Source organism: Xenopus tropicalis, chromosome 9, assembly GCF_000004195.4.
Source record: "Xenopus tropicalis strain Nigerian chromosome 9, UCB_Xtro_10.0, whole genome shotgun sequence".
NCBI lineage: Eukaryota > Metazoa > Chordata > Amphibia > Anura > Pipidae > Xenopus > Xenopus tropicalis.
Window position 1 is genome coordinate 65,106,114 of NC_030685.2, and position 144,179 is coordinate 65,250,292.

The 144,179-nt window shown below is 40.1% G+C and overlaps 2 protein-coding genes across 3 annotated transcripts; both read left to right on the forward strand.

Moving 5' to 3' along the window:
* Window positions 1-27,777: 27,777 nt before the first annotated feature.
* Window positions 27,778-29,852, forward strand: hoxd1 (homeobox D1). Its single transcript, NM_001016678.2, is given in 2 exon segments — window positions 27,778-28,408; window positions 28,892-29,852. Coding segments are annotated over 2 exon segments (906 nt in total). The 5' UTR covers window positions 27,778-27,834; the 3' UTR covers window positions 29,224-29,852.
* Window positions 29,853-43,574: 13,722 nt separating this feature from the next.
* On the forward strand, window positions 43,575-85,172 carry mtx2 (metaxin 2). 2 transcript variants are annotated; one of them, NM_001004770.1, is given in 10 exon segments: window positions 43,575-43,649; window positions 54,614-54,661; window positions 56,272-56,318; window positions 65,833-65,905; window positions 75,003-75,079; window positions 76,817-76,909; window positions 79,417-79,455; window positions 79,819-79,944; window positions 81,508-81,584; window positions 84,782-85,166. In NM_001004770.1, coding segments are annotated over 10 exon segments (825 nt in total). In that variant the 5' UTR covers window positions 43,575-43,609; the 3' UTR covers window positions 84,987-85,166.
* The last annotated feature ends 59,007 nt before the right edge of the window (window positions 85,173-144,179 follow it).

The following is a 144,179-nucleotide window of genomic DNA, read 5'->3' on the forward strand; positions in this document are numbered from 1 at the left end:
TTCTCACAACTCAACTGGAGATACAAAAGAAAAAAAAATCAATGCGATGAAATCCACTGCAGAAAATAATAGGAACGTAAATCCCCCTCCCCACACACAGACCCCATTGGCTTAATCCGCACAACCAGACTTTCTGTAGCGGTTCTGTTCCAACACTCACAGAGATTGCGCATCTTGGCCAAGAATCTGCACCAAATTATGGCCCTTCTCCCCCGGTCAGTGTCCCATAGTTGCTTGTTATTTAGCCCGACTCTGTAACTTAGAGATATAAGGTCACATTTAGTGATGATTCATTGTAGCATATATTTAGAGCCAGTAATAGAAAATAGCAACAATATTACTAATCGGAACCAGTAATAGAGGCCCTTCCCACAGCGGTCGTACCGAGGCATTGGCTATGGTTTAGGGATATATATATATATATATAAGCAATAAAAGATATTAAGCAATAGGCCGAACACTAGGCAGGTTGTTGTGCTCAGGAGATAAGCAGATCTGATTTACTGCTCCTGGCTGGAAAGTATTACAGAGAATTACACAGCAGGCAAAGCAGAGTTCAGTAAGGAGTGAGCCCCTTTATTATTGCTGGATACACATAAATCAGAAGGGTAAGTACACTAAATAACAGCCCTTTTGATGGGATTGGGATGGAACTGCACAAGATGTGGGGATGTGCGTGTGTGTGATGCAGCCGGAATGATTTTATGTCTTAAGGAAGGTACCGTCTGGTGCCACAATATGTAAACACAATGATCCAGTAGAGCCAATTCTGAATGGCTGCTTTATTCTACTGACTCACTTTCTGTAGGATTTCCCTTCATTTATCACCAATGAGCATGTGCTAGTCAGGCAGAGTGAGTGTGTGCCTTCTCCCCAGCCATTGCAATGTAAACGTCTTGTACATCGTACTGCTTTTGATAAAATCACAAAATATGATATTTCAATGTACTGTGCATATTTATTTTCTTTACTAATAGTTCATTTCCTAGCCATTTTATTTTCAAAGAAGTCTCTAGTGGGGTCCAGGTGGTATGGATACCATGGCTCTGAAGAAGTGTTGCCCTATAACAGGCTCTGAGAAGAGTCTGCATCTGTAAGACAGCAGGTATAGTAGGGAGAGATGGTGCCTATAGTAGCAGTGGGGGTAATAGCCTCTGGGAAGGGACTGGGGCTGTGGGATAGCAGGTATAGTAGGGAGAGATGGTGCCTATAGTAGCAGTGGGATAATAGCCTCTGGGAAGGGACTGGGGCTGTGGGATAGCAGGTATAGTAGGGAGAGATGGTGCCTATAGTAGCAGCGGGATAATAGCCTCTGGGAAGGGACTGTGGCTGTGGGATAGCAGGTATATTAGGGAGAGATGGTGCCTATAGTAGCAGTGTGGGGATAATAGCCTCTGGGAAGGGACTGGGGCTGTGGGATAGCAGGTATAGTAGGGAGAGATGGTGCCTATAGTAGCAGTGGGGATAATAGCCTCTGGGAACGGACTGTGGCTGTGGGATAGCAGGTATAGTAGGGAGAGATGGTGCCTATAGTAGCAGTGGGGGGATAATAGCCTCTGGGAAGGGACTGGGGCTGTGGGATAGCAGGTATAGTAGGGAGAGATGGTGCCTATAGTAGCAGTGGGGGTAATAGCCTCTGGGAAGGGACTGTGGGATAGCAGGTATAGTAGGGAGAGATGGTGCCTATAATAGCTGTGGGGAAAATACCATTTGGGAATGGGCTGTGGAATAGCAGGTATGGTATTGTGAAATGGTGCTTATAGTAGCAGTGGGAATAAGATGGGGCAATTGTTTTGTTAAAAAATATATAACATATACAAACACAAATCAACACAAAGGAGTAAAGGGATAGGTTCCTGACCCATGGTGGTGAATTGTTGAAGAAGCTTTATAGTCAGTTATTATGTTAATGTAAAGGGAGCCAGTGTAGGGTTCAACAGTGAAGCAGAGTTGAGGAGAAAAAGCAGGTAAGGTAGATGACTCTGGTAGCAGCTTTTCACTACATTAATTGGACAAGAGATCAAGATTGGACAAGTGTCAAGATCAACAGGGAGAAGGTTGCAATAATATTATCAGCTGATAATAAAAAGACCAGTCATTTGGTAGTTCCCTGAGTTTGTAAGAAGAAAATTCTTTTAAAATATTTGAGATTAACTTTTTACATTTTGTGAGTAATTAGAAGTAATCAAATGTCAGTTAAGGCAAGGAATGCACATACTAAAATGAACAATAGTTTAATTTGCAGTCATTGATGTAGTGGAAGTAAGAGATGCATTTGTGGGTAGAAATATGTTCACTCTCTTTTGCCTATGTTAAATTCATGGTATCTATCTATCTATCTATCTATCTATCTATCTATCTATCTATCTATCTATCTATCTATCTATCATCTATCTATCTATCTATTGGGCAAATAGGGCATTGGTGATCAAAATGTCCTATGCCCATCATAGTTCTCAACATATTATGATCCAGAAATTCATATTGATAGGGTAGGACTGGGCCCAGACCCGACCCTTGCTGGCGCTCCCCCTGCCCGACCGTTCCTCCCCGACGCGTTTAACTAACGCGTGCTCAGGGAGGACGTTGGGCGGGAGCCCCGGAGGGCCCCACACCCCCCAGTCCTACTCTGCACATTGGTACAGTCTGGGCAATAATCACAGGTCTAGTGTGACCTTGTTGGATTTTTGGCTGGACTGGCAATCTATGGATTCTGCCAAATGCCAGAGGGGCTGCTGTAAGATACCATAGGTATTCACTATTTATTGGGCTAGTGGGGATTTATATATAAAGGCCTGTCCCAGTCTGGGCCTGCTGGGGTATGTCTCAGAATTGGACAGGCAGCGTTGGTGTCAGATGAGGACAGACAGCCTCAGCCACTGCTGTAGTCTGAGAGGGAAGTAATGGTGCAGAATCAGGACCTCTTTAGCCCATGTCCATGGCAGGTAACCTCTGCTTCCCCCATGGGGCAGTCATAACTCCATATCACTTGAGTCCAAATGGCATGGACAAATAAATGCATGTGTTTTATCAGTCATGCAAGTAAGCAGGAATGGCAATGAGTGGAGATCCTGCAATAAATTACCAGAAGAATGAAGTTCCCTTAAGTATTACAGATGTTCCAGGAGCCATAATAAATCTATTTTAGTGGCCATTTCTGGTTTCTGAGTCTGCTAAAAATATCAGGTTCTATTGTTTATTTATGTTGTTTATTTCTTAACTGGTTCCTAAGCTTAGGCACCCTACAGTCCAGAGCACATGGCATGGGGATCTAGTGGGCACACAGGCGCAAATCTTTGCTGCTTACGGGCCTTGTCCTCTTGGGCTAGTAAAGTAGCCTAAAACATAATAGACATAATTAACTATGACCAGGATGCACTGTGCACCTTGTGCTTGATATAAAAAATTCTGGGCAAGGTGCAGACCTCAACACCAGTGGGAGCAGGCCAGTTCTGTTAGGGCCAGCATCCATCACTATTCCCTAACTTATGTGTCTGAACGATGTGCTTTTTGGGGATTGGAGGGTGGATGTCTGCATGCCTCCCCTTATGTGCCCCTCAAAAATGCAGGCAGCGCTGTATCCATAGGGCCAGCTGCATGTTTCTGCACTATGAAACAGCCCCCAGACCTGCAGCAATTCACTTGGATTAAGACTGTTTTTTGCACATTGCACCTTGCCTTTCCAGGGCCAAAGCTAAGGGTAGGCAGAAGAGGCAGCAGGTTGTGCGGCAGGAGAATTATGTTACAACACAGCCCTTTAGCAGGGAAGATCTGTGCCTCCAAAGTTGCCCCCAGTAGTCCCCCATTTTTTTTCTGCTGATTCACTGCACATGCTCTGTGCTGCTGTCACTTACTGAGTTTAGGGACCAACTAACAATATACTGTATATACAGAATATAAATGTCACAATATAAGGCTAATTAATACAGATAATTACTACATGGCAGCTCAGACACCCATCAACATTTAATAATCAGTCCTGTTGCATCAGCTTATATGCCAGGCCAACGTAATTTTCTACTGGATAATTTGCGACGACCCCTAAGCTCAGCTTCTCAACAGCCGCTCAGAGCACACTGAGCATGTGAGTGTCACTGACACTTTCCAAGATGGTGACCCCCGTGACAAGTTTGAATTTGTGGATCATTACTGCTACTGAGATGCTGAAACTTTATGCTGGTGCAGTAAGAACAGTATATAAAATATGGTGTTTTTAGCCATATTCAATTTTATGGTTTAGTTCTCCTTTTATGTGTAGTATTTCTAGTCTATTTCTTTAATTATGTTTTAAGCTTGATTTATAAAATGAATCTCATTATTTTAGTTAACCTTTATTTTTCTTTCAAAATCTAAGAAGAATCTAATTTAAAATTTTGATTGCTATTTATTTGTTGGATGATTTAAAGGGAATTATGTCAGAGATATGTTCATATATCCCAATTGTATGCTACAGTAATTATTTACTTCCCCTTTAAAATTGTCTAATTTCTCTCAAAAAGAACAAAAGCTTTGCTGATCTGTTGCTTGGATTTCATCCAATGAGAATTCCTGGGATTTTTTAAGAGGATGTTTCCCAATGTGTTAGTTATTAGCTTGATCCAAGTACGTATGACACGAAATGTATAAGCCTTGTGTTTTCTATACTGTTAGTGAAGTCCTTTCCAGCGCATGAAAGTCTGCCCCTTATACCTCTTGCATAACCATTAAATGAAGATTGATTTTTGAACTTTTCATCAAGAGGAAACATGCTTTGGGACTGATATAGTGTTGCAGAGGGAAGTGATTCTTTCCTGCCCAGATTATGAGTACGTACAACCTGCTTGAGGGAAGCAGACACAGTAACTCAACAATTACAAATGACAAAATACAAAAAGTCAGTGAAGTTCAACTTTTTAAAAATGCTGCACACTAATCTAGAGAACACTGATTAGATAATGCTACAAATATAATAATTCAAAGCCTTTTTCATCAAAGCTGCTTAATAAAATGTGTAATATGTTCCCTTTTCATTTCCCAGTCACACAAACAGACTTACAGAGGCAAGACTCCAATAAGAATCCTGCATTCCAGAGCTACATTAGTAATCACACTGCTATTTAACATATGGAGATTAGTGTAAACTTTCACTTTGCCAATTATTATATTATGTTACAGGGGTTATATTACCTTTAAATTAACTTTAAGTGGAGTGTGCTATTCTGAGACAGTTTGCACAGTATTTAGCTTTTTGTTAAGAAACTTTCTAGTTTGGAATTTGACTAATCAGCCTTGAACGTCAGTGGAGGGTGGGAACGATCTTTCGTGTGACCAATGGTCGCACGAAAGATCAGAATTGCTACGTGTATGGCCAGCTTAAGTTTACATGTTGGCTAGTGGGACAATGCGCAATGGCTGGGTGGCGCTGCCTGAAGGTAAATAGCTGTTTGCTGTCCTTGATATTCCTGGAAGCCCAACTTGAAGGTGGATTAGGAAGAGATATGGGTAAACACTGTCCTTGATAAACAGCCCATTGACTGATACAATGTGTTTATATACCAGCAACCTTGCTATGAACTAAGGGGCTCATGTTCCAAGTTAGAACTAAAAGGAAGGCTTCAGTCCAAAAAACTACTACTTTAACAAAGCATGTAACCGGCAGCACACTGGTATACATAAAAGGTGCGTGTATGGAGGCTTGACGAGACAACCGATAGGCAAAGGCTGTGGATATCGGTCGTCTCGTCGATAGGGCAGGTTAAAAGATTTTGAAGGCACCCGAGCAATATCTACGTTTAGGGCTGAATCGGCAGGTGGAGATAGAATTTCGATTGTTTCTACGATCAGCCCTGTATCTGACAATTCAGCCCTGAACATCAATGGAGGGTGGGAACGATCGTTATTGCTACATGTATGGCCACCTCTAGAAACCAAGCAGTGGCTTGAAAGAAAGGCAGGAATATGAATAGAGGAGGGCCTAAATAATAGTAAGTAATTAAAAGTAACAATAAAATTGTAGCCTCATGCTGCTGGGGGTCATATACTCCTAACTGAAAACTGAAATAAGTCTGAAAAGGAAGGCAAATTGAAGAACAATTGAAAAGTTGCAAAGGTGTGTTTAAAATTAAAGATTAGGAGGAGCATCTAACTTCCGAAATATAATAAAAGGCATAAGGCTAATGCCACACAAAGGGGCTGATTTACTTACCCACGAATGGGTCGAAATGAGTCCGATTGCGTTTTTTTCGTAATGATCGGTATTTTGCGATTTTTTCGTATGTTTTGCGATTTTTTCGGATTCTTTACGAATTTTTCGTTACCAATACGATTTTTGCGTAAAAACGCGAGTTTTTCGTAGCCATTACGAAAGTTGCGTAAAATCTGGCGATTTTTCGTAGCGTTAAAACTTGCGCAAAAAGTTGCGCTTTTTTCGTAGCGTTAAAACTTACGCGAAACTTTGCACCTTTTAAGTTTTAACGCTACGAAAAATGCGCAACTTTTCGCGTAAGTTTTAACGCTACGAAAAATGCGCAACTTTTTACGCAACTTTCGTAATGGATACGAAAAACTCGCGTTTTTACGCAAAAATCGTATTGGTAACGAAAAATTCGTAAAGAATCCAAAAAAATCGCAAAACATACGAAAAAGTCGCAAAATGTTCGTTTTCAAGTCGGAACTTTTCCAATTCGGGTCGGATTCGTGGGTTAGTAAATCAGCCCCAAAGTGTATGGCCCATATTTTTGGCAAGGCACAGTTAGAGGGAGTTTTGAGCGTATGGAGCGTATTCTCGGCAAGCATTTTTCAGCTTGCCGAAAATATGCGCCGTACGCTTTGTGTGGCATTAGCCTTATGTCTGCCCATGTGTAGTAATCCATAGCAACCAATAAGAGATTTGCTTTTAAAAAGTGTCAAGTAAATGCTGCCTGTTGATGGGTTGCACCTGGGCAAACCTAATGACTTTTACTACACAAACCCAATTGTTTTAGCTCTCTGAAAGTTTTCATTACACAGGGCAGGCAGGATGCTTATTGAATAAGCTTCTTGCATTAAATAGCTTTATATTAAAAATCCATCCTTAATGTATTTGGGCTACAACTTCCTTCCAGCATGCTATTACCCTTCATATGTTGTGAATTGTACATCAGCAATATTTGGACAACCCATGTAGGGGTATCTCCATACTTTACCAGCTAGATCCTGCATACATTTATAAGGAGGTTTGGCAAAACATCTATCCATGGTGGTTTTCATATTAGTAATAGAGATAGTCAGAAGCCCCCATAAAATCCAAAAACATTTTTACAGATATACAATAGCTACAAAAGATACAGGTTGGGCATCACTGCATTTTTTCTAATTTATAGTTTAATTTATAATAGTTTAATTTAACAGTTTAATTTATAGTTTGGGGCCCCTATCCTTCCCACACCACTGGAGCTCTCTGCCCCATGCGGCTCTATAATGAAGGAGCTATCTGTTGAAGTCAGACATAGCAATTGCTGATCTGACAAAACATGATTCACAACGGCAGGAAGGAAAATAAACCTAAATGGTAAAAATATCTGCTTCTATGTGATTAAAGCTTTAGAGACTTTAAATAAAATTGTCAGTGAATTTATCTCAGTTTTGACCATGATACAGGATTAAAACAAACACTGTCACCCAATCATTCAGTCAGGATGGTAAGGAGAGCTATGAAATGCATTTTAAAGTATATGTAAAAATTGCCAGACAGCACTGTATATCATAGTGACTGACAAGAAAATAACTGATTTTCAGAAAAACAAAATGAAACCACTTATATCAGGAATGTCATCAAAGGGGATCACTGCCGCTCCTTCATGCTCATCTATATATCACCTGGAATGGTTGCAAAATTCCATTGGTTAAGGATTGCATTGGACTATGGCTCTTTGTGCCAACCTAATAGCTTCACAAAAATACTTGTGATTCAGTCATTGGTCCAGGGGCCACCTGATCAGATTAGACCACCAACAAGGTGGTTACTAGGCTACAAGGGCAAGCATTGTGGCCCTATCTGATGGGGGCAGTAGGGATGAGCCCACAAAGGTTTACAGTGCTATGTGTCTGCTGTACAGCAAGAGAAACCTTTCTGGGCGCCAGCATTTATGTACATTGACAGTGCAAATGGTTCTTCTGGCCATATGAGATTATTATTTGCAGTTTGTGGTACATTGGAGCTCTACCAATATTTTTCATATAGATCTGTGGATTTTACTTGTCATCCTTTTATGTATACCAGTGTGCTGCCAGTTGCATGATTTGCAGTTTTTGGGACTGAAGCCTTCCCTTTAGTTCTAACTTGGAACATGGGCCCCTTAGTTCATAGCAAGGTTGCTGGTATACAAAACAGATTGTATCAGTCAATGGGCTGTATATCAAGGACAGTGTTTACCCATATCTCATCCTAATCCACCTTCAAGTTGGGCTTCCATGAATATCATGGACAGCAAACAGCCATTTACCTTCAGGCAGCGCCACCCAGCCATTGCATATAGTCCCACTAGCCAACATGTAAACTTACATGAAATCTTCAGATGTCACCCTGATTTGTACCCTCCCTATCTGGTTACCTGCAATTATAGCCAAAGCACCCACTCCCAGTTAACAGCATCTAAAACCTAACCCCTTTCCTTTGCTTTTTTTTTGTTTTTGCCAACTGGTAACTGGCTGCTTACTGCTGCCTCAGGCAGATCAGTCCTGGGCTGGTTCATGGTCAGGGTATGAAACCCCAGAGCATAACTCCTCAAGGTTGGTTTCTCTGCAGAAATGGGGCCAGTCCCACAGCCTGGGAACCAGGTCCACACTGAGGATTTAAAGTAGACCCTGGCATTTCAAGCACAAAGAGGCTCAAATAACCCAGCTAGCAGCCCAATAAATAGTGGATGTATGTGGAATCTAATAGCAGCCCCTTCTGCACTTGCCAGAATCCACAAATTGCCGGTCTAAGCCTGCTGGGAACCACTACCTACACTCATCATGCTGTATATGCAGATGTAGAAGAGAACAGATAATTACAGGGTATGTTTGAAACTGCCACAGAAATATCTAATTGTGGTATTGTCACTGAGCAAAACATTTCTGTTGTGTGAAAAGTCAATTATTCCTTCCATATCCATATCAATGACTTACAAATGGACTATTTTAACTGTTTCTGGAGACTCAGAAATGTTCATCGGGCCCCATTTCTACAGAATAAAAATAGAATATGATATTCTTCTTCCAATGTGATACTAGTGCTATATATATATCTAAAAAAAAGAACATTTTGTCACAGAGCATTATAGCTCTTGCTCCCAATAACTGAATGCGGTATTATAAGTGCATTTTGGAGAACTATACCTTATCAATTAAAGGAGAAGGAAAGGCTGATAAAGAGTTAATCTCAAGCTGCAGGAATACCTTCAGTTATCTCAATAGTGCCCTTAAGTCTCCCCATATTTCACCTGTTCAGAAGATCTGAAGCCCAACAGGAAGAAAAAATGCTGAGCTATGTAAAGAAAGTTCCCATAATGCCTCACTCCTGCACAGACATGCAGACCAAGTGAACATGCTCAGTTAGTAAGACTTTGGGGCTGATTTACTAAGACACGAATTCGAATCCGAATTGGAAAAATTCAGATTGGAAAACGAACATTTTGCGACTTTTTCGTATTTTTTGCGATTTTTTCATTGCCTTTACGACTTTTCGGAAATTGTCGAGACTTTTTCGTAACCATTACGATTCGCTCGTATCTTGTCGCGACTTTTCGTATTGAGCGCTCGTAAGCGGCGGGCGAAACTTTCAGACTTGATTTTGGAAGCCTCCCATAGGACTCAATGGCACCCTGCAGCTCCAACCAGGCCCAAGAAAAGTCACCATACTGAAGCTTGAATGAATCCAAAACTTTCGTACTCGGCGCGAAAGCTGCGAAAAAGTTGCGACTTTTCGCGCAATTCGTACCGGCTACGAAAAAGTTGCGACATTTTGCGAAACATTCGGAATGGCTACGAAAAAGTCGCGAAAATTTTGCGAAAAATCGCAAAATACCGATCATTACGACAAAAACGCATTCGGACGCCGTTGGAACATTCATGGGTAAGTAAATGTGCCCCTATGAGTCAGCTTCCTGCTGACTGGCTCAGATCCACATTCCTAAGGGGGGGGGGGGAGTGAGTTCTTAGCATTCTTGAGGAAGGGGGGAGCAGGAAAGAGCAGAGAGCAGAGAGCTGCGTGTCTCTGGCACAGGAATTACAGACACAAGAAATCTTTTTTCAAAGAAGTCAGTGCAGCGTTTCTGTGAGTGCTTATGCCTGTATTTACATAGACCTTTCTGATAAAACTTACTTGGTTTTTACCTTTCTTTCTTCTTTAAAACAGAAAATGAATATTCTAATAGGTAAGTATATTATCAAATTGGCATCTGCCGTATATCTTTTACCTTAAGCCTCAATTTTATGCTGTGCTGTGTCTCTCTGATCATGTGACGGGAAATATTGCAGATACTAACTGCAACAGAAAGAAGTGTGGGAGTAAAAGGCACAGCCCGTTCATTCACTGGCTGATGTAATTTGACAAAATCTAGGCTCCATTCAGGGTCGGACTGGGGGGGGGGGTGCAGGGCCCCAGGTCCCCTAACCCCCCCCCAAGAGCCCCACTAACCCTCCACACGGTCCCCCACCTGATGTCCTCCCTGAGTGCGCATAAATTTAACGTGTCATGGGAGGAATGGTCAGACAGGGGGAGCGCCGGCATGGGTCGGGTCTGAGCCGCCGGGCCCACTAGGATTTTTCCCGGTGTCCCGGTGGCCCAGTCTGACCCTGGCTCCATTTTGGACAGTATTGACACTGCCATGCATGCATGTTCCTTTCCTTGATACTAAATCCCTATTATATCCTTTCTAACCTATGATTCCCAAGCAATTTGTCTGGTACAGATGCTCATAAGCACCACTGATTTCAGCAAAGTTTTCTAGGTATTGTGCCATAAGGAGGGGCTCTTGCCTGCTGAAGGACATTAGAAACTATTTTTTTTACTTACAAATGGGCAGCACAGTGGTTCAGTGAGTATAACTTCGGCCTTGCAGTGGTGTGGTGTCTAGGGTTGCCACCTGGCCAGTATTTCACCAGCCCAGTCAGTAAAATACTAGCCAGGTCTGGGGCCACTATTACAAATTTACTAGCAATATATTCCCTACCTCGTGGACCCATCTCTGCTCTGGCTGGTAAAAAGACTAAGGAAAGGTGGCAACCCTACTGGTATCAAACAGGCAGGTTAATTGGCTCTTGATAAAACTGACCATAGTGTGTGTGAATTTAATAGAGACCTTAGATTGAAAGCTCCACTGGGGCAGAGCCTGAAGGAAATAATGTGTTAATGTGTTGATGCTATATACTGTAAGTACCAATAGAAGACTGTTCAAAGGAAAAGTTCACTTTAGAAAGTCCCTTTTGATGATCCAATCGCAGTTCCTCAAAGCTGATCCTCAAATTTTTATCAACACAGATCAGCGCCATAGGCTACAAAGGAATAAGAAAAAACAACCAGCGTATTAAAAACAAATTATTTTGACACCCTTGTGTTTTATTTATAATTTAAGCAGAGATGAGAAAAAAGTGCCAGTGCTTTCTTCAAATTATATATTGTGCTCTGTGTTTCTTTATACACAATTGTGCCAATTTCCCATTAACATACTAGAAGTAGGTTTATATATACATGTAACAGAATGGCTCCTCATATAACCTTCAGTTTTCTTTTCTGTAATTAAGAAACAGGGGCAGAGCCCAGAGTGTAATACAATTTATTAAAATAAGTTTTAAAAGTAATGCACTTACATAAGTTCTTCTGATCAGTGCATATAATAAAATACAAGTCTCCTGGAGTCCTTCAGTGTGCAAGTCAAGGGTGGAGATTTACTAATCCACGAACGGACCAAAAGCGTCTGAATGCGTTTATTTCGTTTTTTGCAACTTTTTCGTTGCCATTGCGAATTTGTCGTATATTTTCCGCGACTTTTTCGTCGCCGCCGCGGAAAAATCGTATTGTCGAAACGAGTACGAAAGTTTCAGATTCATTCAAGCTTCGGTATCGTGACTTTCCTTGCGCCAGGTTGGAGCTGCACAGTGCCATTTATTCCTATGGAAGGCTTCCAAAATAATGCAAAGTCGGAAAGGTTTTTCCTAAAAAGTCGCAAAATTTTCTTTTCCAATCCGAATTTTTCCCATTCGGTATTCGGATTCGTGGATTAGTAAATCTCCTCCAAGGAGTAAGTTAGGGAGCATTGGCGGCTTCTGCTCTCCCTCCTACGTTCCACATTGTGTTCCACCACGTTCCACCACGATGCTATATAAGTACCAGGAAATAATAATAAAATGTAATACGTGGGCCCCCCTGTACCATAAGTTACAGCACTACAGTACTTACAGTACAGAGATATGTTACCAGGGCTCCAGTAATGACCCATTAGGGAATGGCTGCCCTTCTAAAGGGAGGGTAAGGTAAGGAAGTCTAAGGTAGTTATCTGTCATGGCGCCCCCATGAGGTAAGCTATGTGCATACACATGCCTAAAGGTTCTGTGTGGCACAACTAGCTCAATAAACAAAGGATTACACCAGCAAGAAGTGGTGAGTGTTGTGACTTATTTTTTTCAGCCAAGTACATAGCCCAAAAAGAATAATTTTACTGCTCAATTATTTGGAATATTTTTTATACTTTTATAGCTTTTCTTGTTGAAGAGAATCATGGTATTCCCCCACCTGAAAAATTCTTAGTAAAACCAAACTAGAATTATTTTACACTACTACATTAGACTACATTATATTATTAAAATGTGGTTATGCCCACAATCTATCATTAGATGCTATGGATGATATTTAATTTTAACTCATAAATTATGACTGCTCCACCTCATATTAATAAATAAAAATGCCTTCATGTATTAATACATACTTTACATCATACCTAAGTACACGTTCTATGCCACTATGTGTTACTGATGTCAATGAATATATTTAAGAAGTGAAATGAATCCCTACTTATAAACATGGCAGGATATAAAAATCCATCTTTTTATGTGTGTGTGTGTCAGAATGCTGATCTGTGTGTGTGGCAGCGTGACTCTGTCAGTATATTTTTCTATGTGAGAGTGTGCTGTGTGGGCATGAATAAATACATGTAAATGGCCAGAGCTGGATCCTGGGCTTGGGGATCTCAGTGTGCTACTATTCAATCAGAAATACTGACTCATACTGGTGAGTATCCAGGCACAAACAGCTCCGACTGTCAATCATTCACAAGGATTAGTATTCTGATACTCTCCCACTCTCACAGACATGCTAACATGAGCAGGCCCCATATTTACACCTTGACATGTACTGACACATGGATCAATATACTACAAATGCACAGACATGCTGATCAGCACACTGGTACACACTCAGATCAGTATACTGCCACACACACATACACACAAACAGATGTTATGCACAGTGCCATAAAGACAAAAAAGCAGGCTACATGCATGACAGCCCCTCCTTCATTCCATTGCTCCACTGGTCACATGGAGGCCTCTTGATCTATGCACCTCCAGGGCCCCCTGAACACAAGTTAATTAATCACTGTGTATAGCTGACAATTGGGCCATTCAGCTGTTAGCAAATCAGAAAAGCAAAGATATGTCACACATACTCAAATAATGGAAAGGGTATTTTTTATAATTTCAGCTTCAACCATGCAAGACACCCATGCAAGTCAGGGCAAAATGGTAAAGTATATGCAGACAAATATTCTCATCTAAAAGAATGCTGCAACTTTTCTGTGTACCACAGAGTTTAATACTGTGAGAAGTCATCCTTAATCAAAAGTATATGGATCCTTTATCAGTGATGTACCGTGAACAGTTGAAAGAAAATTCCAAGAATCCATAATGACATCTCGATTGTGCAGGCATACAAAGTTCCCGCCTAAGAATAGTTTCTTCTTCTAATATACAGTTAGAACAGTTGGTAACACCACATTTCTAACAAATACACATGAATGATTCAGAGCACAAAACAAGAGAGCTTATTTACAAAAGCAAATACAGTTTGCAATTTCAGATGCAAGCTGCCATGTATTTTACCCAAAACACATGTGTTTTCCCCTTTTTTGCATTAAAACAAGTGCAGTTATGAGTGTTATACAATGGGACAAATCAGCAATTGTATGTGTTCTTTAGTGGAATTGTGCTCACATTTTCTGAAGATGAGATTGCATCCTTTACAGTGCTCAGTGTCAAAATGATGTCTGCTTTCAGCACAAGTAAAAAGTTAAGGTGGCAGTTGATCCATTGGTGAACTTGTGTATGTTTGAGAGCTGGGGGCATGACATACTGGTGCTGAGCGCAGCTATGCAGAAAGGCAAGGTGTGTTTTTAATGAATGGCTTCAATCAGGTCTGGACTGGGATACAAAATAGGCCCTGGCATTTTAAGTACACAAATGCCCAAACAGCCCTCCACAGGGCCTTAAATAGTGACTGTCATCTTACAGCAGCCCCTCTGGCTTTTGCCAGCATCCACAGATTGCCAGTCTGGGCCTGGCATCAATTCATGCAATGACTGTGTCCATATTTGCACGGCTGTGGCTATAAATAAGCCCTAAGGAGATGGGGACAGACTTTTCATTTGTCCACCGCTCCAGGGTGCTGGCACCAACAAGCACACCACTGGCACAAATAAATAGATCTTTTGTCAGAGAGAAAAAAAATTTAGAATTAAAGAGATACTAGGGCTCATGTTTAAATGCAACTGCTAGTGTTCTGCAACACAATTGTGTACATTTTGACACAATTTACAAAAGGTACATACACTGTGATAAATTTTGCAAAAGGAACAAGTCCTTGTACCGATGCTAGGGAACCTGGAATTACCCCCACCCTTGACATGGAGGGAATTCCAAGGTTTTAACAGCAGGTTGTGGCAATAGCTGCTACTGGCTTGCTCCAAGGGAACTGTGTGCTAATGCTTGTGCTAATGCTTTCATTAATGTGGTGACTGGCATCTCAGAAGTAACACCATCCCAACTCTGCAAAGGAAGAGTGCACAATGATGCTACAATGTGGGGACACACATGGTTATTTGCACTATACAGTGTATTCACAAATGAGCCTTACTGTTGTAGGAAAGTTTTACCTGAAAATTATGCAAAGAATTATGTAAAGCTGTGTAGTTTTGTAATCTAATTTTTTACTTGACAGCTTTGGAAGTTATTGGTACTTTTCAGGCATGCAACTAACAATGTATATTTCTGCAAACAACGGAAGTCTGCCTTGCTTTATGGTAGAAATTCTAGATATCTACTGATGATCAGAGTCTGCATCCCACAGGACAAAGCAAGATCAAGCATTTACTGCACTGCTGCTTGGGCAAGAGTATAGCTTAAAGAGATAAGGAGGCTTAGTTGAGGCAAAGGAAACTGAAGCAAAGTACTTATACACAATATAAATACATGACAGCTAAACAAAAAATAAACAGAATTATTATTTGATGGCAGTATCCATTTCAATATAGGGTTATCCAATCTTTATTTACATGAATCTGCATTTTAATTATTAACTGTTGAATGTGATTTATAGAGGCCTGCAATGTGTAACGTGTATAATGTATAGCAACCTTCTGTCTCCCTATCTGATCTGTTCTTGTCTGTCCTATCTGAACTGTTAGTATGATGTAGAGCAGTGCCGTCCAACTTCTGTGGTACCGAGGTCTGGTTAACCTGAAGGTGAACCACCCCTTCAAACCTTCTTTTCCATAAACCATCTTATAAAAATCCTACCTTTTTCTGTTTCTCCTCTTATGGTAATTAAACACCCACCCACCTGATTTTATTTGTGGCATTACCCTGTGAACATCATGTGTTATTTCCCCCAATTTCCCAGGAGTCTCTGACTGCAGAAGAGCACAACCAATCTGTCCAGAATCAGCAGAGACTTAAAGAACTGCTACTACAGGTATGGGATCAGTTATCCGGAAACCTGTTACCCAGAAATTTCTGAATTACGGAAAGGCCGTCTCCTATAGACTCCATTTTAAACAAATGATTCTAATTTTTAGAAATTATTTCCTTTTTCTCTGTAATAATAAAACAGTACCTTGTACTTGATCTAAACTAAGATATAATTAATCCTTATTGGAGGCAAAACAATCCTATTGGGTTTATTTAATGTTTAAATGATTTTTTAGTAAACTTAAAGCATGGAGATCCAAACTACCGAAAGATCCCTTATCCGGAAGACCCCATGTCCCGAGCATTCTGGATGACAGATCCTATACCTGTACTAAAATATACAGTATAAATAAGTAAGTCTGTGCAGCCATGTGTGCAGTCGAAACTAGGCTATAGGGCCCACAAGGTAACATCACATAGCGTTTCTCGACCAAGTGTATTAGTGACCAAGAAAAAGTTTCCTACATTGATAGGGTTTGGACTTGGTAATGAGAAAGCAAATCAAGAAAGTAACTCTTGAGAATTCTGAATTCTCAAGTAAGGGAAGAGATGAGAAGGGACAAAGTCTGATAAAAAAATGTAAAGTAATATTTTTCTGTGTAAATTTAATAAAATTTGCATCTTGACCTGAGTGCATTTTTTAGTAAAACACTAGATTTAAAAAAGAATAGTATATATATTTACTGTATGGTTTTATTGGATTATTAGTCACACATCTCCATAGGTTACTCAGTGACTGGTAACTAAATAGATTTTAACAACTTTCTTGCTTGTTTATACAACACAAGTACATCGGTCACTGACGCAAGGTAAGAACCTGGTTTCAGCCAGCAACAGGTGGCATGGGGCTCTAAAAACACTCCTGTAATTGGGTCTGGTACAAGGGCAGTTGCTTGTTGAGAAAAAGAAAGGAGCATTAACACTTCCTGTATGCAAAGCAGAAGGGGATCATTAGTTTTTCAAAATGTAAAGTCTCTTTTTTCATCTCTAGTGTTTTACAAAAATTAGCACATAAGGGCCATTTCAGATTTTTAAAAACAAGCCAATGGGGCAGCAGTCTTGCTCCAAAAGAATCACACCCTAATGCTGCAGTGCTTCCAGTGACATAAGGGCAGTGACACACGGGGAGATTAGTCGCTACAAATAGAAAGTGAATCGCTGGTGGGATGGCATACACGGCGCTGCGATTTGCCGAAGTCGCCAGAAGTTTCCTCTCAAGTCAACTTCGGCAACTTCGGCAAATTGTGGCACCGCACATGCTGTTCCACCGGCGATTTACATTCTAGCCGGTGGGATGGCATTGCGGGGAGATTAGTCGCCTACGACAACGAAGATTTGTCGTGCGGTGACTAATCTCCCCCTATGTCACTGCACTAAATGCCACACTCTGAAAATGGGGCTGGTTAGGGGTGGTTGTGCATGCCAAGCCCCTCCACAGATTTTTTTGCGGGGGGCCCAGCCTCCACTGCAGAGTTGTGTTCATCATGGCCACTGGAGGTGGGTGCAAATCCTTGTAGCCTGCAATTATGCTGAAATTCTGCATTTGTAAATAACCCTTAAAATGTATGTTATTATTATTATTATTATTATTAACATTTATTTATAAAGCGCCAACATATTCCGCAGCGCTGTACAATAAGTGGGTTACATACATAGGACATACAGAGTAACATATAAAGCAATCAATAACCGATACAAGAGGTGAAGAGAGCCCTGCCCAAGAGCTTACAATCTACAAGGAGAAAGGGTTGAAACACAAGGTGTGGAATAAAGCAATATTCATTCATTCGTAGGTAGTTAACAAGGAAACTCCCAAAGAAACTACAGGAAAGGAGGTGTAAACATCAGCATAAAATGTGTTTCTTTACAGCCAATAAAATATTGGTGGAGTTTACTAATTGATCAAATTCCAAAGCATAATTAATCTGTTATTATTAATCAATTCTATCTATTTGGGGCTATACATCAAATCCTTTTCAGGCACAGTACATCTCTTTCTGAACTTACAATCTTACTTTGGTACCTGATTTGCAAGAAGATAAACTGACTTGCTAAAGGGCATATAGAGATTACACAGGAGCCGTCACAGAAATGTAACTCATATATTCTATCATATGGGTAACATCTTTCTTACATTCATATAGCTGTCACAGAATCATCGGTGCTTATTTATGGAGGGTTCCAAGAATATAAAGCCAACACACTGCTGCACCACTTTCATTATTTGCAAGAAAGTTCCTAAGCATGGACATTAATTATACAAAATTAAGTAACCTGCTAGCAGTTCACTACAAGCTACCAGAAGCCCCATATCTACCATCTGATAGCCCAGGTTTATATAACCAAAAACAGGCCAAGGAGACATTACTCAGCCTTAGAATCACCTGGTGCTGCTACTTCAATGTACCTTCAAGTCCAAAAAATGCTGGGGATGCTGGAAGCATTCATATGCATTCTGTGGAGCTTTTCCGGCTTCAGCTGACCTACAGCCCACAGCAAATGACATTCATTACTCTTATATTTGACATAAGTCTTTCTGTTAATATATTAACAAATGGAGAAATCTAAAGCATTGAATTACTTTATTTAGTTAACAAAAAATCATATTTACAACTTTTCATGATGTTCCTCTGCTTTGCAACACAGACTTTACCCTTTAATGTAAGAAATAAGTACCAGTGTTATCATAATTATCATTATTTTTTATTATAAAGTATGTATAATTAAATTTATTAATTTAGAATTATGGATAATTATGCAGTTATAGATGTTAGTTTCTATAAATCTGCAATATCTGGGATCTTAAAATCAAAGATAAATCTGAAAGGCAAGGGTAAACACATAGGGAATAAAGGGGTGTCAGACAAGATATATATATATATATAGAACATATATCATGAAAATGTCTAGGGTAATTTGTGACCTAAGCCAGCAAAGCAGCATAGCATCAAAAGACTTATATAGAGATAAGCATATAGAGAGTAGGTGTGCTGAATGGCAGGGAACTGGCTCTCCATCTGTTCTTGTATGTAAATCTTAGTAGCCCCAGCAACTACTGACTGGGAGTCATGGCAGCAGTGCTTTGGGGTAAAATCAAAAGGAAATTGTGGCTTAATAGCAGCTGTGGAAAATACAGTTTTAAAATCTCTGCTGCACAGATTGGAAAGAAGCAACTATACTTGCTTTTCTATTCAGGAGTGGTCCCTGTTATTCTGCTGCTCAAAGATGAATAGACCACCCAAACCTATTCATGTCTGAAGTTCACTGAGTCACTGAATGGAGAATAGCAGAGTGAAAAGACAGTGTATATGGAGAAGCCCCCTCTACTGTCCCCTGTAACATACAGCAGGCGAGGCTGCAGGGGTTACTTTGTAAACTCATCTGCAGTTTTCTAGGAGTCCAATCTGGATTTTGTCCAATGCCATTATTCTTTTGCATTTTTAAATATCACTGGATGGTAGTAGTTATCTGTAAATCAGATATTGTAGAGGGTAGCAAACCCAGATATGCTTGATAGCTCTGGCTGGTGGTGGGACTTGTAGTGGGACAACATCTGGAAAACTTCACGTTGCCAGATTTGAGGGAATACCAATGCTTCATATAAGAATGATATGTTTTAATCCTGAACCAACAATTTTGCTTTTATAGGCCTCAAACTGGCCATGCAAGGTCCATACTGCAGCAAATATAAACAATCTTCCCATGGTATGAGTAAATGTTAAATATTACAATTATTTGGCTACATATATGATGAAAATAGTGTTGGTTGCCATTTTAGGGGCATAACCCTAAACCTGTTTTTCAACAGAGAATCAGTTGTGCATCTCTCTTAGCAAATAAGCCCTAGTGAGTGATGTAGTAAGCAGTGCTGTATAAGAGTTACTCATTTGAATGCATCTTAGCCATTAGAATGTCTGCAGATCCTAAGCAGCAGAATGAGGGCACTTTACAAACTAAACGCTCAAGCATTTCCCATTAAATGAGCCGCTGAAGTAACCGTATTGCAGTCCTGCCGCTGAGCAGACTATCAGTGGGGTTCTGCTGAAGGTTCATCAATCATGCAATGCACTCTCTATTCTCAACAACAATAACTCCTACTCCAGAGCAATCCTAGGCCAGCTGGGAATCTGCGTCAGGAGAGACCAATACTGGAGAGATTTCATTTCAATATACCATGGATAATACCCGCCTTTAATTTATTAAAGATCGGCGAGTTTGCAATTAGTTATCTGTGTCACCAGAACCAAATAAAGGCAATTCTTTATACAGAATTATTTTAACAGACACAGGGAAGCTAGAGACATTAACTATTTCAATTCTAGTGATTTATAAAAGTCACTAGCGGCAGAGGGAGCAAATATATTTTTCTTAATTAGATATACATATACATGCACTACCCCCTGGGGCCAAAGATTGTATGTTTAACAAATTACAATGTGAACATGATTTAAACGGATGGAATCGCCAAAATATTTATATATTTTGTATGCAATAAACATACAAATGTAAAAGCGCAGTCTTATAGCTTTGCCAGAAACAGCTTAGTAAGTGGCTGCTTAAAGGCAACATACCCTGGCTTTCTAAGCCTGGTAATACATTTTTAGCCTGTCCTTTTGAAAAATTTGCATTATTCCTGGAAAGAAGGATATTTTTATGTAAACATACTTTTAAATTTATAGCACAGCTTTGAAAACTCTGGGCTGCCCCCTACGAACTGGGCCAAGGAATGGCATGCAAGGCAAGGGTGGTGGTCCCTATTGTCCCACCATACCATTTTCCCTTGTATAAAACAGTTAGTGGGGTACACAGACCAGCTGACATGACAAAGATGAGGAGAAACCAGGAGCTGGTCTCATGAGGAAATGCTGATATATTTTAAAATACTGGTACCCAAAGCAGGTGCCTCTGCTGCTTACCCCTAGTTGTGGCCTTCATGCGCCACCCCACTGGGGCACCCAAAGCAGCGAATTAAGGAAACCAGTGTGAATGTCAGTTAAGGTAAAGTCTAGGGTTAACTTAATGTCCAGGGGGTTCCAGCAAGCCCCTTTATGGCCTTTATCTCTTTGGTGTTGTAGCATGTTTGTGGGGCCATTGTTAGTTCTCTGCACTACATTGTAGAAGAGCTAAATGTATATGTTATATGTTATATTACTTTAAAGCTTTGGTAAACAATGCAACAATGTACTGTTCACTGATTATGCTGTTTTTAAAATTGCAAATTTGCAAATTAGGGTTCCGATTTGGATTGCTCTTTGAACAAATACAAATATTATGGATTTAGTGCAGTGCATCTCTACTGCTGTGCTATTTATATTGATTCTTAGGCTAATGCAGAACCCATTTGTTTTGATGGGAAGTTCCAAGCAAAATGGAGCAAAAAAACATTTGGGCCAAATGCACAGCCTGGTGCTTTACATTCAAGTGAATGGGACCCACAGATGGTGATTGTAGCAGCTTTTGGGCAGCTGAACAGTGGCATAATATATATACAGCAGACCTCAGGCAGCTTGGGGGACCTGTCATTATATAGAAATAAAGAAAAGCAAGGACTCTTGAAATCTATTAAAGATAACACATGGAAGATAACACACGTTAAGGTTTCTTTTGAAATTATTTTGATATTATTAAATATGCTAATAAGATGTGCATGGGTAGTAAGTGTACTTAGTCATGTTGTGCTAATAGCAACTTTGGCTGAATTAGTTAGCCTGTATAGTTTGGCACAGGGCCACTACCAGTAATCATGGGCCCCTTTACTGCTAAGCAGAGTTCCCCTGCAGTCAGCACTATATTCCTTGGGACTAAGCTGCAGGTCTCTGTGCTCCATAACTGAATGCAGGGGTCTGTGCCAATTCTGCAAAGCATTACTTATGTTTTTTGCACTTTGCACACTGCCCAGGAGGCCCCTTTAATGTCCTTAATGATTGGGACGAGTTCAAAGGATTTCTTGCAATTGTCTGTATAAATATTGTGGTCACGCTTCTTTTATCCCTGGATAATCATTTAAAATTGTTCAGTAATGAGCACAACTTTCTCTTTTGCTATAGTTTATACAGGAGCAGTAGCTACCTCCATGTTGTAGCACCCATATTTCCAATTTCAGGTGATCCCTGTGGTGTTTAATAAAAAGCACAACCACTTGGAAAGGGAGTTGCAGGTGGCAGACTCTAGGGGGCTGATTTACTAAGACACGAATTCGAATCCAAATTGGAAAAATTCCGATTGGAAAATGAACATTTTGCGTCTTTTTCGTATTTTTTGCAATTTTTTCAGCGCCTTTACGACTTTTCGGAAATTGTCGCGACTTTTTCGTTACCAATACGATTTTCGCGAAAGAACGTGACTTTTTCGTAGCCATTACGATTCGCTAGTATCTTGTCGCGACTTTTTCGTATTGAGCGCTTGTAAGCGGCGGCCGAAACTTTCAGACTTAGCATGATTTTGGAAGCCTCCCATAGGACTCAATGGCACCCTGCAGCTCCAACCTGGCCCAAGAAAAGTCACCATACTGAAGCTTGAATGAATCCGAACGCTACGAAAAAAATCGCAACATTTTGCGCAACTTTCGGAATGGCTACGAAAAAGGCGCGACTTTTCGCGCAAGTTTTAACACTACGAAAAAATCACCAGATTTTACGCAACATTCGGATGGCAACGAAAAAGTCGCGATAATTTTTCCGAAAAAATCGCCAAATACCGATCATTAGGAAAAAAACGCAATCAGACGCATTCGGACGGTTCGTGAGTAAGTAAATGGGCCCCTAGGCATCAGACCTCCCCATCCTGCAACCTGTGTATGTGCAGATAGGCTTGCTGTATTGCATTGAAGAGGAAAAGGTACCCCCATCTCTGCAGCCATGCCACTGGATTTCCGTATTTACTCAAGTATTAGTACCAAGGCAGTGAGCTTGGTTTTTTTTTTCTTACAAATTTAATATGCCTTATAGGCACCCCAGGGCTGCTTCCCTAAATCTGCTGCCCCAGGCACAGACCCACTGGTGCCTATATATGGCAAATATGGCCCTGAGTAAACCAAAGCCACTATGAAAAATGAAATAGGAGAATTATATTTGAGAGAGAAGCTGAGGAACAGGTCAGTAGAGGAGCGTAACAAGTGGGTTGGATGGTACCTAGAGATAAGTTCAGAGATGGGTGTTATGGGAGTTATGAACTGCTTTAAATGCGAGTGTCATACGTTTACATTTTATTCTGGATGGTAGGGGAAGCCAGTGCAGGGACTGGCAGAGGATGACCGTTTGCAGAGGTGTATCAGCCTGGCAGCAGTATTCAATATGGACTGGAGAGGGGACAGTTTTGAAGGGGAAGGCCAATTGATAGAGAGTTAAGATGGCCATACACGGGTCGATTGTAGCTGCCGATATTGGTCCCTTATACTGATTCGGCAGATTATCGGCCCGTGTAGGGGCAGGAACGAAGGGGCCTGCCCGACTGATATCTGGCCTGAAATTTGCCAGATATCGATCGGGCAGGTTAAAAGATTTAGTGGGATCGGGGACCGCATCGGCTCGTTGATGCGGTCCCCAAACTGATTGCCCCATTGCCATCATTATAATTCAATAGTTTGGCCCCAGGGCCAAACGATCGAATTAGCCTACATTTTTTCCCGATATCACCTAGCCGTAGGTGGGGATATCGGGAGAAGATCTCCTTGCTTGGCGACCTCGCCAAGCGAGCAAATCTTCACGTGTATGGGCACTTTTACAGTAGCCCAGGCGTGATATGATGAGAGAGTGAATAAGAATGTTGGCAGATAAATGATTGCATTATGGAAATATTTCCTAGGTGAAAGTGACACTATTTGATAAGTGACTGGATATGAGGACTGAAGGACAAGGCAGAATCGAGTATAACCCCAAAGCACCTGGCCTGGGAAGATGGGGGGATAGAGAATTGTTAACTGTGATATATACCTCAGGAACAATGTGGGTGTTGGATAACAGATAAGTTCTGTAGAATATAATGGTGTTTTATCTGTTATCTGCTAAGTAACCTGTGCCTTTTCTCCTTTAATGGCTGCCCCCATGGCTAAACAGCAGATTTCTTTATTTAAACTTTAGTAGTGTTTCTGAAGCAAACACACAACTTTCGCCAGTGCAGGGCAATGGTACGTTATATTGTAATTACTTTTATACACTTTTGTTTTTTGGTCTTACTGTTCCTTTAAGGCAGTGATCCCCAACCAGTGGCTTGTGAGCAACATGTTGCTCACCAACCCCTTGGATGTTGCTCTCAGTGTCCCCAAACCAGGTTAGTTAGGAGAAAACTGCACCAGCCTGGGGTAGATGTGAGTGATCCTCTTCCTTCTTCTGTCTTCACGTCGCTTTCGCAGTAGAGTGAAAAGCTGAACTTTTACAAAAAAAAACGACTTTTTCACTCTACTGCTCATGCATCGACCCGGGATCCCATAGTAAAAAACAGGACAAAGAGGATCACTTGCTCGCCAAGACCCCAAGCTGTTGCAGTTTTCTGCTGACAGAAGGTAGTGATTACAATCACTGGGGGGTTGCCTAACATTTGGCACCCTCCAGTGATTGTACCTTTCCTTCCCCTTTAAAGGAGCTTTATAATGAATATGACCAGAAATGCTATATTTGAATCACTGAACTTACTGTATCAGCATATACGTTTCACACCTTAACAACGATGATCTGGTTAGGCCCTCTTTTGAAAGTCAGTGACATCGCACATGCTCAGTGTACTCTAGGGTGTGGTTGAGAAGCTAGGGATTATCAGAAATCATTATAAAGAACATTAAGTGTTTTTGTTATAGAAGCTGGCGCTACAGGGCTCATCAAATGATACCTAAATTTTACATCCCCTGATTTGAAGTTCTCCTGCATTTTACACATTGTTGTAGTCCTACCTGGTTATATGCACAATGTAGAATTCAATTCTGATGAATACACTAGTTTGACATACCATGTAATGAGAATCTGTATGGCTAATTTGCCTTGTATTGTGGCTTTTATATTCTATCCCCCATATGCAATAAAAGGCACCAGTAGCAGTAACCCATAGCAACCAACAAGATGTGTGCTTTTAAACAGGTGACCAGTAAATTCTACCTGCTGATTGTTGGCCCCTAAGGTGAGGCATGTGACAGCAGCCTAGAGCAACTGGTAGCATCTTTGGAGGCACAGATCTTCCCTGCTAAAGGGCTTTGGCCATCTTGGGAAGGTACAGAAATTCAACAACTTGTGTAGCATTTCTATCCTACTTCTTTGTTAAGCTTTAGTTCTGTGATAAGGATATGGCTCAAAAAGTATTTTGATTGCAGCTACAAGCAATGTCGATCCCATTTATGATTGTCAGGAAAGGATTTAGGGTAGGGCAGGCGTCTGCAGCAGAAAATACCAGTGTCCAAATGCAGCCTAAATAATTCATAGCTGACAATTACAAGGGGATATTCTGCATTCTCCTATAATTTCTAAGCATACTTGGTGCATTAACGTAAAGAACATTCTCATGTGTTCTAACCACTCCTTGTATTTGTACAACACTGGGTCTGATTTACTATGGCTACACATTTGCTGTAGAATCAACACCAAAAAAAGCATTTGGGACACGACACTGTAGTTTTTAGCATCAATAGTGAAGGGATTACTGTACATATAGCTTGGCACCTGTTGAGGCTAATGCAGTGCACTACAGTACCAGTACCACAACTAAACAGCACAAATCAAGGGCATGTAAGAGATTACACAAGCTATATCTCTCTCATATTGACACCGATGCAATGTGCACACAAGTAAATAAGGGATCATGTAAAACTGTTGAAGTAATACATGGCTGGCACTTATTTAAATAGTTAATGATATATTTATCTATTCTGTACATGGGAGAATAATAATCCTAATGCTTGGTCGCTGGGTGAGTAATGCAATAAATGTAGATCATTCTGAAAACTTTCTGAATTTCCCTGAGAAATGAGATCAGTGGGCCCCCAAGTAAATCCTGACAGACACCCACATAATCCCCTATCACAGCTGATGACTGCTTAACTAGGTGATACATTATGCACCCTCATGACTTACAGCACAGGCTGGAAATACCACTCAGTACCCAGAGGAAACAATGTTAGCCCTTTGGATTATCTAGTTTCATGGTGGAAGCAGATGTGCCTGTGATCATATAACAAATATGTGTTCTGTATTATTACAATGTTATAGCACTGATTTACTAAATACAACTCTGCTGAAAGGTCTGGAGAGTGATAAATTACCACAATCATGCAATAAATAGGAAAGGAGGAGGAAAGAGTAGCCACACCAGCTGTTACTGAACTACACCTCCCAGAATCCCCTGTAGGGACAAAGTTAGAAAATATAAGGACTATGATAAGTCAATCAGACCCTATTTGAGGAGGTTATACTTAGAATAATTTGAACCCGCCAGCTGATAAACCATAGTTCCATGTTTCAATCTCCATACAGCTGTTATCTGTGGGTGGATCCTGGTAGATGCAGTTTAATAACAACTAACTAAGTTTTTATATATTTTATATATTATAAATTTTATGCAGTTAACTTTTAAAAATAAAACTTTTATGTAACTTTGCCCCAAGTGCCTCTGTTATGCTGTTGGCCCATGGCAAATACATTTTACTCTACCCTAAAACCAGCAACAATGGGTATATGTAAAAAAAATGTGTATTTATACGAAACACATATAAAAACATATACAAAATATAAATGCCCAAGTTTTGGTGAAGTTGTTGCAAGTTGTGCAGGATATTACAATCAATAAACAAACAAACAAACAAGGAATACATAATGAATCAATGGGTCCTGCTCACAAGAGCTTACATTCTGTAAAATAAACTTTCTCTGACGTTAATGAGAGACCTATAAGGTAGAAGAGACTCTTTGGGGTTTAGATATAACTGACTATATAACCGTTCCACTAGAGCAAAACATTGGCTCATAACTAATCTCCAAACCATACATATTATGTGTAAGGTATATAGACAATTCCTGATGTGAACCCCTGGTGCTAAGTGAGACAACACTAGTACTCTGGCAGTGAAGGTCCCAGAGGCAGGTCCCAGGGTGTATATCTAAACAAAAGCAAAACTATCATGGGACTGCGCCAGAGCTATTAGCTTGCTGAACCCTGGGTTCCAGGCACTTAGCGCTCCCTTTCTGCATCCATTAACTGCAGCCGGTGGTAAAGAGGGGGCAGCAAAACATTTAACCGAGACAGCATCATAAAAACATTAAAAGGGTAGACATTCCCACTGAGCATCCTAGGAAGTCCAGCGCAGGGTTAAAGCGGACACTTAATAACAGGCATAACTATAGCTCTCTGCAGCCCGGTGTAAGTACAGTTTGTATAGCACTGGTTGATAAATCTATACAAAAAAAGAGATGATGTACCCTTGTTTTCCACTACAATGCACCATACAAGGAACATAGATCGGAGTGACCTTCCGCACCAAATGCAAGGAAAGTGCAATGTTCAGGGGCTGCTATCCAGCTGATGAGCCCAGCGCCACTGCCAGCACTCTCACGCACATTTATCTTCCAAGGAGGTATTTCTGGGCTGTGAGTAAATTCCATGTACTTAGCATGAACTGGTTACCCTCCAGGACTTGCTGCTGACGGGTCTGGCACTGGGCATCTGGCTGCTGGAGTTTTCCCGACTCGGAAAGTTTAAAGAGCAGCCGCTCCACCACCAGCTGTGAGCTCCACCTGGAACTCTAGCAGGGAGCGCTCCTGATTGGCTACTAGGAAGCACGTGACCGCCACTCTATATTAGGCAATACAGTGTAACAAGACCAGAGGAGAAGTCCAGGTGAAAGATTGAGGGATCATCAGGTTCCTCAGCTGTCCGGCCGGAGAAGTCTCCCTAGAGATGAATTCCTACCTAGAATACACTTCTTGCGGGGATGTTGTAGCCTTTTCACCCAAGTTCTGCCGCAGCGACCAAAGAAACATGACCTTGCAGCCTTACCCTGGCAGTGGAGCAGATCATCCCTTTATGCCAGTTGGAGGTGTGCCTGGCTCCGTTGCCCACCAGGCTTCTCACCAGTCTCCAGCACTTTATGCTCCATGCAGCCTAGATGTCGCTTATGAGCCACCCCCACCTTCTGATTACAGTTTCTTACATAGCAGCACCGATTACGACTATTATGGATCTAATCACTTGGTAGAAGAGACTGGGGGCCACATTCCCTATGGCAGTTCTGTATTCCCAGGGAATGGATCGTACATCCTCAATGGGCAGCTGAGCTACAGGACTCTTGGAGAAGAAACCCAAATGGCTCAAATCGCCCAATGTAAGGAACCACTAGAAGTTTATCCTGGGGGCAACTTGCAGAGTATCTCCCCTTCGCCTGGCACTTACCCAAAACCTGCCTCCCCGGCGTCTGACACCCATGTCAGCACGTTTGATTGGATGAAAGTTAAAAGGAACCCACCTAAGAAAAGTAAGTCCTGCCAAGCTTGATATTCCAATATATTCCAAAAGCATAGCTGCTGCAAAAGGGAGTAGTTATTAAACTGTAGCACTTTGCATTTACCCCTGGAATCCAATGGACTAAGTTGTAACACTTTCAGTTCCTTTCTAGAACCCACTTGATTTATGTTGTTACAATTAGGGTTTTTTTGCTTCCCAGGAAACAAGGTAGCGCACTTGTAGCACTTGTATTTTGGCACTTAAGGTTTACTTGCAACATTTTGCTTTTCTCTCTACAATCACGGAGTAGTTTTCTCTTGAGATCCAGCAGCATTATTTGTATAACTTTACTCTTCTTTCTGTGCCCTACAAAGTTAGGCCTGTCTTCATACATTTTTTAATTTGAAATGTGAGTTAACTTAACCAGTAGCCAGAATATCCATGCGTCATGGCGCATTAGTAAAGCGCAGAGAATGCTTGAGGCGCTAACTGGTTTGTACATCTTTTCTCCCAGGTTTACAATCTGAATATGGGGTAGCAAGTCCCCCCTGCACCGTGAGGACAAACTTCACCACCAAACAACTGACTGAACTCGAAAAGGAGTTTCATTTTAACAAGTATCTCACCAGGGCAAGACGCATCGAAATCGCAAACTCCCTCCAACTCAACGATACTCAGGTTAAGATCTGGTTCCAGAATAGGCGAATGAAACAAAAGAAAAGGGAAAGGGAGGGGTCTTTGCCCAATTCTCCCCCGTCCGGACCAGCATCCAGTATCTGCGTAAAAACTCCACTTTCAAAGTCTGTACATGAAACTGCGACGCTGTCGCCATCCAAGGACGTTTAAGTATAAAGACTCACAGCTAGAGACCAAATATATGCGATCGTCTCGGAACAGAGTTAACAACACGATGCATTCTGCTGCACCCCAAGCAGGCACAAACTAGGGTGACTTTGCAATATATATCGTTACTTGTGTTACCTATAAATTGTACAGTATGTATTGTATATACAGACCTTAGCAGCTCAATCCTGCATCTATGCATTAAATACATATATAGGGTCTAGGTTGTTTGTAGAGAGAACAGCATGAAGGGTGGAGATTCACAAGTACTACTCACATATACCTTTATATAATCATGGTTAAGTATGTAAGATTACACATGCCATGCATGTGCGACAGAAAAAGCAAGTCCTGCAGCCAGATACTGTACATACTGTATAAAGCCAGTACTGACATTACCAAAGATGGATAGGAGTCTGCCATTTCCTCAACTTTATCGACTGAATTTGCACTATTGTGTTTTGCTGTTCCCTGGGTCTCAAGCAATTTCTTCTGAAACTGACTGAACTCATTCTGGGACGTATTGTAGTACATCAGGAAGCTATGACCTGAAGGCGAATTTTATAAAATTTTACTGCTGTATATATCTATTTTTTTATAAACTAATAAAAATAAAAATCAAATTGACTATGCAAGAGCATGTATTTTAATTGTTTTTAATAAAGAGGCTAATACTGTATGATCTGTGTTTTCACATAACTAAATGTTAGCTAAAAAGTACCAAAGGCAAGAAATGTGCTGTACAGTACCTTATTACTTCTTTGGGTTACTGACTTTCCAAGTAGTTAGTTTTAATGGCAAGTGCTTTATTATGATAATTGTAATTTAGAGATATCTATCAATCTCTCTCTGTATCTATCTATCTATCTATCTATCTATCTATCTATCTATCTATCTATCATCTATCGTCTATCTCTCTATCATCTATCTAACATCACCTATCCTTTGTAGACAAAGGTACACAATACAGTGAAACTTACAGATTGCTGGTGTGTCTTTGCAAACAGAAATACAGAACTACCGGGGAAAGGAGTATTGTTTGTACCTGACTCAGTAGAACACAGTAGAGCAGGAAGTCAGAAGTACAATTAAACATACCCTGGCACATACAACAATGGCCTTTATACAACGTTGTATCATTATTGTCCCTTTAATACACAGTAACACTGATAACACATGACATTTACATGGATACCATCAGGATTGACCGTGGGCAGGAGGTCCGACCTTAAAATAAGCCAAGTGTATTTGCAAGGGGAGATGCCCTTTAAATTCATACTCCTGCATATAAAAAGCAAGTTCCACTTCAAACGATTCTGCCTGGGACAATGACAAATTCTCACTTTCAAAGTGACAATCACAATGGGCCAATTGAATGAAGGAAACTCGTGGCTCATAATCAAAGGGTCACACGGGGTATCTGTATTTCAAGGGAAGATCCAGCAAGCTGCCCGATCGGTACAGTATATGGGGGATCCCCGTTGGGTGCTACCATACTGGTTAAACTGCAGAAACGGGAGAATAAATGGCTCCATGCAAACTATCACCCTAGAACAGGACCTCTGTTATAAAATACCGTGTCGCAAGTGATCAATCCTTCCACTTATTTGTATGTAAGTTTGTTGTCAATATTATTTTAGCATTTTTAGCCATCTGCTCCCAGCTATCTCATGCTAATGCCCCAGCCACTACAACAACAGAAAATCAAAGGCTTGCACCTCTGTGATGACCTGGGGATGCACCCAGTGGCCTTTGATATTGCAATGTCCCTTCCCCGATAAGCATCAGCATCTACAACAAAAAAGGCTAAGTTTAGGAAACAAATTTTAACATGCAAGGACACAAATGGTTGGAATGTTTTGGCAATTTTGTAAAAGGTGACTTCAGACGTCCCTATAGAGAGGGCAGCTCCTGGGATCTGCTTATATTGTGATATCAAATGCCCATTGTGAAGATCAAATGTGTCACATGACAAAAGTGTATTTGTTAAAGGAAGTTCCAGTGTACACATTCCCTTTTTAAATGTTTATTTCTGTAAAAAGGGGAGTCCTCCTATCAGTGACATTTTGTGACAGCAGTATGGCAGCATTCCCATCCCACTCTGGGCAGGGGGCCTGGGTCAGCTTGAGTTCAGAGCAAGCCCTTAGCAGAGTTTACCTGTGTCCTAAAATTTCCCCAGCACTGAATTTCCCCCTGTAACATTCCCAGATACACCATAACAACATACAGCATATGGCACCAATGTGGGTGTGCCCATCAAATTAATCTTGGCACAGAACACTTCACAAGCACAAATGCGGGAGCCTTATATAAACTGCCACAGATGTACCTACCTCTGGGAGTATACACAGCAAAGCCTGGGAGCATTTACTTCTCTTACAGGAACATAACAAATACTTTGTTGTTAACCAAAATTCTATTTACATCAAATTATGATTTGAATCTTATTAAGCTCTCATTAATGGTTTTATTAAAAAAAAAAAACATTTTATCTGTCAGATTTTTAGGCAGTAACATGTGCCCAGTCTGATTACTTTATTTGTAATGGATAAAAATTGGCTGCATGCATGGCAAATCCATATAAAAAAACATTTGTTTGTGTTATATAATGTGTAAAAAAAAGCTTTTTGTGGTCTTTTATTTCAAAGCAAACACCTGATTGGTTGCTATGTGGTACATTTTATTACTAAGCCCTAGTGTGCATGCAGTCTTAGTTCTAAACTCTTTTTTTGTGCATTTGATTTCATCATCATCATTGTTTATTTATATAGTGCCAGCAAGTTATGCAGCACTTTACATTAATTTATAACGGACAGGATTATTTTAATGACTTAACAAACAAGGGTTACAGAATTAATGGAAATAGGTTCAGAGGTCCCTGCTCACAAGAGCTTACAATTTGTACTTGGCATATTTACCTGTTTAGCCCCTTTTCTAAAATGTGCCTGCTATGTGACAAATTTCTGTGCACTCATCCATATTGCACTGCACATTAAAACACAGACATTTCTACACTCACTTTTCAATGTTCATCATGATTATTAACTGATATTAGTGGTAACAAGTTTATAATGATATTATAAACTGGAGCACTAACACATTATTTTGCCCAGTCCTGCGCTTAAGGGCAAATGCCCATACCTGGTGCACTCTTACCTTCCAGTTTGTGCCTGTATGTTACCCAACCACTCAGATTGTAAGCTCTACGGGGCAGGGACCTCCTTCCTACTGTGTCTCATACCACATGGCACTTATATATATATATATATATACATATATGTATTTATTGTATTTATTTATTATATCACTTGTCCTCCCTGTGTGTAATTTTGTATTCTGTAATACTGTACAGCGCTGCGTACCCTTGTGGCGCTTTATAAATAAAGTTATACATACATACATAGATAACAAGGGAACCAGCAATTAACTGGGCTTATAGAATGAAATAGTAACAATACAAAGTATCGTATATATTATATATTTATATATTAAGGCACAGTCACAAGTTTCTTGTTCTATTAAAATTTTAGCATGACCAACATTTTCCTTGTATTGGCTAATAATTTGATAATAAAAATGTAGATAGATAGATATGGTCACAAAATTTAAGTTCAGGTTTTATTGCTTTTCCATGTATTGTACTTTTCTGTAATGCCCCAAGTGTGTGCTGTGTGTGGCATGAATTAGAGTTTCAGTAGTACAGCAGCATATATACAGTAAGTTCTGTTACAAAGCACTACTCATTTATCATATCATATAGTGCAGTGCTGTCATATATATGTATATTTTAAGGCAATGTACCCATAGGACGCTAGCCTTCATTCCCTGGTGCAGCTGCTGAGCAGTGCTTTGTGTACTATCACCTGTAGTCACGTGTAAAAATAGGGCACTCTGAGCTGTACTGCTCTGCACCCATGGAGACAGAAATGAAAGATTGTAAGCTTTTGTGAACATTTCCTCGGCACCCAGTTATCAGTGCCACTCTGATAGGAGCAAGTAGTCTTATTCATTCAAGAGACAAAATTGTAACATCTTCAGTTATCAAAATCCTATTTTCCCAAAACATTTAATTTTTTATTCTATATATTTTTACTATAAATGCTTATGGGGGGGGGTGCTCCATAGGGTGACCAAAGATGTAGGTGGGAACTGTATCAGGGAGAGTGGTACACATCTTTTAAATCTATTCTGTAAAATGAATCTATTAAAAGAAATCTATTAAATCTATTGTGTAGCAAGCAATTCACTACAGTACTAAAATTCTGAGTCTATTGGAAAACTCATAAAAATGTAAATTTGTGCAGTGGTTAGATCTGCTGCCTTGTATTGCTGGGTTCCTAGGTTGATTCCAAACAGGGCACAATGTTCTCCCTGTGTCTACATGGGCCTCCCCTCCTCTGGTTTCCTTCCACACTTCAAACCAGATAGGCAGGATAACTGGTTCCTGATAAAATTGACCATAATGTGTGAATGTGATAGGGACCTTCAGGTAGGTTTGAAAAATAGGCCCTGGTATTGCGACTCATTTCGGCCCAAAAAGCCCCCCACCAGCCCACTAAATAGTGACTGTATATGGCATCTTGCAGCAGAATATAAGATCCACTGGGAAGGGAGTGATGTGAATGATGTATAATCTCTGTTAAGCGCTGCAGAATATGTTGGTGCTATATAAATTACAATAATTTGCTAAGAGAATACAAATCCTGGGGCAGTTTTTATGACTAAGAAGACTAATCAACATAAAATATACCAATTATCTTTCCTGTATTGAATAGAGCTCTGATGTATTGTATCCACAGAAATGTAAATATGGAACCTCAATGAATCTTGGGATTTGGAAAGTCAAGATCTCATTTACAGAGGCTAAAGGCTCTGCAAAAACCCTATTTGCTCTTGGTTAGACAGACTCCAGGCTAATCAGAGCTCACTTGAACCTGGGTCTTGTGAGTCAGACATGGATAACATTATACACTCAAGTGGTATGGTATGTGGGATGTTGCAAAGTGAAGGTTTTCTGATGAATGGCCATTGTGTCCAGCAATCCAGAAGCAATGTGTGTAAGTGTGGGTGTAGCAACAAAACAGGATTGATGTAATGAGTGGCTTGGGAGATGTAACACTACAAAGCTAAATGTCAGAGTAAAGTAGCGTAGGTGGTAACAAAACATCCATGAAGAGATGTGGTGCTAAAATAGACTTCATGGTACAAAGGGAAATTAATTAACATCATAGAGAGTCAAAGGCTTGTTAAAATACTTGCATGCCTAAGGGCTCTCCAACTCAGTGTAATGGAGAATCCAATTCCCTATGCATTTAGATGGTGGCAAAAGAAGATAAAGTAATTTATGGGGGAAAGAAATATGGAGACGATAATTGCATTAACGTGTCTGTAATGATGCCCATAGACATAAAACAGACAGATACAGTAGATAGATAGATAGATTACAATGACCACAGTTAAGCACCTGTCATTAAAACTAACCACATATTTAAAATTCTACTGAATATTGGAAAAAAGCCCGTTATTTGGAAAATCTTGGCTCACAAGTATTTTGAATAACTGGTCACATGTCTGTATTAATATTATTAAACAGTTCTGCTAATTATATACAGCATGAGTAATATACTAATAACACACAGCACTATATATATTTTTCAAGAACAGGCACTTCTACCCATTGAGCTTCCACTCTAAGCTTGGAGCTGGAAAAGCAGAGAAATAAAGTGACCTACTCATTGCCGCAAGAGGTCAACACAGAGGTGACCCAGTAATTAGAGTTCAGTCACTGAAGTGCTAAGCTGCCTAGTATTTAATGGATAATACCATAAGGGGTGCTGCATGGCTCCTTCCTTACCCCCAGATTAGCAAAGATCTTAATGACCATAGAAAGCTAGAAAGAAAAGCAACCTATTATTTTCCTCCACACATTGCATGTTAAATCTGTCATTACCAATTCCTCTATGAAGCACACTATCATTTTATTATTGCACTCTTCATACAATAAAAAAAAAACCTTTCCTTTCTTAATAGCAACATTTCCTTTTCTCCTATGTCACAAAGCTTATGGTCTCACTAGCCAAATATCCTTGCCATATAAATTATGGGGAGCTATTTGCAGCAGTAGGATAACCCTCACTAAGTAACAAAATTCTGAAATCTAGAGGTTCATTTATGTCTGCAAGTGCTGTGAGCAAAGTGCATTTATGAGTGCAGTTGTCATGCTTGGGGGTTAATGCGCTTGGTGCAATGATGCTGTGCCTAATGCAATTGTATGCCAATTGCCAAAATTAATGCAACTGTGTGCATTTATAAGCAATTTTCATGTTTGGAGGCAAATAGCTGCTCAAATATTTGGTTCTAAACTACAATTTGGTCATTTCACAAATTATATCTTGAAACTTCCCCTATTGGTAAATATATTTACAGAGAACTCTGAGGTGACTTAAAATATCATCAATTTTTACAACAGGGGGTACATTATATTTATAATAGTCATGTGACACAAATTAAATCATTAAGGACTGATTATAACTAATGACATCACTAAGAACCATTTATATGGATTTATAATACATGTAATTTGTGGCTTTCTCAGTGGCATATGCGGGTGTGACTCTCAGGGACCCCCCCACGCTCGCCAGCTGAAGCCAAAGGTGAGAGTGAGGGCGCAGCACATCTTCCAGTGGGGGCCACAATGGGGGGAGCCAGTTCCTTTTCTGTACCAGGGCATGTGGTCCACTAGTTATGTCACTGGGCTCTCTTGTGTATTATAAGTATATAATTTACAGGGTTATTCATTGCTTTTGTTTATTATGGAAATATTCATTACTAAACAGACTCAACAACAAAAAGTGTGCCCACCCAGTTTTGCATGTTCGTATTCACATCAGTTTATTTGGTATTAAGGGAACAATTTTGTGACAATATGTAAAGTGCCACATAAAATAACCCATACATCCTTATTAGCTGCAAAGGCCAAAGCACAAAATAATTAAATGCCGCTTTCCATTGGCAAAGTTCATGCTTGCGAGCAATTTGCCTCTCTGAACACATTCAGCGCTGTATCCCATGAGAATGAAATTGTGCTGCTCATGGCCAAAGCCATTAATAATTTAATGCACTAACAAAGGTATACATTCTCTGATGAGCACATACATGAAGCAGTTGGTGTGTAATGCATGTTTTCCTTTTGGGACAGTAATAAAATATTACTGACAGCGTAAATAATACAGCAATGGTCTTGCTGGGATCATCCTCCTCTGGAGAGACCATAGTTCAATATGTTTTCCAAGTTTGATAAGTATGGTAAATTCTACATTTTTGTGGTAAGTGTGCCAAGCAGGGACAGAGATTTCACTGTTTAACTCCTTATTCCATTACGGCATGGAACCTGTATCCTGAATCCAGAATGCTTGGGATCTGGGGTTTTCAAGATAAGGGGTCTTTCTGTAATTTGGATCTCCATACTTTAAGTTTACTAAATAATTTAAACATTGAATAAACTCAATAGGATTGTTTTGCCACCAATATGGATTCATTATGTCTTAGTTGGGATCAAGTACAAGGCACTGTTTCATTACTATGGAGAAAAACGAAATTAATTAAAAAAAATGGAATTGTTTGATTAAAATGGAGTTTAAGGGAGATGGCCTTCCTATAATTCAGAGCATTCTAGACAATGGGTTTCCAAAAAATGGAAGCTGTTGAGATTATGTAGAAGTCAATGGGAGTTGTCCTAGTCAAACTATAACAATCTTTATTTAATTTGTGGATTTAAAGGTTGTTTTATTTTAAAGGTAATGTTTTTTTTTATTTGTAAGTCCACAAAGATTCATAGGTAAACATAAAAAACACAAAAAATTTATGGTTTTGTAGCTCCCACCCTTCCCAGCTGCAGTCAGGTGATCCCAGTGGAGCCAATAAAAGGGCAACCATATGGGGGTTTTAACCTTGAGGGCAAGAGGGTTGCAGGTAAAACTTAGTCCCTTGGCTAAATGTATATTGAAGCAGTAGAATTCTTAATGAATCGCATAAGTCAGTGTAGGAACTGGTCAAAAGGGATGCCAGCTTGAAGTATATTGCAATATATGGACAAACAATCCCTGTTTTGCTTAAAGGGAAGGGCATTTCTTAGTAGCTTAAATGCACCGAATGTCTTAATGTTCTATATATTGATAATGGGTGAGTGCAAAGGATCTCTTGTTGTTGTTTCTATGTATTTCGTGGTCACAACCTCATTGCACCCCCGCCTAATGGTTTAAAATTTAGTGGTTGAGCACAACTTTCCCTTTTTTTGCTATATATATATATATATATATATATATATATATATATATATATATATATATGTATAAACCTACTTTGCAGTAAGGGTGGGTTGATTAAATGTTGGAGTGCAAAAAGGAAAACCCCCTCTTAATCTATAGACTGAGAGAAAGATTATAGGAAATGTGTCATACTGCAAATATATCTGTCTGCAATGAAGAGGCGCAGTGCCCTAAAATATGTAAACCCAAGCAGATAAGATGCCTTTGCAGACAATTCAGTGACAAAGCAAATAATGCATGTGATGGATTCGGAAAAGGTGAAATGTCCTGACAACTGATACCTACTCTGCTAAGTGTGCTCCCAAAGATATAAGGAACCAACCTTTGTGCTATCAATCACATAACAGTGTTGCATAACAGATAACATCTCACCTAAAAGGTCTACCTGAATGTGTAGCTTTAGGCAACAACAAATCAGAGAACGCTCAAAATAGTTCAAAGTACAAAGTTATACAACAGTATCCCCCTTCCTCTAATATTCAGACATTTCCTCAGTTTATTGCATGTAGGTGAAACATGTCTCCATTGTCCATTGTTCTGCCAATGCTTAATACATCACTTCTAATTTAGTAAGGAATATAGTCATTATAAGCACTCTGCTTAGGTAAAAACATATTTGGTAAGTTACAGTTTAATTGTTCTTTTTATAATAATTGAAATATACATTAACATTGCTAGTGTTGTACAATACATTAAGTATAGCAGGGGTGTGTAAGAATAGAAAGACCTTGCAACAGGTGAGACCCTCCATGATAACTATTTTAATATATGTCTGCAGAAATTACCTCTTGCATGCTTTTCTATTGAGCCCATTAATTACACTACTAAAGTATATAAAAGCACATTAGTGCCATGAGGATTAAAAAAACTAGAATAAATATGCAACTTCACTGATGAATGTGCACATAAGCCGCATGATGAATAGTGAAAGCAAAAGTGAAGGAAAACTCTAATGTTTAGGTTCCTAGTACACGGTATTGGTAATCCTCAGGAAGCAACAAAAAAAACTTGAATTTTAAAAAATCCTAGATATACTTGTACATTATAATAGTGTTTTAGGAGGAAGTTAAAGGTGGGACACAACATAATGATTGCAGACTATAAAAGATTAAGTGGAACATCAGACCCCTGTTTTGTGACATGCACCCCTTGCAGTGTAAGTGGCTACTTACTAAAAATCATAGAAGGAGCACGAATATCAAAACAAAATCTCCTGGAGCTCCACGTAAGAGATGGTATAGATCAGAGGCCTTTAACCATTGTACCAGTGAGACACATTCGAATGACAAAAGAGTTGGAGAGCAACACCAGCATGAAACAGGTCCTAGGGGGTGCCAAATAAGGGCTTTGCGGACTGGCAGTCTCCAAAAGGCTCTTTTGGGCAGTACACCTGGTTTTCATGCAACCAAAACTTGCCTCCAAGCCAGGAGTTAAACAAAGCAACTGCTTTGAGGCTACTGGGAGAAACTTCCAAGGGGTTGTTGAGCAAAATGTCACTAGTGAGCCTCTGGTTGGGAATCATTGCTATAGATTTAAGTCTAGAAGAGGCAAGTAGGTTGTCTGAGGCAGTATAAAGTCATTTTTAAAAGTTTAGTCCAATGGCACAGGAGATTGTCCTATGGGAAAATCATAGGTAAATAACAGCCAAGTAATAGTTGTTCACGTGAGCCATAGGCTTAGCATTTTCTATTGACAATAATGCAGCTGTGCCCCTGGCTGTTAGATCATCATGCCCCTCCTGCAGTGATCCAGCAGCCCCCTGAGAAAATACTGCATACCATTATTTAATCTTGTGTAAAAATGTGCTCATAAAACATAGGGTGATTATATACTGACACTATACTTTAACTTAATGAGCGCTTGACTTACACTAGGCAACTAAAGCAACCTTGCTAATTAGGCTTGAAATATTCTTATATTTTCCGTTTGTTGCTAAAACAGCTTTAGCCAAATACACACTTGGCTACAAAGCAATTATTCCTATTAAGTTGCTGTTACGGAGGCATCAGAGCATATATAATGTGCCCATCTCATCGTCAGGAACAAAGCTATTGTAGTAATTTAAATCAAGGAGCCTATGATTTGGGAATCTATTAACATACTTGCACTTATGCATAAAATATGTTTATAATAAAATTAAATATTATAATTAAATTACATCAAGCAAAAATATTTATATATATACCCAGTTCATGTGACTAGTGCTTAGTGATCTATTACATGTATTTCATTAATACAATTTGAATAGCATGAATCTCATGTCCTGGACACTAGCCACAAAACTTTTCAATCATTTTGTCAGACAAAGAGATATGATCAGCAGCAATTCCAGGTGTACTTACTCAGCATGCATCAAGAGAGCTGACTTGCATCCTCTGAGAATGCAGTTTAAAATGCCATTCCTCGCAACTAATTTTAAAGTAATGCTATCAAAAGGCAGAACAGGCAGTCTTTAAACCATTTTCTTTAAAATACAGCTTACAGTATTATTACATGATACAGAGTCTAAAGGTCTACAAGTACCTCTCCAGTGATAGATTAAAGTGACCCATGTAAAAAACTAAACTGAGTTTTGCACTAGAAAAGCAAATGGCCATGTCTCTTTTCTTTTTCTCACAAAGCAGCTACTCTGATTTTCTGCATGGCTACGATTGTTGTTTTGTTTATAACAAAGTATTCTGACCAAGTCACCCCAGACCCTTCTGAAACTCTACTGTTTACATAATACAGGATTTTAAGACCATAATATGTTAATCAGAGAAAGGGATTTCAGAAAACTTAACAAAGACTAAGGAAACAACTTTTTGGTAGTTTTAAAATTTGTACTTAAGATAACTGGCTATATTTAATAAAAAAATCATGTCCATTGGGGATGTGCAGGATGACCCAAGTCCTAGGGTTCAAATTTGGGTAACCATTGAGGGTTTGGGTTGGTTGCGAGTCAGACTAGGTAAGTACACTTCTCCCGAAGATTCCATGTATAGGAACCAAAGACCTGTGCGCAAGTAGTGTACAGGTTAGAAAGATGTGGGTTAGTGTTGGGTGCAGATTAACCTTATGCAGGGGTTTAGGGTCCAGTGGAAGTTGAGCTTTCCCAGACCCACACATCACTAGTGCCCATCACGTTTTTGAAGGGCAACCAAATGAAATAGACACAATTAAAACGGATGTTTTCAGGAATTATGGTATCCTCTTAAGGTCTAGAATCACTAATTGGTAGTTATAGCAAATGAGGCCTGATGACATTGAGGTCTTAGACACAAGAAAACCTGACTAAATCAGAAAAGATTTAAATGCCATCTCATATCACTGTTGTACAAATTAGAAACTACTAAAAATAAAGTGCTGTCTTGTATAAAAAAGGGCATTGACTCAAGGGATGAGAACATAATTTTGCCCCTTTATAGGTCCCTGGTAAGGCCTCACCTTGAGTATGCAGTGCAGTTTTGGGCTCCAGTCCTTAAGAAGGATATTAATGAGCTGGAGAGAGTGCAGAGACTGCAACTAAACTGGTTAAGGGGATGGTAGATTTAAACTATGAGGTGAGACTGTCGAGGTTGGGGTTGTTTTCTCTGGAAAAGAGGCGCTTGCGAGGGCACATGATTACTCTGTACAAGTACATTAGAGGGGATTATAGGCAGATGGGGGATGTTCTTTTTTCCCATAAAAACAATCAACGCACCAGAGGCCACCCCTTTAGATTAGAGGAACGGAGCTTCCATTTGAAACAGCGTAGGTGGTTTTTCATGGTGAGGGCAGTGAGGTTGTGGAATGCCCTTCCTAGAGATGTGGTAATGGCAGATTCTGTTAATGCCTTGATGAGTTCTTGAACTCATCAAGGCCTGGATGAGTTCTGGATGAGTTCTTGAACAATCAGAATATCCAAGGCTATTGTGATACTAATATCTACAATTAGTACTAGTGGTTGTATATATAGTTTATGTATGTGAGTGTACAGATTGGTAGGTGTGGGTTGTGTGTGCTGGGTTTACTTGGATGGGTTGAACTTGATGGACACTGGTCTTTTTTCAACCCTATGTAACTATGTAACTATTTGCTATACAGAATCAAACTGCAGATATAAGGGCAAATATAATCCCTAGAATTACCATGTCATTTATAAAATTAGTAACACTCCCAATCTGCTGTACTGGACTGATTGCTTTACATTTTCAAGATATATGCCCAGTTATTCATAATTTGGCAACCATATCCTAGTGCACTCTATACATTTACTGCCTTGGAACCCTGAGGCCGAAAGGGCTGCAGAAAGAGGGGGTCTGGTTAGATCCCATTTTCTCTCTGCAATTAATAGGATCGCTGGTTCACAGAAAGGAACAACTGTGCATAACACTTGGGTGTAAGTGACCTACAGGTGTGGGTGGTGGTGGGTTGAGGCCGCATGGGGCCTGTGTGGGTCCAGAGATCTCAGGTTATGCCCCTAGTGCCATTCCACATGAAAAAACAACTGTACAGGAATGGATGTACAAAAATCCATGTGTAAGGGGCCCATTAGTTTGCAAATCAATCCCCAATTCACAAAAGTACAATATCCTATATGTACAAAAGATTATATATTTTCACTAACAGAAAATATGTATTCATTTGAACTTTCACCCTAACTGGCCTTCAGCATGTCGCCCCCAGAAAAATGTGCCACAGTCTAAAATAGTGTTTGCCAAGTCCAGCCACCAGCAGGGTTTTCTGTGGCAAAAGATGACAAAAGTAAGAAACAGCCTATTTTTATATTAATTTGGGGACCCATGTCTGTACTATGTACTTAGCTGCAATCATTTGGTCCAGCTGGGTTGCAGCCAACACAGATACGCTTAAATGGGGGTACCACCATTATATTCCGTAACATTTAGTCAAATACTGACAGGAACCATTGTTAAATGTTCACAAAACTGCAAATCTTTACTGCTAAAGTAATTAGGATTTAAAGACCACAAAAACTTTATCTGAAACATATTTCATTTTGTACAGCATTGCCAAGCCTTGTGCACTTTTACCAGCGCTTTCTTGTGGTTGCCTAAAATGCCCAATAAGTTTACTCTGCAACCACCAGAACTAGGCTATGGCCGCCATAATAGACTCCAGTTACCCTACCAACACGCACCCGTTTGGTTGGGTGAATTCCTACATATAGAATTCTTTCTCGTGTCCCTTAAAGGAGACATATTGGATAAATGGGAAAACCCCTAACCCTGTAGGCAATTATGAATAATATCCGGTGCTGGTTTTCCTTTGGGCTAAACATTAACCCTATCTGTAACAATGGCCCCTTTATTGGAGCTCCCTATAGATCCTATCTCTTCTCTGCCCGAGTTTGAAATGAAGAGTGGGCGTGTCCTAATGGTCCCTGCCAGAAGCACAGTATGAGGGGGAGAGCCAATCACAGCCCTGCACTCACACAAGCACAGACAGGCTTCAGTTCCCTATCAGGTCAGCCTAGCTGCTGATTGGTTCCTATCCTACAGTGTAGGGTACGCAGGGCTCCCCAGCTCATCCAGAGAATTCAGCCAGCAGGAAGTGGAACAGATGGGCGGGGCTAGTAGGGTTTTGGGGGAATTTCTCAATAAATCAGTCAGAAACACAACTTTTTTAAGCACAATCCTTCTATATCTGGAGGAGTATAATTCATTGGTACATTCATAATTTTTTTAGGATATGTCTCCTTTAAAAGTTTGTTAGTGACTTTCCCGTTGACATTCGACCCTTTTTCTTTACAACTTTCTGGCACTGTTGCCAAAACAAAAATGGCAGCGTAAACGTAACTGCTTTCTTTACGTCCAGTTCTTCCCTTTACTATTTTCGCAGGTGACTAAAACCGGCACCTACATTTATTTTACACATGCGGACACAAGCGAACCACTGGCAGGTCTCCAATAAAACTGCAGACACTGAATGCGCTAATTCCGGAGTCGCTTTAGTCGCCATGACTACTGGCGGAAACTCTCCTGTCACATGGACGGGAACTTCCTGTTATCTTGCCCTTAACCTTGCATGTGGAGCGGAGGGTTTGCAGCTGGACAGCTCGGTCATTCTTTCCCACCGGTGCCATGTCTCTTGTTACCGATGCGTTTGTTTCACAGATAGCAGGTAACGGGGACTGCTTGTACCGCCTGCTTGCTTATTAGCCGCTGTCTAGGTGCGAGTCGCTTGAGCTGCAACTACTGTATTGTCCATCTGATACAGAATGACAGGCCGAAGATGTGAGATATGCTGCCATAGTCGCGCTGTCTCGTATATAAGTTACTCAAGGCGTCTTTGTAGTTCCCACTAACAGTAGTGTAGCTAGTTACCTATTACCTACATAGTGTTGTATTGGGAACCTTTGCATAATGACAGAATTATGTCATTTTTCTACCAGATACTTACTCAACTCTTTAAACTGCGAATAGGAAAGAATATATATATATATATATATATATGGTACTGCACACACAGGGACTTCATACAAAGACGTGAAAAACGTGTTTATTGAAAAAAAATCCAATGTTTAGAGCATGGTCTGTGCTCTTCCTCAGGGGCAAACTATATATATATATATCTATGAGAAATGTCAGCACTCACAGGATTTCATAAGCGATTTCAACAAAACAAAGGGACAAAAATGAAGATATGAGGTGTAATTTATTAGTCCTACGTTTCAGTTCCCTACTGGAACCTTCGTCAGGGAGCTGAAACGTAGGACTAATAAATTACACCTCAAATCTTCATTTTTGTCCCTTTGTTTTGTTGAAATCGCTTATGAAATCCTGTGAGTGCTGACATTTCTCATAGCCATATGATCTCCTCAGCTCTGGCACCCAGGTATTGCTACAAGTTATTTGGTGTGCTCTCCACCCTATGTTCTATATATATATATATATATATAAGTACTTTTCTCTGTTCTGGCCCCTTAGAATTCCATGGATATGTCTCATCCACTAACAATTTCATTGGCTTTGTGTATTTCCTAAATGCTGCTCTGTGATGTTCAGTTTTGCTTAGTGATCCTTTAAACATACATGACACATGTGACTAATAAAAAAGATTTACTTCTGTTTTGCACCTATTGGTCCTTTAATTCAGTCATGGTGTAATAAGTTTGATGCACCTGTCAGCAGTGTCCCCGATGTCCCATGTGAAACCGCAGTGTGAATGCATCAACAGCTTTACAAGTGCAGCATTCCTATGTAATTAAAATTGTTTCCAATCTACCCTTACTTAAAGCTTAAATGAGCTATTGTGCCCTTGGCACTGTCAAATGAATACTCAGCTCTGCACTTGTGCAACTGGGCATCTATTTTGGTGCATACCTGTGGACAGTAGGGATTAAATATTTATGCAGATACATATAACTGCTGTACATTGGCACCTTTGTGCTCTGATCTAAGTTTATCTGTAAAATTATCAGGGTTTAGTTGCTATTGATGACTGATCCAGCATCAAAATTAAAAATAAATTGCGAAATAAGTAATCTTATAACTGAAAACGACGAATTATTTGGCTTTAGGCTAATGGCTCATGGTGTGCGCAAAGATGCCTTTTGATAATTCCCTTTAACTTGAGATGGAAACACCTGACAGCAGTAATACCTGTGCTTTTTAATGTTGGCTGTAATGAACCAGCAAGGGGGTAAAATGGTTAGGACTGCCTCTTTGCACTGCTGGGATCTTAGAGCCCTTGCTGGAACTAAACCTATCTGGAGTTTGTAGGGATCCCCCGTGCAGATAAACTGGCTCCATAGTGTGCATAAATGATAAAGGGACCTTAGATTGTAAATTTCACTGGGGCAGAGACTAATTAGAATGATGTGTAATCTATGTACAGCACTTTATAATATGTCAGTACCATATAAATGAAGAATAATAACAGTAAAATACAGGTGCTGGTACAGGTGCTGGCACGTTTGAAATACAAGTCGGTTTAAAGGCATGATTTCAGGGGCTTTCAGCAGGAAGTGCCATCAACCTGTATTTTTTTTTCAAGTTTCTGAAGAAGTATTACTGACTCAGCATGCTATTTTAACTATCCTAGAGACACATACTTTATCATATGTTAAACAAGGGTTCCCACCATCTGATTTTGGCTGTTGATTTTCTATTATGGACAAGTAAAATCAACAGAGGTATATTTGTAATACAGATTTCCAGTCATTCAGGTCCTTACTGAATTCAAAATAGGCCCTGGCATTTCAAATACATAGAGGCCCAACTTAGCCCCCACATATGCCCAATAAATAGTGCTGTATATTGCAACTCATAGCAGCTCCCGTGTAATTTACTAGAATCTGTACATTGCCAGTCCAGGTCTGAATAGTGTCAACATTTTGGCTGCTAATTAAATATGCAGAAAACCTATTTGTGGCAAGCTGAGCCTTTACATTGCCTATCAATGTTTGTGCAACCAAGTAAGTCTAGTGTTTCATCCTAGATGACCATTATTGTTTCACTTGTTAGGACTAAGGTTCATGAACAATGCAAATCAATGTACATAAAATACTTGTATGTCTTATTAAAGCAGTTTGTTCCCAACCTTCCTAATGCCACGACCCTTTAATACAGTTCCTCATCTTGTGGTGACCCCAACCATAAAATTATTCCTAAGACCATCGGAAATATATGTTTTCTGATGGTCCTAGGTGACCCCTGTGAAAGGGTCGTTCGCCCCCCAAAGGGGTCCCGACCCACAGGTTGAGAACTGTTTTAAAGTTATTAAACTATAATGTAGTGTGGCGCTTCATTGGTAAAAGTTGTGTTTTTGCATCAGAAGGATTACTATAGTTTATATATGTGTATGCACAGGGACATCCTTTCAAACTGTAGAAAAGGAGAAAAGGCACAGGTTACCTATCGGATAATGGATATGCTCTGTAGAATACAATTATGTTTTACAGAGATTATCTGTTATCTGCTGTGTAACCAGTTCCATTTTGCCCTATTTCAACTTGAATAGCTTCCCCCATGGTTACACAGCAACTTTGTTTATATGAACTGTAGTTGTTTTTCTGACGCAAACACACAGCATTTACCTGTGCAGAGCAACACTATGATATATATATCTAATTACTTTGATACATTTTAATTTTTTGGTGTTACTGTTCCTTTAAGTGTTGTACCATTTTATTCAGCATTATAATGGAAAGGTGGCCTTAAAAAACTTGACGTGATGTTGTGTATCAAAGCAGCTATAACATGAGCTGGTGAAAATTCCAGTTCTAGGTTACCACGGCAACTAGTTTTTATGATGGAGAGACCCATACCCAATGTACAGTGCTATATATTAGCCTGCTTGTGTTGACAGTGAAACTTGAAAACAATTTTCAGTTTGCAATTTATTTTTTTGTGGATTTTCCATTACTAATTTCAATCTTGTGCAACTCTCTGGTTTGTCAGTTTGACATGCTATAGGGTTCCTAGAGTCATGAACCATAGCAACCAGACTGTGGTGTAAAAGATGAGTAGGATATGGCCAAAACTAAAATGTTAGAATAAAAACAAAAAACAAAACACTAGTAGTTTGCTTTGTAGCTGGCAGAGTCAATTATCCCAGATAATATAATCACTGCTGGTGAAGCAGAGGCAGTGATTGCACTGAACTCCCTGTGCAACCAATGGTGGTGCCACAGGCAGCTGCTATTAAGGACACCAAGGTGCCTATGGAGTATTATAAACTTCTCTAAAGAAGTGTTAGTTTTGTTATTCCCTCTTCTGATTCCTTGTGCCGTGCTCAGTGAAGTTTTGTATTTTAATGTAAGATTCCTCCTAGTACAGGTATAGAATCCATTAGACAGAAACCTTTTATCCAGGAAGCTTTGAATTACGGAAAGGCCATCTCCCATAGACTCCATTTTAATGAATAATTCAAATTTTTTTAAATCATTTTCTCTGTGATTATTAAAATGTACCATTTACTGTGATCCCAACTAATATATAATTAATATTTATTAGAAGCAAACAAAATCCTATTGTGTTTATTTAGTGTTTAAATTATTTTTTTTTTTTAGCAGACTTTTATCCAAATTACGGAAAGAACCCTTATCCAGAAAAGCCCAGGTCCCGAGCATTCTTGATAACTGGTCCCAAACTGCACTTTCTCTAAATAAATGTGTATTTCTATGTACTATATTCATTAGGTCTTAAAGGGAATGTTTGTTTTACCCTGTGGCAGATGACGTAGGGCTTTTTGAATGAATTATAGCAAATATTTATGGACTGTAGAGTTTATCCAGCTGATTAAAATGGGGGTTTTCCTTTACGGAGGTGGCAGATGGGAAGATTAGTTGCCTGTGATAAATCTTTGCTACCAGGGGCGACCAATCTCCCTGAAATGCCATCCCACCGGCAAGAATGTAAATTCTCAGTGGGATGGCATATGTGTCGCTTTGGTTCTCAGGCGACTTTGGAAAATCGAAGCGACACGTATGCCATCCCACTGGTGATTTACATTCTTGCCGGTGGGATGGCATTTCAGAGAGATTGGTCGCCCGCGGTAGCGAAAATGTATCGCAGGCGACCAATCTTTCTGTCTGCCGCCTCCCTTAAGGAAATGACACATTCTCCCCGAAAATAATTTGCCATAGACTATCGTGATTGCCATGAATAATGTGTTTGGGCAGAGGGAGGCAATTTCCTGTGATTAAGCCAGATTGCCGTGAGTAATATGTTTTACTCGTGCCGATATCAATGCAAGTGTATGGCAAGGCAGTGGTAGCGATTTTTTATTGCTGGCTACAAATATTCCTGTGTATCATTGCCCTTTATGGGGAGTTCTTAAAATGTAAATTGTTGGTACAGTGGTTAGCACTGCTGCCTTGCAGCACTGGGGGCTTGGGTTTGATTCCAGCCAGGGCACTATCTATAAGGAGTTTGTATGTTTTATGCTCTTGTTTAATTGGCTCCTGATTATATTGACAGCATTATCTTTGAATGCAATAGGGACCTCTGACTGAAATATCCACTGGGCCAGGCACTGATGTGAATTATGTATAATCTCTGTGCTGCTAAATAAATTGCTGCTACATAATATAAAATACTCCTAATTTCCTGGGCCGCTTTTACCTGTTGCCATTACTTTGATAGGCAGTTATAGAGAAGGGATACCACTTTAAATTGGCAAGTCGTGCTTTTGTATATAATTTTTTTTAAATTGAAGTTATTCCCAATTTTTCTCAGATATAGCCACACATTTGAAATCGAATGGGAGAGGTAGCACCCTCAGTCTGCTTTCCATATGATTTTAGAGTTTAGCTATCAACTAAAAGATTGACTTATTGCTTTCAGGCCACAATCCACTCATTTAAATCACCACAGAATGAGTCTGTCTGTGGCCAGTTTGTTTTTATATTGTTTTCCAGCCTATTAAATAACAGAGGCTTAGCATTTTAGAGACTTGCAAGTTCCCATATCAGCATTATATATTGCCTCTAGTTATCATTCATCTTCTTTACTAGATTGCCTTCTCAGATATGTTTGCCTTTCCAGGTATGTATTTTATTAGCAGCTTGGTTGTCTTACTGATTAATTAGGAAGGTATTAAGATGGAATGGATTCTGCTATAAAATTATCTTCTTGAGATTTTTCTCCCATTTGGCAAGTGAACATTTAATCATCAATATATCTAGAAAACATCATTACTTTTGAAACACCTATTAAAATAGCTAAAGACTAATTTTCCCAGTCTTGTAAATCAATTTAATAAGGCCAGAAATTGCAACACGAGCTGTAAGTTATTAGAAAATACCTTCTATTTAGGCAGGTGATGTTTGTAATGAATTTTCTATCTGTTAAATATCCAGGAACATGTATATTACTATCAATATGATAAATTGTCTCCGTCTTAGAAAAACAAATATTATCCGTAGGGGTTTTTCTTTACATAGCAGCTTTGTATTTCTGTCTGGCTTTAAGAAGGCTTGACAGATATTCAGATAATTCAGACCACAAAATATCTCTACTTGTTCTAGACGGTGTTCATTCTTAGACCGAGCCAGTGGATTGTAAGTCCTACAGTCTTGCTTTTGACCCTTACCAGCTTAATGTTTTCAATCAATTGATTTTTGGTATGCCTTATAAAATTGATCTGCCTTTTCATAAAGGTGGATGAAATTGGCGGATGTTCAGGGAGCTTATAATTACTAACTTCAGTAATACTTCCCTTATTGATTTTAACTAATGGAAGGGACTTCATTTTAACTGCTTAGCTCCTCAGTTCCTGCATGCTTTAAGTGCCTATCCAACCTGGTACGTATTGCATAGTATATTATATTGTAATTGGCTGTACGTTCTGCTCATAGAACTTTTGTTTATAAGAATAATGCATTTTTAGCATTTTTAAATTCGTGGTATTTATTTATGTTTCATTATTGTTTTGGTTTACTTGAAAATTGTTCCCCAGACTATACCTTTTTTTTTCTATAATCTTCCTTATATAAAAAGGTAGCTTTTCCAATGCAGTAATATCCTGTTTGTGCTGTATTAATATGCTAGAACTTTATCTGAAGATTATTCTTTAAGATTTATAGGCTCATTGAAAAATCTTGGACTAAAACTGGCCACGCATCTTTTGAACAGATATCAACAAACATACTACCATATGTAATAAAAGGCACTATGTTTGCCCAGTAGCAGTAACCTTCAACAACCAATAAGATGTTTTGCTTTTAAACAGGTGACCAGTAAATTGTACCTGCTGATTGGTTGCTATGGGTTACAATACCTTGGTGCCTTTTATTATATATGGGGGTATGCTGGTTATTATCAACTGACCATGGGTCATATTTACATGTGTATTTGTGTATGGCCAGCTACAATGCTGATGGGTATAGTTATCATGCTGTGTAGAAAGCGGTGTACAGCATTATCAGTGATGTTGCCCAGAGCAACCAATCATCAATAAGAATTCAACAGTTAGAAAACCAAAGCAAAGTATCTGATTGGCTGCTATGAGCAACATCACCGGAAATGCTCCACTTTTTACACAGCATGATAAATATACCCCTTAGTGTACTGCCACATGTGGCAGATTCTCGGTCTGTGAAAAAACGCAGGCAGAGAATCTGCCCCTACTTTTCTCAAAGCTTCTTGATGTGCCTGCACCCATTACATTGGCTCTGCTAAAGGCACACAGAACATTTTAAGCTTGGAAATGTAGTAGGACATACTACTTGAGAGTAGTAGTAGGTCTACATTGTGATCTGATTGTTTGCCTACTTGCAATACCTCAAGATCAGTGCAATACAAGGATACACCAGTTGTTCAATGGTGCCAAATTTCTTAGCATATGGCTAACAATCCTGAAATCTTCTTTGCATTTGTGGTTTTTGAGATAAATTTGATTATTATATTGTGTGAACTGTGCTACTATGACTAAGAGGTTTTTAAAACTATTGACCCAACTTGTGGCTTGCAAGCAACATGTTACTCTCCAACACTTTTGCTCCCTGTGGCCTCAAAGCAGGGGCTCATTTTTACATTTTTGACTTGAAAGTTTGGAGGCATAAAGACCATGGGTACTGCCAAACTGGGCTCCTGTAGTTTTCTAGTCAGTCCAAACTGGGCTACCAAATACCAATCACATCCTTATCTGTGGCACACTGCTTAATAGTCTTCTAAGGCTCCTGGTGACCCAACACCCTGTTTTAAATCTGAGGTCTTCAGTGCTGTGATAGGGAGACCAAATAGCAAGTTTGGTGTTGTCTAGTCAGCGTATAGGAGAGACCTACCATTTTGTACAAAGACTAGAAGCAGAGATGGGCAACTCTGGAGGGCATCTACAGACAAACTTACCTTTCGTTGTTGGTAATATTCATGACCTGCTTGGAGTCTTCTATTCATTAGCCTATGTTCCTGAAGGATTTGAAAAGTTGTGCATGATATATGGCTAGGGCCTTACCTCTGCTCTGTTTACTTTTTCCTTCATGTATTCTGTTTTTATCTGGCAATAGGTGAAATCGGGCAAATGCCAGTAGGTCTGCTATAAGATGCCATAGACATGTTTGGGCCTTTGTGTCCCTGAAATGCCAGGGCCTATTTGGAATCTCAAGCCGGACCTAATTATTCCCATAAAACAAAATTTTTTATATGTATTCCCTATTTCTATGCACATACTATGAAATATTTGAGGCTAGTGTCACTTTAAATTGGTTTATATTTTCATGAAAGGATTACCTTGTTTTCTTGACTAATATCCATGGTGAAGCTCCCAAGCATTTTATATACGCCGACATGTGGAATTCTGACAGCAGACCACTACTGCCTTATCACAGTCACTTGTACTGACAACCTGTTTCTGTTTCTCTAATGCATTCACTGTTTGTTCATATATCAAATGCATATTGCAAAAAAGCCACAGTAAAAAGCCTCTTGTGAGAATTACATTGTAATACGAGGTGGGAAAGATAAAAGAAACATTGTTCCTGTTATTATTATTATTATTATTACTACATTTGTAACAATCAGACAGTGTTGTTAAAATTAAGTTGGCACAATGTAAAATGCACTGCTGAATTTCTACTAATTAAATATATAGGATGCAGAGATATGTGTTAGAGCTCCATACTGTTTTATTTACCTGCACAACTGCCTAGAGGAGTCTACATGCCAACAATAAACTGAGTTCGACTTCATTACAGCATGAATGATAAGTTTATATGGAGTTATTAATCCATTAATCAATTTGATGGATTGGAAATATGACAGAGCTGAAACGCGGTGTAATTTCCATGCATTCTCTTCTGCAAATCTTCTTCACCTACACACAAGCCAGAAATTGCTGCTGTACACTTATCCATTGGTTTGTAACTAGTGCTGTGCTTTGCTGGCTTCTCTAGTGTGGGGCCACACCATATTACAGTATTTGGCTTTGCATTGTTGGTGAGGCCATATTGATTGCTGTTTTAACCCTTTTTTTGCTTTGGAAGTTAAGAAGTTATGGTAATACTATGAAACGTCTAAAAACTAAGTTGTTAAGTAATTAAAGGGGCAGTTAGCCTTTAAATTAACTTTTAGTATGATAACAGTGAGTTGATTTGCAATAGGTCTTCATTTTTTAATTTTTTTTTGTGTTTTTTTTTTTCAATTATTTAGTTTTTTGTTCAGCATCTTTAATTTGTTAATAATTTGTTCTTTGTCTTTAAAGCTGGCCATATACGCACCTATAATATCATACAAAACCTCGTTTCTTACAATTTTCGGTGCGTGTATGGCAACTCGGCGAGGCAACCGTTATCGAAGAAAACTGCAGATATCGGTCGACTCGCCGATCCGGTGGGTTAAAAGATTTTGATCGGGCGCCAATAAAGACGCCCGAGCAAAATCTATGTTCAGGGCATATTACTATGCTTGATTTTGTTGCCAATGGTAAGCAACCCTTGTATTTGGATGTTGATGAAAATACCTGGTGTTGTATAGTCCTAACTGCATCCAAAAAGTAACTAGTATAGTCTAGCATTAGCTTAGTTATTAAAAAGTTTTCTGTAGGCATAGTATATTACTTGGTGTATATGTAACATTATACAAGAGTTGCTATACGGATTGCCTTGATCTAAACATTCTGTATAAACTGCAATCTGCAGGTATGGGACCTGTTATCCAGAATGCTCGGGACCTGGGGTTTTCCGGAGGGATCTTTCTGTAATTTGGATCTCCATAACTTAAGTCTGCTAAAAATTGTTTAAATATTGAATAAACCCAATAGGATTGTTTTGCCTCCAATAAGGATTAATTATATCTTAGTTGGGATCAAGTATAAGCTACTGTTTTATTATTACAGAGAAAAAGGAACTAATTTTTTAAAAGTTAGAAGTATTTACTTATAATGTAGTCTATGGGAGATGGCCTTTCCGCAATTTGGAACTTTTCTGGATAACAGGTTTTCGAATAAGAGATCCCATACCAGTGCAACATATTCTGTAATCTAGCTATTGCTGTTTTCTGCAAATGAATAGAGAATACCTCTATTGCAGAAAGCAGTATACCTTTTCCCACTAATATGTATTAATGATAATAATAATGGGCATTGGTTCTAATAATTACCACCATCTCCATACCAACAAAGCAATGTTATCATTTATTGTCAGCTTGCTTCTTTATCTCTGGGTATTTAGTATGGGCTTCTCACAATTACTTTGCCCCTATGTTAGAGAAGGAAGGGCAGAGAAAGTATTGTGTAACAGGGGTGAATTGTATAGGTATGGGATGCCTTATCAGGAAACCCGTTATCCAGGAAGTTCCAGATTAGGGAAAGGCCATCTCCCATAAACTCCATTATAAGCAAATAATTATAATTTTTAAAAACGATTTCCTTTTTCTCTGTACCTTTGTATAGGTATGGGATCCCTTATCCGGAAACCCGTTATTCAGGAAGTTCCAGATTAGGGAAAGGCCATCTCCCATAAACTCCATTATAAGCAAATAATTATAATTTTTAAAAAATGATTTCCTTTTTCTCTGTACCTTGTAATTGATCCTAACTAAAATATAATTAATCCTTATTGGAGGCAAAGTAATCTTATTGGGTTTATTCAATACTTATATGATTCTCAAGTTAAGGAGATCCAAATTATGGAAATATCCCTTATCTGGAAAACCCCAGGTCCCGAGCATTCTGGATAACAGGTCCCATACCTGTACTTTGGGAACCACCAGCATTAGGGCCTGGGGATATGGGGATAACTGGTACCTTGTACTGTAACTGTACAGTAATGCAAAAACAATTGTTTTCCATTTTCATGAGATTTAAAAACAGAAAATAAATACATGTATGCAAGCTATTATCTTGGAGCTGTAGTCTTAATACTACTATAAATTTCAAAAAAACAAATGGGCTTAAGCTAGCTTATTGAACCAGGACAAGGTAGACGTAATCATACAAGGAAGCAAATTTGTCAGAAAGAAATAATTGTTTTTTTTTAATAAGAAATGGAAATTGGCATATTTTATAGCTTTTTGGATATCTGTCTGTCCGTCTGTCTGTCTGTCTGTCTGTCTGTCTATCTGCCCCTGTGTTGTATACTCTGTAATAGTTAATGATATCACAGGAACTCGGCCTTTATTCTTACCTCTCTTTATTTTCCACAGCTGTCGAACCTTGGCCTGAAAATGCTGCACTGTATCAGCCTTTGAAAAGTGAGTATTACTAATTTAGATTCCCTTAAAATAACGAAGCGTTTAGAAGGAAGACTGATGATGGTTTTCATTTCAAGCACAGGTCTGTAAAATCTTTACCAAATGCAGTCATTGTTATTGACTTGGCTCTATGGCTGCCGTTGGCAATATGAAGTGATACGGACACAGGTAAGGTTGGCATGGTTACGGCTGCGAAAAAGCTGAGCAAGCATATATTTGAAATATCATGGTTAATGGATGGGGGAAGGGGTAGATGGAGAAGGAGCTGCTAGAATACACAGACTGGAGTGGTCTGTGCTCCCTTTAGAAGCTCTTCATATATCATCAGATTACATTATTGCCCGCATTTGGGGATCCGCAGCCTGCTACAATTGTCAAAAGGCTGCAAAGTAATGAAGACTAATAGATGGCAGACCACCGTCTTTTAGGCATTGAATTTTTATTGCAGTGATCTTGTCGTTTCTTCTTTGTCTGACGGCCTCGAACACACTTTGCAATATCAGCTGCAAGCTTGTTTTTTTATGATGGAAAATTAAAATTCATACGTTCTCTGGGTTTTTATATTGATGCTGTGTTAGTGGAAACAGTGCATTGTAAAGTGATAATGCTGGTGGTTTGTTTTGCAGGGACTGGGTAATACACTATTTTTACCCATTAAAAAAAATCATAGATTTTTTTACATTTGTGGATTGATTTTTTGAAGTTGGTGGGCCGTTTGAATCTGTAAACCATTTTATTTGAAGCTGCACACATTGTCTTAACTCATGGGGTTTGCGCATATAAAACCATCTCAGTGCAACCAGTTAAATGTTTTTATTTTGTGGACAGAAATAGGTGGTGTATATGTAAATGAAGCATTCATATGTGTTTGAGTGGCTCCTTTATTAATGAAGGGCACAGATGCTACTGTATTCTTTGGTCTGCAGACAGTTCCATTGATGCAAATAGCAGCTGTTTGCACTATTTAAAGGGAAACTAAAGTCATTTTTTTTCTAATAAATTTGTTTTTGCTGATCCCAGTGCATCCAGACTTCAGTTTCAGATGTTTGCCAGATATGCCCATACTGTGTTTTGATTGCCACTACTGATCAAAATGGCAGCAATTGCTGTGGGTTGTCTATTACTGACAGCAGTAGAAAATGCTGCAAGTAGCTCTTGGCAGACAGCTGCCTGAAAATGATTTTGCTTAGTTTGGATATTAGGTTAGATTCCAAACTGCCAGGCACAAGCAACATTCAACCCTCCATCTGTCGAAGAACTATAGCTCTCAACATCATGGTAGCAACTGAAGTGTAGTAGTTCCTGTTTACACTAAAGAATTCTGATATAAGCAATGTAATTTAACAGTAAATTTAACAGTAAAAAAACACATATAACTGAAAATTATACCACACCAAGCGATGCAGTAAATCTGGCATCTGCGATCTGCAAGCAGCAATACTGCTTCACTGCTGTATTCACATTTATGTTTCTTTTCCTCGTGCATTTCCTTTATTTACATTTTAAAAGAAGTGTGGATCTCTGACATGTATATGGGAATTGCTTGGTGTCAAGGACCTGGAGAGACTGTTGAATTGTTAATGCCTGTTCAATTCTTTCCTTTTTTTCAGGTGAACAGGTTTTGCTGTCTGATAACGCATCATGTCTTGCTGTTCAGGTAATGATTCCTTTTTTACATAAAGGGTAAAACCTTTATTGTTGTGGTAAGTTAGTGTGACCAGTAATCCAAAATTCCATTTTGTACCCTTCTTTAACAATTGTGTGTACAACATAGTTTGAGAATCTACTGATGTGTCTGGGTACAAAGTTTGAGTGTGCCTACACATGTCCATCACTTATGGGCAGATTTATTAAAACTCTAACATTTATCAGTTTTTTTAAAAAAAAATAAACTAATTCCCACGAATGTCTGACTTTTACTAAAAAGTCTGAAAAAGTCCATGTGGGAAAAAGTCTCAAAACTGTCTCAAAGTTTTAAAACTGTGACTTTTTCAAATTGTCAGACCGAAACCTCTAGTGTCAAAAATCTGAAAACCTCAAGCTTCGAAGCAAAGAAGGATCCTCAAGGGAAGGGACATCTGCCATTGACTTCTACATTATTTCAACAAGTTTTAGCTGGTCAGTTGACGGATTCAGATTTGTAGTAAATCTCGAAACATGTGCGACTTTTTTTTCTATGACTTTTAGCACTACAAAATCCGAATCTAGGCCTGAACATTGGGGTCTCACAGCCACTTTGTTTCAAGTCAAGCGCAGTATTTAAAACAGTCCATACCAATATTTTTTCATCATTGATATAGTGGATATTAAGCGCTCAGCAATTTTCAGGCTCTGTACCCATTTTCAAATGTCAGCATTATTTTTGTTATATAAGAACATATATAATAATACTTAATTTACCAATAGTAGATATTATGGTCTAATAAAAGATGCATGCTTGCTAATCCGCATGCCGTCATATCTGGTGCAAAGTGTGCAAACGACATGTGCGCCTGATTCTTTAGGCACAAGTGTGTGTACCTATTCATGCTGGGAGCAAAGGGGACCATGGAGCTACTGCCTGGTCCAGAGGCAGTGGCAGCTCCAGGGTTCTCCTGCGTTATTATGCACAGCTGCACTCAATTGGGAACAGAAGGTAGGAAGGACAGAGCAGTACCGAGTTCAACTCTATAGGGGCGTGCATGGAGTTCATTTGGCGCAAGTACCTTTAATGAAAGTAGTTTTACTACTTTTGCAACTGACTGTGGGGAAATCTGCGGGATGCACCTGCGAGTCCTAAAGCACACTTATATGATTTGTGCACGGCACATAACATTTGTATAATAAGGAAGGTATGTGTAGTCTTATGACTGCTGTATTGCTTGTCTGTTTCTACCTTACAAAAACTATTCCCAAAAAGGCATGTGTCGTGTGTTAGGGGGTCACTTGGTGATGCACAGAAGTCATCTTCCTGTTGTAAGTGGTCCCACAGAGCTTTGTCCCATTGGAGGCATTGATGCTCACTAAAAGCATTAAAAATAGATCAGGGCCTATTGCTATTCCCATGTATATAGAGCCATAGAGTTCAGTGGGACCAATTACAATATTTTCTGCATTTCAGTGAAGCCCTGTGTGTTGTGTACTAAAATACATCAACCACACCACAGAATGCACATGGTTACATACCCCTAGGAAATCAATTTTGGTTAAATGACCATAGAACTATATATCCTTTATGTTTTTGTACAGATTTTATTCAGTGTAGTAAATAGCAGAAATGTATAAACACCCACACCACTCTTGCTTAAATAGTAACAATAACACAAGCAGTGGCAACTCTAGCAGTATTTATATTCTTGAATACACTCTCTTGTGCATGTTTTCATTTATGCTGCAGATATGAAATATAGTGACTTTATGGAAGCTGTGAGCTGATGCCTTTTCTTGCCTGAACAAAGGGGACAGAGTATTTACGAGGGTGCTTCCAGCATTGTTTATTCTCAACCTTAAATCCGCTTGCTCTGGGGAATCGCTTACCAGATTTCGTTGACAGTTGACTTAAATCTGCATTTCCGTCTCAGTGTAGTTAGTGTTAAGCAGGAGTCAGCATTGATGATGTGCTTATAAAACAACATGAACAACCCGGACACAAAGTAACAAAAACTAGATGAGTGTTTGACTGGCAGCTAACACTTTGTGCCGTCTTTCTTGCATAAAATATTAATTGAAAAGTCTCTTTCCTGGAATAGTCTGTGACATGAACCTCCACCTCTTGTTGAGGCAGCAAAAACATAAGGGAATATATATATGGGTTCTGCCTGCGTTAAGGTTTTGGGCTGGTGCTGGCAACAGTTTCAGTAATTATAAGGACAGTAGAAGTTGCTTATGTACCAATACAAAACCTTTATACAGCCTGGAAAAAGTAGAAGCCTGTAGTTTCCTTAATTGACATAGTAATATGTTTTTTTTATTGCTTACAATACATTAGTGCAATGTGTGTCTAAAGTTCCTATAGATGCACTAAGCTTGTGGCTTCATCTCTTGCTGTTGCCATTGTTTTATTTGACTCCCTCCAGCAGTTGTTAAACTACAGTTCCCAGTAACCTCTTCTAATGTCCGTAGTACAGCAGTAACTTCAGGACCATAGGTTTGCTTCTCACTTCCTTATAATTGTATTTGGATTTGCAACATTCACTTCTTTATTTGCAACATGTCAGCTGCCGCATCATTTTATATAAGTATTATTTACAGCATTTTAATCCAAATCTGTATTGTTTCAAAACCTACATGAGATATAGTGATGATATTTTTTTGACATTTATCTATAACACTTATTAGGGCTGCCAAAATTATATATGTGTGAGGAAAAAGTGTCTGACCAAACATATCCAAAAGCGAAAGTCTCTTTACAGACACCCAAATACCGCAATACAATTTAGCTTGTCAGCTGGACTTAATTCCAGTATATATTTTCTTGCCTAACGTCAGTGCAGTTGCCTGATCTGTCACTTCTATGATAAATTAAACCGTGTGTATTGAAAACGCATGCTTTACTTTAATAAACTTTCCTTTGACAGCTGATAGTAGCCATGGTTATATTTGGGTGCTGTTTTTTTATAGTAATATCAGAATCAAATAACCTCAACTGATTTTCTTTTGTTTATGAAGTTCATTAAAATCAAGTTTCACTCTATGGATACGACGGATTGTGCATATTTTTGATCTATAAAGATATCCGAGCACTGACAGGCAAGAAGAGATATTAGTTTCTAGTGCAGCTCACTTTGGAATACAAACCATGGGGGCTTATCATGAGTATTTAACTAAATATTAAAGGAAGAGAAGATATACTTTTGTAGGGAAAAACATTGCAGGAATTATTTTCAGTGAATTCTATAGCGCTCCTTTTCACATGTATGTTTTTTTTTTGTTCTGCCTCTTTCAGCCACTAAATTCCACGTGCCTATTTATTTTTCAAGCTGCTTTATATAGTTAATCCATTTATTCAAATTGTTCATCAGTATTGTAAAAATGTACAGATAAGGGAAATAATTTTATTAAGTAAAATCACAAGGGAAACAGCTGGTGAGCAAAACACCCAAACCATTTGTGTTACATAAAACTTTTAGAACTGATATAAATACAACACAACTTAATATGGAAGGCATTTTTTATTTAAAAGTGTATATGGACATGTTAAAGGGTAAGTAAAACTTAACGTAAGACGTATGGCAGAAATGCCATTATGTTTTGGTTTCTGTACCAGCCCAGGCAACCACAGCCCTTTAGCAGGGAAGACCTGTACCTCCAAAGATGCCCCAGTAGCTCCCCATCTCCTTTTCTGCTGATTCGCTGTACATGCTCCGTGCTGCTGTCAGCTACTGAACTTAGGGACTGACACAAATTATGCTAGATAGAATATAAACATCCCAATATAAGGCCAATTAGAAAATAATTCAGATTTTTATCACATAGCAACTCAGAAAAAAGCACAACTTGCATCAGAATTTAATAATCAGCACTGTATATGACAGGCAAACCTCATTTTCTGCTTGATGATTTGCAAATCCCTTAAGCTTCTCAACAGCTGCTCAGAGTACACTAAGCATGTGCAGTGTCACTGACACTCCTAACAAAATCCAACATGAGGAGCTCCTTTGACTACTTTGAAAGCCTGGATCATTACTACTGTAAAAATGCCAAAGCTTTAGACTTGTATAATAAGTTTAGTATATAAAATATGTCATTTCTAGCCATATTAATTTTATGGGTTTAGTTCTTATTTACATATGTTTGGCTGATGAGCTCATGATCTGTCCAATGAGTTATTTGTGCCACGTTTTCATATTTGAAAGTGGCTTTCAATAATAAAATTGGGAAGGACACTGCAACTGTGCTCTTAAATGTTTTCTTATTAGTCAGGAAGACCGTAGATTATTCTATGGGGCCTATTCATTATGCTGTGTAAAACAAATCCTAATGGTGTGTTTTATTTCAGATCGTCTGAACGTTAGCTTTGACTGTTATTTCTGGCGGAAGTTTCTCTAAGAAAGAATGTGTAAAACAATTATGTTTTTTTTTTTTTTTGGCGATGTCTAGCGAATTTTGTCGATCTTTTTTAAACCACCTAATAAATAAACCAGTGTACTAAAAATATAAACATAGACAAGGTTCTATAACTTATATAATTTCTATATAATTTCTAATAGGTTACATATAATTTGCCATTTTATTTTTAAGTGAGGAGAAAAACAATTTGCACACGCAGCTATTGTGTTAAAATAATCCAGTGTTATATTTGTCACGTAGGAGCGGAAAATCTCATTAACCTGGTATACATTTGTGTACTAATTGCATCTGTTTTGAATCCCAAGCTAAACTGTTATGAACTGCGCAAGCTGCCATCTTTCATGTGCTTCTCACATGAAATTAAAACTAAATGAATAGAATCTTCATTTATCTTCAGAACCTCCTTTTGCGACAAGTGAATTGACTCTTCCTAAATTCTGTGACAATTACATTATAACCATTACTGAAGTGTTCTGCTGTGGCACATAATAAATTGTTTTCCAAACTTGCCATGGCTTACCAATAAATTGAATTTGCAGGTATGCATTTTTTTGTTGTTGTTGGAAATTGACCTAAATGTAATTAAGATGCCTCTTCGTTGTAAACTGTAGTTGCAGTGATTACTCTAGATATATTACAAGCTTTTGTGTTATGGGTTATGGGGAAGTACTAATTTTTTTTTTTTTTTACATCTTTTTTGCTGCTAGCATGAATGGAAAGCATTCTTTCATTTTTAATACAAAATACAGCATTAGACCCACTTTTTACACTACTAGTAATTTCATGTTTTATTAGATAACATGGCTCTCATAGCTATATGAATAATTTGGGGTATCTTGGGATTGTACAAAGCTTTCTATTGCTGCTGCATGTGTAGAACATCTGTATGAGATCAGTGTCTCTTCTGATTGGCCCATTTAGTTACACAGACTGCAACAGAGGTTTATGCATTAAAACTTGTGGCCAGGCCATAAAGCATTAATTCGCTCCATCATCATCATCATTTATTTATATAGTGCCAAAAGGTTACCCAGCACTTTACAATACTTTATACCAAGCAGGGGCCTAACAATAACTCAGTAATCAGAATAAAACGGGAGCATTAGAGGGCCTTGCTTGTAAAGCATACCCCAGCATGACCAGAGCCTCACTAATGAAATTACATGGTTCCCGTAAAAAAACAGCAGTAGTAATATCTTATTCTGTAAATTGTTTGTTGCAGTTTGAACTGAAGTAATTTAAGCATGTACACATGAAAAATGTGAAATATATGCATGCATGGACTGATATAAGTGGTAGTCAGTGCAGGGGCAATTCTGGCATTTTACAGCTGAACAAGCTGGGAATTGTCCAATGCACTATTGCCATAAAACACATGCTGGTCCTTCATCTTCTACAGAAAAAGGAAAGTTGTAATATGGCCTTTCCAAACAGTTTCTTGATATTGTGTAATCCTAAATAGAAAATTTACATTTTAAAAATTAAGGGCCGCCTTATGGGATCATAGGATTCACAGTGCACGCAAACAAGCCAAGGCACACATACATGCTAGGCCCCATCAGCAAATGAATGGACAGAGTTCTGTCTTTTGCTTTCACACTTCTTCCTGAGGGATCTCTGTGGGAGCACACAGCCCATCACTAAATGGTGGATCAAGGAAAAGGATGTAAAAAGAAAATATTTACTGACCCAATAGGATTGTTTTGCTTCCAATAAGGAATAACTATATCTTAGTTGGGACCAAGTAGAATGTACTGTTTTATTACTACAGAGAAAAAGGTAATCATTTTTAAAAATTAGAATTATTATCTTATAATGGAGTCAATGGGAGATGGCCTTCCCGTAATTTGGAACTTTCTGGATAACGGGTCTCCAGATAATGGATCCCATACCTGTATAAACTATCTGTTGGTTAAGTATTCATTTTGGGGGTATAGTTTTCCTTTAATAATTAAAGACCTAATTCCCCTCCTGAATTTTGCTTAGTTTAAGCCAATAGTCTTTAGGGTCTCTTTTTCTGGACAGGCAATGAACAAACCTGGGGTGGTTGATCATGCTGTAGCTATGGCTCTATATTTCCAGCAGCATCCCTGTCATATATGTCATGTCCTCTTGATTGCTAAGCAATAACCCTGAGTGCAGTTTGCACAACAGATGGACTAGAGAGATAGTAAGAACTATGGTAGTTTATGCAAGTCTGATACTGCAAGAAAGGTTCTCTAACATCTTTATAGGGGTTGACAGGTTAGAAAGAGGGGAATTGTTATACATTAAAGGAGACATTATGTGAAAATCAAGGGTGTGCCAGTACATTATACTCCTCTAAATATAGAAGGACTGTGCTTGAAAAAAGTAGTGTTTTGGGTTGATAAAAAAAATTCCAAAAACCCTACTAGCTCCTCCCATCTGTTCCACTTCCTGCTGTCTCCTTTCCAAGCTAAGCTGAGCTGGTGGCACTCAGCACACTGCACTGTATAATAGGAGCCAATCAGCAGCTAGGCAGACCTGATAGGGAACTGAAACCTGTTTTTGCTTGTGTTACTCCAGGGCTGTGATTGGCTATCCTCCTCCAACTGTACTTCTGGCAGGGACTGTTAGAACACTCCCATCTCACATTGAAACACAGACAGGGAGAGTGGCAGATCTATAGGGAGCTCCAATATAAAGGGTCCATTTTAAAGATTATGATCATATTTAGTTCAAAGTGAAATCAGCGCCATATATTATTCATAATTGCCTACGAAATTGGAGGTTTTTTTTTGTTATGCTATATGTCTACTTTAACCTATTAAAGTTGTCGTTAAACATATACAAAGGGAAAATAATACCAATGCTATAGTTGCCACTGAAATCGTGAGATCAACCATCTTTTACTCTTATGTGAGATGAATTGGAATTAGGCGTCATTATTTATATAGCACCAGCAGTTTACACAGTGCTTTACGTTTGCATAGACTTACATTTTTTGACTTTAAGCACACACATCCGGCTGTATATTTCTGTTTCTGTTTGGCCATGCAGTCAGTATTTTCCTTTTCAGCACTGTCTGGATCTATTATCCAGGTTATGATTGCTGTAGTTGCATAGAGCCTTTAAATCAAATCCACAGACCCTGTACTGTAAATGCAGACACAGTGTCTCCTGAGCCATCAATGAAACCACACATGATACATATAAACTCTGTCAGACATAGACTAGACTTGAAATAAACTTATTTTAGTGTCTACTTTCTGCTGATTGTTTAATCAAAGCAGTGAAACAGAGTGCTTAAAATAATGCATTCAAATGGGCCTCTAATGTACTCTAAAAAGGTGATTTAATTGCAAAACCTTCTAGATTTTAACATATTCCTGTTCCTTAATCCAGTTCCTTTTTTTATGTGCTCCATTTGCCAGATCACTTTTTTGTGGAGAAAAATTTCTATTGCTTGTCTTAATTTCTATCAAAATACATCATTCTAAACCAATTACTGGACTGCAGAGCTAATCTTGGTCCCATGGTTTCACATGTTTCTCACTGTGATTTTCCTTGCTTCTGTTATTTTTAGGATAGGTCAAGATGATCTAAAATAGCTACATTTAACAGAGAAAATGTAACTGTCCACCACACTACTACCCATTAACTTAAATGGCAAATGAGGGAAAGGGCTAAAACTGGCACCTATCCTGAAAATACTGAAGTGAGTGTTTTGGACTAAAATACGCCAGTACAAGCACTGTCATTCATTTTACATTCAAGTCAGTGGGATGTGGAAATGGTGGTTTTGGTCACTTTTCCACAAACTAAAAAAAACAAAGCAGGTGTAGAATAGCCTCCATGTGCCCTAGTATATAACTAATGCAATATTGCTCTAGGAGTTATGAAAGTATGTACAGGGAACTGCAGTTATGATGGAAACTGCATAAAGCCTTTTATATCATAGCTCTGGGTCGGCATACAATTGCAGAACTGCCTTACTGTGCCCTGGCAAATATTCTTTGCATGGTTGAAACCCTATTGGTAGGAAATGTCTTCTATGAGAAATTTTACCAGATCGTCCAATGATAAATCATTCAATTATATTGAGATCAGGTGACTGGGCCAGTCATGCCCAATACAATACTGAGAATTGCCTTTTCTGATATAGACACTTATTAGTAATTATCAGTATTGTCTATTTTGTAGCCGTAATATGTAGCTGGCTACTAGTAGTTCCATGTGTCTTATCTCTTAGTATGTTGGAGAGCAGGGATCCCGAACCTTTTCGCAATAAAATGGAAAAGGTTTTGGAGAGCAACACAAGCATGAAAAAAGTTCCAGGAGGTGCCACTGGGAGCTGAAATTGGCTACTTGATAGCCCCTCTGTTGACTGGCAGCCAACAGAAAGCTCTGTTTGCCAATTACACTGGGTTTTTGTGCAACCAAAACTTACCTCCTAACCAGAAATTAAAAAAATAAGCATCTGCTTTGAGGCCACTGGGAGCAACATCCAAAAGGTTGGTGAGCAACATGTTGCTCACAAGTCACTGGTTGGGGATCTGTGTTGTAGTAATTTTAGCAGTTATATGGTTGCTTGTGTCCAAACTACCTTAGCAACAAGGCAGTGGTTTGAATGAGAATCTGGAATATTAATAGGAGTGGGTCTGAATAGAAAGATAAGTAATAACAATTAACAATAACAATACAATTGTATCCTCAAAGAGCAATAGTTTATTTGCTGCCAGGTTCAGTGACCCCCTTTTGAAGGCTGGAAAAAGAAGAGAAAAGCAAATAATTCAAAAACAGTAAAAAAAAAAAAAAAAAAATAAAGACTGATTGATATTAATGGTCAACCACCCCTTTAAGTCTTTTTTCAGCATTCTCTTTGCCGTGCATCTGCTGTGACCGTGTTGTCATTTAATTTCTCCAGGCAGGCCTAATGTGCTAAATGTTTTTCTATCCATGTAGTCATATTTATGATGTTTTCTGTAAACCTGTCCATCTGAGGTTTATCCGGCTTTATCTGGTGTTTTACGTTTATGCTTATGTTACAAATTACAATGTGCGTGAAATGTTAGTAAACAAGTTTAATGAGCCGCTACATATTGTCTTTGTTTCTGCCATCAGCTAACAAATGTTTTATTTCTGTTTCCAATGTCTTTCAGGCCTTTTTAAAGATGTGCAATCTGCCAGTCCAGGTGGTTTGTAGGGCAAATGCGGAATATATGTCTCCATCTGGTAAGTACAGTATTCATTTAAGTTGCTGTGTCTGAAATTGTTATTAGACTCCACGGCAACTTCGGCTGGGCATCCATACCATAAATATATCCACATTACCTTACCTGCTTAGTTTTGTACCCTGATATTATAATTTTTGTTGCCCGAAAGGGCTATAAAAATGATAAATACAAGTAAATTATTTTCATCAGTGGGAGCTGAATGTTTCTCATGCCATTAGGAATGCAAAGGTATTTTTTTTGCCACAGGTTTATAAGTCACAGACAGGGCTGTTGAATATTAGAGGCCTGCAGGCTACTGCATGTTGTTTGAATAAGTGGGAAAGTCACCTTCCCTAAGTAATACCTCAATTGATTCTGATATAATTGAAACAAATTGAAAATATCCCTGTTCAGTAAACATTGTACCACAGAACAGGATTGTAATAACATGCACCAATGAAAATCTAAGCACCTGAGTGAGGTTAGGAAATTGCTTTTTTCCCTCTATTAAAGGGAAAATAACACTAAAATATAAGGTTCTTCATTGTGAAAGACACTGCTATAGGATTTAGAGAGACACACAAGCAGTCATGAGCTTGTATAATTTGTAACATTTCTGTGATAAAATTATTTCTTGCTGAATGGACCCCCCAAAAACAGAGACTGTAACTGCTGAACATCCTTAAAGGTCTTGAGGCGCTAGGGAAATTTGGGATCTTTTTACAAGATGCCTAAGATATTTTGTATCTGTTTTTTCATTTTAAATTATAAATCCTTTAATGCTGTGCTTGGCTTTGATTTGGTTTAAAAGAGAACTAAAGCCTAACTAAAGAAGATCTTTAACAGTAATGATCTGTGCCTCCAAAGACGCCCAGTAGCTCCCCATCTTCTTTATTGCTGATTCCCTGTACATGCTCTGTGCTGCTGGCACTTACTGAGCTTAGGGACCGACTCACAATATACTGTATATACAGTATATAAATATCACAGTATAAGGCTGATTTTAATAATCCACCATGTAGAATCAGCTTATATGACAGACAAACCTTATGTTTTGCTTGATAATTTTTGACAACCAATAAGTTAAGCTTCCCAAAGCACACTGAGTATGTGAGTGTTGCAGAGACTTTACAAGATGGGGGGCTCCTGTGACAAGTTTGAAATCATAGTTCATTGCTGCTATTGAGATGCTGAATCTTAAGGCTGGTACTGTAAGTTAAATATGTAAAATATAACATTTTTAGCCATATTCATTTTTGGGATTTAGTTCTCCTTTAACCCACTGATTGTATTAATGCTCTGAGTTGCTACAGGTTAGATAATACACCCTATATCCCAAAGCCTGTTAAAGGAACAGTAACACCAAAAAATGAAGTGTATAAAAGTAACTAAAATGTAATGTCCTGCTGCCCTGCACTGGTAAAAGTTGTGTGTTTACTTCAGAAAGTCTACTATAATTTATATAAATAAGCTGCTATGTAGCCATGGGGGCAGCCATTCAAAGGAGAAAAGGCACAGGCACATAGCAGATAACAGATAAAACACTTTTGTTCTCTACAGAAATCTGTTATCTGCTATGTAACCTGTGCCTTTTCTCCTTTTTTCCAGCTTGAATGGCTGCCCCCGGGGCTACACAGCAGCTTATTATATAAATTATAGTAGTGTTACTCTAGCAAACACACCCGTTTTACCAGTGCAGGGCAACAGTGCATTATATTTTTATTAGTTTAAAGCTCTTTCATTTTTTGGTGTTACTGTTCCTTTAAGGTTGCTGTGCATGGCTACATTTGTTTGAGCAATTTCAGCCATGCTTCTTAGCCATCTATGCATGCATAGTACCTTTTGGAGGGTGTCATGGGGCAATTTCAAGTATCTTAGTGAGTTGATGAGGCATTTATATATGTTGAAGTGAGAAGAATTGCAGCAGCTCCTCACTTTCTCTCTGATTTGCTCAATCCGTTTGTCATTTTAAATGAGACTCATTTGTCCATCCACACCGATGTCCAAATTGTACAAAGTTACGGTGACTTCAAAAGGTCCAGGGATATATGACAATTTTTACATACCAAAACACAAAGAATAAATATATGGTATAGTATGTGCTCCCATATCATTAAAACACATTTATTAACATCAACTGTCATCAAACAGTTGAAATTCCCTTAAGTCCCCCTCTGTTCAGCCAGTAAATAAGCATCAGCACTGGGAAGAATATACATATTATATCTATAACTATCCCAAGCTCGCTGAACTGTGCATTTCTACTCAGAATAAAAAATAGAGCTTTGATATCTCTGCATATCCGAAAAATATCTAAAAATAATAGCCACTCTGCTATTGTAGGTGTCACAATAAAGAGAATATTGATCTCGAGGGGGAAGCTGCTGAGCTGACTTTTCACTAGGCATCAGTTGATAGAGAACCTAATGGAAAGCTTGAACAAGAAAAGGGTGGAAGACTTATTAAGGCTGCTAGGGCCCAGTGCTTGAGATATAATATTGGAAATCAGTTAGTGCAGGAGCAGAACAGTGCCTTTGTGCTAACATTGTAAAAGGAAAAACAAATATTCAGAAGGCACTTTTTGTTACTTAATTAAAGAACACGTACACCCAAATGTAAGCTGGTAAAGTATAACTTTTTTATAGTATATAAGTTTACAGCAGAATGTTGTAGAGCTATTTTCTATCTGGACAATGTGGATGCTTTAAATAAAACACCCTGAAACTTCAGTTATGGTACCAATAACGTTAATAACTCTAAGGGGATGTAAATACAATAATAAAGTTTTTCCTGATTTAAGACAAATTCCCAATATACATTCATTACACTTTTTCAGGGGTTTTAAGGTTTTTTTGTAAATATATCTGCTTTTGAAAGCAGTATCTTCCAGTATCTATTCACTGCATGTCTGGTTCTGACTTTTGAAATAATGTAGCACAGTCAGCTGCTTAACAGATCTGTGAAGAAGCATGCAAGGCTGGGTTCTGCTACATTGAGACAGAACCCTCAGAGCAGAAAGCAACATGTATGGTGGCCTGATGATCCTTAACCAATATCCATGTACAGTGGATATTGGTCAGTTTATCTGTTGTTTAGTTTAATTACTGCTTGGGATCCTTCTATATCCTATATCCTTTTATATTTAAAATACTTTACACACCACCTTTGTTAAGCATTAGGCTAATGCCCCACTGAGAGATTAGTCGTCTACGATAAATCCCTGCTTCCACTGCTACTCTGAAGTTGCGTAAAGTTTCCTCTTGTTGCTGGTGGAAAGGCAAGGTGATAAGTCAACTGCGGTAGTAGAGATGTATCGCGGGTGACTTATCTCTCTGTGGGGAGTTAGCCTCAGGCTGAAACTTGTGAAAACTCACCGGACTTTATACAGGAGCAGCTGCCATCATTGAGTGAATAAATATAAAGTTTGGGAAATAATAAGAGCACATCATCTCTTGACATTATTCATTAGAGATGTTGGGAAGTAATATGGCATAAAAGCTGTGTGGAAAGTGTACCTCTAAAGCTGGCCATACAGTTCAAGATCAGCTTGTTTGGCAAGGTTGCCAAACAAGCAGCTCTTTCCCCAATATGCCCAACTAAGGTGAGCCAGGGAAAGGGCTGCATCAACAAGCTGATGCAGCCCTTTATCACATGGGAAAATTTATCCTGGCCTATCAACATCTGCCTGATTTTCAACCAAATATTAGTTAGGTAGGCTCATTAGCGGGACCCATACATGGAAAGATAACCTTCCCGAATTGTTCTAAAGGGGCCGATTGGGCAGCTTAAATCTGCCCCTTGTACAGCCACTTTTAGTCATTTTTATATATTATTATTGTGTTAGTTGTTATTGGACTTGTCCAACAGACATTTTTTTTAAGTGCAGTGGGCAAATGTAGCCCAACAGGAGTGCAATATAAGACTACGTTATTAAGGGTACTGGCACAGGGTATTAGTCACCCACGATAAATATACTTACAGCGCTCAAGTAATCTGCGAATGCTTTCCCGCTAGCAATTAAGTAAATGGCTGGTAGGAAGATATAAGTGTTGCTTTGTTTTTCCAAAGTTGCCTCGCAAGGAAACTTCAGGCAACTTCAGAAAAGCAAGCACTGTGTATGTTTTCCCACCAGTGATTTACTTTATTGCCAGTGGGAAAGCATTCGCAGGAGATTAGTCGCCTGTAGTAGAGGAGATTTATCATGGGCGACTAATTTGCTTGTGTGCCGGTACCCTAAAGTCACCCTATCCTTTGTCTCTTTGCAAATGAACATTATCAGCCGTCCTGTCTGCTTACCCCTTACTGATTTAAACCTTTATTGTAACTCTTTAAACCTGATTAAAACCTTTACCTCAACAACAACACATTTCATGTGTTTTTATTTCTTCATCTTCCTAAGTATTGGCAAGATAAGCGGTGGCTCTTTTGAGGTAGCTCAGCCCTGTATTTCTGGATACAGATTTTCTAACAGCAGCAGCAATTGACAGAATCTCTTCGCATGCAAACATTTCATCTTCACATACACAAATGATGTTGCTGGAGAACTTTAATTCATGTAAAGTTCATAAATCAATCCCACGCTCTTGTGTCATCAGTGCCTGCTGGTGCTCATTATCCCCAAATTTGGGAGCAGATGCATTGCAGGAGACAGAGTCAAACCCACTTGTTTATTGAAAGAGATATTTAGAAGAAATGCTTTAAATACTCAGATCTTTGTGCAGAAGCAGCCGCTTCTACAGGCTACATGGGGCCAGGCCCCTTTATTAACTCAAATGCTTCTGCTTGAAGTTTGTTCTGTAATTCTTTTCAACATCGCCAAGTAGGGCTTTATATCAGCAGGGCTTTTTATTGAAGCAGACAAGGCATTGAAATAGTTGCTTTATTTGGCAGTATTAGGAGAAGTTTTTTTCACTTGCATTTTGTCCTGCAGTAATATAGAACCCTAGCTCTACCATGCTGTTTGTGTTTACATGTTAGTTTTTGTAAAATGATTGCATTGAAGTGTTTTCCCAATGACCAATATAGGTAACAAAGATAAGTTCATGCTGCATCCATCCTTGTCTAGGCAGCAGGTAATTATTATACCCAAGCAGACATAGTTAAATGTACTAAAAAACAAATTCACTTTAGGTTGTAGAGAAATGCACATTTGTATGAGTTTAAATACGCTGAACTTAAATTGTCATTAAGAGAGGGTGTGGTACTAGGTGTGAAAACAGGTACAGGTATGGAACCCGTTATACAGAATGCTCGGGACCTGGGGTTTTCCGGATAAGGGATCTTTCCGTAATTTGCATCTCCATAACCTAAGTCAGCTAAAATTATTTTAAATATCGAAAAAACCCAATAGACTTGTTTTGACCTATTATCCAGAATGCTTGAGACCTGGGGCTTTCCGGATAAGAAATCTTTGCTTAATTTGGATCTTCATGCCTTAAGTCTACTAAAAAACATTTTAATATTTATTAAGGCCAGTAGGATTGTTATGCCTTTAATGTGGATTAATTATATCTTAGTTAGGATCAAGTACAAGCTACTGGTTTATTATGGAAATAATTAAAAAGAATTGAATTATTTGATTAAAGGGGAGTCTATGGGAGATGGCCCTCCCATGATTCCGAGCTTTCTGGATAACGGATCCAATACCCATATTACTGTGCCTAGCATACACATGATTTTGTGCTTATTTTCTAAGACTAAGGTGCAGTGCCAGAGCTAGTCCAAGTAGCTTTCACACCCATAGCAAGCATAATAATCTTATAATACCTTATGGTCCAAACACACTGAATTGCTGTCTGCCTGTCTGAAAGAGACACTGGCAGATGTAGAACAGAAGAGTAAATGTGGCCATAGACGGCCAGTAGTAATTAGCGCACAGGTTTATAAGGGGTACGGGCCCACAACGCAACATCAAAAGCGACCTAACTGAGCCCTACTTCTGGGTCTGGCGCTGTCTATTTATAGGTGCATGCCTGCCCTGCCCCGCCCCGTACCCTCATTGATTTCATAGGCGGGCCGGGTCGGGTCTATATATAGACGCAAAGCCACGGACCGGGTCGGGTGCGGGTCGACAAATAGTCAACCCGCACATCACTGACGGCCAGATCCTTGTTCAGACCAAGTTGGCAGCTTATCAATGGGCCTGCATGAATGATATCTGACCAATAATTGTCCAGAAATCAATTGGGCAGGTTTAAAGTTCCCATCACACAAGGAGCTCTTCGCTACATTGACTGCGTCATTTGGATTGGATGATCCGATTATTGGGCCAATGTGTGGGTGGACAAATCAGGACCAGATCTGCTCATTTGGTTATCTTGCCAAAGAGGGGATCTGATCATGTACAAAAGTTACGTAAATCAGACGAAACCTCGAGCGACAATATCTGTATGTGTGTGGCCAACTTAAGGGACCTAATAAATAGCTACATCAATAAACTTATTTTCTGCTCCCCACTTTAAAAAACCTTGACCTTGTCAGGGGTTTCTACTTACTACTCCTACTTTTGGCCTTGACTAGTTAATTACAGGGTTACCTTTGCCTGTGATACCTGTACACTTTTTTTGTGCCAACTGAAATGTTCACTAATGAAGGGTGTAGCAGAGAATGCCCATGCCACATATACATTATGCCAAATGCTCAAGTGAGATTTAAAAACTAAACATTGTATTGAGCGTTGCTGCTCAGGAACCATGTTGCCTAAAAAGGTGTTCCATTTTTTTTTATTTTTTATTTTTTTACAATTTTTTAAATGTAATGTGAAAAAATAGAATACTTATTGCTGATATTCTGTAATTGGCATATATAATTGGCAGGGATGGGGTAAAAGTATTGTATTGTTATGGATTTTGTATTGTATCATTTGTGGATGGTGATGCTGAATACTCATAAATACCTTTTTCATTTCATTAAAGGTCGGGTTTAATTTGAAATCATATTTTTATGTGTAGTGTATGACTTAAAGCTTTAATGAATAAAGCTGAAAAAGCTTCATTTATAAAATGCCTCATTAAAAAGAAAAAAAAAAAGCAATTCTCATAACAAGAAGTAAAGGTTCCCCCAGTTATTCATCCTCAGTGAGAAAGGATTTGGCTGTGTATGAGCTGTGTAAAATCTTATGTTTCCAAATAAATGCTCAAGTTATTACTGATAAAACGACAGACATATACGTAGTACAGACAAAGCTAGATCTGAAAAATGCATTTTTGCAATAACTGCCTATATATATAGGAAAATGAAAGACCAGCACTCCACATTCTGTTAATAGTGATTATAATTTTAATCCACCATCGTGCTGTTGCATATTCCAAAGGAGGAGCCTAATCACTATTAATGGAATGCGGGATATATATCCCAAAGGAGGAGCCTAATCACTATTAGTGGAATGCGGGGTATATATCCCAAAGGAGGAGCCTAATCACTATTAATGGAATGCGGGGTGTATATCCCAAAGGAGGAGCCTTATCATTATTAATGGAATGTGGGATATATATATATCCCAATGGAGGAGCACTCACACTAAAAACATATCATCTGCCTGGGTGCTAGTAACAAATAATGTAATAGTCCCCAAGTACAGCACTCAACTGGTCTTATGCAAGCAAAAATAGTTTTTTGTTTTTTTTTTAATTCACAAACCCTAATATCCATATTCAGCATCCAAGACCTCCCCTACATTCTTCTCTTCAATGGAAAAATAGAAAAAAATAAAAAAACAAATATATATATATATATATTTTTTTCTTTCTATTTTTCCATTGAAGAGAAGAATGTAGGGGAGGTCTTGGAAGCTGAATATGGATGCGAGAATATGAAAAGATCTGTCTGCTCTGTTAACATGGTGGTACCGTCTGAATGAAACCTTTGACTTCTTGCAGTTCAAAAAGCCCTTCGTTTCTTTTGTAATCTACTTTAGAGTATGGATGCAGATGAGGCCTTTGTTGGTGCAGTGCACCTCATCCATTACCCTTAGGCTGACTGTGAGCAAGAGAAGATGGAATCTGTTGAAAGGGCCCATGACAGAGCCTGCTGTTAGCCTGAACTCTGGCTGAACCGGGTCGAACAGCAGGTTTCCTGCCTGTGCTTCAGGGGAACATTTGCTGGAGATACCTCCAGAACTTCTGTATCTGTTCACAGGGAACTACTGTATATTTTTCTTCTGATTTCAGGATTAATAGTAAAAAAAAAAAAGGAGTATTTTTTAAAAAATATAATTTCACGAATGAAATTTTTTTTAGTATTAATGTAGTTGAGTCTTTACCTGGATTTTTCTGTCATAGGAAAATATTACCTATGTTTTCAGAAGTTTCATAGATGCTTTCTGATTAATAACAAATTGCTGTGCATGTCTGGCTGTTTATATGATTTTAGACACGGGCAAACTGGTTAACTGTAAGCTTAAGTTTATAAAAGGGAATTTACAAAAGCTGTGGCCATTTTAATGGTGTTTGTTTAAAAAAAATAAACAAAAAGAAACTAGAGAATATCAGATTTTTAGCTAACTAAAACTTTTCCCCCCTAAATTTATATGTAAATAATCATTGCATATTATCATTTAAGTGAAACTACCAGACTGCGGGGGGCCAGTAGAGTAGTCATGGCCTGGGTCAGCTGATTCCCTGCTGGGTATCAAAGCAGCATGTCCTTTTGGGATCACAGAAGTACATTTGTGTTAGAGTGTCGCTGCCATAATAGCAGGGTATGGGGCTCAGACAGGAGCAAACAAAGTAAGGGCCTGGCTATCAAAACTATCCCATGACAGGGATTAAAGTACCTTTTTTAAGTGTTTTCGGGCCCCTGTTGGTTTCTTGGCTCCTTACCACTTTGACATCTGCAGCTCCTGGGCAGGCAAAATCTTGCCACATGCTTCCATATCCTTTTCCTCCTTGCTTTCTCTTTTTGGATCTTTGGATGTAGCTTTAAAAGTGTTTTTCAGATTGACCAAAGTAGGTTTCAAACTTGTGGATTATATGGTTTAGGTTGATTATGGTTGCATGGCAAAATCTACAGGTTTAACTGTTTTACCATTGATTGCGAGTGGATTCAAAGTGATTAAAGGGAATTTTGGTAGTGTATACATTTAATATGACCTATTGCTCCCTCTCTTTATCTCAAAGGAAAAGTGCCTTTTATCCACGTTGGGAATCAAGTCATATCAGAGCTTGGGCCAATAGTTCAGTTTGTCAAAGCCAAGGTAAGGCTTGCCTGGAATCATTCATATCTACTTTGTGTATATTAATAAAAACAAAAACCTATGAATGCACACATTTGTGCAGGTGAAAATTAGTGTGGTTTCTAACAAAATGTATTTTTCTCCTGTGCAGTTTTCTGGCATAATACCAGTAGTGTAATGCCCTTAAGACATAACATAACAAGGTAGCTATATTTGCTGCTGTCTCCAACAAGAGTCTTAGCTAAAGACATTTTTCTAGTGTTGGTTAAATACCTTGAGAATGTCTTCCATCTGAACCCAAGGAACATGCATCTACTAATAAACAGCTCTAATATACTTTGCAAATACCAGAGTTGCTGTCCTTGTGCTTATGCCAAATCATGTAACCAGTCACCCATATCATACTAACCTGTACTAAGGCCTAATTTAAATATTGGGCCTAGGATCAAAAATGTGTGCATATATATATATATATATATATGGAACCTATAGCCAATAGATCACTTTCAGTCTGGACAAATATTGAATTGAGATGTTTATTTTATTTATTAATGAGCAAGAAGAAGATCTGCAAAGTAAAGTATGAGTTTTTGTAGCTGATACTAAATTATGCATGCTACTAAATGTAGGTGAAGAACTTTTCTCTGGATAAAGTATAGAATTGGGCAAATAATTAGGTAAAGTTCAAAATAGATGAAAGCAAGGTTTATTACATCATTAAATAATAAGAAATCTGATTCACTGAAACTGAGATTCTGTGGTGCTCACATGGTGCCAAGCAAAGCTGCTCAGTGCCAGACAGCAGCTGCACAAACTCCTGTAACATTTTTATACATCAAAAAAGACTATTAATGCAAGAAATTAAAAGAAAAATGCCTACACACTGTGAGCTATTTACAGTATATATTAAGGTATGGTTGATATTTCAGTTATTGTTTTGTTTGTTTATCACATGTGACTTCTGTGCTGGGCATTATTACATTACATTACATTAACATTTATTTATAAAGTGCCAACATATTCTGCAGCGCTGTACAATAAGTGGGTTACATACATTGGACATACAGAGTAACATTTAAAGCGATCAGTAACCGATACAAGAGGTGAAGAGGGCCCTGCCCAAAAGAGCTTACAATCTACAAGGAGAAAGGGTTGAGACACAAGGTGTGGGAATGGGCATGGCCAGAGTTGTGAGAGGTGTGACACAGGGTGTTGCTAAACTAGATTAGGGTAAGCTTCTCTGAATAAATGTGTTTTTAGAGATCTCTTGAAGGCAGAGAGATTGGGAGAAAGTCTGACAGTTTGTGGGAGCGAATTCCAGAGAAGGGGGGCAGCCCTTGCAAAGTCTTGACTGCGAGCGTGTGAGGAGGGAATGAGAGAGGAGTTGAGGAGCAGGTCAGTAGAGGAGTGTAACAAGCAGGTAGGATGGTACCTAGAGATGAGTTCAGAGATGTAGGGTGGGGCAGAGTTATGAACTGCTTTAAATGTGAGGGTCATTAGTTTGAATTTTATCCTGGATGGTAGGGGAAGCCAGTGCAGGGCATTTGTCTTATTCTAGGTATGACTGTAAACAGTAACCAAATGAATTGTTTAATAAATATTCTTTGACACAAATAATGTCACCTGATCAGATTTGCTGTGTGATGGGTCAGGGCATTACTGCATGCAGTAAAAAGTGTATATAGCTAAGAGGCCAGAGCCACACAGGAAAACTTTGGCATATTCATGATGCTCAGTCTTTGTCTCCTTCACCTCTAGGGTCACTCTCTTAGTGATGGGCTGGATGAAGTCCAGAGAGCTGAGATGAAAGCATACATGGAATTGGTCAATAATATGCTCCTGACAGCAGAGGTACAGTACTTTTTCACTTAATAAAGCTCAAAATTAAATGAGGCCAAAAGACCCTTAAAGTAAAGCTGAGTGCAGAATCTCTGAAATGATTTCTTGGGTTCCTAAAAGCCCGGCTCTGAAACCTTTCTGCTGCGTGTGTTTAAAGACATGCGGAATATCAATACACTTATCTCTGTTTGCTTACTTTTGCTTGTTTAAGGTCACATGAGTGACAAGATCTAAAGCAGGTAATCGATTGGGTTTAGCCCCCACCCTGTTTCCAATTTGAGGGCAACTCATATCTTATCTGTGACAATTTATTGAGCTGATTGTATTATCATTTTTGAAACTGAAACACCAATTACAAGTTTGCTTATAAGGCAGATAAGGAGCGTTTATTTCCATTATAGAAAAGCATTACTATATGCTTTATATATATACTGGAACAAGGACAGCACACCTAGAATTTAAAGAATTGTGAACAAAATATAAATGCAAAAATAGAAAGGTTTATTATTCGGTCTCACGCCAAAACCTTCATCTGGAGTGTTTTTCACTGCAGATGAAGGTTTCTGTGTGAGACCAAAACGACGAGTAATAAACACTTTCTATTTTTGCATTTACATTTTGTTCACAATTCTTTGGTTCAATCCTTTTTGGTTCATGCCTCACTTGCTGGTTGAACCTTTGGTAAAAGGGGCCTCCTTAGTTCACAGCAACATTATAATTGTATGAAAAGACTGCTGTATGACATATTCACACATAGTTCATGGATCTTCAAGCAAATTGTATTGTACCTAGAAGAGCAAATAGGTATCTTACTCAAATCCCAGATTAATTGGTCTTTTGGCTGAGCCCTTCCAATGGGGCCAGCACCATAGCAATCAATGGCAGAAGGAGATCATCCACTTTCCTCAGCCTGCGTTTTTCATCCATTTTTTCTGTAGCCCCATTGACAGGCACGGTGTCAGCCAGTGTGGTGCTACTGTGAACGGATATTGGCACGAAAATGCAAACTTGTTATACACTAAGGGGCACATTTACTAATCCACGAACGTCTGGAAAGAGTCGAATGCGTTTTTTTTGTAATGATCGATATTTTGCGATTTTTTTGTAAATTGTCGCGACTTTTTCGTAGCCTTACGACTTGCGCGAATTGTCGCGACTTTTTTGTAGCCTTCGCGCCGAGTACGAAAGTTTCGGATTCATTCAAGCTTCAGTATCGTGACTTTTCTTGGGCCAGGTTGGAGCTGCAGAGTGCCATTGAGTCCTATGGGAGGCTTCCAAAATCATGAAAGTTTTGCCCGCCGTTTACGAGCACTCAATACGAAAAAGTCGCGACAATATACAAGCAAATTGTAACGGCTATGAAAAAGTTACGACAATTCGCGCAAGTTGTAACGGCTACGAAAAAGTCGCGACAAAAAATCACAAAAAATTCGAAAAAGTCGCAAAATGTTCGTTTCCAATCCGAATTTTGCTTATTCAGATTCGTGGATTAGTAAATGTGCCCCCAAATGTAGCTCCATGCAGGCCAACTCCTTGCCTTTTAATGGGGCTACATGAAAGATCAGATGAAAGCACATTGACTCCTCTAGCATATAAAATGCAGTCTGTGGAAAGTGGATTGTCCAGTCAGTTTGCAACTGTTCTATAGCTAGTGTCCAACTCGGCTTTTCGATGCAGGTGGAGAAGCAGCTGAAGGGAGAGTATCCGCTTCCATCCACTCCATATTAAGTACATTGAGAAGGACTGCGTCAGCTTGAATGCACACACATGGAGCAGGTGTCAGCACCAAGGCATGCATTTTAGTGGCAAAATACGTTAAATTTGCGTGCACAGTGGCTGTCAGTGCACATAACATACGAGCAGATGGGTACCGATCTGTTTCAATTGTCTGTTTCTTTGCCTGTGTTTCTATGGTACATGTGGTTTTTGTTCAGCTTTACCTGTGATTGAGTTGGTTCCTTGGACAGTCTATTGAAACTATCCTTAAACTATCCCACATTTCAAAATGTGGGTATTCCCTACTTGGAAAATAAAAAGCTGCACCATATAGAGCAGATGACTAGCATATAGAGAAATGACTAGTCTATCTGTGTAACATCACTGTATTTTCCCATATTCTCCCAATGCAGTATCTTCACATGCTGGCTGTCCTAAACAGTCAGCACAAACTCTCTAGGTGGCATGCCTTATTAACCCAACAAATATGATTAAGAGTTCTTCCACCAATTTCTTACATACTAGCCCTATGCTGTCAAACTGGCCTTTTTGCTAGTCACCTACACATGTAACACCTTGTATTGTTGGTGCTGAAAAACATAAAAATTCTGGCTGGGCGTCTAAGAAGAAAATTTAGTGTTTTTCCATTGCTCCAAGTAACCCTTAAGTTTGTAAACCAAAATATTGATAAAAGCAGATTTACTTTTAGACTCCAAAGTGGGTCATGGTGTACACATAATAATGCTTTATCTCTCTGTTTGTATACTTAGCCAAACGGACATTATCTTTTTATTTTCTTGCAGTTATATATTCAGTGGTGTGATGAAGCTACACTAGAGGAGGTGAGTAGCTCAGAACCATTTGTCTTGGTTAAATTTTAATGAGAAAACACTTTTGCTCACAAATGTAGGTCCCTCCTCATAAATGAAACATAGAGGTTGATACCATTAGTTGAGACAGGCTTTTCCACATTGTTTCTGCTAGTACATACAATTTTATAATATGTTAGAAATATTTAATAATGCTGTTGACCATTTTTTATATGTTTTGCCGGGAGGTATTGTTCTACACTAATATTTCCTTCTGCTAGCTATTCATGCCTTTAGAGAAAGGATTTTTTCATAAAAGGAGATCAGCTATGCTCTGTAGTCATCTTGAATGATTTAGCTGTGTTTGTAATCACTGTGGCTTCTGGGTTCCCACAGATCACTCAGCCGCGATACAGCTTTCCCTACTCCTGGCCACTCAACTACTTTCTGGTCTTCCAAAGAAAATGGGAAATAAAAAGAAAGATGAAGGCTATTGGCTGGGCTACAAAGACCTTAGAACAGGTCAGTGAATATTGAATGGTAAAGTGGAGAGAAGCAAATTTAGGAAATGTGTGGCTCTGCAAAAGGTATCTGTCTGAGGATGCTGGGAGTTTTGTGAAAGATTTTCCAGATGTACCTTTCAGAGATATGTACAGAATAACCTGTCCTTTTGCAATACAAATCATTGTTTATGCCAAAACATGGTTCTCACAAAGATCTTGTCATTGTCTCTTCTTCTGTAATATGACAATTTACTAACCTGTCATAAATACATTAAAGGTTGTTATGACTGACCCAGTGCTCTCAGAGAATGCCACACAGTGTGTTTCATGACCATGTATTTTCTAGCTATAATCATCTTACCCACAGTTGCCCTGAAGGGGGTATTTTCAAGCATTTTGCTATGTATCTGTGAGCTATTAAACACAGGGGTAGCAAAACATTCAGTTGCCCTTAAAGGGCAATTTTCATTTTCAGTTACAAGTATATGATCATAAAATTACCAAGCCACCATAATAAGATTTTGAAAAGGGGATGTACTGTCCTTTTAAGACCAACTACTTGTTTGACTTGTGCTGATTAATAACATAGCTATCTGTAGTCTTTTAGTGGGATTCCAACAGCTAAGGAGGGGGGACTATTTTGGTGACCATGCTAACAATGGTTGGGGTTTGATGTGGGATGACGCTTTATGTCCCATGGCATGGGGGCACAGTTCTTAATATTGTTGCCTTGCCACACAGGGGTCTTTGGTTTGTTCTTTGGTGTGTTTTTACAGTACAAAACACCCTGTTAAGACACTTCTAATGAAACTGTGCAGTTCTATGCCTGGGGTAGGAAAAATAAATTGTAACCACCGCTGGGGCAGGGACGGATGTGAATCATTAAACATTCTTGGTAGAGCTCTGGATAATGTGACGGTGCTATGTAATTAAAGCATTATAATAGTTGAAGTGTAGCCTGTAGCATCTTCCATGGCTTCCATTAACTGATCATCAGGAAGCTTCCAAGCACATTGGTCTTAATGTTGTATGCTTATCCTGGATTGCTTAAGTAAATGTGAATGAAACCAGGCTGTGATAAGGGGGACAATTATTCTTATATGTATTTGCGTACATGCAGATCAATATTAGTATTGCTAAGGAAGCAGATAAAGCTTGTGGAAGGCTTGTGAGCTATTTGTTCACTTTGTTGTAAAAGTTGTGTGCGCAGCAATCCATTCCATGCTTTCAACAGTAGTCCTTCTGTTTACAATTAAGCTGTTGGCACATGGGACATATACCCCGGTAGCATTTTTCATCTGGCATAGTGGCACTTGCATATTACTATGCTACCTATTATTCGATGACAGATTGTCTGGGTCAACCTAAAAACCTCAGCAGTGGTAACCAGTTTAAGTTGAACCCAATGACAGATGGCAGGTTAAAAAACTTTTTGACTGTCAGAAAAACAGTGTTTGCACCATGAACATTTATCATATCAACTGAATTTAGTATATATCACAGAGTCCTTTTGGGTAAAACTCTAACCAAACTGAATATATATTGTTGGGAAGCATTGTAATATATCCTTTTTTGCCATCAGGTATTTGAAGATGTTGATCAGTGCTGCCAGGCCCTTTCTCAGAGGTTAGGCACACAGCCCTATTTCTTCAACAAACAGTAAGTCATCCGTACTGCTTCAATTAAACTATATCCGGCTATGTTAGATCTGCATAAACAAACAACTTAAATGAATTACAGTGCACTTGTAAATTATGCTTTTTTGGTTGAAATTTCAGTGCCCGGCATCAGTCTGACTTTTATCGGCATTTTTGCATTATATGGTCATTATTGTTTTTTAAATAATATATTATTTGGGCATGTATGCCCAGTTGGGGTGTACTTATTGTTCAGCTGGTTGGTCCAAATGAACCATTCACTAGAAAGGTCGCCATACATGTGTGTGGCCCCTTGTACAATATCTGGGCCTAAAGGATAACATAATGTACAGGCTGGCTGGTGTCTGGCCTACTTAAAGGTGGGAAGAATGTCTGTTTTATGTCCTGAATACACCTGAAAACCCTGCTTGAAGGTTAAATTAGGGTGAGATCTGCAATGAAAACAAATCTGCCGTCCTAGATATTCTTGGAAGTATGGCTGATACAGCAATATTTTCATGTATCTGTAACCTTGTTATAAACGAAGGGGGACTAAAGCTGGAACTCCAAAGAAGGGCTTGGAGTAAACATCCACTGGCATAGGTGCAGACACAGTGCATTAACCCACAGCATCCAATCAGCAATTAGTATTTATCTGCCAAGTGCTTTTAATATACTGAAAGTTAATCACCTATTTCTGTGAGTTACTGCTTGATGCAGATTTTGACTTTTTTCTTTAGATGATCATTTTTTCCTTCTTTTAACTAATTTTAACCCAGTTTTTATTTCTAGAGTTTGATCGTTTGATCATTTGATGCAATAAAAATTAAAGCATGCTGACTAATGGCAATCTGGACTGATTCAAGAATCAGCCAATCCTTTGGCATCCGCTCTGTGTTTAGACCTGAAGGCACTGTGTCAGCCTGGCTAAAGACACATGGAGTCGATTGGTGGCAAAACGTGTTTATCTGAAGGCCAGGAAACAACTCATTGTGGCACTAGCTAGAATTGAAATTGAAAAAGAACAGAGTTATCATCTAACTGGCACAAAACTTTCCCATCTCCGAATCTTTGAAAATATGGGTTATACAATAACAGTATTGCTGTGTCTTATTCTTCTAAATATCATGTGACCTAGTGAACAGGCACAGAGCAGGCCCACCTGGCACCGCTCCATGTGCAATCAGTAGGGTGCTTTTCATTTACTATAGTGTAAGAAGCAATGACAAGAGAAAAGGGACATTTTGTGCACTCCTGATCTCCATTGCAGGGTAGCAACTGACAAAAGTCACAAGTCAGGGTCCCTAAATAACTTCTAAATTTTTTGTATTATGGTTTTCCTTTTTATGAGCTTATACTGAAAAATCGAAACTGATTTACTCCACTTTAATGTAAAGAAATAGTTATTGTACTAAGGTTTCTTAAGGATTCACTTCTCACTTTTGGCCTGTAAATATGCACTTCAGAGCCCCGGAGGCTCGACAACTGCAGCAAATGGGTGACAAGGTCAAAGCATTCACGCCTGTCAGGTGGAAGTGCTCCTTTTCACAGCACCACTGTTTCTCTTTGATTTTCCTGTGATGTTTATTACCATTTGTTTAGGCATTAACACAACAGAAATGGATCCAAGTGCCACCACTATACAGTTCCTATTCCCACCGGCAGAGGAATTCCAGACGCATGAAAAGCCCAGAAGGGATGTCTTTGAGTGTTTGAAGTGCACTAGTGTTTTTTACCCCAAGAGCACGTTTTGTTATGCGCAAGACCTGCAGGGAACTTCGAGAAAAACCTGCAGTTCCTGTAACTGTAAAGGGTGTCATGCGCAGCAGGGAAACAAGCACTGCAATAGCCATAGTTCAGTATATTGTAAAATATACATTTAAAAAATCCAGGTGTTGAGCAGCTATGCCCAAGTAACTGGTATATATACTGTATTTGCAAGTGTATGTATGTATGTATGCATAACTTTATTTATAAAGTGCCACAAGGGTACGCAGCGCTGTACAGTCTTACAGAATACAAAATTACACACAGGGAGGACGAGTGATATAATAAATAAATACAATAAATACATATATGTATATATATATAAGTGCCATGTGGTATGAGACACAGTAGGAAGGAGGTCCCTGCCAAAGTAAAGGCCTGCAAGAAATAAGATGGAATGGAGACAAGTGAGTGGGCAACAAATAGATAAATGCAGAGAGAGGGGAATTTAGAATAATAATTATTATATTTTAACTGGTGTAAGATGGCGTTAAATTAGCTTTAAATGGTCCCACATTGACTGCCAGCAAGACAGCAGCCTACTGGCCTACGTGTAGGGTGAAAACAATGGATTGCCCAACCATTGTTTGGACAGGCACTGAAAATTCCACGGGGTGAGGACTAAACTGAGACCTTCATTGCATATGCCATGTTGTAATCCAGTCATTGGCTTGTTGCAGTGATAGGAGCTAAAGTGCAAGTTATTATTTTTATCAATCAATAAAGCTATTTTTGTGACCCCTAGGGGTGTTGTTCATTCAGGTCCATGGTTAATACTAGTTTCAAGTATGGCAGCTCCCACAAATAAATAAATCAAGTATGCTGATAACCAAGACATCCTATGACAAACATCCTGTGTCCATTTTGCTAAAAAGAAAAGAAAGCATATCAAAATATTAAAAGTAAATTCTTTATTAATGTCAGCATGATGAGGTGTAGAATCTGATTGTCTCTTAGATTGTCTAGTGTCTTAGAAGCAATTATCAGCTCAGTATACCTTGTATTGTGCACTAATGGCTGCAGTATTGGCTTTTTATGCCTTGAGCTTGATTTACACACTTTTGGGGTTAGGACCCCTAAATTAAAGGGGATACAAAGTGCATAACGATCCCTTAGTTTGAACAAATTGAAAAATCGTCCCAGGTATCAAGTAAATAGTGGGGGAGCAACTCTCAGTCACAGGAAGGATTATTGATCTCTTTTACTCTTTCCCTGGAGAAGGGATACATCATTAACAGGTGGGAGAGGGCCCAGAAGTAACTTTGCAGGGCCCCTAGGTGTATTGCAATGTATATAATACCAGGTAACTCCAAGTGAGGTTGGTATCATAGGAGTTAATTGAAAAGAAGCATTTCTAGAATGTATATTATGTGCTTTATCCTTATTAAATGAAGCCACAGATGGTTTTAACTTAAGCACTGTGCTGTTCTGTTTCTTGTCCAACTCCTGTAGACCCACTGAGCTGGATGCCCTGGTATTTGGACATCTGTTCACAATACTTACCACACAGCTGACGAACGACGAGCTTCAGGAAAAAGTGAAGAACTATAGCAATCTGATTGCCTTTTGCAGAAGGATTGAACAACACTATTTTGAAGATCATGATAGCTCCATAAGTTCCTCTACGAAATTATCAAAAGGGCCCACACTTCCGTAACAGCTCCTTTTTGTCACCTTTTGCTGGAAGCCTGGAACTTAGGAAGACTGAAGCAAATGAAATGTTTTGTAAAATTCCCTGTATAAAAAAAAAATATCCCCCATCCCTGTCCTCATACGATGTTCTCAGCTGCACACAAAAGCCCCACATCTGCATTGTAATAAAAGTAAGACAACTGTATGGAGACTACATTTCCTTGTCTTTGATGTTGGCCAGAGCCCCTGACTAAGCCTTGTACAGATGTAGTAAACAGAGACTTCAGAGCTTCGCAGTGAAAGAACAAAGCGGAGGTCATTTGCATTGCACATGGAGGATTACCGGGCTAGTTACATGGTGCAGCAAGTCAGAGTCCGACTACTGTTCTTTTGCTTCTAACAAGAGCACACTCTGAAAATCTGTGTGTTAACAAGGTGATTAGTCCCTGTAACCCATTAGCATTCCAAAGATGTTACTCCTTAAAGGCAGATGTCCCTGCACAGTTAAGGCCACTAGGTAAAGGGACTTTTCTTTTATTCAGACTGTTTACAGAGCCATGTTTAGACCAATGGCACAAACAGAATTTCTCCACTTGTGTATTTCATCCAGCAGAGAAACCTCTCTATGCAGCCTGTAAGTTTGATATACGTAAACCGACAAAGGGCAGTTTTCAGTAAAAATAAAAATGCACATTTGTGTCTTCCAACTCAGAATGTGTATTTAGCATTTCTCTGCCAGTGACATACGCTGGTGACAAAACGTGTGCCGTAGAACCTTAGTGCTTGGCACGTGGGTTGCAGCCAAGATTCTGTATGGCTAGGCATTTTAAGGAGGTCTGTCCCTCACGGGTAATGTAGATTTCCTACGGGTGACAGTTTTCTTTGTGTGCTGTTGCCTTTACACTTCTCACAGGTCATTTCCAACTTGGAATACAGATGTGACTGTATTAGGCCTGTGGCACACAAGACAAACCTAAGTGATTGCCACCTATGTGATTTCATGTAGGCAGCAAAACACTCTGCTAATGCACATACAGGCAGGTGATTATTTCTGGGTCGGGATTCACTGAATCCAGGATTTGGTTTTGGATTCAGACAGGATTCAGACTTTTTTTAGCAGGATTTGGACAAATCCAAGTGCCTGGCCAAACCGAATCCTTAAAATCAAGTGTCTTCGTTACACGAACACGAATGTTGACAGTTTTTGTTACCACGTGCCCCCTTCGTAACCTAATTTGCACGTGCAAATTAGGATTTGGATTCAGTTTGGGATGTGACCAGATCTTTCTTGCAGGATTTGGGGTTCGACCAAATCCCAAAATAGTGTATACGTTGCATCCCTATTTCTGGAATTTACCTCTTGCCAGAGCCCTAAGGCTAGTGACACACTCGAATATGATTTTTTTTCCTGAAATCCGCTCTGCGTGTGACCTGATAGGCAGATGCCGTCAGTGCTTAAAGAACACAGGGTGGAAGACAAGGGCAAATATACAGTGTGTGCCACTAGCCTTAAGGGCAATGACACACGGAGATTTGTTAAAAAACGCTGCCACGGATGATATCTTTCCAAAAATGCCTTACCCTACTCTAACTTTACTCAAGTGCCAAAGGCAACGTTTCGGGCTTCAATCCAGCCCTTTATCAAACCTCTAACATTACTTGCTACGATTTGGCTTAATTGTGAGAAAATGCGAACGCAGGCATTTCCCTGTGATCAAGCCGAATTGCTATGAGTAATGTAACATACTTGCAATGATTCCAATGTTAGCATAGGGCAAGGCATTTTCAAGGGAGATTTGTCGTCCACTGTAGCGATTTTTAAAGTGGGTGACAAATCTTCCCGTGTGTCATTGCCCTAAGGCAACAACACAGCAATTCTCATACACATGCTAAAGACATGAAAGGCCTGCATACCCTGAAAAAAGACAACCTAGATAATTCACTGTTTTGCTTTCAGTCCCTTATCTACACCTTTATCAGTGTGTCTGCTTAAACAGAACCATTTGCTGTGGTTTAATTTGTTTAAGCCAAATAAATGCAAACCCCACCATGCTGCAATGTGCAGACAGATTCACATTTGTACCTAAATACAACTGAGCACTTATTTCATTTATTTTAGCTGGTATAGGTACTATTTGCCTTAGTAATTAGTTCACATTCCTAGGTGCCCAATAATCCTTGCAAAGGTCATTTACTTAGAAGTGTAACCATGCCACATAAGTTACTGGTGTCTTACCTTTCGACCTAGGCAGTAGAGGGCTCAAGAGCAGACAGTGTTTCCTATTATTGTTACAATTTGCTCACTATCCAAACAGTGAAAGAATGATAGATTATTAGGTTGGTGTTTCCAGATGTTAAGTTATTTCTAGGTGTGTTTTCCCTAAGGCACCACCTGTTATGACTGCTCATTCCATATGCTTGTCTATATAGTCTTACTAACACACAGGGTCGGACTTGGCCAGGGGGGCAGCGTAGAAAAAAAACGGTGGGCCCTGCAGCCCCCGCCGACCCAGGCCTGCTCCCCCTCTCATTGCAACAGCAAGGAGGAAATACAGTATGCAGTGGGGGTTGACATCGAGTGGAAGGCCCCCGAGCTGCAGCCCCAGACACCCCAATCCAACAATCCACTTAAACTTCATCCTGTTTAAATGTCAATATAACTGAATCTGTAAAGGCCAAACTAACAGTGGAGCAGCACTTTCTTTCATTTATATATTTTACATTATAGGCAGATGTTTCATCTGTAAAAGAGCCTCTATAAGGAGTTTATCCATCACAAGTGTTATTGAATTCCTATTGGTCCACGATGCCAGCTATGTGTAATATATTACTAAGATCTTATAAAAATTAGTATTGTGCTTTATAGAATAATGTTGATTATGATACTTTCCAGTGCAGTGTTTCACTCAGTACTGGAAAAAAATAAATGCCTTTTGCTTAAATAATGTGTGGTTCTTTTTTGCACTGATGGGAGGACTCCTGTTTATTCTAAAATAATGTAAAGCGCTGCATAACTTACGGGGTGTTTTATAAATAAAGGATGATGATTTCTAATATCCTTATTTATACAAGGATATATTATTACCTATAGTATTAATGCATGCTATTTATACAGCATTTCCATTTTTCACACCTTGGTAGATAAGAATAGTAAAATATAGACAAGGGGAGATGTAGCCAGGACCTTGACTACAAGATGTAGATGAGATGACATAGCTGACAACTTGGCATTGCCCTGTAGGTCTATGGCATCCCCATCCAAGAGGGGTATTTTCTTTGGAGGAAGCAGCAGGAGATTTGAGCACTACGTTTATTGTCTACATTGAAGACTGAAAGTAATTAAACACGAGGACACCTATAGAGTATCACTCACAAACTTTTCATACCAGAGATTAGGCCAGATTCATGGTTTCAGGCCAAAATAGGCATGTTGCGTTCATGACAGTTACTCTGTACTTTAATGGTAGGCAAATCCAACAAAGCAGAAATATGCTGAGGGAGCAATTGCCTGGTGTGCCATGCAGGTCCAGACTGAGATTCAATATAGAGCTCAATAAATAGTGACTATGGAATCTCACAGCAACCTCTGCTTTACCTCCCCATGATCTACAAGTTGCTTGCCTATATTACTCCTTTAGGCTAATGGCACATGGATAGATATTGCTGCGAATTGTCTCCCCAAAGATTTATCAAGCCAAAGGAGGGGGATGAAACACTACAAATCTTTCCCATCTTCATTTAAAGTGTATGAGAAGCTCGGCTATCAAGCCTTGTTCATAGTGACAGGAGAGTATCACTTTACAACACACTGTGTGCATTTTTTATTGATACATGCCTGTTACTAGACAAGACAAGGCATGACTGCAGCATTTCACTTTTGTCACATTCATAACATTTTGTCCCTTGCAGAGATAATTAGCTGGGGTGACATAAAGCTGCATTTCTCCCCATGTGCCATTATACTCAGAGTACCTGTTTGTCACATATGAGATAACTGTCTCCCATAATCACTGGGTGAATCTTGGCAATATATGTATTTCTTTTTTTAGTTTAATCTCTTAATGTTACTAATACTACTAAAAAACGTATATTTTTATAAAAATGGTTTATTTAGATCAGGGGGCTCAAACTCAATTTACCTGGGGGCCGCAGGAGGCAAAGCCAGGATGAGGCTGGGCCGCATAAGGGATTTCACACAAAAAAAGTCCGGAGCTGCTGATTGCGGAAATGACGTTATGCCATCATAACAGTTATTATGGGAAGACATTCTGTGTGCACAATTAGCTCCTTACGTCTTCCCATAATAACTGTTGTGATGGCATAACGTCATTTCCGCAATCAGCAGCTCCCGCCCGCCATGTCTTGCATTATCCCTTGAATCTCAATAAAAATCGCGATCCATTCATTCGGCGTTGGTGCGGGCCACAAAATATTGTACCGAGGGCCGCAAATGGCCCGCGGGCCGCGAGTTTGAGACCCCTGATTTAGATGAAGCGGGGTTTTACATATGAGCTTTATGCAATGTATTTTTATAGAGACATACATTGTTTGACAGGTATAGTTTTCCTTTATGGAAGCATGTGACTGTTAGCAAGTAAAAAGGCATTACCAATGGTAATATTATTACAATTAACGTTATCCCTAGGCAGTACAGGAACTCTAAAGAAACAGTTTGCTTGTGACTGGGCGCTGGTGTCCAGGTTGGGGTCACGGCATTGCCATGCTGTGAGAGTAACCCGACAAGTCCCTGTGCTAACAAGGCTATGAAATACAAGTGAATGGCATTTCAAACGTGAACTGTAAATGTGTAAGAGAGATCAAATATCTAAACATGAAGCTTACATTGTGCTTAACCTATCTCTTCTTCTACACAGCCAACAGGAATGTGCCACAAATACAATTATATGTATGGAAAAGGAATGTATGCATGTAGAACAAGGTGGGCTGGGGGTAGTGAGGTAAGTTATATGTGTTATTATATATAATAGGATTAGGTGAGAAGAATATATTCATGCTAATAAATCAAAACTAGAGGCTCACTAGGTTAATGAGGTTTAAGTCTTGATTTATTAGTCAAATACACTGTTTTGTTCTGTATTCTGTGGGATTTCTTGAGGGGGGTATATGACTGAGTACCGCGTGAGCCTTGTGGGGTTTAAGCATTTTTATTAATAAAGCTGGAAAATGTGTTAGTCATTAGATGTCACGTATTTCTGGGTACGCATTGTATAGGCCTCTGGGCAGCAAAGGGAACAGTGGGCATTATCTGTAGGAAATTGGTACGTTCTCCCTGTCTCTGTGTGGGTTTCCTCTAGCTGCTCCTAATTTGCTCCATCTGCCCACAAACGTATAGGCACATTTCTTAGCTCCGGAGGAACCTGACCTGTATATCTTTGTGCCCCAGCTTCCCAATTAGATCTCAATTACTGTGATATGTCAGCCCTATTTAAATAAAGGATAATATTTGCCCAATGAAAATGTTAAGAGCTGTTTTGTAGGACCAGAGCAGACAAACTTGGTATCAATTGGTGGCCATGTGATGTATTGGGTTAACCTGGCACAATCCAACCAAGGTGATTAAACATACTCGGTCCTTTCATGTACACAGTGGCCCAAACGGCCCCCCACCAGCCCACTAAATAGTGACTGTCTATGGAATCTTACAGCAGCCTTTTTGGCATTTGCCAGAACCCACAGCCCAAGCCTTTACATATTACAATTGCCTTCAGTTTGTTTATATATCATTTTCTTTTCCATTTTTTAATTATTCTCTGAAATAAATACCTTAATGGAGAACTGTGGCTTATTTCAGAGAAGCAAATATTTAATAGGATGGACCCCTATCAATTATATTTAAATGGCTGTAATATGAATTGAAAGTCAAAGACATTTCCTTGTATATTCAGGTTTATTAAGGCATTCAAGTTGCATTGTGTAACTAACTACACTTTGTGTATCAACCTCTGCAAAGGACAGGCAGTTCCTCCTGATATTTAAGACTCAGAGTTGAGACAAACAGATTACCTACCATGTACAAATGGCCAGTGTTGGCTAGATGCGCTTAATGAGGCCTCTCAGGATCAGCCGGACTGCTGGAAAACGCTTCATTTCCTGCGGATTTCATTCCTTAAAAGCTGCACAAGGCTCCCATGGCTCTCGCAACAATTAACACACACTTGTTCTGCAGGTTTCTAAATTCTTTTGCAATAAGTCAGGTTGAGAAATTTGCGGTATTAATCATGACCGAAGTTCTTATTCATCACCTGCTGGGTGAGAAATAATATTTTTGGCACTACTTGGGAAGCTGTCCAGAGGTACCGAATGAGGTAACACATCTATACTCCACCAAGGGCCATTGCTTTGATTAATGATGAACTGTTACTCTGTTTCCAGCCACTCCCTCCTAATGGAGAGGAATCTCTGTATTAAATTCTGCTTATATGAATAATGTGTATTAGTCTGCCACCTGTTTTAATGATGGGCAAATAGCTGATTAAACAAAATTTAACACAGGTCTATTAGCAGTAGGCCACCGAACCTGTGCTGCTCATCCCCAGTGCTGTAAAATGGAACAATGCATCGTTCTCCAACTTTACTGAACATTCTCCCCCTGTTCAGGGAATCTCTTGCCTCCTTAGAAATGGAGGTGGATTCACAAGAAATAAAAGGTGAAGGATCAGAAACACAAATCATATTACTGGCTTGAAAGTGACACATGATAAATACATTTGAGCCTCCAACATGTTGTGTCTGCACTCAATGAAAGGCGTTTGCAGTAGAAAGCCACCCTTCTGTGTTCCTTCTTCACCTTATATTTAATTTGAGCGCTTACATATTAAGGTATTGCTGGGAACATCTGGAAGAATAATCTCAGTTACGGTTCGTGAGTCACTCCCTATAAATCTGTTTGCTGTAATGGAGGTGCGCTCCCATACAGACCCGCGATAGATTGGTGTGCGCTCTAATATAAATCTACTTCCACGAAGACTTGACCTCCAGGTGTGCTATCTACACTTTGTGCCATTGCAGAGGCGCAATACAGGCTCATACAATACACAATAGGACTTGATCTCAATATTTTTTTTTGCAAAGTGAATATTTTAATCCAAACTAAACATCAGTTTATACCTAGAATTGTAATGGTGGGGTTGAAAATTAAGACCCAAGATACAGTATATAGGCATGGTACACATTTTTCTACTTAATCTAAAGCTGAAGAAAGTTCTCAGTTGTTCTCCTATGTTGTATTGGTTTTATATAGATGAGGTTCTATAGTATGATGGCACCGGGATTAACATTGCTACCTTGGGTTCGATTCTGACAAGGGCACTGCTGGGATATGTATATTTTATATTGGTTCAGTGAAGATGAGGTTCTAGTTTGATGGCATTGGTGGCACAGGGATTAGCATTTAATTCTGACAAGGGCACATTTGTATGTTCTCCCCAATGTTTGTGTGGATTCCTCCTACAGTAGTTTATATACCTACATAGTAGTTGGCTCTTGCTGACCTTAGAGTTTTCACATAGTGTACAAAAGTTAAACGTACTAAATGTTGGGTATTGTTATATTAAAGAAAGAAGTGTGGAGCCATAGAAATGCCATGGTGGCCAGTCAGTTTGACAGCACTATCCTAGGTGATTCTATCAAGTCAAACCATTGGTGGTTTAAGGGCGAAGACACACAGGGCGATTAGTCGCCACAAGTTTTTAAAAAGTCTGTCGCATCGGCTAATCCCAGTGACTTTTCCACCACGGGTTAAAATAGAAGTCACTGCGACTAAACGCCCTAAAATTGTTGCTACGCAGATTAGTCGCAGCGACTAATCACCCTGTGTGTCTTCGCCCTAAGTGATTTCCTAGCCTTGTATTCCATATTTAGTGACTTTGCAACATCTTGTTATAGATGTATACCAAAGAATTCAGGCTCACATTAGGCAAGGCAAGATTGGACTATATGTTATTACAAATATGGGACCTGAGGTCTTCCAGATAAGGGTTTTTTCCGTAATTTAGATCTCCATACTCCATATCTCTACTAAAAAAATGTATTTAAAAATTAAATAAACCCTATAGGATTGTTTTTCTTGCAATAAAGGTAAAATAAACCCTAGCTGGGATCAAGTACAAGGTACTGTTTTATTATTACAGAGAAAAAGGAAATCAATTTTAAAAAATGTAATCATTGATTAAAATGGAGTCTATGGGATATGGCCATTCTCTAATCCTGAGCTTTCTGGATAACAGGTTTCCGGATAACGGTTCCCATACCTGTATTTTATTTATGTTAAATTGAGAAGACCACTTTTGTAAGATGGCAGAAGTAGCAGAAATGCTTGTAGTTTAAAGGGAAACCAAAAGTAGTATGTTTTAGGCAACGAGGTTGGTGGTGGTGATGATTTCAGCGCAGTTCCTGTTTGTTGTAGAAGGTTTGTTTCTTTGCCATTGCCAAAGCTCAGCAGTCTTGTCTTCTAATAGCTAGCTGGTGACCCAGCATTCAATTACCCATTTAACACACATACCCCCAGATGTAATAAAAGAAGCAGTAACCCATAGCAACCAAAATGATGTTTGCTTTTAAACAGGTTTTCAGTAAATGCTACCTGCTGATTGGTTGCTATGGGTTACTGAGCCTGGCCAAACTTAATGCCTTTTATTACATTTGAGGGAACCCCCATATGTAAAAAACGGCACCAAGTTTGCCCAGTAACCCATAGCAACCAATAAAATGTTTGCTTTTAAACAGGTGACCAGTAAAAGCTACGTGCTGATTTGCTCCTGGGCAAACTTAGCCCCTTTTATTACATAACCCTCAGTGACACAGGGGAAAGGTGATTTTTGAATCTGGCAGCATAGTAAATGACAGTAATGGGGCCAAAGGTAACATGTTTCTTAAAGCAATTCCGATCGTTCCTGATAGTAGTGATTTGCTTATGGAACTTACATTGCACCTAAATGCAGAAAAAGAACAATTGCAGGCAAAGCTGCAATTTTTACAAATCTTAAAAGCTGAAAGTTTAATATATTCTGCTTTTCCTTTAATCGGCCGCCGTTGCCACCCTTGTGGCGCTGCTCAGTGCAACCCACAGACACAGTAGGAGTGCCAGCACGTTGATTGTTTAGCCCTTAACCATCCTGGAGGTCGAATGCATCTGGTGTCAGTTATATAGCTGTGAGCGAAGCAATGCCATGCCTGTTGTGAGGTGAATTTTCTGTTGGGATTCAAAGCTGTATCACCATCTGGAATCAGATCTGGCTTCTTCCCTTGCTATTTTATGGTAACTTGTAACACTGGCTGCTAGATTGGTTCTTAACAACATAAAAGAGGAGCAGTAACATTGTTCTGACCTTGAAATACAGCTCAGGTTTAGTAGCCCATTAACTTACCCAAAGGGAAATTAAAACTTTATTTGTTGCCTTGTGAATGCGAAGAGTAAAAGATTTCTTTTACAATATTCATGGATATTTATTTAAGTAGTGCATGAGAAGCAGATAGCTGGGCAACACAGCAAAGCTTCCCAATGGGGCTTATTTATAAACAAACCCGCAAGTGCAGGTGCTCTAAAATAAACATAAAGGAAATAGCGTATTGATACAGTGTCATTAAGGTACACACGTCCAAACATGCTTCTACATTTCCACTTGGTTGCCAATGTGCCCATCCTGCCTGTGCTCAATGTGCCCATCCTGCCTCTGCTCAATGTGCCCACCCTGTCTCTGCTCAATGTGCCCATCCTGTCTCTGCTCAATGTGCCCACCCTGTCTCTGCTCAATGTGCCCATCCTGCCTCTGCTCAATGTGCCCACCCTGTCTCTGCTCAATGTGCCCATCCTGTCTCTGCTCAATGTGCCCATCCTGTCTCTGCTCAATGTGCCCATCCTGTCTCTGCTCAATGTGCCCATCCTGTCTCTGCTCAATGTGCCCATCCTGCCTGTGCTCAATGTGCCCATCCTGCCTCTGCTCAATGTGCCCATCCTGCCTGTGCTCAATGTGCCCATCCTGCCTCTGCTCAATGTGCCCACCCTGCCTCTGCTCAATGTGCCCATCCTGCCTCTGCTCAATGTGCCCACCCTGCCTCTGCTCAATGTGCCCATCCTGTCTCTGCTCAATGTGCCCATCCTGTCTCTGCTCAATGTGCCCATCCTGCCTCTGCTCAATGTGCCCATCCTGTCTCTGCTCAATGTGCCCATCCTGCCTCTGCTCAATGTGCCCACCCTGCCTCTGCTCAATGTGCCCACCCTGTCTCTGCTCAATGTGCCCATCCTGCCTCTGCTCAATGGGCCCACCCTGTCTCTGCTCAATGTGCCCATCCTGCCTCTGCTCAATGTGCCCACCCTGCCTCTGCTCAATGTGCTCACCCTGCCTCTGCTCAATGTGCCCACCCTGCCTCTGCTCAATGTGCCCACCCTGCCTCTGCTCAATGTGCCCATCCTGCCTCTGCTCAATGTGCCCACCCTGCCTCTGCTCAATGTGCCCACCCTGCCTCTGCTCAATGTGCCCACCCTGCCTCTGCTCAATGTGCCCATCCTGCCTCTGCTCAATGTGCCCATCCTGCCTCTGCTCAATGTGCCCATCCTGCCTCTGCTCAATGTGCCCATCCTGCCTCTGCTCAATGTGCCCATCCTGCCTCTGCTCAATGTGCCCATCCTGCCTCTGCTCAATGTGCCCATCCTGCCTCTGCTCAATGTGCCCATCCTGCCTCTGCTCAATGTGCCCACCCTGCCTCTGCTCAATGTGCCCACCCTGCCTCTGCTCAATGTGCCCACCCTGCCTCTGCTCAATGTGCCCACCCTGCCTCTGCTCAATGTGCCCATCCTGCCTCTGCTCAATGTGCCCACCCTGTCTCTGCTCAATGTGCCCATCCTGCCTCTGCTCAATGTGCCCATCCTGTCTCTGCTCAATGTGCCCACCCTGCCTCTGCTCAATGTGCCCATCCTGTCTCTGCTCAATGTGCCCATCCTGTCTCTGCTCAATGTGCCCATCCTGCCTCTGCTCAATGTGCCCATCCTGCCTCTGCTCAATGTGCCCACCCTGCCTCTGCTCAATGTGCCCATCCTGCCTCTGCTCAATGTGCCCACCCTGCCTCTGCTCAATGTGCCCATCCTGTCTCTGCTCAATGTGCCCATCCTGCCTCTGCTCAATGTGCCCACCCTGCCTCTGCTCAATGTGCCCATCCTGTCTCTGCTCAATGTGCCCATCCTGTCTCTGCTCAATGTGCCCATCCTGCCTCTGCTCAATGTGCCCATCCTGCCTCTGCTCAATGTGCCCATCCTGCCTCTGCTCAATGTGCCCACCCTGCCTCTGCTCAATGTGCCCATCCTGTCTCTGCTCAATGTGCCCACCCTGCCTCTGCTCAATGTGCCCATCCTGTCTCTGCTCAATGTGCCCATCCTGCCTCTGCTCAATGTGCCCACCCTGTCTCTGCTCAATGTGCCCATCCTGTCTCTGCTCAATGTGCCCATCCTGTCTCTGCTCAATGTGCCCATCCTGCCTGTGCTCAATGTGCCCATCCTGCCTCTGCTCAATGTGCCCATCCTGCCTGTGCTCAATGTGCCCATCCTGCCTCTGCTCAATGTGCCCACCCTGCCTCTGCTCAATGTGCCCATCCTGCCTCTGCTCAATGTGCCCACCCTGCCTCTGCTCAATGTGCCCATCCTGTCTCTGCTCAATGTGCCCATCCTGTCTCTGCTCAATGTGCCCATCCTGCCTCTGCTCAATGTGCCCATCCTGTCTCTGCTCAATGTGCCCATCCTGCCTCTGCGCAATGTGCCCACCCTGCCTCTGCTCAATGTGCCAACCCTGCCTCTGCTCAATGTGCCCACCCTGCCTCTGCTCAATGTGCCCACCCTGCCTCTGCTCAATGTGCCCATCCTGCCTCTGCTCAATGTGCCCACCCTGCCTCTGCTCAATGTGCCCACCCTGCCTCTGCTCAATGTGCCCACCCTGCCTCTGCTCAATGTGCCCATCCTGCCTCTGCTCAATGTGCCCATCCTGCCTCTGCTCAATGTGCCCATCCTGCCTCTGCTCAATGTGCCCATCCTGCCTCTGCTCAATGTGCCCATCCTGCCTCTGCTCAATGTGCCCATCCTGCCTCTGCTCAATGTGCCCATCCTGCCTCTGCTCAATGTGCCCATCCTGCCTCTGCTCAATGTGCCCACCCTGCCTCTGCTCAATGTGCCCACCCTGCCTCTGCTCAATGTGCCCACCCTGCCTCTGCTCAATGTGCCCATCCTGTCTCTGCTCAATGTGCCCACCCTGTCTCTGCTCAATGTGCCCATCCTGCCTCTGCTCAATGTGCCCATCCTGTCTCTGCTCAATGTGCCCACCCTGCCTCTGCTCAATGTGCCCATCCTGTCTCTGCTCAATGTGCCCATCCTGCCTCTGCTCAATGTGCCCACCCTGCCTCTGCTCAATGTGCCCATCCTGTCTCTGCTCAATGTGCCCATCCTGCCTCTGCTCAATGTGCCCACCCTGCCTCTGCTCAATGTGCCCATCCTGCCTCTGCTCAATGTGCCCACCCTGCCTCTGCTCAATGTGCCCATCCTGCCTCTGCTCAATGTGCCCATCCTGCCTCTGCTCAATGTGCCCATCCTGCCTCTGCTGATAAATGGTGTGCCTACTGATGCAAGGGAAGCGGGAGATACCAACACCCTAAACATGGTAGGAATTCCAGGTTTCCCACAGCAGGCTGCCTCACTAGGCACAAAAGACTTGCTCCCAGTAAATTTGGTTAAACACCTTTTTGAATGCATGCTCAGAAAATTATATATATATATATATAGAGAGAGAGAGAGAGAGAGAGAGAGAGGGGACATTAAGATATTCTATTAAGTATATTGGAATATACTTCAAGATGGCCAACTATGTCAAAGTAGAAATACATAGAACCCAACCCCTAGGCAAGGCATAAGCAGTCATTGGGCATCCAAATAACATTAAAAGAAGAATGGATGGATAAAAAATGAGTGGGAGTACTGCAAGAGAACCCATTTGTCTGCTTAAAACAGAAGCTTTGGTGAAAGATCATCTGAACTGTCCTACCCCTGTAGGTTCTCTTGCAGTACTCCCCATAAATCATAGGGACCCATATGCCTGCCTGGACACTAACCCATCCTAAGGCTGGCCTTTTGAAAGACTGCCCAACCCCTCTTGTGGCAATCCGGATCTGAACACTGCCAGTTGTGTCCCCCCAATAGTGCCCTTGCCTACAGTTACGGTTGCCAACTTTTCTGCCATATTTTAACTTATTGGAGCACCTATTTGTAAATACACAATGTAAGGTTGTTTATCAGGACATTTGACCAGGTTTAGGTACTCATATATAATTTTTGGAATTACTCACTCTGAAGAATGCAGAATGGGCCTTTACAAGCCCAACTGGTAAACTGGCTTCTAATAAATTTAGTCTGTGTAAATATGATAGGAACCTTGGATTATAAACTCCAGTGGGGCAGATATGATCTATGCACAGCTGTATTTTGTTCTGGTGCTGCCCTATGCACGGAACATCTGTGCGCCGATTGGTGCATGCATGACGACACACATACACGTGACGTCATGACAACACACATACATGTGACATCATTTATGCCCACAACACATAGGTACCTTCTGCGCCCCCCCCCCCCCCAACCCCTTGCCTATGCAGCTGGATTTCATAGTAAAGAATCTGGCAGTAGTAGGAGAGAAAAAGTTTTATTTACCCTATAGGCACCCAAGGCACGGGCCCTCGATTGCATATATGGTAAATATGCTTCGGAATCTATGTATAATATCTGCAACGTGCTACGGAATGTGTTGGTGCTATATAAATAAAGAATAATTAAAAAAGATGAGCGTCCCCTTTTAATGACACAAAGAGCTGCCTGCAAGCAGAAAATTGCCGCCCTCTGTAGTGTGTGATTATTCCTGCAATGAAAGACTCACAGTTTATCACTGACTGAAGGCAAACATGTTTAAAATACACACGATCCATTCCTACCCCTTGATGTACAAATTGGATTTAATTTAGATGGATATTCTAGCACCTTCTCAGCACCAACATTGCAACCAGTCCCAGATACTGTAAAATGCATAAACATAATGGATTACAGAGCAAGAACAAAAAAAAACATTATATGAACAAATGAGATCTGTAAAGGCAATAGTTCAAATCCCATTGGCCTCTCCCTGTAGAAATATATCAGATATTTCACTGTGACCATCAGCTGAGGGTGAGTATCCATAACCCCTTTTCCCCTCTCGTTAAATGTGTTTTGTTTTTTTTTTGTTTTTTTTCAAATATTTTTTTTCCTTCCCATCATGAAATCATTACCCATACTAATTCCTGCAGCTTGAAACATGACCCTAATCTTAACGGTAGCTACAGTCAAATATTCACACTGGGATGCCTTTTCCTTGCTGCATGTCAGAAGCCATCTTGCCGCGAATGCTTCACGCACCTCCGAGTGCAGTGCTGGAACTGATGAGGTGAGGAGCATTGCACGACAGCTCTGTGCTGGTAATCACAGGACTGAAGAAACACATACATCATCTGCCACATAGGTTGGCATTTCGAGTAAAAACCTTCACATTGTGTAAGATGTTGGACAAATGATGGCCATATGCATGTTCATCTCTGTGCAGATGGCTCCGCATTCGCAGCAATGGGGAGAGCTGAGCTCGGCATTTTCCCGCAGACGCAATTTAATATTAGTGACACAGTTTACGTCCTCTGCAAAAACAATAATGGGAGATAAGGTGACATAAATTATTTGCAAATCATTTGACATATGCTGTGTATTGTCCATGCAATAATCACTTGGAGTCTGGCAGGGTAAGATATGAGCCGAGGCACTGCAGCTTTGGGTCATTGTCTTATGGTTTCACATGCTGTGATTTCATATTTACTCTACTGAGATTCAGATATTAAACAAGTCACGTTTTATTAGATTTTGGAGACCTCTGTGTCCACTTTTGGAGGGGTAGCGAGAAGCTAAATCGGCCATCTGTATGTATAGCAATGACTGTTGTGGCTGGTTCTTTCATTAATACAGACTAGCAAATCTTAGGCCCATGTTATTTCCTTGCACTGAGGGCAGGCAACCTTTAAAGGAACAGTTCAGTGTAAAAAAGAAACTGGGTGAAATGGATAGACTGCGCAAAATAAAACATCTTTGTAATATAGTTAGGCAAAAATGTAATCTATAAAGGCTGGAGTGAGCAGATGTCTAACATAATAGCCAGAACTGTATATCCGGCTTTCAGCTCTCTAAACTTTTAGTTAGTCAGTGACTTTAGGGAGGGCACATGGGACATAACTGTTCAGTTAGTTTGTGAGCACGCAGGTCAGATTCAATGCAAACTAACTGAACAGTTATGTCCCTCCCCCCTCAAGTCACTGATTGGTTACTGACTGCTAACAGCTTAGAGAGCTGTTAAGCAAGAAGTAGTCTTCTGGCCATTATGTTAGACATCTGCTTAATTTTTGGCCAGCTAACTACAGTATATTGAAATGTTTTATTTTATGTAGTCTGTCTATTTTACCCAGCTTAATTTTTACACTGCACTATACCTCTAATGGTATTGTTCACCTTCAAAATAACATATAATATTATGTAGAGAGTGCTATTCTGAGACAATTTGCAATAGGTCATTATTTTTTATTATTTGCAGTTTGTTTTTAATTATTTAGCTTTTTGTTCTAGTTTGGCATTTCAGCAGTTATCTGGTTGCTATGGTTCAAATTTATAGGAGAGGACCTGATCAGAAAATTAAGTATTAACAAGTAACAATAACAATACATTTGTAGCCTCACATAGCAATAGTTTTGGCGGCTGGTGTCAGTGAAGTGAACCCCCATTTGAAAGTTGGTCAGAAGAAGAAGGCACATAATTTAAAAACTATAAAAAAGAAATAATAAAGAACAGTTGATAAGTTACTTAAAATTGGCCATTCTATAACATACTAAGTTTACTTAAATGTGAGCCACCCCTTTACAGAAGGCCTAAATAGAAAGCTTAGTAATACAAAGTAACAATAACAGTAAAATTGTAGCCTCACAGAGCAATTATTTTTGGCTGCTGGGGTCAGTGAAAGCTGAAAGGATTCAGAACAGGAAGGCAAATATTTCAAAAACTATTAAAAAAGGAAGACAAATTCAAATGTTGTTAGAAATGGGTCATTCTATAACATACTGAAGGTGAACCACCCCTTTATTAAGGATACTTCAATGTAACAAATCATTTGGTATGTGCTTAGCTGTCTTTCTAAAGAGATAATGTGGTGCAGTATCCATACGAGCTGAGGAAACTGCCAAATTACAAAGTCAGTAGCTCATTGGCCCATGTATGGGGCCCGACTGATTGGACAGGTTTTAGGGTTCCGCTGGAGTGAAGATCTTATTGGCTTGTTGATGTGGTCCTCTTCTCAACTGCCTGCATTACTATCAATCCTGGATTAGCCTGATATTGCCCTGCTCAGTGGGCATATTGGGGAAAGATCCATTCGTTTGGCCACCTCATGACCAGATCTGTGCATGTCTGGCCTGCTTTAGTATGAAATAGTTGATTGGTCTTTTCAGCATTCAGGCCACAGTTTATTTTCAACAATACTTACTTCAGCAATAACAACCCTTTGGGGGTAAAACAGCACTTATTGTAGCCACACATGCATTTATTTAGCCAGTTTGGGTAACTTAAACTTTACTACCTGACCAACTATGCATGTATGAAAAGTTTCTGTTCTAAACAAGTGTTTAGCTTTTTTGGCCCATCAGTGCAGCAAATGGGTCAACAATATTTAGCTATCTGTGCTGATGGTTAAACTAGTATAAATGTGCATGTTGGACCTATGGGCCAGGCTGCAGAGAAACGTCAAATTGGTCCATGTATGGCTGTCTTTGTAGTACCTTGCAAAGGTATTCAGACCCATGACTAATTATTTTATTATACAGGTATGGGATCCCTTATCCAGAAACCCGTTATCCAGAAAGTTCCGAATTACAGAAAGCCCATCTCCCATAGACTCTATTATAAGCAAATAATTCTATTTTTTAAAAATGATTTTCTTTTTCTCTGTAATAATAAAACAGTGAGTTTGTACTTGATCCCAACTAAGATATAATTAATCCTTACTGGAGGCAAAACAATCCTATTGGGTTTATTCAATATTTAAATGATTTTTAGCAGACTTCAGTTATGGAAATCCAAATTATGGAAAGATCCCTTATCCGGAAAAAACCCCAGGTTCCGAGCATTCTGGATAACAGGTCCCATACCTGTACTGCATTCTTTCAGTGACATTTTGCTCTCCGATTAGGGCAAAGTTTGCCCAAATCTAACTATTCTCAATAAATTGGGCACTTAATCAAAGGCCTAAACTTTTTTTGGCATAAAACGCGTCAGGTTTTCAATGTATGATATGCTTTTTCTTTAATTAAATATATTTAAACTGCACCACATTTTTTGTGTTTTTGGTCTAGTTCTGTGCTGGCCTATTCCCATTATGAGATAAACAGATCCCATGTACTGGTAAGCAGGTGTGATAAAGAAGGGAGGCCATTCAACCCCTCTACCCATTGCAGAACAATTTTGGGGTGATCACCAGTAACACAAGCAGCTGTTAGCACAGAAAGATTTTATGTAAGGATGACAGACAATAACACAGGTAAATGATTTTTCTATACCTTGAACATTCTATCTGTGGCCTTTGGCCTTGTGCATTTATATAGTTCTTTTATATCCTAATGAGTTACAGTAGGGGGTATATTAATTTCCTCTAATAGGAACAGCTTTGAAAGACAGAGTATCCAGCACCCACGCAGGCTCTCTATATATACAACATAAATAATAACTTGATAGCAGTTAATTAGAAAAATCTTAATGTGTTGTCAGGTCAGAGGCCCATGAAGACAGATTTGGACAAGGCAATAGATAGCAAGAAATCTCCTGACAGCCAAGCACAGCCTTGGGAAAATAAAATCATTTTTTTTTTGTAACTTATCGACTATGATTTTTAACCTAGAGCTCTCAAAAGTTGGCTCTCACGTACTTGAAATTTCAACTGGTATCCAGTTGCCAGAGACAGGCAGGGGTCAGCGATGCCCAGCAACAAGCAAAATTCATTCTAAGGCTAGGTTGCTATTATTGTTATATTGCTATTAATTATCTTTCCACTTTAACCCATTACTGGTTGCTAAGGTATGTGAGACCCTAGTAACTAGTTAATAGTTAATGTTCCCAACTGGTGTTTGCTGTAAAAAGTTACACTGCAGACAGACTAAAGCTGGCAAGCTGTCCAGACAAGCAAATCTTTCCCCGATATACCCACCAAGGCTACAATTATAAACAATTATATCACATTGATGGGATATAGGCTGTTGGGACTAGGGCTGCATCAAAAAGCCAATGCACTCCTCATCCCGACAGGATTTTGAAACCTGCCTGATTAACATCTGGCCAATTTTCAGAAAGATATTGTCAGGTAGGCACTTTTGAGGGCCCTACACATGGGCCAATAAGCAGCTGATTAGGACTGTTGGCAGCTTTTATTGGTCCTTGTATGGCCACCTTAAGGCTATTGTCAGACCTGGCTGTTTCTTGGCCTGTGGATAAACGCAGGAGAACAACAGCCTGACCACTCACCTTTGCCCAGTTATGTGTCTGCACCTGCAGGCATGGGAGTCTGTCTGAGTGCAGACACCTGGAGAAGATTTCTGCACTTGAGAGAATGCATTTTTGCATTGGAATCTACCCTGTGTGTCTGCACCTAGGCTAATGCTGTGCCTGTAGGTGAGCATTCAGCCTGTTTGTTCTCCTGCATTTATCCACAGGCCAAGAACAGCCTGGTCTGGCTGAAGCCTTAGAGTACCATTGTCTACATCCACTGGCCCTCTTTGGGTCAACTGGCCTAATAAAGTAGCCACATATGGCAATATTTGCCGTATGATAATGAGGTAGACCAAACACAGCAGCCTAAAGGGTAGTTGCTTTGGTAAAGCTGGTCATACCCAGGTCCATGTTGGCTTCTGACTTACTCACCAACTGGGCTGACTGGAAGTTCTGTTGACATTAACAACATGTTGTGGATGCAACCCTTTCATTGGGTATGCCTTTCCAGTTCATTATCCACTGGTGGTCAAGACAGATAACGATCCAGTCATCCAGAGACCTTTCATATGAGCAGATCTACCAGTGTATAACAACTTAACCCAACTAAGTTCCCATCATTTCCTGTATCAAGATGTATAAACTCGATTTAGCTAGGCTTGACCGTTATGAAAAATGTGATCAGTCATCACCCTACTATATGTATTCAGTCAGCCCCCCTGCACCCAGTGTAAGGTATCCAAATTGCTTGCATTCACAGACCCATCCCCAGAGTATAATCTTCCCTGCAATTTGTAGTTAACAGACTTAGTTAAATAAGCAACAAAATACCTTTTAGCCCTTAATTATTACAATCATGCAATCATCCTGAAAATGCATCACACAGCCCTTAGTGTCTGTAAAAGTGCATCTCATAAACCTCAGTGCTCCCAAAAGTGCAATATCAGGCCCCATTAGAATACATCACAGCACCCCATGAGTGCAACATATCATAGCTTGCATACTGTAGAAGCCAATCTTCAACTGAGTTGCCATTGGTTGGTTATTCAGGCTTCCATAGCACATGTCATATGAGAATTAGGAGATACTGGTGCTTTCTGACTGCCTGGCACTATGGTTTTGTGTATACAAGATGTAATGAACAAAAGAGAGAGAGAGGAACAGGAGAAGATAAGGGAGTAATGCCAAGTAGGGAGAGAGAGAAGAAACATAGGGGAATACATTTTGTGAGGCAAGTGAAGACCCCAACTGTTTGGAAGGAGACAAACCTGGGCATTAAAGGGGTTAGTTAACCTTAAAATTAACCCCTAGTATGGTGCAGACATCGATATTACAAAATAATTTGCAACTGGTCTTAATTTTTTATTTTTAGTAGTTTTACAGTTTTACAGTAAAATTTTTGTTCAGCAGCTCTCCAGTTTGGCATTTAAGCTATCTGGTTGCTATGGTCTTATTTGGCTTAGAAACCAGGCAGTTGAATGAGAGATTGGAATATGAATAGGTGAGGGACCGAATCAGAAGATAAGCAACAAAAAGTAACAATTATGATAAAACAGTAGACTCACAGGGCAATTGTTCATGGCTGCTGGGGTCAGTGACCCCTATTTGAAAGCTAAAAGGAGGCAGAAGAGGAAGGCTAATAATTCATAAACTATACAAAATAAATAATGAAGACCCATTGCAAAGCTGCTAGTAAGAGGGCATTCTATAACCTACTAAAAGGTAACCTAAAGGTGAACCACCCCTTTAAAAGAAAATAGGGGGACAATTAGTCATACTTGGCTGAATGGATGCTGAGTTTACAATGTCCCTTGTGGTTGGGTCTCTGGGGACTCATTACAGGCTATGCATGATGGGGCTTCCTCGTAAGGGCAGTCATGGCATTGCCCATTTATATAAATATTATGCAGATACATGCCCCCCACCCCGTATAAAACAACCTTATTCAATAGTTTTACTAAACATTAGTAATAGTATTATGAAGTATATACCGTAATTATTATAAACTAATGTAAGTAAAATAGATTGCCCCTTTAAGAATAATTTCCCAGCATTTTCAGAGTAACGTTCATTCTATTTCTGCTGCAGAGTTTCCCCTAGTTTTATTTGCATTCCCCGTAAGATGCTGGTTATGAGCAGGGCGCTACGTAAATAAAAACACATGCCGATATTTATACTGAAACAAGTTTAAAATCCCCTCCGCACAGGAAATAAAGTTATATTTAGTGCTCCTTGCTAAAGCTTTTGTCGGGAGAATGACAGTCTTTAAAGTCTGTTTAACAGAATCACTTTATCAATTGGGAGATGTTTCCGCAGCGCTGTGCCACGAACCAATCGCATGTAAAATATATTCATTTGATCAATGAGCTGAAATGCTTGTATGTCTTAAGTTTTTAAGGAGCGCTATAAATTCTGATAATGGCTTGAAGACCTCATTTCTGACATGGAAACAAGATCTTTTTCATGTCACATTCTGGAATAGCTTTATCAGCGAAGAATCATATATATTATTTTTTATGTTTTTTTTTTTTTTTTTGCAGCGATCTCTCAAACTGTTATGATTTATTGCCTGCTATGGAAGAAATAGACATATCTTTTACTTTTGAAAGTCATCCATTGAGAATAGGAAAAAGCTGCACGCCAGGGCCATTAATCCAAGGGCTGGCTGCAAGGAAATTACAAATACACATTTTTATAATGACTATTTGGTTTTCCCTGATAATAATTAATTAAATATTAGAGGCCTTGTTTACTGTATGTGATGCACAAGCCCAGATTTGCCATGAATTTCCTGGCTCAGGGCAGCAGAATTCTCGAAGCCTCTTCTGAACTAGGTGGGGGATCCAAACAGGGGTGTTTTAGTCCCTTGTGCTGCCCTAATGCGGCTTAGGGTATGCCACACCCCTTTGCCCCTTTGTGCTTAAGTTTTTTTGCATTGAATGGGGCATGCCACTAATGCAGAGAGCACAATAGCGCTAGAATAGCCAAAATTCCAATTTAAAGATTAGAATTTTGATGCTTGAAGTTACCAGGAGTGTCTTTTTACCACCCCTTGTAACCTCAGGGTTGCTGCCAACTTGCCTCATTGCAGCAGAGCCCCTGGATCCAAAGCTGTTAGTCTAAAGCAGGGGTGTCAAACTCAATCACATAAGGGGGGCGAAATCTAAAACACAGGCTAAGTCACGGGCCATATTTTTTATTAATATACTTAGTAAGATACTAAGGGGTATATTTATCACAATATGTAAAAAGTGGAGTAAGACATTACCGGTGATGTTGCTCATAGCAGCCAATAGATGCTTTGCTACTGTTAAAATCTGATTACTGATTGGATGCCTTGGGCAACATTACTGGTAATGCTTGACTCCACTTTTTACACAGCATGATAAATATACCCCTTAAGCTGGCCATACACGCACCGATACTATCGTACGAATCCTCGTTTCGTACGATATTCATGCGTGTATGGCATGTCGGCGAGCAGGGAGCTGCTGATATTGGACGACTCACCGATCGGCCAGGTTAGAAAATTTTGATCGGGCACCATAGAAGGCGCCTGACCAAAATCTGCCGTCAGGGCTGAATCGGCAGAAGGAGGTAGAAATCCTATTGTTTCTACCTCCTTATCTGCTGTTTCAGCCCTGACGGTGTGTGGCATATCTGACGATGTTTCGTGCGACCAAAACATCGTCAGATCGCCACGTGTATGGCCATCTTTAGTCTTAGTTACTATGTGAGGAAAATGGAAAGTGATCAGGCTGGATGGTCAGACACACTCACCAAGGGCCACATAAAACAGCCAGGTGGGCTGGATTTGGCCCCCGGGCCTTGTGTTTGACATATATGGTCTAAAGTCTGCTGTCCACCCAGCCCCCTATACTGCAGAGAACAGTGGTGTGAGTGGCAAAAGATTAAGGGGTATGAGCAGGTCGGTGGCTTTGGTAGAAGGGGAATTTAAGGGGCCAAAGGTTGGGGGGCAGAGGGTGCCCCATCATCAAATGGGCGCATATTGACTTTTTTTTTCACTTTGTAGCCTCCCCCACGGTTACCACCCAAAAGCACAGATCATTGCACTACTGAATGGATGAGTGTGGACTTGGGGTGGTATTTGGGCTTCCCCTTGGACACTCCATAGATTGCATTGAGACTTAATAAACCCATTTAGCTTTTGCAGCCATGGAAGCGATGTTACTTGGGGATGAGAGACCACAGGGCTACACAGATACACACATATCATTATTTCTGAAAATGCTCCTGTTCAGGAGGACTCCCATCTTCAATAGAATAAGCAAGAGCCATGCTGCAATGAAGGGCAAAAATTAAGTGTTACTTAACTGTAACATTTTATAAGAGCCACTGCGCCTTCCCAAACCAAGTAAATATGTCAGCGGTGGCTCATCCATCATAAATCATCATGATCTATACATCCAGCGGAGTTGATAATTCAGATCCATGATTCATTGGAGGCATCAAGGTTTCAGATGTTCACATGACCTTGCTCCCTGAAATGGTGCAAACCAACCATGCTGGATGCTGCCGGGACATTTCATGCACATGATTTTGTTGATGTTTTTACTTAATGCATTAGAAAAACAGCATCTATTCAGATATGTCAGCTCGTGACACTCAAAATGGTCGAAATTAGGATCTGCAAGAAATATATCGGAAATACAATGACACATTACAATCACAGACAAAATGTTACAGTAACTGATATCCCACACATACCAGTTATATAAATAAAGCATAAATAAAGTATCTAATATAATATTCAAAATATTTGCACTTCAGCACAATATAGCGATATCTTCACCCCACATCTATATCTAATCCAAATGTTTGCACATAGACACAACACATATACACTATAGCAGGGCTGTGCAATTGGGAGGCCCAAACTTGTCTGTGTCAAACTTCAGACATTTACCCTACAATCATATGGGTTGGTGCTCCATCTAAATCTTGACCCAGAATCCTCTCTGCCAGTCCTGAGCTTTAGCCTGATCCCCAGTACCCACAAGGTACAGTAATACATTATAGTCCATATTTACTGTATCTGATTCCTGCTTCCATATCAGTAGGCTTTTAGAAGGTGAGAAAAAACCAGAACAAACCCATAGCGGACATATAAACTGGGTAGGAACCCAGCCTTAAGGTAATAAAGCTGAGCAAAGAAATGTCAGTGAATCCCAAATCATGATTATTATTATTATTATTATTAACATTTATTTATAAAGCGCCAACATATTCCGCAGCGCTGTACAATAAGTGGGTTTCATACATTGTACATACAGAGTAACATATAAAGCAATCAATAACCGATACAAGAGGTGAAGAGAGCTCTGCCCAAAAGAACTTACAATCTACAAGGAGTTCATCCAAAACTGCAGGGGCGTACCGGTGTTTTGAGGCCCTAAAATCAATTTGCTGTGGGGCCCAATAACATCTAGTTATGCCACTGTACAACTGGTTATTTGACTTCCATTCATGAGTTTATTGGATTCCTATCTTTGCTAGTAAGGAATTATAGAAACAATATTAGATACAGTACATTAAAACAGGGGATGTGTGCTATGTGTGCCCACGTGATACAATGTGAGAATGTGAGCTGTAGTGCATCAATTCAAACCTTTAAATGCTTCCATCTTTAAAGAAGCTTATTTGATGCACACTGGACGGAAGCCCACATACCATAAAGAATAATCAGTGTTCTACAACAATCTCTTATTGTTAATCCCTATGACTTGTTAGGTCTTGCGTGCAGGGCCCTCTACTGCTTAAACCTGGCTCTACAAAAAAGATTTGCATACTCAGCCCCTCCGGAGTTTATTGGCCCATGTATGGGGTCCTCAGAAAGGCCTGTCTAAGTAATATCTGGCCAAATATCCAATAGAAATCTATTGGGCAGGTTAGATGCGGCCCTTGTTTGACAGGTTTGGAGTAACTAATATACAGAAGACCCCGCAGTCACAGGGGGGCCTACCTCCCCAGCCCCTCTCCTACCTCAGAGTTTGCTGCCTGCCACGAAATAACAACTGCAGGCAGGTGCAAGCAAGCCATGGGTTGGGGATGGATTTAGGATTTGCTGTCAGGCGGATACCCAAAGATTTTTTTTTGTGAGGGGGGGGGGGGGCTGGCGCTGACCAGCAGTATAATCTGATTGTTGGCCCCCAAATCAACCAACCAATCAATTTAGCCCAACACTTGGGTGGCCAAATGCACTGATCTTTAAGTGGCCATCTTATTCTGTAACCCTTGTTTGTTCATTTATTCTATGTAAATAAGACCCTTGTTACTTAAAATATAGTGCTTTATGACTTGCTGATGCCATAATAAATAAATGATGCTGATGATAGACACAAGTTTGAAATCCCTGATCAAAAGAATGAAAGGTGAGAATAAACGAACCTGCTCCATTTTTTTTGTCCTCAAGTTAAATTGCTTTACTGAATAAGATAATAAATACCATTGCTTATGGTGCTTTGAGGATAAATCCAGCACTATACAATACCCTACCCAATATCATTTATCTCTAGAGCTAAATAAAGATAATAGCATTACTGACATTTTCTCTCTCCTCGCTGTCAGTGCGCATGATTGAGGTTAGAGCCTACCGCGAGTTTCTGCAGCTTTCCATTCGCATTTTTGTTTTGCCCTCATCATTAATTTGCACTAATTGAATAGAAAAGTGTAATTAATGCGCTTTAAAATTAAGATAAAACTTATGGAAGTAATATTTCAATAAATAATAATGCCGATCTCCACTAGAGAGGTTTTTCTTCTGCCCGTTTCATCTTTAGGAATAATTGTCTATAGGAAAATAGGAGACAGTTCTACTCAGTTTAAATCAGAAGTTAATAAATGAATTTATATTGGCTGTTTTGTATGACTGTATGAATGTCTTCCAGTTCGTTTAGTACAATCCCCAACAAACAGTGTGCCAATGTGGTTCCTGACCTTACGAGAAAATTAAACCTGCCCGATCAACATTGGGCCCATATTAGGCCAGATATCAACCGGGTTTCCCATCGAGGGTTCCCATACACAGGCAAAAAAGCAGCCGAGTCAGTCTGCAGGACCCAGATTGGCAGCTGACATCTGCCCATGTATGGCCACCTTTAGGGGCAACCCAGATTATATACATTCTGCATAATAGGTCCCATACCTGTATTCTTGCCTTCCTGTTGTAGGTATTCATTCAGAATGACCTGTTACAGTGCCAGAGTATTACCCAGAGGACCCAGACAATAGCTCTGTATAACACCTTTAGGAGCCAGTACTGATGGGCGTGTATGCTTCACTTAGGGTTGCCGCCTTTCCATGACGGTAGATCCAGGCGGGGATGTGATGCCAGTGGGTGTACCGCGATGTCACGGGGGGGAGGCCATTGGCCTAACGCTTTGTTAATTTTGGAGAGTCCCGCCGGTTTTCCCAATGGCAGTTTTGACCCAGATAGCCCTTCTAAAAACCAGGCTGTCCAGGTCAAATCCAGGCAAGTGTTACCCTGTAACCTACGTCTTGCTGCTAGCTTCAAACTTCATATGGGACTCACAGATATCCCAGGTGGTAAGATCACCTGTCTTACAAGAGTTGTTTAGTTATGGGTCTTTCTGTGGTGGCAGTGGCACTAATGTGACTGGCTCTGTAGGGTAATGGGTATACTTTAGGTATACTTGATGGATACCAATTATAGAGGAGGCCGTCTGAGTAAGTATGGTCACTATATTTTTCTCCCATATGTTTTCCTGTTTATTTGTGTGCAGTTCTTCATGTTATCATGTCTGATACCCTTTGTATCCATAGCAACAACTTTGCTTTGTAGGTCACTTAAGTTAACTTTTCATATGTTATAGAATGACTTATTTTAAGCAAATTTTTCAAATGGTTTTTGTTTAATCATTTGCCTTCCTTTCCTTCCTCTTTCCAGCTTGCAAATAGGGGTCTCTGACCCTGGCAAACTATTGCTCTGTGAGGCTACAATTGTATCGACATTGTCTCCCTTTTTGTTGCTTTTATTTCTGATTAAGCCCTCTCTTCCAGTCTCTCATTCAAACCACAGTCTTGTTGCTAAGGTAATTTGGATCCTAGCAACCAGATAGCTGCTAAAATTCCAAACTGAAAAGCTGGGGAACTAAAAGCTAAATTATTAAAAAAAACACCAAAAATTTAAAACGAAAACTAATGTCTCCCAGTGGCCTCAAAGTAGGTGCCCATTTTTAAATCTCTGGCTTGGAGGCAAATTTTGGAAATGCAGAGACACAGTTTTAATCAAAGCAGAGCCTCTTGCAGGCTTGCAGTCCACATGGGACTACCAAATAGCTACTTATTTGGCATCCCCAAATACCCCTTTAAGGTGGGCATACGCATCACAGTGTCAGCTTATTGGCCCATTTACGGCCCTGCCTAAATGAAAAATGGCCAGAACTGGTCAAAGTATCATTTGGGCAGATTTGATTTTGCTGTCCAATGGGCCTATAGACTGTCTGTGTTATCCAGTGGCAGTGTATGGCCAACTGTATTCTGTTCATTTTGGTAATGTGAAACTTTTATATGTATGTATGATTGCTTTGTTTATGTATATTTTATTGATTTATAGTAAGGAGCCCTCAATATTCTATTGATACGCTGGGGGCAGCAAGAGGGGGTGGGTCGCTCTTTGGCTATGTTGAGGGTGGGAGGGCGTAGCACCAAAAAAGTAGCCTTTATCAGATCTTTATTAGTCCAAAAAATATGGAAAGTCCATTCAAAGAGAAGATATTTTCTTATTTGCAGCAGAAGGACAGAGCTCCCTCCAGCTTGTTTTATAAATAGACTCTAATTATTACTGTATGTAATCTGCTGCTATGGAAATAAATAACCTGCCTTGTTTCACTTGCTGTGAACCTCATACACTTAAAACCTATTTTCTACCCATTTACGATTAAACTGTATATTAGATGTCCCATATGTACGCAGAACGCATGGTTTCCATTATTCCTGAGGATATATCGTCAGCTCTGTACTGCGAGTAAATAGGCTATATTTCTGTTTGTGGTTTAGGCACACAGAGGAATGTTTGTATTAGAAATAATTTGTAGTATGATATAGATATTCTAAGACAATTTTGCAGTTGGGCTTATTTGTGGTTCCTGAATTCCCTCTTTCTAATTTCTGCTCTAATTCAAATCCCTGCCCAGTTGCTAGGGTAAGCTTGCAGGACATTAACACCCACAATCCAAATTTAATGACTGCAGACCAAAGTATGAAATAATTTAAAATCCACAAAGAATAAATTGCAGACATCATTATATACATGACCCAGTTTACGTTAGGGTGAACAAAGCTGATAAAGGTCAATTAATCATTTCCTGTGGAGTATTAGTGGCACAGCTCATTGGCAACACTCTGCACTTATACCCATCTGAATTCCAACTTACACGCGGGGAGGAAGGTTTCCATCAATGGTTCATTTCAGCACAGAAAATAAATGGTTAAATATGGACACGCCGCTATCCCATGAAACTTACATGATAAAAAAGTAACCTCTTCCCTAAAATAAATGGATATATAACTGTGTAATATACCTCTGTATACTCAGTATAGCATAAATGGGCATACTACCCTTGCTCAGAGTTGGACTGAAGTACCCACCAGAAACCCAACCTCCGCAGATTGCCTCTTTGATGCATGCTGTACCATTCCCACCCCGACCCCCACTCCAAATACTGCTTGTGGCTACACATTTACTGGCCAAGGATGACCCTCAATGGTGTGGTGCCAGGCAACAGGCAGGTCTAGTGGGAGGACAGGGCCCATCAGGACCTGGGCTTACCAGGATTTTACTTGGTATCCCAGTGGGTCAGTCTGACCCTGACCTTGCTAGAGACCTCAGGTCTAACTATCTACCAGCCTGGCCTACACCCACAACCCAAAGTTTTATCTGCTTGGACTCTCTAATTGATCTGCCCATGTAACAGCTTTAACCACATCAACCCAGGCTGAAAGCTAAAAGGGAGTCTAAGCGGACGAGGAAAGAAGGGATTTCTAACACTTTCCTGACTGTCTACTACTGCATTAGTTTATATTCAGGCCCCCTGCTTTTCCTCTCATAATGTGACAAGCCACAGTCTGGTTGCTATGGTCAGTGAACCTAAGAGGGCCAATTTCAAACTATCTCAGGATACCACCATGTACATCATATTAGATAATATTAAATTACATTTCCCCTTTAAGTTATACAGAACAAGGGGAAATAGCCAGTAAGCAAAGCATTTATCCATAATGCTTTTAAAATCTGGTCAGAGACTCAAAGTACATAACCTCAAGGTTAACTCTTGTGTCTCCTTGTTAATTCAATAATGTACTACTGTTGAGCTGGTTATGTAAAGCAATGTGTCATTTTCCCTGGAAAAACTAAAGGAAATATCACAATAAACTCAGCGCAGGATGTTTGTTTTCTGCAGAAGGACTTGATTAACCAGAATGGGCATCCAGATAAAAAAATAAACTACAATTTTTTATATATATTTTGCTTTAGAGGCATTTATTCTGCAAATGGGCCCTGAGTAATAATAAGTCTTTCTCTTGAGAAGGATACAGCAAGAATATGTGAAACAGATCTTTTTAAAGAGTGGCTTATGGGTAAAGTCTAAAGGTTCCAATCAAGAATAGACTCAGATTTGGGTCAATTTCAGTCAAGTAAATCAGTTTATTTTAATACAAGCAGTAATTTACAAACAGTAGTGCAGTGTGCAAAGTGCAAACTTGGACCAAAATCACTGTATTGTTTAACCATAATCTCAGCATTATCACAGCGGTAGACCCAGATGTGCTTGTGAAAGGATATGGGATGCAGAACATCTGGAGTGCGTGTTAGAAATAACATTTGCATCTGATTCTGGTGCACCAAGGTTCTCTACAGCGTTAGTAGGCGCAGTTGCACGGGCAGGTAGGATGGGCACATTGGCAACCATGTGGAAGTGCAGAAGTTTGGACTCGAGGGTTCTCTGTGCCTATAAAAAATATCACACTGAAGGTTGCATTTTAACATCCATCTATAAGAAAACATGATAGGTGGAACCTCTAAACAACCGCAAAAAATCCTCTGCACTCACCCATTATCAATATGTAGAAATAGGACATTAGGACATTTCTGTGCATTCAGCTACTAAGAAATGCCTTCCCTCCCCACCCCAAAAAGAGGGATTGTTTGTCCGTACATTGCAATATACTTCAAGCTGGCCAACTACGTCAAAGTCATCCCTTCTGGCCAGTCCTACACTGACTGACCTATATAAGTAATTTAAGATTAGTACTGAGCAAAGGGACTAAGTTTTACCTGCAACATACTTGCTTATACAAACCCCTTAATATCATAGGGATAGGAGTAAGTAACTTTGTTTTTCACTAGTGCTCAAAATTCTGCTTGAACTACCTTTTTGTATATACAGAATATCATTGTAGAAGTCATATTACCTTTTTGTATATACACAATAACATTGTAGAAGTCATATTAAAAGTCACCTTAAGGGATACTGAAACTCAGAGAACACTGAGTGCATAGGTTATTCTCAGGACAAAAAGGTTTTAGCTGTGATGGACAGAACTTCTTCCTGAAGCTGGCCATACACGCACTGATAGTATCGTAAAATACCTTGTTTTGTACGGATCGACAAGACGTCCGATATCGCAGGAGCATCGGATATCGGTTGTCTTGTCTATTGGTTGGGTCAAAAGACAACGGTGCCCAAGCAGAATCTATGTTTAGGGCTGAATTGTTAGGTGGAGGTAGAATACCTATTGTTTCTACCTCATTATATGTCGATTCAGCCCTGAACTTCAATGGAGGGTGGGAACGATCTTCTCATGGTCGCAGGAAAGATCGTTATTGGTACGTGTAAGGCCACCTTTACCCTGATGCCATAAAATGAATACTTTTTGCAGAATTGCAGTAAAGCATCACAAACTACTAAGAAATAACATAAGCAAGCAAAAATTTGATATACACAAGTTCATATTGCATGCCTGGGTACTGTATAAGGCCAAAATAGCAGTCAAAACAGTCTCCCCTGATTTCTAACTTCAGGTTTGGATAGATACTGATTGGGAAAGCTGGCAAATTCTGTCAGGTGAGTTGTTTATTACACTGTGGTCCTCACCCTATGGGGTATCACGTCTGTCCTTTATTTCATTGTTGACCTGATCACAACTGATTTTGGCCCACCAAATCAATGTATGACCCACTTGTTGGGTAACACCTTTAAACTAGCAGATTTGTTCCTGTTTGGCTGGCTTTATCCTGGAGTCTGCTGATATATGCTACACCTTGGGCTTTAGTGAGCAGCTTGCAGTATTGTGCTTATATTGGCAAAAAAAAACTTCAAGGGACCTTCTGACATCCTAATGAATTACAGTATGATTTACATTATTCCTGCTTCTAAACTTAGCTTGCCTTCTGATTATAACATATCTACATATCTACATCCCCCGACCTCAAATCCTCATCCTGCTCCTTGTCTTGAGGAAGACACACAGAGCTACTAGTAGCAGCTACTTGTTGTGGCTACTAAAATAGACAAAGCTGATCATTTACTGCTAATTGTCTCTACATGTGTTTTATCAAAGGCAGTTCTCAGTATTGTCTATGGCACAGTATTTTCTGGAGTTTAATAGCCATGAAATGGTAGCTGCTACTAGTAGCCCAGCGTGTCTTCACCCTTCATGCTTCTCCAGTGCAATAGCAATATAGCACATGAATTTAAAAAAACAGATAATCCCATGTTTAACAGAAAAATGCAAGGCCTAAAATACATTTTATTTCAGTATCACTGTAATTCACTAAGCCATGTATATTATTTTCAGACAAAAACAAACTGTTTTTGAAAGTAATTGTGCCTCTTGAAGTTAAATCTGACAGCTGCTTGTTCGTGAAACCATTGATTCATTTGTATACTGAGCCTAAAGGTGGCCATACACGCACCGATATTATCGTACGAAACCTCGTTTCGTACGATAATCAGTGCGTGTATGGCATGTCAGCGAGCCGACCGATATCGCAGGAAGCTGCTGAAATCGGTCGGCTCGCCGATCGGCCAAGTTAGAAAATTTTGATCGGGCGCCATAGAAGGCGCCTGACCAAAATTCTCCCTTCAGAGCTGAATCGGCAGAAGGAGGTAGAAATCCTATTGTTTCTACCTCCTTACCTGCCGATTCAGCCCTGAATGGTGTGTGGCGGATCTGACGATGTTTCGTGCGACCGACGGTCGTACGAAACATCGTGAGATCGCCACGTGTATGGCCAGCTTAAGGCATAACCTTCACATTGGGGGGGGGGGGGGGGGGGGGGGGAATGTTTACTTGGGCTCCGCAGGTGTGAATCTAATTCAGATACTTCTGCTGAATATGTAAAGAATATACACTCACCCATCAGTAACTCCAATCATTTATCTATCTATCTATCTATCTATCTATCTATCATCTATCATCTATTTATCTATCTATCTATCATCTATCTATCTATCATCTATCTATCTATCTATCTATCTATCTATCTATCTACTATCTATCTATCATCTATCTGTCTATGGCAGAGATAATGGCCACTACACAGTCAACCACAGTACCGATATAGCTTGGAGTTATGGTGGCCATACACATTGCCCATTGGTCACAGGAAGGATTGTTCTTACTTGTTCAGAGCTAAATCATCAGATATGCATAGTCAGGCTGGTAGGTCAACAGGTAGCTGCTGCACAGGCACTCAATGCCACCACAGTACTCAACTCCTATTGTGAATTATGGGAAACACTGGTATACACAGAATTATTTATTAGATTTTATTGGTTTACTCCAATGAACCAATAATTACTGAAATATATGAAGCTAGACAGATAGTTTTGCAACAAGAGCAAGCACATTGTTCTTTTTTCTAGTATTAATTAATTAACATTAGGTAATTGACTGATTTGTTCCTACGCTTGGCATTCTGGAACATGTAGTTTGTAAAATGTGCAAGACTGAAAATCTGCTATCTCTTCCCTAAAGATATATTCTGATAAGCTAAATGCTACAAAAGCATGTGCAAAGGTGGCACCATTATAGATTTCTGTCTAGTCACTGGCAGATAAAACCTGCAGCTCCAAAATTGGCACAATTCGATGGGCACATTATCTCTACCAAGTCCGGCTCTGTGGGGATCTCATTGAGTAGTGACAAGTGAATAGTCCAGGCTTCAAGGGAGGGTAATTGCTAAATGACTGAGTTCACTGGGGCAATGTATTACTTGGCATGAATGCCCTCAGACTTCCTGGCATTGAGTTTTTGTCCTGCTGGTCTGTGGAGTATTCTGGTTTAAGGAGCCAGACTGTGAGATTACAATTTCATGTTCAAGTTCAGAATGCAAACAATTTCTGGTAAGTAAAGGTGCATCCCAGGCCAAGGTTCAGCTTCTGAACCAGCATTGTCTTCTTACTGCACAGCACAAGCAAATATTTCTCTGATGTAAAATACTTACTCCAACAGATTAAATCCAAATGTGAAGAACGCCAAGGGCTCCAGACTCAGGGGTTTCACTTAAAAGCAGGTTTTTATTGTTGTTCCATTAAAAGATTAAATGCCTAACGCGTTTCGTGCGCTTGCGCACGTGATGCCTATGAGTAAGTGCGCAAGCGCACGAAACGCGTTAGGCGTTTAATCTTTTAATGGAACAACAATAAAAACCTGCTTTTAAGTGAAACCCCTGAGTCCGGAGCGCTTGGTGTTCTTCACGTTTGGATTTGGATCTTCTCCCTACAGCTACAGGTTCGGGGCCCCGAGCACCCGGACCGACCATGGATTTCAGTGAGCAATCTGACTTGACCTGTTTATGTTGATGTCTGCGTTTTTTCATAGCACTGGCGGAAGGTTCGGGGTTTTTACACCCGGACCTCAACTGGTTGATTGGTACGAATCGTTTTTTATAATCAGAGTTTAACGTCAAAGTGAATTTACTTTGCATTTACACGGACATTGCCAACGTTATCAGGGGCAATATCACTAATTGGTGTATAGTTACTCCAACAGATTACTCTAAAAAATCCTTCAGTTAAATCAGGACTGTTGATAACCCTTTACTGAAATTTAAATTGGGTTATGTTAGGAACTCATTTTACAGGGTACTCTTAACCTCATACGATTAGGACTTCTCAAACCATTTTCCCTCGCTGGGCCCTTTTCTTGTTTATTTTCTGTCCTTTGCCTCATCCCTCATTTGCTTTTCACTCTTTCTCTGTTCTCCACCTCCAGACTCTTCTGTTGCCCCTTTATTTTGCTGTACTTTCTTTAACTTTCTTCTTTCCAACTTTCTCCCTGCCACTAACTTTCTATCCCTTATAATGTCCAAGTGCCAAGTTGATGCACCTTGTGTTGCTTTAGTGACTCCAACTTCTTCTTCCAACTAACTTTGTAACGCCATAATGTCAATGTGCCAAGCTAACACATTTCGTGTTGCTTCGATGGCTCCAACTTTCCTTCTCCCACTAAACTTATATTCCTAGTAATGTCCAAGTGGCAAACTGTCGCACCTTCTGTTTTTTGGTGACTCAAACTTTCTCTTCCAACTAACTTTCTAAGCTCCATAATATCCATGCTCTAAGCTGATGCACCATGTGTTGCTTTGCTGGCTTCAACTTTCTCCTTCCAACTAATATTCTAACCCCCATAATGTCCAAGTGCAGATTCAGCTTGTATTGCTTTGGTGACATCAACTAACTTTCTAACCTCCATAATGTTCAAGTGCAGATTCAGCTTGTGTTGCTTTGGTGGCTCCAACTTTCTTATTCCAACCTACGTTCTTAATGCCATGAGAATCTCTTAATGAGAACTGGCTTGGTGTTAATAGCAGACTAGTTCAGGTCCAGGAGTTGACTAGCTGAGAACAGGTAAGTAAGAAATAACCAGGACTGCAATTTATTAATCTACAAAGAATCTTCTCTCTTTGGGAGGTTTTTAAAAAGTTGGAGCGACTAATCGCCATGTGTGCCGTTACCCTTACTTTATTTATATAGGTTTAAAAATTATAAACCATTTCCCCCCACACTCCTATTTGCCTGCTTATGTGACTGCTGCCTTAAAGAAAATAGGAAATTAAAGGGGGTAATAATTACAACATGCTTGCAAAAATAGAAAAAAACGTTCATAAATTTTGTATTCTTTAAAAAATGTTCATGTCAAAAGAAAAAGCACTTTCGGGGATGCCTATAATTTACACAGTAGCCATAAACCAGTAACAATGGTCTGTGGTATGCAGGATCTTCCCTTTCTTCCCTCCAGGGGATGCAAGGGTTTCCGCTACACCTGGGCCCTGTGGTCTAAAGGGGCTTAAGTTGGCCATACATAGGCAGATTAAAGCTGTTGATATGGGTCTTTCAGACCTATTTGGCAGCTTATCTGCCCGTGTATAAGGCCCTCCAACAGGCCTCCCTGACCAATGACCAATATCTGGCCAAATATCAACCAGATGTCGATCAGGCAGGCTTGATTGTTTTTGTTGGATCTAGGATCGAATCAGCTTATTGATGCAGTCCTCGCTCTGGCTTCCTATATCCCCTTCATTGTAATGTGATAGATTGGCCCTAGGGGCAAACAATTGCACTAGCTTTATATCACCCGTCCAAGGTGGGCATATCAGGGGAAATATTTGGCATCCTCAACAAATGACAAATCGTACTGTGTATGGCCACCTTTAGTTAGGACATAGAATTTAATTTTCTTTTAACCACCCACCGTAATTAAGCAAAGGGATTTCTCTGTGAACAATAAAGATATATAATTATATATATATATATATTTAATACATTTGATGTAATGCACCAGTTACATACAGTGCAGCTATTAAGCTTATTTCTATCTCCATTTCCACTCGCTGTCGCTGCTTCTGTTGGATAATACTGCTCATGAGCTGGGCTTTTATTTCAGTTTTATTTTGCTCACATTATTGCTTGATTCCCTCTGCCTTTCCTCCCCTGTAAATAGCTGATTTGATTCAAATGTTTAAGGTTCCTTTAATGATTTCACTTTTCTATTAGACGCTGCATATCAGTGACTAAGCAGGAACATTCATTTTTAGGAGCTAAATCAAAACCGTTACTGTTCCCTGCAGCAGGCAATCCTTATGTTAACAAAAAGCGCCAACTAGTGGCCAGTCTGGCACCATCATTTGTGCAGCGATTGCCATTTTATTTCCTCATACATTGTAGATGTGCCAAGATCCATCTCAGTGTAAAGCTTTGCTCTGCATCATACTGAATGGAAGGCAAAACATTTAATTCAGATTTAGAGAGTGTATTTGCTTGCTTGAGATATCTATAGCTTTATTCATCTCATAGTTCCATGTGCAGAGAGTTATTGAGATAAAAATGTGGCATATGCTGTGTAATGCAGTTACCAGATTTGTAGAAACCAATAAAAGGTGACAAACACTTGGGGCATATTTATTATAGTGTGTAAGCCAACATCACCGGTGATGTTGCCCATAGCAGCCAATCTGATCTTTGCTTTGGTTTTCTGGTGACCATTCAAATTTAATTGCTGATTGGTTGCTATGGGCAACATCACCAGTGTTGTTGGCTTACTCACTATAATAAATATGCCCCTTAATTTTTTGCATGGCTCTCCAGAGCTGTGGCTAAAAATAAAGGGAGGCCCTGCCAAGGATGAATAACAGGAGCCCTATCTGAGCCGGGGGTGGGTTGCCTGTATCCCTCCAGCTATTCATAAACTGCAACACCCACTTTTTTTTTTTTTAGAAAAGCCATGTTAAGCTGCAGCCATGTATTTTCTGATATTGATTCATAAGCTTCACTGTGATTTGCAACATTCATGGCCGGTGCCTCTTTCCTACACACTTCTGCATGAGAGGGATGTCACTGTTAGCAATTAGCAAGCCTCAGGATTTATTACTGGATAATGGCAGGCTGCAGTGCTTGAGGACTACACCAGTAACAATAGCAAGGTCACACAGGGATACAAAAAAAATAAATAAACAAGGGCAAGGAGAGTGCATAGAACCAAGATACAGAATGTATAGGTGTATATAAGTATAGGTGTGTACAAGTATATATATATATATGTGTGTGTGTGTGAAAAAGGGCCAGCACACCAATATGTGAAAATAGTGCTCATTTATTTCACTGGTTAATGCAGTGAACTAAATTAGCACTATTTTCACATATTGGTGTGCTAAACCCTATTCTACATTCTTTGGTCAATAGCACCTATAGCACTTGGTATTAGAGTGCAGATACGCCTGTGTCTTTATGCCTAAAATGAGTACCTGCTTTGAGACTTCTGGGGGTCACTTCAAGGCAACATGTTGCTTGGGAGCCACTGGTTGGGGATCACTCATCTAGAGTATAAGCACAGTGCACCATATCCCTATAAACAGCGTGTTCTGATGTCACAGTGTGCCCTATATAACCTAAAGGGCATGTAACCCCCCCCCCACACTAAAAAATGTAATCAGTGAACAGCCTCTTTGAAATATTTAAATATCTGCCACTCTGGCAGGTTAATAGTTAATAGTAAGGCTGCAGCATCCCCTTAATCACTTAGGATTCCATCTCCTCCTCTAACCCACTCAGCCCCTCCCTTAAGAAACTGACTTTGGCTGTTGGTTACTGAGCATGCTCAGTTCTTTGCAACTCAGGCTACTAAACACACCCTCCAGTCTAGCAGCCACTATAGAGACGGCATCACTGGTTTCCACAGAAACTCCGCTCTAGCTGTGCATTCTGCTGGAGAAACATATTTGTGTCAGGGGGAAAATGGCTGCTGGGTGAGCGCTGCTATTTTGATGGTGCTGGCGAACAGAAGGAATATATGCAGTGCAAATGATACCATTTCAGTGGTGGTGATGTGCCCAACCTTTATATCTGTTAGGAAAATGTAGGGTTTACATATCCTTTAAGGGACAGACATGCAGGCATACTATGAGCACTACTGATAGCACACCCTCCTTAGTGCCAGCAATACTAACATGGACATGTTGCCACAGCTGCACCCTCAATCCTACTGGTGCTACTTCCACAGGGCCTCCATGTTGCTGAACTAACATGATCATGCTGTCAGGCTGCTGCTCTGTGTCTCAGTGCTGCTCGTGCTAATGCTTTGCTCATTTATCAAATTGCTGGGAGCAAGTGATAGAGCACTAAAGGGTGCAAAATAGCAGCTCTTAGTGCTTGGTTCCAGTGCATCTGGGGATGTTAGGGCCCCCTGTGCTTTGTGCAGAATCCAGGAGAAGGTGCAAGTGGCAGCAGTGTGGGCACAACACAGCCCTGTACCTATATAGGCAGTAAGTACAGGGCCCTGCTGCATGTTGCACCTGTTGGAGTTCCCTATCCTGTGCAACTAAATAATGCTCAAGCTAGGGGCATTCAAGGGGAAACACAATGCTGTATCTATAGGATAGGTGCAGGTCTTTGTGCTTTATTCTGGCTCCATTGCTATAGGCTCGCTGGTTTAACTGTAACATTAACATTGCTAACAGGCACTAACGTGCCTGCACTGTAAATAAATACAAAAATATATACTACTATAATATCCACCTACTATAATTTAATTGACTACAGAAGAATTTTGTGACCTTTATAAATGAACTCCAGGCTCATGCTTTTATATTGTTATGGAATTCCTCCTTCTGCATTTTAAATTACATATAATATATACATATATGTTGATGTTAGAAGTACGACTGTAGTGCGAGGTTCTTTTCATTTCATTTTGTACACAGAAGGACATTATTAACAATAAAATGATAGTAATCACTCTTTAACATCAGAAAGAGAGACGGAGGCGTGACACAGCGCTGCTATAAAAGAACCCTTCCCCTACTAAAATTTATACAGGCCTGTGGTTTTTATTTGTTCATAGAATTCATTTCTAGCTCTCTCTCTCTATATAAATACACTGAATAGAAATCAGTAACTGTAGGGCATGAAAAAAGCTACAGATATATTTTCATTACAGATGTTAAACATGCAACCCTCCAGTGGTTATGTTGTGTAACTGCGAGTGTGGCCAGCTAAGGATGATGGGAGTTGCATTTCACGGCAGATGGGAACCTGAGAGCTGCATGCTTCTATTTTCCTTTGAGATTTCACGCGGCTTGCACCTCCATCTTTTTTGTAAATGGATTACCAGATTCATATATATCTCACTATATATATATATATATATAGATACACACATTGGAACATTGGTAGGGTTAGAGTGTAAAGTAATTCATCCAATTTATTTCCTTTGAGACTCATTTAAACACTGCAGCTGCTATTTATTGCAAAGCTCTGCCTGCTTGGAGAAGGCAGCAGCCACTTCCCTAGCTGCGGATTTGTCAAAGGAAAAGATTCATTCATCATATAACCCCTCCATTGTAGGAGGCCAGGCTATCACTGCCATTGCTTCATATCCTAGGATGTAGGAGAGGGGTTGAGGGCAGTTGAAAGGTCAGGAGATACAGTGCCAAAGCTAAGGCCCCTCTCTGTCCCCTGGCTGGAGGGGTTTGTAGGGGTTGCTACGTCCAGTGGTCACGACTCTCCCAGGAATGAGTGGGCTGACCGTTCCCTGCACTTGATGTAGGCCTGTCTGGCAGCAAAAATGTGTATGGGTCAGGGAATAATAACAATAATATTATCCCCTACTGTAAAATGTACAGTTAGTAAAAGATAAATAGGAGTTTCATGCCCACATAAAGGCAAGATGCTGCAGATCATTGGATTCTAATGTCATTTATAGAAGCTTTATATTTTTAAATAGGGGGTACATTATCTATATGATACATACATATGTATATTTCAAACATCAGTGCTGCATCAATTAAGTGACATTGCTATTGTTATAACTATGCACTGTGTTCAAGGATATATTATACTAGTTATTCATGATATTTGTCTATTTTATCTCCTCAAATACATACAAATACAGACTTATTACCCTTCCCCCCAATTTTAACATTTAGGGCCAAAGCATAGCCCCCCACTACAACTGCATCTCCCTGCTCAGGGTCAGACTGGGAAACTGGTGGGCCACGGCGGCCCAGACCCGACCCTTGCCGGCGCTCCCCAGGCCGATGGTGTCCCTCCCCTGATGTGTTAAACTTAAGCATGCTCAGGGGAGGATGTTGGGCGGAGGCCCCTGCGGGGGGTTAGGGAGACTCGGGCAGAGGCCCCTGCGGGGGGTTAGGGAGGCTTGGCCGGGGCACCTATATTCAGGTCCTCTCCTAGTCATACTTTAGTCTCTCATTCAAACTACTCCCTGGTTGCTAAGGTGATTTGGACCCTAGCAACCAGATAGCTGCTGACACTGCAAACTGGAGAGCTTCAGAACAAAAAGTAAAATAACTAAAAAATATGCACTGAATCCACTTTTTTGGATTTGGCCAAACCCTTCTTAAAGGATTCGGATGAATACTGAACCAAATCAAAATTAGCATATGCTAATTAGGTTTTGGAAGGGTTAAATCTCATCGCACACTGAAAAACTTTCAACTTTCGTGAAAAAAAGTCATGTGATTTTTAGGATTTGGTTTGGCCAGAGGCATGGATTCGGGCGAATCCGAATCCTGCCGAAAAAGGCCAAATGTTGGCCGAGTCCTGAACCGAATCCCTACTAAAAACTACAAATAGTCAAAAATGAAGACTAGTTGTAGATTGTCTTGGAATAGCACTCTCTTAACAACGCTAAAAGTTTACTTAAAGGTGAATAACCCCTTTAATTTAACCTGCTGCAGGTTAACATAGAACCCCTTGCAGACAGTGCCCAGGCTGGAATCGAACCTAAACCCCCAGAGCAGCACTAAATAAGTGCCACTGTGCCAATGAGATACAATCAGGGTCGGCCCAGACCCGACACTTACCTGCGCTCCCCCTGCCCGACCGCTCCTGCCCCGACGCGTTAAATTAAGCGCGTTCGGGGGAGGATGTCAAGTGAGGGGCCCTGTGAGGAGGGTTGGGGGGGGAGGAGGGAATTAGGGGACACGGCCGGCAGGGGCACCTGCAGGGCCCCTGAGGCGGAAGCCCCGGTGGGCCCTTCACCCCCCAGTCCAACACTGGATACAATACTGCAATGTACAAGTTAAACCGGTGTACTTCTCACAGGCAGGGAAATCGAGTGCTCAGATATATAAACATACATCATGCACTCGCAAATAAAACACTCATATATTTAAGGTGAACATGGAAGAAAATTGTCATGTAACTTAACCACGAGAGATTAGAGCAAGAGTTGGTGATTAAAAAGCTATTTATCAAGCGGCGCAGAGTTATGAAGCCGTGCGTTTCTTTACTCTGCCTTGTTACAGAGCCTATCCTTCAGAAATGTGATACCTAATCTTGGCATTGTATCTACATTGCCTTTAGTGCTTTCAAGTCTAACTCTGAGGTAGGAAGTCAGATTCCTCCAGAGCTGATGGAAATCACAGATAAAAGGAGCAGACACAGCCAATGTTCATACATCAGCAATGAATAAAGACACATGGAATTAAGAGTGTAAAGATTCTTATCTAGCCTTTCTTATTAATACATATCCAGTGGGCTAAGGACGCACGGGTTGCACTCTCCTTTGGTATCTTTGATGGAAACATTTTTTTCCCAGGTCATTTATGCTTCCCAATCCTCAGCCTCTTATACCCAGTTATCAGTCTGGGATCCCCTGAGCAAAATCTGACATCACATTAAAACCCGTTGGGCCCCACCAACCCAGTCCTGCTGCCCTCGTGGCACTGCAGATGCCCAACCATCTCTGTTGCGATGGCTACAGCGGTGGTGGTGCAACAGGGGGCCCTTGAAGTTGGTGCCCCTAGCTCTCCAGTCTGAAGTTGGTAAAGACAGGTGACCATGGCCCAGAAGCCTCTGTCTATGCTAGGGTTTGCGACCTGCACGGTTTTGAACCAGATAGGCACATTTTTTCAAGGGACTGTCTCTTTTATAGCCTTCTGTCCCGTTCTTAAGGTCCCCGTACACGGGCCGATTCTAGCTGCCGATATCGGTCCCTTAGACCGACGTTATAATTCCCTATAAGTCCCTATACCCGTCGTTATAATTCAATCGTTTGGCCCCAGGGCCAAACGATCAAATTATCCTGGATTCTCAATTATCCTGGATTCTCGCTCCCGCTCGCTTTAGGATTATAAATCTTTAGCAAAATTCCTTTAAATAATGGGCATGTGATGTCCCAGCCCTGCCCCCAGGAGCGAGCACAGCCAACCGGGCTCCCTTGGCAACCTGGTCAGCCGCCTTCCCCCTGCACCTTTCCCAACCCTCTTGTGTGCATGCATGCTTGAGCAGTTCTGTTGGGGGGGGGGGGGTAGTCATTGCATAATGACAAGCGGCAGGACCAATGACAAGGAAGCACAGTCTAGGGGTAGGCAGGAGAGGTACATGCCTGGCGCCCCCCCATCGTTCTGCCCTAGGCAGGTACCTCTAGTTCCAGCCCTGCCTACCCCAACACTCCCACTGGCCTACCCTCAGATGTTATCACCTCACCTTATCATCTATAACTATCTATCATTCTATCAACATTTAGAAATGTTACCGTTTAGGAGATTGACATGGGAAAGAACTGGGTTAAAATGTTTGTTTGTTTCATAATAAAAGTCATTATTATTATTATATGCTTACCTGTATATTTTTGCCTGCCCTTATTATAAAAAGCATATCCATCCAGCTTTTTTTGTAACATTTTGAAAGTGACTCTTTACTATAATCCTGAAATCCTGTGTTATAAGTGCATGGGTATGAGAGGGAGAATGTGCAGCAGATGAGAATAACCTTGTCTCCCGCTTCTCTGACACAAACCAAGAAACCTTACGGAAAGTGCTGAGTGTGACATTCCCAACTTTCCCAGCACAATTTATAATGGGATTATAGAGGAGGCAATGAAGGAGTGAATAAAAAAGATCACTTATAGAATATTGCATGTGCTTTCCTCTACTGTGGTGTCAGTTTGCCAGAAAATATTTTATTTTTTGCATTTATTAAAGGTCCTAATGGAAAGCTGCTGGGAGGAAGCCAATAAAAACTTGATTTGCACTTTCTAATTTTAGCAAAAACTATGAACAGTATATTGTTGCCATTATTGATGTGATTATTCTAAATACAGAAAAAAACAAGTCCCTTTCTGCAGCATGAGGGTGGAAAACCTTCCCGACAAATACAAAAAATTACATAATTACAGAATTCAAGTATTTCCAACACAATTCATACCTCAGTAATATGCTTGTGATTATAATTATGATCTTTGTGTAGCATTTGTAATAGGGCTGACCTGTTACCTGTGCTCAGCTCAGCTGCATTGCAAGTCCCCCTTCACAACAACAGAACCATACTTTGCTTGAAAAAATTGCTTATATGGTGGGAAGGACTGGAACTAGGCAGAAGAGGCACGTGTGTAGGGTGCAAAGCTAGAAGGCCCAAGGACCCTGGCACAAACCTCAGCAAACTCTGGCTCAGTACTAACTTGCTGATTGTGTATCTGTGAGGGGCAGTAGCGGTGGAACCAGGCCCGGACTGAGATTTAAAATAGGCCCTGACATTTCAAGTATGCAAAGGCCAAAACAGTCCCCCCACCAGCCTACTAAATAGTGTCTGCTGTGGCATCTTACAGCAGCCCCTTTGACATTTGCCAGTCTGGGCCTAGGCATAGGGTTGCCAACTTTGTCTAACACCAGAAAGGGCGCAGGTGCATCTGTAATACTGGCCCCGGGCCTTGGGTGGTAATTTACTGGCTTGGCCAGGTGGCATTCCTCCCTAGGTGGAATGGTGAGAGAAAGAAGATGAGTTGCTGAGCAGGGTGGGAGGTAAGTTGAGGGAGAGACTAAAGGAAGTGCCAAGCTGGTGGGACTTAAGCTGAGGGGAAAGTTGCCAATGTGGGCAGGTGATGCCTGAACTTGCCTTGGGCGCCCTTCAGCACTGTACCAGGCTCTGGTGGTGAGCTTAAAAAACAGAAAACAGAAGCTACCCATACTGGGGATATTTTATGCCTGGAATCTGCATAAGTAACACACTATCAATGCTTAATAATATAAAACCTAAATCAACACATCACTGGGGACTTTTTTGCCCAGTTAAATTACAAAATAAAATAAAGTAAACATACCTGGGTCAGTGTGAAACTGAAATTCCCATGGATAGTTGCATTATAGTACAGGGCTATCAAATCTCCTTCTGTTCTGAGCTGGCTCCTGGCAGCTACTAAAGGTTTGATTTTGATCACTATATATAATATTATAAAATCATTATGTGTCCCTTTTGGTGCCACAGATATGTGGCGCTCTTAGGAGGTACCTAACATATTCCCACAGGTTGTATGCAATTTTGTTACATGTAACCTTATATTTATCTGCAAGGAATCCCATCTGCGACTAAGATACTATTATCCCCATCTGTCCATGTTTTGGCTCTGTGTAGAGTCTATTGGGCAGACTCCAGAGATTTGTGGCATGTGCAAACACAGAGATATTGCTTTCAATGCCTTATTTTAGATCATTAATAAACAAATTAAATTAAAGTGGTCCCATGACAAAGCCTGCAGTGCACCACGTATAACTTTAGACCAATTAGAGAATGAATAATTGATATCCACTTTTTGCACACAACCTTTGAGTCAGTTTTCCACCCATGGTCATATAGTGTCTTCTACAGTAATATAAGTGAAGTCATACTGTGATATTTCTGTGTAATGCCCTTGCAGAATCCAAGCAGACCCCATCCGAGGCAACTATCCAACTTGAGATGGACATACACAGGGAGGCAAGACTGACCTTCAGCAGAGAAATAGGGTTTTTAAGGAGAACTAAAGGCTAACAAATATGTAGGCTAGTAAGTAAAGGTCAATAGACTCTGCTCCTATATGTTCCGTTTAGAACACCAATGTTTCCTATTGGAGGAGGCAGTAACTTAGTTGCTGATGAGGCATTAGAAAGGCACCCAAAAGAACATTTGGTAGAATGAAATCTGTGGGCTTCCCTCCTATACTCACTTGCTGACTAAATGAGAGATGGCCTGCCTAAACGCAAAATGGTCAGGTTTAAGGACCAATGGTTGGGCAAGGACTGCATAGTTGTACTGATGAGGTCCTCATCGGGCAAGTCCTTGTACACCCACAGTATTGGTGGCCAAATCAGACAGATATCATATTTTGTGACCATTTTTTGTGAATTTAAAAAGTATATTATTATTGTCTTTTATTTATATTGCACCAACATATTCCACATTACTTACTGAGTTCATGCATTTTTTTATATTTAATTTTGAAAGTTTACACGGGGCTAGCCATATTCTTTATTTCCCAGGGTGCCACAACCACGTGATCTGTGCTCTGATAAGTTTCAGTCACATTTTACTGCTGAGCTGCAAGTTGGAGTGATATCCCCCCCCCCCCAGCAGCTGATCAGCAGAACAATGGGAAGGGAGCAAAACAGCAGTTTGCATAATAGCAATCAAAAGTAAGAAATCCAAGTCCTGCTTGGGACTCCCCCAGTTACATGTGAGAAGAAGAAACAATAGGATACATGAAAGCAGTTCTAATGTGTAGTGCTGGCTCCTTCTGAAAGCTCAGACTCAGGCACAATGCACTGAGATGACGCCTACACACCAATATTACAGCTAAAAAAATATATTTGTTGGTTCAAGAATAAAATTTTAATTGGTAGAGTGAATTATTTGCTATGTAACAATGCAATTTTGAAATAAAAAATATACAATAAAAATCATGACATTATCTCTTTAAGTAGAACTGCACTGCTAAGGTCCTAGGTTCAAATTCAGCCAGGGCACTATCTGCAAAGAGTTTGAATGTTGTGTTTATGTATATATGGGTTTTCTCTGGGTGCTCTGGTTTTCTCCCACAATACAGGAAGGATAATAAAGCAAGCATAACTGACCCCTAATACATTTAACCACAGTGAATGAATGCCATAGAGTCCATAGAATTTAAGCTCCATTAGGCAAGAACAGATATAAAGTCTCAGTAAAGGATTGTGAAAAAAGTACCTGTGAATAATAAACTTTGACATAGTCAGCAATGCCAATCAGTGCAATACAGGCCTGCAAGGCGTTTTCATAAACAAAATCATGTACTTGATGGGCGTGTCTATCTTTTTTAACCTTAACTTCTATGTAAATATGAGAAAAATACAAAGCACCCACATAATAAAAGGGGCTGGAAAAATGCTGAGTTAAATGACTGTAGTAAATATATGCTTGGCTGTATCTTTAAAGAAAGAGCTTTTTTTTTTTTTTAAATGCCCTCATCATATTACAAACTAATTGCTATATAAGTAATAGACTGTGCCTTCAAACAATTCAAGAAATAAGTTTATCTAGTCCCAAGTGCAATGTTAATGCAGACACTGACTTTCCAAGCAGGGAGGGGGGGAAACTTTGTGTAATGTACCATTAAAGGTTTTTGTGTGAATAAATTAAAGGTTTTCATCAAATAATATAAGAGTCGTCATAAATCAGGCTTCATTTTAAACTAGTTATTCCAAGTCCCCCTCTGATTAAAATAAGATTTTGGAAATGCAATGTCATATTCACTTTATGTTAATAGTTCTGATAAAAACAGTGAGATGTTGGAGGTTTTCTGCATACTGGGCTCCCCCTGCTGGTGACTGCAAGCAATACACTACTCACTCTGTCGCGCATTCTTGTAAAGAAAGATGCTCTTAACTTAGCAAATTCCAGGATTCTGACTTTGTTTGTATTATTTGCCCAGTAGTCAATATATATGTATCTATGCATGTATGTATATTGGTGTATGTATATATATATATATATATATATACACTCACATAGCGTCCATATCCTTCTTTTTGGAGATATAGAAAAAGGCTTATCCCCACCGCTGCTATAGGCACCATCTCCCCCTACTATACCTGCTATCCCACAGCCACAGTCCCTTCCCAGAGGCTATTATCCCCCCACTGCTACTATAGGCACCATCTCTCCCTACTATACCTGCTATCCCACAGCCCCAGTCCCTTCCCAGAGGCTATTATCCCCCCACTGCTACTATAGGCACCATCTCTCCCTACTATACCTGCTATCCCACAGCCACAGTCCCTTCCCAGAGGCTATTATCCCACTGCTACTATAGGCACCATCTCTCCCTACTATACCTGCTATCCCACAGCCCCAGTCCCTTCCCAGAGGCTATTATCCCACTGCTACTATAGGCACCATCTCTCCCTACTATACCTGCTATCCCACAGCCACAGTCCCTTCCCAAAGGCTATTATCCCGCTGCTACTATAGGCACCATCTCTCCCTACTATACCTGCTATCCCACAGCCCCAGTCCCTTCCCAGAGGCTATTATCCCACTGCTACTATAGGAACCATCTCTCCCTACTATACTTGCTATCCTACAGCCACAGTCCCTTCCCAGAGGCTATTATCCCCCCACTGCTACTATAGGCACCATCTCTCCCTACTATACCTGCTATCCCACAGCCACAGTCCCTTCCCAGAGCTATTACCCCCCCCCCCCCACTGCTACTATAGGCACCATCTCTCCCTACTATACCTGCTATCCCACAGCCCCAGTCCCTTCCCAGAGGCTATTATCCCACTGCTACTATAGGAACCATCTCTCCCTACTATACCTGCTATCCCTCAGCCACAGTCCCTTCCCAGAGGCTATTATCCCACTGCTACTATAGGCACCATCTCTCCCTACTATACCTGCTATTCCACAGCCACAGTCCCTTCCCAGAGGCTATTATCCCACTGCTACTATTGGCACCATCTCTCCCTACTATATCTGCTATCCCACAGCCACAGTCCCTTCCCAGAGGCTATTATCCCACTGCTACTATAGGCACCATCTCTCCCTACTATACCTGCTATCCCACAGCCACAGTCCCTTCCCAGAGCTATTACCCCCCCCCCCCCCCACTGCTACTATAGGCACCATCTCTCCCTACCTGCTATCGCACAGCCACAGTCCATTCCCAGAGGCTATTATCCCACTGCTACTATAGGCACCATCTCTCCCTACTATACCTGCTATCGCACAGCCACAGTCCATTCCCAGAGGCTATTATCCCACTGCTACTATAGGCACCATCTCTCCCTACTATACCTGCTATCCCACAGCCACAGTCCCTTCCCAGAGCTATTACCCCCCCCCCACTGCTACTATAGGCACCATCTCTCCCTACTATACCTGCTATCCCACAGCCACAGTCCCTTCCCAGAGGCTATTATCCCACTGCTACTATAGGCACCATCTCTCCCTACTATACCTGCTATCCCACAGCCCCAGTCCCTTCCCAGAGGCTATTATCCCACTGCTACTATAGGCACCATCTCTCCCTACTATACCTGCTATCCCACAGCCCCAGTCCCTTCCCAGAGGCTATTATCCCCCCACTGCTACTATAGGCACCATCTCTCCCTACTATACCTGCTATCCCACAGCCCCAGTCCCTTCCCAGAGGCTATTATCCCACTGCTACTATAGGCACCATCTCTCCCTACTATACCTGCTATCCCACAGCCCCAGTCCCTTCCCAGAGGCTATTATCCCACTGCTACTATAGGCACCATCTCTCCCTACTATACCTGCTATCCCACAGCCCCAGTCCCTTCCCAGAGGCTATTATCCCACTGCTACTATAGGCACCATCTCTCCCTACTATACCTGCTATCCCACAGCCACAGTCCCTTCCCAGAGGCTATTATCCCCCCACTGCTACTATAGGCACCATCTCTCCCTACTATACCTGCTATCCCACAGCCACAGTCTCTTCCCAAAGGCTATTATCCCACTGCTACTATAGGCACCATCTCTCCCTACTATACCTGCTATCCCACAGCCCCAGTCCCTTCCCAGAGGCTATTATCCCACTGCTACTATAGGCACCATCTCTCCCTACTATACCTGCTATCCCACAGCCACAGTCCCTTCCCAGAGGCTATTATCCCCCCACTGCTACTATAGGCGCCATCTCTCCCTACTATACCTGCTATCCCACAGCCACAGTCCCTTCCCAAAGGCTATTATCCCACTGCTACTATAGGCACCATCTCTCCCTACTATACCTGCTATCCCACAGCCACAGTCCCTTCCCAGAGGCTATTATCCCCCCACTGCTACTATAGGCACCATCTCTCCCTACTATACCTGCTATCCCACAGCCACAGTCCCTTCCCAGAGGCTATTATCCCACTGCTACTATAGGCACCATCTCTCCCTACTATACCTGCTATCCCACAGCCACAGTCCCTTCCCAGAGGCTATTATCCCCCCACTGCTACTATAGGCACCATCTCTCCCTACTATACCTGCTATCCCACAGCCACAGTCCCTTCCCAGAGGCTATTATCCCACTGCTACTATAGGCACCATCTCTCCCTACTATACCTGCTATCCCACAGCCACAGTCCCTTCCCAGAGGCTATTATCCCCCCACTGCTACTATAGGCACCATCTCTCCCTACTATACCTGCTATCCCACAGCCACAGTCCCTTCCCAGAGGCTATTATCCCACTGCTACTATAGGCACCATCTCTCCCTACTATACCTGCTATCCCACAGCCACAGTCCTTCCCAGAGGCTATTATCCCCACACTGCTACTATAGGCACCATCTCTCCCTACTATACCTGCTATCCCACAGCCACAGTCCCTTCCCAGAGGCTATTATCCCACTGCTACTATAGGCACCATATCTCCCTAGTACATCTGCTATCCCACAGCCAAAGGTAAAAAATATAACATTCTATGTTTAAAGAGTATTCTCTAAACATTACACTTGTATTTATTTTTGTCTGTTAGTTATGACTTCTGGGGCTGGGTATATATGACTGTGCTGTAAATGAAAGGAATTTTTGTGACCTTGAAAATGTGCAAATCTCATTATTATTGTTATCATCTTTTTTACAGTATCTCTTCTCCTGTGAAGGCTTGTATAAGTCTGATTGCCTTTATCTTAACTAATTATTTAATGTCTCTTTTTCAATGGAAATAGCTTTTATAAGTATCATAACTTACATGCATGATGCTTAAATAGACAGAGAAGATTCTTTATTGACAACAATTTATAAAAAGGTCATAAATTTACTTTTATTGCTATTGCTAGTTCAGTAAGGAGAGTTTTCAAAAGCAAACAATATGGCAGCTTTTTTACACATTTAATGTGTGTAAATGATTAAATGTATAAAAGGATTGTTGTGTGTACGCTCTAAGCATAAAGCGTAAACTTCATGGTCCGTCTGATTCAGTGGAGGGTAATGGTTATTTATAAACAGTGTAATAGTAATAGTGACCATTTAACTAATTGGAGAGGAGTTGCTTTTGTGGCTTGGGGCCAGAATTTTCCTGATAATCAGCCAGATATTTGTCACGAAGGCCATCGGAAAGGACCTATACATGGGCAGAGAGGTTGCTAACTCGCTCTAAAGGAAAAATATATCCCTAGAATGAATACTCAACCAACAAATAGTTTATATCATATTAAGTGACCTATTAAAGAATCTTGTCAAACTGGAATATATATATCAGTAAATATTGCCCATTTACATCCTTTCCCTTGAGCTGCCATTTAGTGATGGGCTGTGTGATCACATGACCAGAAATAGCAGAGCTTTCTACCCCCTATTTGTTCGGGAGTTACCTGATTTCAATGTCTCTCCCCCGGTTTCTCGTACCCTTTCAGCATTCTCTCAATTTTTCCGAAATTCTGGGTATAATTTTTCGACTTCAGGACGAGTGCGTAATGTCACTTGGGCTTTGTGATAAAGTTTTGGCAGTGCGCGCCCTGAACACCAAACCTTGTAGGTTGACAGCTCTGCTCATGTACACCATGTGCACCCTGAATTGTATGAACCCAGGGGGCGGCCCTTAATTCTTAAAATGGCGATTTTCTATTTAGGAGTACCCAATGGCACATACTACTAAAAATGAATATTTTTTTTTAAAATGGTTTATTTAGGTAAAACAGGGTTATACATATTAGCTGCATTATGCAATACTGTATATTTTTATACAAACCTACATTGTTTGGTGGTATAGTTTCCTTTAAATCTGCCCCCCTATGGCAACTTAAATCTGTTATTGCTGACTCTGAGCACAATAAATGGAATCAAAGCAATATGTATATGGCACTCACCAGGGTACAGTGGCACTAAGTGTCATTAGTAGGTGGACCCCAAGGCTTTTCAGGAAAAAAAGGTTATAATCTATTCAATTATATACATAGAACTGGTCCTACATTATCACCCTTCTATCGTTCCCTAATCCATGTGTGGTCTGAACGACTGGCCGACTCCATACACAAACCACCTTGCAGCTCCCCACTCACAACAGGCACTGTTACCAGTTTCCATGTGAGCATCTATGGAAATCTGAATTTATCAACAAAGATAGTGATATGCTTGAGTTACTGTGGGAAGAAGCACTGCAGCAATGGAACCACAGGGGAGAATGCCTCTTTTTGCTTATATGACACATGTAATGAAAAACACATTAATTTCAACAACAGCAATCCCCTGTTCTCTCCTACGGGTTAGCATTCCGCATTCCAACATGCAAGCAGACCGTAACATTTAACAGTCTTTGGGGAAGGTTAATATGGGGCTGTAACATTGGCTTTTAGTGTGTGGGGTTTGTGTGTGTTTAACGGAGCTAGCACCAGATTATTATCACATATAATAGAAAGAGCTTCTGCTCTGCCTCACCAGCCTGATAAAGGGAATCTCTCCCATAAGCTGCTAATGAATCACAAATACATTTTCAGCTTAACTACTGATTTTTGTTTTTATTCCATTAGCCTCTGAAGTGACTGTATATCCCTGCCCTGAGGCAATGTTCAGTAACTTCGCTGGGTTCATCTGTAAATGGGTTAGGCCAGGGGTAGGGAACCTTGGCTCTCCAGCTGTGATAAAACTACAAATCCCAGCAAGCATTTTCCTTAATTAACCATGACTGTGGCTGTCAGACTCCTGCAATGCATTGTGGGACTGGTAGTTCCATAACAGCTGGAGAGCCAAGGTTCCCTACCCCTGGGTTAGGCCAATATCTTCTCAGATTAGATGTGCTGTGAGGGCCCAGTGCCTGCAGAGTGCTGGAAATCAAACGTGGCTCCAGTGCCTACACATAGAGGGGTTCAGGCCTTTATGAAGCGAAGGTAGGCTGGGCCTAGTGTCCTTAAGCATAGGGTTACTACCTCACCCCTTTAATACCAGCCATAAATAAAATCCACATCCTCCATGGCTAATTAGCAATTAATTTAGATGCATGCTTCAGACTAATTAGTCAACTAGCCATGCATGATGTGCATTCAATATGTGGCCAGTATTAAAGGGCTGAGGTGGCAACCCTACTGTAGCACCATATGTGCTACTTTTAAAACCCTGGTTATATATACCTAAATTTATAAGGTTAGTAGTTGGGATTGGTTAGTTATTCCCAGTGGGGCAGTGGGGCATGGAGCAGATGGGCTTAGTCTAAAGGTGGCCACACACGTGGCGATTTTAGATCTTTCGTGCGACCATCGGTCGCACGAAAGATCGTACAATCTGCCACTAACCGTTCAGGACTGAAACGGCAGATAAGGAGGTAGAAACAACAGGATTTCTACCTCCTTCTGCCGATTCAGCCCTGAAGACAGATTTTGCTCAGGCGCCTTCTATGGCGCCCGATCAAAATCTTTTAACCTGGCCGATCGGTGAGTCGTCCGATATCAGCAGCTTCCTGCGATATCAGTCGACTCGCCCCACTTGCCATACACGCACCGAATATCGTACGAAATGAGGTTTCATACGATATTATCGGTGTGTGTATGGCCAGCTTAAAGGCCAGTTTGGGTTTTATGTTTAACATAAAAACAGTTTTATAGTTAATACTTTTTTGCCACCCTGGATATTCTTTTAACTATGGTGGAATGACTGTTTAATCACATACAGAACTATGTGATAAGATGAGGATGGCGGCTTTGAAGAAATCTTTAAACTCCTAGGGACCCATGAGTCAGAAAATCTAACAACCACTGATATAAAGGTGGCCATGTAAGTAATACCTCTGATATTCTTCCTTTCATCTGTAATTTAGCCTCACTGCCCACCATTTGCTTTAGAGCAACAGGTCTCAACAACACCCAGATGGTTGAGATTGGGCTTTGCCAGTCTACCCACCTTGCAGTCCCATGAAAGGTGCAGAATTTTATCCTGGAACACTACATACTCTAAGGCATAAAGGTTCCTAATGTGGAATTGATATCCAGATGGGGCAGAAGAAATGATGTATTTATTTGGTTAGATGATGTGTGAGCATTCGGATCCGCTTGGATTGCATCTGAGAAATGTCCTGACTCAGAGTGTTTTCTTTGGAGGAGAGTAACAAAGTAGAAAGGGAGGTGACACACTAAGTGGAGTGAATCCAGGAATCTCAGAGACTTTGGCATAACATAAACAGAGAGGTGTAATTCACAAAAGGCATTTCCTACCTCTCAAGGAGGCAATATTTATAGGGGAGCAAACAAGCCAACTGTCTTGGGGTTTGTTGAGCTGTCGGACAATGCATATAGATCCCTTGCAGGGCAAACCTCTACACCCCAATGGGGGATTCTGGTTCAACATGATTGTGAGCAGATGTGCACCAACTTCAGCTGCTTTTATGTGTGGGTTGGATATAATAAACTGATGCTCTAGAGATAGCAAGTCATGATGTTTTTACTGCTGTCACTTCTGCATGCTCTGCAGTCAATTTCCCATGCATTGCCTCCAAGCGGGCTTTAAGGAGGGACAGAGCAGGTAGGGAGGGCAATATCCCAGGGACACCAGCATCACAGGGGCCTCTGGAGGGGTTGTCCATCTAGCAGTTCTTTGGCTGTTCTCCCTCTAGCTGACAAGCAAAGGTTTTTGGTAGCGGTCAGTTCCAATTCAACAAACAAATTTAAGGTGATAGGTGAGAGTTGCTTAATTTATTTAAAGGGGAACTCTGGCTTCCAAACCAAAATTTGTTAAAAAGACCCACACAACACAGAAACCCCAAATATACCTATTACCGTAATCTGTTCCTTGAATACATACCATTTTATATGCTGAAATCCAGCTGCAAAAAAGTTCTTCTCTTTCTGCATCATTTGAAATCCTGGCAGGAGAAGAGGGACTAAAACGCTGATGTTACAATTTGTGGCAACTTCTCCACAGCTTATAGAGAACATGCAGGAACTACATAACCCACAATGCATTGCAGTGTGACATTCTCTTCCGCATTGACATCACATATGAAGGGAATTGTGCTATTAGTAGGATGCAGGCTGACGGCAGGCTGAAGATATAATATGACTACTGTTACATTTATTTTGAGTCTCAAAGTAGTCAGCCAGATCAGCAGGACAGGGGGCGGGGCTTAGGGAACTGTTCCAAGCCATATTATTACACCTAAAAACATGAAAAGGCTGAATATTTTTTAATTGATGTATATTGCAAAGTTTAAATTATTTTTTACTTTTCAAAAGGCTTAAGCTGTGTTTGGGTGGAGTTGCCCTTTTTTTTATCTTTTCCAGATAGGAGTTTATCAGATAGGAATCCTTACTTTCTATCCAGGAACCCCTTTTATATTTTAAAAAAGAGTTAGGAATACTATATATTTGTGATTTATGAATATATTAAAATATGAAGATATTAGAAGCCACCAAGAAGTTCTATGATAATATAAAGCACAAGGCCCAAGGCTATCATATCTTGATTATAAAGCTTCAAGGTAACATCTAATATACTTTTATTTTACAACAGTAGGTACTTCAACAGTAGGTACATCATTCCCAACGTAGGTTGTATAGATTATCATTATTATTTATCTACATATCTTTATATGAGCAGGATCCTCCATACAGACAACTCTTATAAGGAAATATGGAATAATACCAGCCTTAAACACTAATGAAACTCAGATGTAACCCTGTGGCCCATTTGCTTCTAGTTACACCTATGAATGGAATAGAAAGCTTTAAAGTGTAATATTCTAGCAGAAGATTTAAGTTAAAGAACCAAGGCTCAGTGGGAGAAAAATCAGGCCGAGTCGGCACAGAGTGACGGATATGAGAATATTGAGATTCTCTTTCTAATGTTGGGAGCACTGCAAGTTTTTCATAGAAATCAATCTGAGATGTAGAATTTGTATCTCTATTGCACACATGATATCCAAGTGTCTAGCGGAGCATCTGGCACAATTTGGATCCACCAGCTTAGCATCAAAGATAGAATGCAGATGAGGACAAAAAGGGGAATAAATCACGCGCAGCTCCACAGAGTTATTTATAAAACATTTTCAGATCAAAAGGTAGGAGTTCATCAGCATCAAAGATACAAATAACCCATAGTGCTCTAGCTGACACTCAATAATCTGCTTTGAGTGCACTGAAATATTACAGGTGTCAGTCTTTATAACCTCATCGAATTGAGATCGATTCTACTGAACCTGCAGCCCCAGCCCAACCTTGTGCAGCCTATGCTGTTTTCCTCAGGGCAAAGACACACGGAGCTACTAGTAGCAGCTACTTTTTCAAGGCTACTAATCACCAGAAATACCTTGCCATAGAGAATACTCTCAATAGAGAATTGCCTCTGCTAAAACACACATAGAGACAATTATCAGTAAATGATCAGCATTGTTTTTTCTAGTAGCCCTGACAAGTAAAGGTAGCCACATACGTTGCGATTTTCGATCTTTCGTGCAACCATCGGTCACACGAAAGATCTTTCCAATCGGCCACTGACGTTCAGGGCTGAAATGGCAGATATGGAGGTAGAAACAATCGGATTTCTACCTCCTTCTGCTGATTCAGCTCTGAAGGCAGATTTTGCTCAGGCGAGTCGACCAATATCAGCAGCCTCCTGCGATATCGGTCGACTCGCCGACTTGCCATACACGCACCGAATATCGTACCAAACGAGGTTTCATACTATATTACCGGTGCGTGTATGGCCAGCTTTACTGCTACTAGTAGCTCCATGTGTCTTCACCATAAAAGCCAACTCTTGATTGGATTGCTAGCCATGGTATGGCTTTATTCTCTTATCTTGGTGTTTTGTTATAGAACGAGACTGCTGACTGGTCACCAGAAATGTGTCTACAAGAATCTGTAGGCAGTTGTTTATTTTTATTCCCTTCACCATTCATTCCATTCTCGCTGACAGACCCTATGACACGGGAGCTGCCCTTGTAATGTCAAGAGCCTTCCTTATGTTAAGTAGCCCTAATCTGAAGCACATAAATACTGCTGAGAAATATCTCTGATGAAAAGCTGATATAAACAGTCCTATCGCTTTTCACCCTTTTGGGCTATGATCAAGTCTAGCGTAAACAGTAGTAACCAGTGGTGTATATTTTTGGCTATTCTCCATCATAGCAGAACAAGATTGTCTCATAGATAAAAGAAAACTCCTGTTAACACAAATAATCCATCATGACTGTAAGAAGAATCAAAGACCGAACAGAATATGTTCTGAATTATTTTATTTGTAGTTGGCCTTAAAGGCAGAGCAGCGATAACACCTACCTGTAGATTCTCTGTGCTATTTGCAGAAACATAAAACAAGAAATGCTAATTAAAAATATATTGTGTGTAAAAGGTAAAAATATACCCTATTTAAAATAAGTTTGCTCCTTTTAGTTTATTTTTTTCTAGTAATTTTTGTTTTGCTTTTTAGCTAATGATATAAGTGGGTGATTCCTCTTGATTCCCCGCTATTCTTGCCACCCCTGTATTTCATTGCCTAAGGCTAAAGGTACACATGAGGGGCATGAATGCTAGTTATACACTTAAGAGCATGTTTATCAAATACAGGTATAGGACCTATTATCCAGAATGCTCGGGACCAAGGGTATTCCGGATAAGGGGTCTTTCTGTAATTTGGATCTCCATACCTTGTCTGCTAAAAAATCAATAAAACATTAATTAAACCCAATAGGATTGTTTTGCATCCAATAAGGATTATTTATATCTTAGTTGGAATCAATTACAAGGTTCTGTTTTATTTCTACATAGAAAAAGGAAATCAATTTTAAAATTCTGAATTATTTGATTAAAATGGAGTCTATGGGAGACGGGCATTCCGTAATTCGGAGCTTTCTGGATAACGGGTTTCCGGATAAGGGGTCCGATACCTGTACTAACATTTTTGGGGAAAAAGACAAAGACAAAAATGTAATTATGACTTTTCCTGCAATTGCAATTTCAGTATTTATTAATAGCGATTTGGGATCCGTTATCTGGAAACCTGTTATCCAGAAAGTTCTAAATTACAGGCACACCATCTTCCATAGACTTCCCTTTAATCAAATAATTCCAATTTTACAAATGATTTTCTTTTTCTCTGTAATAAAACTGTAGCTTGTATTTGATCCCATTATTATTGATAGATAGATAGATAGACAGACAGACAGGTAAATAGATAGATAGATAGATAGACAGACAGACAGGTAAATAGATAGATGATAGATAGATGATAGATAGATAGATGATAGATAGATAGATTGATAGATAGATAGATAGATAGATAGATAGATGATAGCTAGATAGATAGATAGATAGATAGATAGATAGATGATAGATAGATAGATAGATGATAGCTAGATAGATAGATAGATGATAGATAGATAGATAGATAGATAGATAGATAAATAGATGATAGATAGTTAGATAGATGATAGATAGATAGATAGATAGATAGATAGATAGATAGATGATAGATATTACAGATATCATTAATTTGTACTGCAGGCAAAACAATCCCATTATTTTATGTTTAAATTGTTTTTTAGAAGGCAAAGTACAGTGATCCTATTTACAGAAAGACCCCTTATCTGGCAAACCAGGTCCTGAGCATTCTGGATAACAGGTCCCATACCTATATTCTCCAAAGGGTTCATATTGATTGCTTTTGCAGAGGAAAAAGTATATGAACAATATGAAAGCATTCTCTAATTTAAACTATGAAATAGCAACCTCAATTGACTTTCATTAGAAAGGACACATACGGAAAGCTTGGCAATATTGGAAAGACTTTATTAAATAATATACATTTACAGGTGATATATCTCTCCCAAAAACATGATATATAAGGAGTTACCTTTCTTTTCTATATGTCACATGAGGGGCATGAATGCTAGTTATACACTTAAGAGCATGTTTATCAAATACTAACATTTTTGGGGAAAAAATTAAGACAAAAATTTAATTGTGACTTTTCCTGCAATTGCAGTTTCAGTATTTATTAATAGGGATCCGTTATCTGGAAACATGTTATCCAGAAAGTTCTAAATTACAGGAACACCATCTTCCATAGACTTCCCTTTAATCAAATAATTAAATAATTCCAATTTTACAAATGATTTTCTTTTTCTCTGTCATAAAACTAGCTTGTATTTGATCCCATTATCATTGATAGATAGATAGATAGACAGACAGACATACAGGTAAATAGATAGATATATGATAGATAGATAGATAGATGATAGATAGATAGATAGATAGATGATAGATAGATAGATAGATAGATAGATAGATAGATAGATAGATAGATAGATGATAGATAGATAGATAGATAGATAGATAGATAGATAGATGATAGATAGATAGATAGATAGATGATAGATAGATAGATAGATGATAGATAGATAGATAGATAGATAGATAGATAGATAGAGATAGATAGATAGCTAGATAGATAGATAGATAGATATATGATAGATGATAGATAGATAGATAGATAGATAGATAGATAGATAGATAGATGATAGATATTACAAATATCATTAATCTGTACTGCAGGCAAAACAATCCCATTTTTTATTAAACAATCCCATTATTTTATGTTTAAATTGTTTTTTAGAAGGCAAAGTACAGTGATCCTATTTACAGAAAGATCTGGCAAACCAGGTCCTGAGCATTCTGGATAACAGGTCCCATACCTATATTCTCCAAAGGGTTCATATTGATTGCTTTTGCAGAGGAAAAAGTATATGAACAATATGAAAGCATTCTCTAATTTAAACTATGAAATAGCAACCTCAATTGACTTTCATTAGAAAGGACACATACGGGAAGCTTGGCAATATTGGAAAGACTTTATTAAATAATATACATTTACAGGTGATATATCTCTCCCAAAAACATGATATATAAGGAGTTACCTTTCTTTTCTTTATGTCATTTATTAGAACTTGACAGCAGCATAAAGCATGTTCAGGGAATCAGCAGAAAAGAAGATGGGGGGCTACTGGGGCATCTTTGGGGGCACAGATCTTCCCTGCTAAAGGCCTGTGGTAGCCTGGGCTGGTACAGAAACCCAAAACATAATGTACAACATTTGTAACCTACTTATTTATTTATTTAAGGACAATTTTCTGTGTACAGATTCTACATTGTCAACAGGCTCTTAATTTCTTTGCTAACAACCTAAAATGTGTGTTGTTGGCAGGGAAAAGGTTAAAAGGGACTTGGATTTCTTCTTAAACAGGCAAAATTTCCAAGGCTACAGTAACCTCCAAGGCTTTAGTTCTACCTCAAGTATCGGACCCAAAAATGACATCAAAATATACATAGCTCTCAATATCTACCTGAATCAATCAATAAACCAATAGGACTAGGACTTAATATGCCTTCAGTTTAACT

Excerpts from the sequence above, each read along its gene's own strand:
- mtx2 (XM_031892585.1), top strand. The coding sequence starts at position 65,845 with ATGTGCAATCTGCCAGTCCAGGTGGTTTGTAGGGCAAATGCGGAATAT. Across the intron at positions 76,910-79,416 it reads ATATGCTCCTGACAGCAGAG|TTATATATTCAGTGGTGTGA; the intron begins GTACAGTACTTT and ends ATTTTCTTGCAG. Across the intron at positions 81,585-84,781 it reads CCCTATTTCTTCAACAAACA|ACCCACTGAGCTGGATGCCC; the intron begins GTAAGTCATCCG and ends CAACTCCTGTAG.